This window comes from Acomys minous, assembly GCF_964271855.1.
Source record: "Acomys minous genome assembly, chromosome: 7".
NCBI classification, from domain to species: Eukaryota; Metazoa; Chordata; class Mammalia; order Rodentia; family Muridae; genus Acomys; species Acomys minous.
The window spans coordinates 72,660,301-72,788,024 of NC_140488.1; the positions used below are offsets into that span (position 1 = coordinate 72,660,301).

Consider the following 127,724-nt stretch of genomic DNA (forward strand, 5'->3'; position numbering starts at 1 on the left):
TTGGCTTCCTATATATAGCCTTTATTATGTTGAGGAAAGTGCCTTGTATTCCCAATCTCTCTAAAACTTTAAACATGAATGGGTGTTGGATTTTATCAAATGCTTTCTCTGCATCCAAAGAGATGATCATGTGGTTTTTTATTTTCAGTTTGTTTATGTGGTGGATTACATTGATGGATTTCCGTATATTAAACCATGTCTCCATGCCTGGAATGAAGCCTACTTGGTCATGATGAATGATACCTTTGATGTGCTCTTGTATTTGTTTTGCAAGTATTTTATTTAGTATTTTTGCATCGATGTTCATAAGAGAAATTGGTCTGAAATTCTCTTTCTTTGTTGAGTTTTGTTAGGTTTAGGTATCAATGAGACTATGGCCTCATAGAATGAATTTGGTAATGTTCCATCCCTTTCTATCTTTTGGAGTAGCTTGAAGAGTATCGGTATTAGCTCGCCCTTGAAGGTCTGGTAGAATTCTGCACTGAAACCATCTGGCCCTGGGCTTTTTTTGGTTGGGAGACTATCAATGATTACTTCAATTTCTGTAGGGGAAATGGGACTATTTAGCTTGTTTATCTGTTCTTCACTCAACGTGGCAAGTGAAATTGATCAAGAAAATCATCCATTTCCCTTAGATTTTCAAATTTTGTGGCATATATGCCTTCAAAGTAGGATCTTATGATTCTTTGTATTTCTTCAGTGTCTGTTGTTATGTCTCCCTTTTCATTTCTGATTTTGTTGATTTCGATACTGTCTCTCTGCCTTTTAGTTAGTTTGGCTAATGGTCTGTCTATCTTGTTGACTTTCTCAAAGAACCAGCTCTTGGTTTTGTTGATTCTTTGGACTGTTTTCTTAGTTTCTAATTTGTTAATTTCACCCCTGAGTTTGATTATTTCCAGACGTCTACTCCTTTTGGGTGTTTCTGCTTCTTTTTTTTCTAGGGCTTCCAGTTATGTCGTTAAGGTGTTTATGTGTGATGCTTCCAATTTCTTTTTAAAGGCACTTAGTGCTATGAATTTTCCTCTTAGCACTGCTTTCAATGTATCCCACAAATTTGGGTATGTTGTTCCTTCATTTTCATTGAATTTCAGAAACTCCTTGATTTCTTTCTTTATTTCTTCCCTGACCCAGGTGTCATTTAGCAGAGAGTTGTTTAGTTTCCACATACGTGTAGGCTTTTTGTTATTTCTGTTGTTGTTGAATTGCAGCCTAAGCCCATGATGATCTGATAGGATACAAGGTATTATTTCAATCCTCTTGTATCTGTTGAGGCTTTCTTTGTGAACTACAATGTGATCAATTTTGGAGAAGGTTCCATGGGGTGCAGAGAAGAAGGTGTATTCTTTCTTGTTTGGGTGAAAGGTTCTATAGATATCTGTTAGATCCATTTGACCCATGGCATTGGTTAATGATGTTATTTCTTGGCTTAGTTTCTGTTTCCATGACTTGTCCTTCCGTGAGAGTGGGGTGTTGAAGTCTCCCACTATTATTGTGTGGGGATCGATGTGTGGTTTAAGCCTTTTTAGCAGATCTTTTACCAATGTGGGTGCCCTTGTATTGGGAGCATAGATGTTCAGAATTGTGATGTCACCTTGGTTGACTTTACCTTTGATGAGTATGAAGTGTCCATCCTCATCCCTTTTGATTAATCTTGGTTGAAAGTCTATTTTGTTCGATATTAAAATGGCTATGCCTGCTTGCTTCTTGTGACCATTTGCTTGGAATATTTTTTTCCAATCTTTTATCCTGAGGTAATGCCTATCATTATGGGTGAGATGTGTTTCTTGAATGCAGAAGAATGTTGGATCCTGTTTATGCACCCATTCAGTTAGTCTGTGTCTTTTTATTGGAGAATTGAGACCATTGATGTTGAAAGATATTAACGACCAGTTACTATTAAGAGTCTTAATTTTGATGTTGGTTCCAGTCGAGCATTTGTGTAGTTGTGTTTTTGCCATGGTATAGTTATCTATTTCCTGAGTAGTTTTGGTTGTAGCTAGACCCTTTGGGATGGAGTTTTCCGTCTAGTACCTTCTGTAAAGCTGGATTTGTGGATAGGTACTGTTTGAATTTGGTTTTGTCATGGAATATTTTGTTTTATCCATCAATGGTTATTGATAGTTTTGCTGGGTAAAGTAATCTGGCCTGGCATCTGTGGTCTCTTAGGGTTTGAAGGATCTCTGTCCAGGCCCTTCTGGCTTTGATGGTCTCTGCTGAGTAGTCGGGTGTAATTCTGATAGGTTTGCCATTAAATGTTATTTGGCCCTTTTCCCTTGCAGCTTTTAATATTTTTTCTTAGTTCTGTATGTTTTGACGGGCAGTTTTTCTTTTCTGGTCAATTCTATTTGGTGTTCTGTATGCCTCTTGTATGTTTATAGGCATCTCTTTCTTTAGATTGGGGAAATTTTCTTCTATGATTTTGTTGAGAATAGTTTCTGGGCCTTGGAGTCTGATATCTTCTCTTTCTTCAATGCCTATTATCCTCAGATTTCTTCTTTTCATGGTGTCCTTAATTTCTTGGATGTTTTGTGTCAGGAGTTTTCCAGATTTGGCATTTTCTTTAATGGTTGCTTCAAGATCTGTGATTGTATCTTCTAGACTTGAGATTCGTTCTTCCATCTCTTGGATCCTGTTAGAAAAGCTCAGCACTGTGTCATTCGCCTTCTTCTCTGAGGCCTCACGTTCTCGTTTTTCTTCTGCCTGTGTGTTTATCATTGAATCCATTTTCATCTTCATATCTTGAACAGATTTTTTTATTTCTTTCATCTGGTTGTTTACATTTTCCTGAAAATTTTCCAGTTCCACTCTATGTGCTTCTTTTATGTCTCGCACCTGCTTGGCTGCGTCTTCCTGCATCTGATTTCGAATTTTATTTGTTTCCTCCGTTATCATCCTCATTACCAAGGATTTGAGGTCATTTTCTTGTGTTTCCATTGTATTTGAGTTCTCCGGGTTGTTTTCTTTGGGATAGCTGGGAACTGGAGACGCCATGTTGTTTTGGGGTGTTTTGCATATGCTTTTACGCTGTCCTTTAGACATCTTGCCATCTCTTGTTTTTGTTGGGTAACTTCCAGAGTTGGGTGGAGGGAGTCTGATGATAGATTCACTTGTTTTCTCACGATTTCTGTAGGCTGGAAGCCCTGATACTTCACTGGTGTGGATGTCAGGAGGTTAGCCCTGTCGTTTTGGGCTCTCACAGCCAGTGATCCTCAGCTCCCCTTTGCTGTGGGTCCTGCAATTGTTCTGGGTCTCTGAATGAGCGTTGGATCAGGCCAAAGTATCCACAGCCTTTTGGGTTCCCTGCCAAGTCCAGCCAGGGATACTGGGCCCGAACCACACGTCAAGCTCAGCTAGTTTCTCAGGGCCTGAACCATCTGCCACAGCAGGAGAACTGCGAATGCACTGAGCAAGCGCCTAGAGTGGAACTGAGCGCTCCACCCAGCTTGGGTCACAGCAGGGAAACTGCGTCTGTGCTGAGCAAGCACCTAGGGTGGAACTGAGCACTCCACCCAGCTTGGGTCACAGCAGGGAAACTGCGACTGCACTGAGCAAGCACCTAGGGTGGAACTGAGCGCTCCACCCAGCTTGCGTCACAGCAGGGAAACTGCGACTGCACTGAGCAAGCGCCTAGGGTGGAAGTGAGCGCTCCGCCCAGCTTGCGTCACAGCAGGGAAACTGCGACTGCGCTGAGCAAGCGCCTAGGGTGGAACTGCGTCTGCGTTGAGCAAGCACCTAGGGTGGAACTGAGCGCTCCACTCAGCTGTGTCACAGCAGGAAAACTGCGGCTGTGCTGAGCTGGAGCCTAGGGTGGAAGTGAGCACTCGGCCCAGCCTGTGTCACAGCAGGGGAGCTGTGCCTCAGGCAGAATTGCTTGCTGAGCTGAGCCAGCTTCTCCACGGCACAGCTCACTGAGCAAACCCAGGACTCTGGGGCTGAACTGTCTGCTGAGTCCAGTTTGGGTCTCAAGGAACCACGCGACCCAAATCCTGTCCAGAGTCCCCTCTCCCGCAGCAACTCCCACTGTCCACCACACCAATCGCCTCCACTGGAAGGCTCTGAGCTGCAAACCTCAGCCACCACTGCTGGTGCCGCTGGAGCCGCTGGTGCCATTGGTGCCACTGGTGGCACTGCTGTCTCTGCCACTGCTGCTCTGATCCGAGAAAGTCCGTGCTCCTCCCATGTGCAGGGGCAAGCAGGTCCCCGCACCCTGGTCCCTCTGAACCGTGGAGCACTTCTGCTGCCGGGGTGTGGGGACCTTGGTGTTCCTGGCTCAGAAATCTGTGCAATTCCCTGAATTGTTCACTGGAGCTTCTAAACACGGTCCACACTGCTCGCTGCCATCTTGGATCCTCTAGTATTAGCTCTTCTTTGAAGGTATGGTAGAATTTTGCACTGAATCCATCTGGTCCTGGGCTTTTCTTTGATTGAGAGACTTTTGGTGACTGCCTCAATTTCCTTAGGAGATATAGGACTATTTAATTTGTTTACCTGATCTTGATTCAATTTTGGTAGTTGGCATCTATCAAGAAAAATTTCCATTCCATTTAGGTTTTCAAATTTTGTGGCATATAGGCTTTTGAAGTAAGACTTAATGAATCTTTGGATTTTTTCACTGTCTGTTGTTGTTATGTCTCACTTTCCATTTCTAATTTTGTGGATTTGGTTACTCCCCCTATGCCTTTTAGTTAGTTTGGCTAGGGGTTTGTCTATCTTGTTGATTTTCTCAAAAAACCACCTCTTGGTTTTGTTGATTCTTTGAATTGTTCTCTTAGTTTCTATTTTATTGATTTCAGCCCTGAGTATGTTGCTTTCCAGCTGTCTACTCCTCTTTGGTGAGTCTGCTTCTTTTTGTTCTAGAGCTTTCAGGTATGTTGTTAAGTTAGTAGTATGGGATTTCTCTTATTTCTTTTCTTTTCTTTTTTTTCATATCAGATGGGTAATGTGTCCATGTCATAACAAAGTTTAATGGGCGGCACATATCACACAAAGGAATGAATACTAGATCATGCTTATGAACCAAAAAATATCTCTAATTTATTTATAAAGGCATTTATTGCTATGAACTTTCCTCTTAGCACTGCTTCCATTGTGTCCCATAAATTTGGGTATACTTGGATTAAATGAAGCCTTGGGATTCATTGAATTCTAGGAAGTTTTAAATTTATTTTTTTATTTTGTTCCTTGCCCAGATATCATTGAGTTGTTCAGTTTCCATGAGTTTGTAGGCTTTCTGTTGTTTTTCTTGTTATTGAGTTCCGGCTTTAATCCATGGTGGTGTGGAAAGATGCAAGGGATTATTTCGATCTTCTTGTATCTGTTGAGGGTTTGCTTTGTGACCAAGTATATAGTCGATTTTGGAGAAAGTTCTATGAGGTGCTGAGAAGAAGGTGAATTCTTTCATGTTTGGGTGAAAAGTTCTGTATATATCAGTTAGGTCTATTTGGTTCATGACGTCTATTAGTTTCATTGTTTCTCCATTTAATTTCCAGTGCAAAGATCTATCTATTGGTGAGAATGGGGTGTTGAAGTCTCGCACTATTAAAGTGTGGAGTTCAATGTGCTATTTAAGCATTAGTAATGTTTCTTTTATGAATGTGGGTGCTCCTGTATTTGGGGGGCATACATGTTCAAAACTGAGACATTATCTTAGTGTAATTTTCCTTTGATGAATATGAAGTGTCCGTCTCCATCTCTTTTGATTAGTTTTGGGTGAAAGTATCTAGTATTAGATACTAGAATGGCTAATCCAGCTTGTTTCCTTGGTCTGTTTGCTTGGAATACCTTTTCCAGCCCTTTACTCTAAGGTAATGTTCATCTTCATTGCTGAGGTCTGTTTCCTGTATGCAGCAGATTGATGGGTCCTGTTTTTGCATTTATTCTGTTAGCCTGTGTCTCTTCATTGGGGAGTTGAGGCCACTCATGTTGAGAGATATTAATGACCAGTGGTTAATGTTTCCTATTTTGATGTTGGTAGTGGTAGAGTGTTTGTGTGTGTGTGTGTGTGTGTGTGTGTGTGTGTGTGTGTGCGTGTGTGTGTGTGTGTGTGTGTGTGTCTGTGAGCTTCCTTTCTCTTGTTTTTTTGTGCATGGGGGTTATTCATCTCCTTTGTTTTCCTGTGTAAAATTGCTCACCTTGGGTTGGAGTTTTCCTTCTAGTACCTTCTGTAGGGCTGGATTTATGGTTAGGTACTGTTTGAACTTGATTTTGTCATGTGAGTATTTTGTTTTCTCTATCTATAGTGATTGAAAGCTTTTCTGGGCATTTCAGGCTCAATTCTCTTAACAATTATTTTTCATTACGAACTTATTAACTGAGAGTACCTCACTTATAACATGACTAGCCTAAACAATAAGAAAAGGAGATTAAAGAATACAATAATGAAACCATAAGCATATCAGTTCCGAGGAACAATTCTCCTGGCGTAATCAGCAGGATTTCTTCTGCTGGAACCTGGAGCAACCAGAACCCGGAGCCTCAGCAGGAGCCCATGCCCTGAAGCCTTTGCTCGAGTGGTTCTCTCTAAGGAGCATCTCAAAGTGGAGCGATGAACAGCCAAAACTATCCCAAGTCTCCAAAGACCCTGCCTCCTGCTTTTGGCTCACATTTGTATCTCCTCTCAGAATTTGTTCAAGGATGTTTTTCAGCTGGTTAACAACCAGTCTCTCCCACACGGTAGTTCGACTTCTAAGGGGATAAACATCACCTGCTCTCTTACAAGTCTTTTTTTTCATGCCACACACTTGTGATCTAAACAAAATACATGCTTATCTTTCCTTCAGGGTATAGTAAATGGGTTGGCATCTATGGTCTCTTAGAGTCTGCATGACTTTCCTCCCAGCCCTTCTGGCTTTCATGGTCTCTGCTGAGAAGTTAGGAGTAATCTGATAGGTTTGCCTTTATATGAGACTTAGCCTTTTTCTCTTGCGGCTTTAAACATTCTTTCTCTGTTCTGTACATTTAGTGTTTTGCTTATTATGTGGTGGGAGGATTTTCTTTTCTGGTCCAATCTATTTGGAGTTCTGTAGGCTTCTTGTATATTTATGGACATTTCTTTCTTTTGGTTAGGGAAGTTTTCTTCCATGATTTTGTTGAAAATATTTTCTGGGCCTTGAAGTTGGGAGTCTTCTTTTTCTTCTATCCCTATGATTCTTAGATTTGGTCTTTTCATAGTGTCCCAGATTTCTTATATATTCTGTGTCAGGAACTTTTTAGTTTTAACATTTTCTTTGACTGCTTTATCCATTTCTTCAGTCATAGCTTCTATCTGATATTCTTTGTTCCATCGCTTGAATTCTATTGGTCATGCTTGTGCCTTTAGATCTTGTCCTCTTCCCTAGAATTTCAATTTTCTGCATTATCTCAGATTGTGTTTTCTTCATATATTCTATGTCCATTTTTAGGTCTTGAAACCTTTTATTCATTTCCTTCTCCTGTTTGATTGTAGTTCATTCAAGTGATTTTCTCAATTGTTTTGTCTCTTTCTTTGTGTATTCCAGTTCTAGTTTGAGGGATTTATTTTCCTCCTTGAAGGCCTCTATCATTTTCATAACAGATTTAAAATTCTTCTCTTGTGCTCTGGCTAAAATAGAATCTCCAGGGCTTGTTGTTGTGGTGGGACTTTCGGTTTCCTGTGATATCAAATGGTCCTGGGGATTATTGCTTGTGTTCTTAACATGATCTCTTCCCATTGTAATGACTCTGGGTTGAGTGTATTCCCAGTGTGTGGTGGTTGCGTGGGCATGCAGCGGCTGCTTAGAAACCTAGGAGCTCTCTCGGTTGCTTTTCTGGGTGACCTGAGATAAGATCTACTTGTGATCCCAACTATGGAGTCTTCTCAGTGCTAGAACCCATAGACACTGGTGGTTTTGCAGTTCACAGCTAGTTCTGTGCCCCAGGGAGATCAGGAGCTACCCACCAGCAGGCGTATGGTGCTTGCCTTTGGAGGCTATGTGCCCATTTCTGTGGGAACCGGGGACTTTGTTGTTTTGCTGGGTGGCCAGAGGCTGGCCCCAACCATGCTCCACAAAATTTGGGCCCCTCTGACTGTGGGTCACCAGTGTTGGTGTTTTGTGCTTCTCAGATAGGTCCTTAGGTTGCTGAATAGTCACCGCTGACCAAAGTGTGTATTAGGCTCCACGATCTTGGATCCCCCCTCCCAGAATAAGTATTCTTTTAGTGAATGAAATATGGCTGTGCCTTGGTCCTAGGACAGAATGGGAGCTCAGGTGTATAGCAAGTATGCACATATGCCAAGAAATGGTACATAAAAAGGATTACTGCCATGACACTTGCTGAGCACTCTCATGTCAGTCCTTATGTGGGTGCATTTAGAAGAAGATATAGATAATATGTAATTATCTAGTTATATTTCACTAGCACAGTAAAGTGAAGTTATGGATCTATTAATGTAAACTTTGTACCAAATGTTCTACATCTCTTTTTTATTACAATTTATTCACACAATGTCATAATTGTTATTGCCTCACTTGTATCTTCCTATTTCTACCCTTGCTACCTTTTATGCCCTATTCCCCCCCCCCCCCCCCAGACCTCTGACAGGGCCCCTCTTCCCACACTGTCTGACTATGGCCTATCAAGTACATTGTCGGGAGCCATAATTCAGGACTGTGGCTCAGTGAGTGCAAAGGCAGCCTTCCGCTAGCCAGAACCTGCTGGGAGGATCCTTTGTGTTGCTTCAGAAGGTGCTATACCTGATTGTGTGAACTACCTACTGCTGAGATAAGACAAAGGAACTTGGGCAGAGAGTATCTCCGGGCTCTGCTCTCTTTCCAGCCCCCACCTGAGGACTTGTAACAAGTTTCTCTAACAGGAGAATTTAGCAGGAAAATACTTCCTTTACAGCCTTCCCTGAGGGCAAAGTGGGATGGAGTATGCAGGCAGGTGTCTGATGTCTATATAAACCTTGCATTGTGTTTTAATAAATGGAAGCCTGTTAAGGCATTACTGCTGAAATAATTTCATGAAGCAACTTCATGAAAATGATAGCATTCATGCTCTCTTTTGATTCTGTTGCTGTTAAACCACTCTTACCAAAAGCAAATTAGAGAGGGAAGGAGTTTATTTGGTTTACATTTCCAAGTCACAGTCTGTCACTGCTCTAGAGGTGGTGGGACCTGGGAGAAAGGAGCCAAGAAATGATGCAGACTAAAGTCTCATGCACTAGCTAACTTTATTCAGAGCATCAGACAATTTATACTCTGAGGCCTAAGAAGAGTAATGTGAGTAAAGTGTACAATTACAAGGGCAAGTTGCACATGGCAGGCATGCCACACACTACAAAAACTTGTTTTTCCATTGAGCCATAGAAACCAAAACAATAGCCAATTGCAATGAACAATCTGAAGTAAACTCACTCCTATCCCCTACACCTGAGGGGCACAAAAACACAGTCCAAGAAACACTGTGTGTTTTTGAAGAAACTGAGGTCACTTGCCTTGATTTCTTGGAGTTTTCCCACAAGCACTCAGAATACTCCTTGCACGACTTCATTCTTGTACTGGGTTCTGACAACAGTCCATCATTGAGAGACTTCAGGGCAGGAACTCAGTCAAGAACTGAAGAACTGGATCACCCTCTGGATTGAGAGATACCAGAAAAACTAAAATTAGATTTCAGGGTAACTGGGACAAATGTTAAGAAATAGGCCTATAGGAGATAATCTGGCCAGCTGCAAAGAGCAGCCCCCACTAGAGATAACATTGTTTATTGACTGACCCGAAGGGTCCTACCGGAAATAGAGTTGATAAGAGACCCAGTTTTATGGCCACATTCCTTCCTGCTTACCAGAGACAGCGTTACCTAACAACTGACCCATCCAGTCTGGGAGAACAAAAGAAGTTGAGCCACGGTCTTGACGCCCTTTTCTGCTTAAAGGGCATTGAGAGGATAAAAGGACCAGAGATCAAGGCTGTGGGACACTCCTGAGACCTAGCATTTAGAGGATAGGGTGCGACCCAGCTCGGAGCTGAATTAAAGATTCCTCTTGTATTTTACAGAGGTTTCATATATTTTCTGGTTCTTTTTGGGGGATCAATCTGGGTGCAACAATTGCACTCTGGATCACTATCCGACTTATGATCAGCAATCCAGGTCCACTTCCTTAGGATGGTGCCGCCAACAGTGGGCTGGACCCTCTCACTTCAACCAGTTACTGCTCAAGATAAGTCTTCACAGAAACGGCCACAGCTGAACCTCATCCAAGCAATCCCACAGCTGAGGCTTCCTTAGAAGACTCTAGGCTATTACAGGCTGTTAGCTGAAGCTACCTAGGACTCCCTACCACTTGTCAACTTGACACACAAATACATCACTTAAAGCTACCACCTTTCAATTCTTGACTGTAAGATTTCATGTTAATAGCACAATATAAAACAGTTTAACTTTTAGATTTTAATTTTTTAAAGATTTATTTATTAACTATTATGCATACAGTTCTCTACCTGCAGGTACAACTGCAGGCCAGAAGAGGGCATCATATCACATTATAGGTGGCTGTGGGCCACCATGTGGCTGCTGGAGAATGAATTCAGGACCTCTGGAAGAGCAGTCAGTGCTCTTAACATCTAAGCCATCTTTCCATCCCTTTGATTTTAATTCTATGTTTTGAGTTTTTACTTGTATGTATGTCTGTGTACCACATGCATGCCTGAGTGTGATGGTTGTGAGCCAATACGTTGCTGCTGGGGACTAATGTCAAACCATCTGCGAGAACAACTCGTGCTCTTAACCCGTGAGCCAATCTCCAGGTCCCCAAGAGTCTAAAATTTGTAAGTCCCACAGCTTAAACATTTCAACACTTTAAAAGTCCAAGGTCTATTTAAATACCCAAAGTCTCCTAAGTGTGGAATACTGTAAAATAAAAAAGTTACAGACTGTTATTCCAAAGGGAACAGTGTGTAGTTACAAACAGATCAAAGCAACCCCCAAAATTCAGTAGTGCAAATCAGATCCATCAGTTCAATATCTTATGTTTGGAAATCACTAGTGGTCATCTGGGCTCTAAATCATTGCTCACGCTCTGCCATCTCCAGCACACATAGCTTGTTTCAAACACAAGCTCAGGCTGGCTCTATTCCACACCTGCCACTGTCCTTGGAGAAAAAGCCATGGGCCTGGCATCTCCAGTATACTGGGGTCTCTCCACTGCCACTGAGGTTCCATCTTCACCAGAGATCATTCAGGGTGTCTTTGCAGAGATCCCAACTCTGCCACAAGGCCACAAAGTGCCAAGCCTTGGCTGCTTTCCATGACTCTTTCATGCCTTCAAAAGCAGTCCCATGTGGGAGACTCTTAAACGTTAATCTCGTTCTGTGGGCTTGTTGGATAGGCTTGCTTCCTTTAGGCCACAGCTTCTGTATGCTGACCCTGCAAAATACTGCCCAGATTTCACCTTAATGATGCTCACCTCTTATTAACCTCAGCTGATTCTGACTCAAGTGGTCCCGAGAGAGTCTTTGCATCCTTCTGAAGTTTTACGAGCCAGGCCTCAGTTATCTACATTTCTCTCAACACTCTCATCTAGCAAGTTCACACACCACTCCATGAAGCTCCAAGTACTTACCGACTTTTCTAGTTCAACGTTCTGAAACTTTCCACAACCTTTCCCCTTAAACAACGTGGTCATGCCCATTACAGCAACACTACACTCCCAGGAACAATTTCTATTCTGCTTTCATTCTGTTGCTGGGAAAAACCACTCATACAAAAAAAAAAAGCAGCTTACAGAAAGAAAGGGTTTACAGGACAGCAACACAAGCAAAAATTGAGGCAGAAACTATGAAGCAGCACTGTCCACTGACTCATTTTCTGAACTGCTTTCTGCTTTATTCTTTGATTCATGTTCAGGTAGACATGGTTTTTTTTCTTCTTTAAAAATGTTAAATTTATTATAATTTATTCAGATTACATCTAAATTGTTATCCCCTCACTTGTATCTTCCCATTCCCTCCTTCCTCCCTCGTCTACCCTATTCTCCTCCCCTAGGTCTGTGACAGAAGGGGACCTCCTCCCCCACCATATGATTACAGCCTATCAGGTCTCATCCTGGTAACCTTCTTCCTCTTCACCAGGCCTCCCCACCAAGGGGAAGTGGTCAAATTGAGGACACCAGAGTTCATGTCAGAGTTAATCCCCGCTCCCCCCACAAGTGATTTCTTACATAGCCCAGGACCACTTGACTGGGTATGGTACCATCCAGCCATAGTGAGCCAGTTCTTCCCAAATGGATCATGAATCAAGACAATCTCTCCCAGACATGGCCACAAGCCAATCTGCTCTGATCAGTCCCTCACCTGAGACTTCCTTCAGTGACTCAGGTTGTGTCAAGCTGATAGCGGAAGTTAATCAGGACAAGAAACTGTATTTTCATTGAATTTCCTATTTCAAACTTAAATTGCTTTTATATGATCACATTCTTTTTCTACCACCCAACCCCACACATTTGGACTGGATGATCCAGAATGAGAAGCTTATAGCTTCTCAGAAGCAGCCAGTGTCAATGAGTGCATTGGCATTTAATAATTTTTCCTCAGCTGTCAAGGTATGCAGAAGGGAAAAAATGTGATGTTTTGTATAAGTGTACATGTTTGCATCTGTGTAAATGTACTTATGTCATTGAAGAGTACATCAGTAATAAGGGAAAATAATCAGATACTTTTTTCTATTCCAAATATTGCCTAGACTTTGCCATGATCCTATGGATAAGGGAAGAATGAGTAGTAATCTGTGACGCTTTTTTCTCCCTTTTTTTTCTCTCCCTGGGATAGGGTTTCTCTGTGTAACAGCCCTGGCTGTCCTAACCAGGCTGGCCTTGAACTCACAGAGATCTGTCTGCCTCTGCTTCCCAAATGCTGGGATTAAAGGCTTACTGAATTTCCCTCAGTACTGTTTTGGAATCCATAGTGTACAAGTTTCTTGCTTTGTTAATTACATTAATTATCAAATATTTTATTCCTAGCCAGGGGCCATGGCATACACTTTTAAGCCTAGCACTCAGGAGGCAGAGGCAGGAGGATCTCTGTGATTTTGAGGCCAGCCTGGTCTACAAAGTGAGTCCAGGACAGCAAAAGTTACACAGAGAAACCCTGTCAAAAACAAAACAAAACAACACAACAACAACAACAACAACAACAAAAACCCCAAACCAAACCAAAGTTAAAAAAAATTCTTTCAAGGGGTATGTCCCATGAAAGCCTTCACTTACCAGGAAACTGGGACAGAGGGGAGGACATCCCATTGAGACTCTGGATGAGAGAAGCATGGGAGAATAGCAAAGTAGAAGGATCCAGAGGGTCCTAGAAACCTACAAGTAGAACATTATGATAGGCAGATTTGGGCCCAGGGGTCCCACTCAAACTAAGGCACCAGCCAAGGATAATGCAGGCCGTAAACTTTAAACCCCTACCCAGATCTAGCCAATGGTCAGAACAGTCTCCACAGTTGAGTGGAGAGTGGGGTATGACTTTCACACGAACTCTGGTGCCTCACATTTGACCATGTCCCCTGGAGGGGGAGGCCTGGTGGCACTCAGAGGAAGGACAGCAGGTTACCAAGAAGAGACTTGATACCCTATGATCATATACAGGGGGAGGTAATCCCCCTCAGGAACTGTCATAGGGGAGGGGAGTAAGGGGAAAATGGGAGGGAGGGAAGAATGGGAGGATACAAGGGATGGGATAACCATTGAGATGTAACAAGAATAAATTAATAAAAAATAAAAATTAAAAAATTCTTTCTAATGCTATTATAAATTGAACTGTGGATTTTTTTTGTTGATTTACTGTTCAAATTTTTCATTGTCAGTGCATGGAAATGGAAGTGTTTGGCTGTATATCGGAGCTTTACTGAATTCTGTATTATTTTGTGTAATATTTAGGAGTTTCCGTATGTGTTCTATCATTTATAATTTACCTTTTCCTTTGTAATATGAATGCCTTCAATTTCAGTTTTTGCCTAATTATTTTCTCATCTATTTTACTTTATTTCCCTCTTTTATTAAAAATAGATTCCTTTCTCAAACAATATATCCTGATTATAGTTTTTCTTCCCTCCTCTCCCATCTGGATCCATTCCCTTTCTGTCTCTCATTAGAAAAGCATGGGTTTCTAAGAGATAGCAACAAAGCATAGCAAAATGAAGCATAATAAGATTAACACAAAACCTATCACATTGAAGTTGGACATGGCAAATCAACAGAAGGAAAAGAGATCAGGAGAAGGCACGAGAATCAGAGACCCACTCAGTCACATACTCAGGAGTTCCATAAAAACACTGAATTGGAAACCATAATGCACACAAAGAGGACTGACCTGATGCTGATCCATGCAGGCCCTGTGCTTGCTCCTTCAGTCTCTGTTCAGTCTCTGAACTTTGCTCAATTGATTTAGAGGGCCCTGTTTACTTGGCGTCCTCTATCCCCTCTGGCTCTTACACTCTTTACATATCCTCTTCCTCAGGGTTTGCTGAGCTCTGAGGGGAAAGGATTTGAGGGAGACATCCCATTTAGGGCTGAGGGTTGCAAGCTCTCTCTCTCTCTCTCTCTCTCTCTCTCTCTCTCTCTCTCTCTCTCTCTCTCTCTCTCTCTCTCCATAATGTTTGGCTGTGGGTCTCTGTATTTGTTCCCATCTGTTGTTGAAGGAGGCTTCTTTGACAATTTCCTTAACTATTTTAACTGAAATTCTAATATCGCCTTGACTTAAAATGGTGAAGTGAACATAGCCTTTCTGCTGTTAGAGGAAAAGCTTGTAGTCTCTGTCACACCTGATGTTAGCTGTATGCTTTTTATAACATCTTTAATATAGTCATAGTAGTTTCTCCCTAGTTTATTGGTGTTTTTATTATGAAAACATATTAAGTGTTGTTAAAGACTATTTTTACTGAGATGATATAATTTTTGTTTTTCACTGTTCATCTGATATCTCATATTGACTACATATCACTGCATATCAAATCATATGTATATTACAAGAATAAATTCCATTGGTTTATAATGTATAATGAATAATTTTCCTTCATTTGTGTGTGTGTGTGTGTGTGTGTGTGTGTGTGTGTGTGTGTGTGTGTGTGTGATTACATGGAGTCCAGAAGAGTGTCCTCTTTTACCACTCCCCAAGCAATCTTTTGAGGCTGGTCCCTCCCAAACCCGTGGCTCACATTTTGTTGCTACTCTAGAAGCCTGTGAGTGCCTGAAGTGCTTTGTCTGTCTGCTTCAATGCAGGTTACAGGCATGCACAGTATGCATGTCTTGTGACGTGAGTGCTGAGATCTGAGCTCCAGTCTTTAGGACTGCTCAGTAAGGGCTCCTAACCTGAGTCACCTATCTAATCTGTGCATAATCTTTTAGTGGACACTGAATTTAATTTGCTGCTACTTGATGAAGATTTTAATGCCAACAGTGTTTAAGTCCGTGTTCTATTAATGTGAAGAGGCACCATGACCATATAAAAGCTTGCTTACAGTTTCAGAGATTTGGTCCATGATCATCATGGCAGTGTGCAAGCAAACTTGGTCCTGGAGAAGCAGCTGAGAGTTCCACATCTGGATCAAATTATGTGCACTACGCCATAGGTTCATATTCAGAATTCCAATGGGCTTCTGTCTTAAATTCTGGAGAGCATTATTCTAACATTACATGTTTGTTAGGGATGGTGACTGTCTTGGAGATGCCTTTGCTAATTGGATCTGATGGTGCGTCAGCATGCGTATCCATTGGAATACAACAATCTTTTAGACATTATGACATGAAACCATGGATCCCACACCTAACACCCCAGTATGGTCTCCCCTACTTGCATTACCTGAAACCTACACGTTTTTGTCTACTACTCATGCTGCCTTCCCACAACCTAAAGGCCCCTTGCATGCCCATCCAACCACTTTGTCCTGCAGACCTTGTGCAAGGGTCTAGGCAGATGACTCCATCTAATTCTCCCTTTCAGGCACCATCTTAAAACTCCAGATCTATGTCCAAACTCCATGCTTGAATCAGGATGCACTCCAATCCAGCCCCCTTTTTGCCTGACTTCATTTTCTCTTAGCCATATACAGCCTTCAGGCCTAACCTGGCCCACAGACCCTAGCATCTGGTTTAGCCTAGTGTGTCTATATACAACAAAAACTAATAAAAAGAAAGTGCTCTAGACCAATTTGCATTTCAAAAATACAATGTGAAAGATCAAGTCAATATTTACCCACCCTAAACCCAGAATTCCTATCAAAATGTTCTCTAATGGGAATTACTTAGATGGAAGCCAGGATACAGAATTTCTGTTTTTCCAACATAATATTTTTACTGATTATTTGGAAATTTCATACTGTATGCCCCAATCACACTTACATTTCATTCTTCTCAACCCACCATCCCACTTCTGTACCCTCCTTCCACACAAAAAGAAAAATAATTTCACCAAGTCCAATATTTATTGCCCATTTACTCTGTGGAGCATGGTCAAACTCCCAGTGGCCAGCCCCTTAAAGATAACTGTCCTTCCCTACCCACTCCCCTGCGAGAAGCTATCAACTGTGAAGAGCTACACTTCAGCATCTTTACCATAATTTTTAGGTCTTTTTTAAAAAATAGGCCCTTGTCTAGACTGTTTCTCTGGGGTGGGGGTTGTTACAGAAGCCTTCTATGTCTCACATTCTCAGTTATGTCTGCAGTCATCGATACAACTGTAAAAGAAGCAGAACCATCGATAGTGAACTTCCACATGGTTTTCGGCGGCAGCACGGACCACAGGCTTCAACATGGCTTCCAGTCGCAACATGGATAACAGACATTCACATGGCCTCCAGTGGCAGTACAGATCATGGGCCTCAACATGGTCTCCTGAGGCAGCCACGATCGCGGACATAAACATGGCCTCTGGTGGGAGCATGGGTCCTGTACACCAACATGGCCTCTGGTGGCCACACATACCATACCCATCAACATAGCCTACAGCAGGGACTATGGACCTCAACATGGTCTCTAGAGGGAGCATAAACCACAGACATCAATGTAGCCTCTGGCAGTAACGTGACCTCAGGAGGCAGCCCAGGTCACAGATGTGGACATGTCCTCTGGTGGTAACAAGTACCATTAGGAGCAACATTGTCTCAGGTGGCAGTACAGACTATGGACATGCACATGGCCTCTGGCAGCAAATTGGACTATGGGCATCAACAGACTTTGGTGGCAGCACAGACATCAGAATGCCTTCCCTGCCACAGCATGGACTTAATAGCAAACAAAATACAGGAAGCAGTACTTCAGGATGAAGAGAGGAATGAGCATAGCCAAGGGACTCTAGAGATAATACACAAATTGAATTGTTGAAAGACAAAAGGCCACCAAGGACAAGGAAACAACAGCAGAATGATTACAATCAAAACATATCTTTTAAAGATTAGTGGCCTCACAAACCTGGACCCAGGGGGCCTGCACAAACTGATGCACCAATCAAGGACAACACATGCAGAGAAACTAGGCCCCCTGTTCAGATGTAGTCAGTGGACAGCTCATTCTCCATGTAGATCCCCTAGTGAGGAGAAGCAGGGACTGCCTCTGACATGGACTCTGATGCCCGAGATTTGATCGCTTCCCTTTGGTGGGATGGCCTTGTGGACACACAGAGGAAGAGGATGCAGGCTATCCTAATGAGACCTGATAGGCTGGAGTCAGGTGGTCAGGGAGGATGCCCCCATGTGCCCCCCAATCACAGGACTACGGGAAGGGAATGGGGGGAAGTAGGAGGGTGGGAACAGGAGAATACAAACAAGAGGGTAAAAATCCGGATGTAATGAGAATAATTTATCAAAAGTTAAAAATTAGTGGCCTCCATGATAGATTAATGGCTCAAGAAACAAAAGTCTATCGATTGTCTACAAGAAACTTATCTTACCTTTAAAGATACCACAGAATGTACCCTAGAGTGAAAAGGTGGAAAAAGTACCTCAATCAAAAGGGACCAGGAAGCAAGCAGCCATTGCTATTCTAATATCTGATAAAATAGACTTCAAAGTAGAAGTAATCAGAAGAAATAAAGAATAACACTTCATTTTAATCAAGGGAACAATTAGCCACAAAGACATTACTACCCTAAATATTTATGCACCAAACTATAGTGCATACTACATCTTGAAAAGCATACTACTGGAACTAAAGACAGAGATAACATCAAATTACTATAGGTAATTACAATACCCTTGCTTTGTCCAATATTCAGGTCACTGAAGGCCCAAGCATGGCAAACATGGTGCCGACAGGTTTTGCACTTTACCCTTCTCCCCACTGCTAAACCGTTAGATTACATTCCTAAAGCTAGCTCCTACAGTCTATTCCCTTATTTGGCCACTGAGTCATTCCTGAGATGAAACACCAAGGCCCAACAATCAAAATTCATTATTTGGCTAACATGTCCAGTCAGGGCTTACCAACTTACCCCAGCACAGATTCTCTCCCTTTCTCCTTAAAAAAACCCACTCCTGCAAAACAAAACAAAACAAAACAAAACAAAACAAAACAAAACACCACCGCCTGCTGCTGCTGCTGTCTGCCTTTGCTTGATCTAGAGGCAGCCTCTCTCTCTTCCTTTTCCCTCCAGGATAATAAATCTCCTTTGTGCTGAGAACCTGGTGTCTAAGTGTGTCTTGTACTGACTGGGTGGGTGGGGAGATGGGCATTCCAACCTCTTACAGTCATCTGTACAAAAGACAAGCAGAGAGATAACAGAATTAAATGCTATCATACATCAACTGGACTTAGCAGATAGATATAGGGTATTTTCCTTAAACACCAATGACTATACATTCTACCTAACAGGTCACCGAAGCTTCTCTAAAACAGACCACATTATAGGACACAAAACAACCTTTAAGCAAACACAGACAAACTGAAATAACTCTGCATATCCTATCTGACCACAATACAATAAAACATAAAATGACAGCAAATAATTCTCTAGTAAATATAAAATGTCATGATTTTGTGGATCATCGAGATTAAACAGCCCATTACTGAAAGATGGATGGGTCAAAGAGGAAATCAAGAAAGCAATAAAAAAAATTCCGGGAATTAAATGAATATGAAAACACAACACACACACACACACACACACACACACACACACACACACACACACACAGAAACAGAAAACACAACACAATAAAATCCACAGAACACATTTAAAGAAGTCCTATAAGGGAAATTTATAGCTCTAAATGAACTACATTTAAAAAATCAGAAAGAGAACAAATAAATGAATTAATAATGCAATTCAAGATTTTGAAAAAGGAAAAAAAACCCCCACCAATTCCAAATCCAGTAGATGAAATGGAAGAATAAAAATTGGAGCCAACATTAATGAACTAGAAACAAAGAAAGCAATACAAAGATTCAGTGAATCTAAGAGTTGGCTCTTTCAGAAGGTAAATAAGATTAATAGATTCTTGTCCCAACTAACCAAAAGAAAGAGATGACTCAAATTAACAGAATTAGAAATGGACAGGGAACTATCACAACAGACACTAAAGAAACATAGAATATTATAAGGGAATACTTAAAAAAAATTGTACTATGCTACATTGTAAAACCTTTTTTAAAAAAGTAGATGAATCTCTAGATTTAGCCAGACCACAAAATTTAATTAATTAATTAACTTTCCATGCTCCTCACCTCCTAGTCCTACCATCCCTCCCTGTCCCCCATCCCTCTCTCTATTCCTCAGAAAAGGGGAACCCCACTTCCAATGCACCTCAGCTCATCAAGTTGCATCAGGGCTAAGAGAGTTCTCTTCCCCTGTGGTCTGGCCAGGCAGCCCCACCAGGGGGAACTGATAAAAAAGCTGGCAACACAGTCCATGTCAGAGACAGGCCCCGCCCCCATTACTAGAGGACCCACATGAAGCCTGAGATGCACATTGGTTACACCTGTGTAGGGGCCTAGTTCTACTCTATGCATGGTCCTTGATTGGTGCTTCAGTCTCTGAAAGACCCTCTGGGCCCCGGTTAGTTGGCTCTGTTGGTCTACTTGTGGAGCTTCTGTCTCCTCCAGGTCCTTTTTTCCCTCCTCCCCACACTTTTTTTCCCCCACAACACTCTCTATGCATCGTCAAACGTTTGCCTGTGAGTCTCAGCATCTGTTTTGAAGCACTGCTGGGTGGAGCCCCTCAGAGGACAACTTTGCTAGGCTCCTGTCTTCAAGCATAGCAGCATATCGTTAATAGTGTCAAGGGTTGGCTCTCTCCCATGGGGTGGGTCTCAGGTTGGGCCAGGCATTGGTTGGATATTCCCTCAATCTCTGCTATATTTTTATCCTTGCACATTTGTAGGCAGGGTAAATTTTGGGTCGAAGGTTTTGTGGGTGGGTTGGTGTTCCCTTCCCTCTGCTAGGAGTTCCATGAAATTATGAGGGTACCCTATTCAGTCTCCATGACTCCTGCTACTAGGAGTCTCAGAGTCATTCCCATGCCCCCCAGAAGCCTACCCTATCCTAGTTCTCTTGTCACAGAGATGCTCCCCCACCCACAGTTTGTCTTCTCTCTTTAGGCCCTCTGCTCTCCTGCCGCTGCTCTGCCCAGGTTTGATCTCCTCCCGCATTTCTCTTCACACTCCCTTTCCTGCCTTGTTCCCTCTCTTCAACCACTTCCTCTATCTATTCTATTTCCTCTTCTGAGTGAGATTTAAGCATCCTCCCTTGGGTCCTCCTTGCTACTTATCTTCTTTGAGTCTGTGAATTGTAGTATGTTTATCCTATATTATATGGCTAATATCCACTTATAAGTGAGTACATCTCAAGTGAGAGAATCCAGACTCAGAAAAACACGCATGGTATTTACTCTGTATTAGTCCAACATAGATGTCCTCTGAGAGACTCTGCCCAGCGAGAGATCAGGACAGAAGCTGGGACTAGCTGCTGGACTCCGGGTGAGAGTGATATGGAAGAATTGGGGGATGGAAGGATCTACAGGGTTCAGGAACCCCACAAGGAGACCATCAAAGCTGGCAGATCTGGACTCAGGGGGTCTGCACAAACTGTTGCACCAACGATGCAGTAAACTTAGACCCCCCTGTTCAGATATATAGCCAATGGACAGCTCACATGTCCACAGTTGTAGGGAGAGTGGGCAGTAACTCTGACATGAACTTTGGTGCCCACAATTTGATCACTTCCCCTTGGTGGGGAGGCCCGGAGGGCAGCACACAGAGGAAGGAGATGCAGGTTATCTGGATGAGACCTGACAGGCTGTGGTCATATGGTGGAGGGAGGAGGTCCCTTTCTGTCAGAGGTCTAGGGGAGGGGAATAAGGTGAAAGAATGAGGGAGGGGAAACGGGAAGATACAAGTGAGGGGATAACAATCGGGATGTAATCAGAATAAATTATAATAAATTAATATTACAAACTATAGCTTCATTTGTTTTCTTTCTACAGTCTTCTTGGCTATCCCTAGTTTTCTCTTAGATTCAAAGTATTTCTTCCAGCACCCTCTGTCAGGTTGTTTTGGTGGGCAGTATTCTTTTAGCCCTTGTGTTATAAAACAGAGGTGTCAGCAGTTGTCTAGGGAATTGCTGAGTTTGTTTCCTGGCACTAACAAAGAACTGATTGATCAGGAAAGACAAATGGCCAAGGTATGGAGAAAGCAAAGACAACAGCTTTATACACTCAGGATGGGAGAAGCTTCAGTCTGGAAATCCATTAAACAGACACCGACTCTAGTATTTTATAGAGCCTCTGTATCCATTCCTTTCCTTATTAGTGCTCTTTAGATATCCAAGCCCATGTCTTCCCATAGTTTCTCCTCACAATATATTTTGGGAACAAGAAGAATCCATGTCAGGAAGCTCTTGTTTTCCTAATCTACCTATACCCCCTAGCTGCTTCTTGGTGATAGAGAACCAAGAGAGAGGGGGCGCTTATGAGGCAGGCTCCTGGGGCTGGTCCTGGAATTGTCTCAAAAAAAAATGTTATAGGACCAGCCCTTGTAATTAGTATGAAGGATGGACCAATAGCCACACTGATTTATTTCTTTAACTTTTTAAAAATAAAAATTATTTATTATAATTCATTCACATTACATCTTGATTGTTATCCCCTTGCTCTTATCTTCCTGTTCTTACTTCCCTCCTTCTTCTGCCTTGTTCCCCTCCCCTAGACCTCTGATGGGGGAGGGCTCTTCTCCCACCATCTGGCCACAGCCTATCAGGGTATCCTGCATCCCCCTCCTCTGTGTGCCTGCAAAACTGCCCTGCCAAGGGGGCAGTGATCAAATCTCAGGCACCAGAGTTTGCACCACACTGATTTAAACAGAGACTTTTCAGGGTACTGAACTTTGACTTTTTGCATATCTTATATAAGTTGCTCAGATCTTTGCGAGTTCCTTAAGTTTTCTAGCTTTCTTTTCAATTCTGGAAAAACATCTAGCCATCTTATGAAATATCAAAACATTACCACTACCTTAATAAGAGAAAGTTGAACCTAAACTGCATACATAATGAGTTAATATTACCTGTGTACATACTATTAAGCTATCAGTCTTGCCAAGTTCCCAGGTAAACCTTATAGAAAACACAAGATTGTCTTTATATAGCACATAGTAACTGTGCTTTTGGTTTTTGCCGCGTCATGTCCACTTCTCTTCCTTAGGATAGCCAATCACATACATGGTCTTTGGTGTCAGCACATACCACAGGCCATGGACATCAACATGGCTTTCTGCTGCAGCACAGGCCAAGAATATTAACTGTTCAGAGCCTCCATGGGTCTCCCAGGCTCCCCAGAGATTCATGGTGGGTGCCAGAAGCTGCCACCATGTTTTCTCCTACTTGCTCATTTTCAACAGCATACCTACCTTCCTTCATTAATAACCATGAGGCTAGTGGTTCAAGGTTGCAACAAGTAACACTTGTAACATCCAAGGCAGTCAGAGTGGGTGGCTTCTCAATGGGAAAAGGTTTAAAGTCATTCCTGGTAGGGCACAAAAAATATCTAATTGGAACAAAAGTAGTAATAGTCCCAAGGATCATCAGGACAGAAAGGTTCATGGCACAATTGGTGGCTACCTGCAAGGACAACTTTGAGCACTGTCATAAAAGTATCATTTTCCCTCCTGGAAATCCTTAGACATAAAGACCAGGCAAAGGGATGATGTCTGGTGTGGAAAAGCAGCACGAGGAGCATTGAAACGAGATGGCACAAAACCCTCTTCACCATCGAACGTGAGGCCCTAGAAGGAGAATCATCCAGTGTTCAGAACATGGCAGTCTGACCTCAGATTTCCGGAGCTTAATCCATTCTTGTTCTCCTGATCATCCAGCAATGAAGGCTCTCCGATGCACCAAATACACTCCTCTGTTGCCTCTGGGGGCTTTTTTTTTCATGAAGGTGATTCCTTTTTTAACAACAATAACCAGACATTATGAAGTATGTAGGAAACATGAAAGCTTTTAACAACTGATCAGACATTACCCAGTAAGAAACCAGTCCATTTAACTCTCAACTCATGCCCGGAGCTGCCCACAGCTGTGGAGACATCCTACCTCTGATGTACTCATTAAGTATTCCCCAGTAGATGCCACTTCTTGCTCTTCAGTTTATTTTTAGAACAGGACAGTATAAAGAAAAACCAGGTATTTCTTCCTTAAGGCCAATGGGTCAAAGTGATACCATTGGGTAAGATTATGGTCTAGTGCAGCCACTGCTGGTTCTCAGTGAGCTGGCTGGTCTTACGTCAACTTTACACACAAACTAGAGTTATCTAAAAGGAAGGAACCTCAACCGAGAACATAACTTCACAAGATCTAGCTGAAAGTCGTTTTCTTAAGTATTGATTGATGGGGGAGGGCCCAGCTTATTTTGGGCAGTTTTATCCCTGGGCTGTTTCTATAATGAAGAAGGCTGAGAAAGCCAGGTGAAGCAACCTAGTAATCAGCACTCCTCCATGGTCTTTTCATCAGCTTCTGCCTCAAGGTTCCTCATCTGTTTGAGTTTCTGTCCTTTGCTAATGAACAGCAATTTGTAAGTATAAGACAGGTAAATCCTTTCCTCCCCAGCTTGCTTTTTCGTTTTGGTGTTTTGTTGCTGCAATAGAAACCCTAACTAAAACATGTTGGTACCAGGATAATGGGTTATTAGTGTGACAGACCTAACCATGTTTTGGGTGAATTGTGGAAGGACTTTTGAACTTTGGGCTAGAGAAGTAACTGACTGTTGAGAGCTCAGTGGGATGTTCTGTGGGAGCTTGGAAGGTAAGAATGTTGTGAGCAGTGCAGATGATGAAGGGATTGTGAAGTTCCAGGGGGGAAGTTTAATGATTCAAACAGGGGCTTTTGCTATTTTCAATTGAGATTGTTATTCTGGTTAGCTGTGGCTGAAGAGTCACCCATCTTTAATATGAGACCAGCAACACTGAAGGGAAACCTTTGCGTTGCTGGCACAATTGATGCCGATTAACTGGAACTAAGAAGTTAGCAGTGATTGAGAAGAGACCAGCATCATTGAGGGGAGATCTTCAGGGAAAGTGTTCACTCAAACTGTGTTCCAGAAGTGGCAGAGGTTGTATCTCATGCTGGCAGCCAAACTTGGCAGTGTAAGAGTCACCCAGGCAGTACTGAATTTGAAGACATAAAGGGGTCAAGAACTGAGGCTTGGCACTGTGAGAGGCTGATACGGGCTACTGGTGAAGGTGCAGCCTCAGTTATACTTAAAAGTCCAGGACTGAAGGGGTCATGCAAACAAGTCGAGGCTTGACAGAAGGAAGAGAACCTAGAATGTTCAGCTACTGGTGAATGTGCAGCTCGGTTGCAGCAAAGGACTGAAGCAGTTTTGGAGATGCCAGTACCATGGCATGACAACCAAAAACAGCAGCAGCAGTGGAGTGGAGCCGGCCAGAGCCTAGAAAACAAGCTGTGTGTACTACAGTGGGCAAAGCTGGCGAAGTGACTCAGGCTCCTTAGAGGAGCCCAGAAGATCATGTGTGGATCCCAGATATTGGTCACTGAGTTAGTTATACTGTTGGGGTTTAGTTTTGCTTGATTCAGATTGCGATTGTTCCCTGTTTCTTCACTCTTGAAAAAGGTATTTGGAGCCAGTATTTGCTACTTTGTGGGTTCCTCACTCTCTTCTGTTATTCCACCCTTTTCTCCCCATCTTGCTTTTTGATCAATGTGTTTTGTTACAGCAATAAAAACCCTAACTAAGACAGTCAGAGGGTGTGTGTGTGTGTGTGTGTGTGTGTGTGTGTGTGTCTATATATATGTATGTATGTATGTATGTATGTATGTATGTATGTATCCATATCCTCCTAACCCTGTGGTCTGGCTCACAGGTTGTGGTCCAGCTAGTCCAACAATGACTGTCTACTAACAGAAGGTCTATGAATCTAATAGTTGTTCAGTTCACAAGGTTGGATGTCTCAGCTGTGTGTATGCCCGAATCCAGAAGAAGTAGGCTCTAGTGTCAGTGAAGGAATGGACTTCCCAACCAGAGCAAGAGCAGGTAGGCAGAGAAACTTCCTTCATGCATGCCCTTTATATAGGCTGCCACCAGAAGGTGTGGCTCAGAGAAAAGTTAGATCTTCCCATCTCAAAAGATTCAGATTGAAAGTGGGACTTTCCACTTGCAGTGATTTAGTTAAGAAAAAACAAATCCCACAAGGTGTGCCCAGCCACTTGGGTTTTAGTTTATTTCAGATGTAGCCAAGGAGATAACCAGAGTAGCCATCACACTATCTACAAAAAAAAAAAAAAGATATATTGGACTGTGTTCCAAATCTTTGTCTTCCTCTACAGAGAGTCCTCTGGAGATTTTACAGATAGGGCATGGGTTCCTGTATACTCTCTTTCCTCATTAGTGCCCATGAAAGGAAGGGGACACTGTTCAAAATATTTCTTCTTATCAATGTAAGATGTGATCCTTTAATACCCTGTGACTTTAACGAATTCCTAGTCTGATCTTCCTTATGTATGTTAGAACCACCATTCAAAAAAAACCTGCTGGAGTAAATGTTTCCTCTGACATCTGCCCCCTCCTCCATTTATAAGCAAGCATAATAAGTACTTAGAGTGAATAATTTACCACTTGCACCCATAATCTAGAGAATATGGGATGCTATTTTTCCTTAATCCATTTATGTCAAAGCAACTGGAAAGTGAAAACAAAAGTAGGAGTTCCAGGGTAAAATGGGACAGAAACAAAAGCCAAGGCAAGGGGGAGAGAATAGAGAGGAGCAAACATGAAGATGCTGGGAAGAAATATCAGGTATTAAGACACAGCAGAACCATCATCTCCAGCCTCCCACCCAAGCAAGATAGCCCTTTGCCTGTACCTGTTAGGAGCATCTGTGCAAACTATGATGCTGACACAAAGAATCCTCTCTATTTTCACCACTGACCAGTGTTACAGTGCTGGGAATGGATCACTGAGTCTAGTGCATGGTTCATTTTACAGCTGAGCTCTACTCAAAGCCCTATAGCCAGTGCTTCCACAATGCTCTTTCCAGCTTTCCTATTAGCCCGAGGGACCTTCATGACACGGTGTCTCTTTCAAGGCCCCCAGAGAGCACACACAGCAGGAACATGGGAGAGCCTATGGTGGAGACAAAGTATGTGTAGAGGGTGCATTTCTCATTTACCCCACAGTCCAGCTAGAGAGACCCCGTTCTTGCCACCCTAAATCCCTGCCTGAGTTCACATGTATAGTGACAATTCTTTGACGTAGTACATTCAGACCTCTCTTGAGAGCCCCAAGGAAAAGTAAGGACAAATGACCAGTAGCCATGTAGGTTCCAGACAAACAGACAAAACCCCTTTGGGATGCTAGCACCCAAGGAAGCTTTCCTACACAGAGACAGAACTTTTTTTTCTAGGTCAGTCATAGCTGCCTCAATTTGAATTTAAGCAAGCTGGAAAGCTTCAAGATTATATCAGGTTTTAAAAACAGCCTGGTACTGGCACAGCAACAGGCTGGTTGATCAGTGGAATCGAATCGAAGACCCAGATATGAATCCACACACATATGGTCACTTGATTTTTGACAAAGAAGCCAAATCCATTCAATGGAAAAAGGATAGCATCTTCAACAAATGGTGCTGGTCTAACTGGAGGTCTATGTGTAAAAAAATGCAACTGGACCCATATTTGTCACCTTGCACAAAACTCAAATCCAAGTGGATTAAAGACCTCAACATAAAGCCAGAGATACTAAGTCAGTTAGAAGAAAAAGTGGGGAAGAGCCTGGAACACATTGGCACAGGAGACAACTTCCTGAACAGAACACCAACAGCCCAGGCCTTAATGTCAACAATTAATAAATGGGACCTCATGAGGCTGAGAAGCTTCTGTAAGGCAGGAGACACTGTCAAGAGAACAAAGCGACAGCCTACAGACTGGGAAAAGATCTTCACCAACCCTACATCTGACAAAGGTCTAATATCCAAAATATATAAAGAATTCAAGAAACTAAACACCACCAAACCAAATAACCCAATTGAGAAATGGGGCTTAGAACTAAACAGAATTCTTAACAGAGGAATATCAAATGGCTGAGAAACACTTAAAGAAATGCTCAACCTCCTTAATCATCAGGGAAATGCAAATCAAAACAACTCTGAGATTCCATCTTTCACCCATCAGAATGGCTAAGATCAAAAATTCAAGCGACACCACATGCTGGCGAGGATGTGGAGAGAGAGGAACACTCCTTCATTGCTGGTGGGAATGCAAACTAGTACAACCACTTTGGAAATCTATCTGGTGCTATCTCAGAAAACTGGGAATAGGGCTTTCTCAAGACCCAGCTATTCCATTCCTTGGAATATACCCAGAAGATGCTCCAGCACACAACAAGAAAATTTGCTCAAGCATGTTCATAGCAGCCTTATTCATAATAGCCAGAACATGGAAACAGCCCAAGTGTCCCTCAGTAGAAGAATGGATAAAGAAACTGTGGTACATATACACTATGGAATACTATTCAGCTATTAAAAACAAGGAATTCCCGAAATTTGTGGCCAAATGGATTGAGCTAGAAAGGATCATAATGAGCGAGTTAACCCAGAAGCAGAAAGACTCAAATGGTATATACTCACTTATATCTGCATGCTAGCCCAATGGGCATATCCCACGAAAGCCTTCACTTACCAGGAAACTGGGACAGAGGGGAGGACATCCTATTGGGACTCTAGATGAGAGAAGCATGGGAGAATGGCAAAGTAGAAGGATCCAGAGGGTCCTAGAAACCTACAAGTAGAATATTATGATAGGCTAGTAAATCTTTTATGTCAACTAATCTCTTATTGATCTCAATTTCCTAGAGATACCTGACCAATATAGAAACATATTACTAAGCAGATAAGAGGTCTACATTTTTTAGAATGTTTGGCGTTTAGAAATTAGATAATGACAGATAAGAGTTTGTAAATGCCTGGGCATTCAAGCACATGTTTATAATAAATACGACCAAGCATATTGAAATTCTCTGGAAAATTAAGCTCCTTCTGCAGGGTGGATTTGTTTGTTCCTTGCAGTACTGGGAATTGATCTAATGGCCTCAAGCATGTAAGACATGTGCTCTAGGTTCAAGTTATATCTTCAGCCCTGGAGAGTTGTTTACTTTTGGAAACACTAGCTCTTCTCTCTTTTTGTCCAATTCACTCAGTCATGCATTCATTCATGTGCTAAATCTGAAACTTATGAATATGGCTGGTAAAAATAATATATAGAAAATACCCACAAATATTAAAAAAAGAAAAGAAAAGAAAAGCACTGAAATTGTCCCAAGTTCCACATTCCCGGCTGTAATAACTATAGACTTTGTGGAGCTCACACTTTGCAATAATGCTGAATAAAGTCTCCCTGCTTTATCAAGTATTATACTGATTTCTTTCTTAATAATCACCATCAAGAGTATTACAACCAATCAAAACCCCAAATATATATTAGGATTAGTTCTCACACCAATCTATTGTTTGTTCAGAAATTTAAATCAGTTAAATATCAATAAGTAATTTTCTAAAATTATATTTTTAAAGATTTATTTATTTATGTATTTTATATACATGAGTGATTGTGAGCCACCAATGTGGGTGCTAGGAATTGAACTCAGGACTTTGGAAGAGAAGCCAGTGCTCTTAACCACTGAGACATTTCTCCATCCCCATTAAAAAAACCTGAAATCCTCCCAGATCTGTTGGTGTACCTTTTATTCTTCCTATATTAGTCAACTCAGTAAATTGTTAAGTTAGTTGTTTTCTTTAAGCAGCTAGTTCGCAAAGGACAGGCACAGAGACTATGGATTATTTTAAAGCTACAAGCACTGTGCTGGGCAGAATCTGAGCTACTCTAATCCTAATATTCTTAAAACCCACATATAAACCAATACTTTGCTAGTCTGATGACTCATGGGGTGGATTTTCTTCCCTCAGTCTCTTTTTTTCTGCCACCTGCTCCACCATCCTCCTCGAGCTTCTCCCTGGAAACTCCTCCCTTCCACTTCCTGTCCTTCTGCCCAGCTGATTGGCCAAACAGCTCTTTATTCACAACTGCTACACCCACTCAAGGCATTCCTCCACACAGATCCTCCCCACCCACCCAAATCTACACCCTTTCTTGTTTTCTTTCATTAGAAAGCAAACAGGCGTTTTAAAAGATAACTAATAATAAAAACAAGTTAAAATATAACAAATCAGAATAGCAAAAACAGAGAAAAATATTCAAAGGAAAGGCACACGAAACACATATAGGCACAGAGTAACACATTTACACACAGAAAATTCCCATGAAAACACAAAACTGGAAATTATAATATATAAGCAAAAGATCTGCAAGTTTAAAAAAATTTCTCAGCAGCTTTGAAGAAAACTCACTAGCCCCTTTCTGAAACCAATGGATGAGCCCCACTGTAGCCACTCAGGTGAGTCCAGTGCAGCTGCAGTACAGATGTTAGTGTGCAGCTGGAACTTCAACTCCAAAGCCACACTCTGCAGCCACTTACTAAGACAGTTCATAAGATCACTCAGCCGCTCATCTTACAGTCCCTAGCACATCAAAAGGTTGGCTTTGTCTATCTGTTTTTTTTAAATGTATGAATATATGGTGTGTTCTGACTGGTCTTCCTTGAATGTGTGAACTTACTTTGTAATTTTGATGTCTTTTTTGTGTGATTGGTCTTCCTTGAATGTATAAGCTTACTCTTTTACTGCCTTAGCAACTAGATGTAATGTAAAAGGCATTCAAACATCATTTGGGTATGGTTAAAAATCTGGATATTTGTAGCAAAAGAAGTTAACTTAAAACTGGAAACATGGGTTTATAATTAAAAGTCTTAGGTATTCTTAAAGGAACCATATGGTATTTATAAGATGTGGCCTGCAGCTATTCTTACACAGCCATGTGACTGGCAGAAATCTTTGATAAGGTTAGAAAGGATGTCCTATGCTTTCATCCCCATCTTGATTAAGGGCAACCACAGGGTGTGGGTCAGCCAAGGATACAACAAGAAGTCCTCAAGATATTTTGGATAGGGATGGATTTTTGTATGATGATTCCTGTCCTGTCCTGAAAACAAGGTTTATAAAAGAATGCAAAAACACTGCTTGTTTAGTAATATATTAAAACTGTATTTTCATGTGTTCATATACAAGAGTGTACCTTTCTGGCAGCCAAACTGTATAACATAAGAATCACCCAGGTGATATTGGTTTTAGAGATATTGAATTGTTTGCATTTTTGGAGCTTTGTTTTATCTTGTACAGATTATGGTTGTGCCCTGTGTCTTCACTCCTGAAATAAAGAAAAAATGTACTTTATTTTGAGATTACAAGAACGCACAGTTGAGAGATTTTAAACTTCTTTAAAAAGAAATTTTGGAGTTTCACAGAAAATTTAAGTGGAAAAAACTGAATATTTTAAAGGAATAGCTTTAGCAATACTTAAATTTATAAATCTATGGGAGATTTAAATTTTATGATATATTATATTATATTAATATGTGATAATGACAAACAAACAAACCAACAAATAAATAAATACAAGTCCAAAAATTAGGGTCACAGCTATGAGTACCAAATATTAAACACTAGAGACTGAGTTATTCCTATTTTATGATGCATCAATACAATGACCTAAGCAGTTTGGCACAGGATTTGGTGCAGGGTTCTCAACCCTATGGGGTGGTGTCAAAAGACCATTTCATAGGAGTAGTCTAGATCCATCTGCATGTTGGATGTTTGCATTGCAATTTAAAACAGTGGCAAAAGTGCAGTTACGAGCAATGAGAATGATTTTATAGTTAGGGGTCACCACAACATGGGGAACTGTGTCAAAGGTTTGCAGCTATCGAAGTCCAGCTTCGACGACATCCTGGGGAAAACTGAGGTGGGACGTGAATCCTGTGGATGGATGGATGGTGACTCTGTAGACTTTCTGTCAGAGGGCAACCTTCCAAGCCAGACTGATAGTTACTGGCAATAGCTTCCACTGATGGTGGCAAGATGGGGCTAGGGCTGATGGCTCCTATCAGGGGCTAGAGCTGATGATGGCAAGTGTCTACACAGGAAAGGGAAAGAAGGAGAGAAAAAGAACCATGCACGTGCGCGCGTGCATGCACATGCACACACACACACACACACACACACACACACACACACACACACACACTAACACTAGATGATGAAGTAAGACAAACTCCAGCAGATAGGTTTCAACAAGCTGTTTCTTCTTTTTATTATTCTCTTCTTGTTTTCATCCTTATCCTTATTCTTATCTGCTTTCTTCTCCTTCGTCTTCTTATCCTTTTCCGTTCTTCTTAGCCTTCTTCTTTTCCTTCTTCCTCTTCTTCTCCTTCTTCTCACAGTTTATAAACCCCAACAAAATCTTTCAAGCAGTACAAAAATCACGATGTGTTTACATTCTGTCTCTCTATAAATAATGTTTACAATGGACATACGGAAGAAATTCATGTTCCCCAATACCTTCACATGGTCAACTGTTTTACATATTATAGGTAAGGAAAAATATGAATAACAAGTTATTTCTAAGAACCCACATACATTTGTACATAAGCAGCTTGTTACATATTAACAGAGAGAGTATAGGCAAGCAAGGGAATTTCTTAGCCAGCTTTTCTTTACCGCAGGCTGCAATTTGCGGTTACAAAGAAGGAATCAATTATCTTTTTTCCAAGATATATATTATTTTATTAATTTGTTCGTGTTACATCTCAATGGTTATCCCATCCCTTGTATCCTCCCATTCTTCCCTCCCTCCCATTTTCCCCTTATTCCCCTCCCCTATGACTGTTCCTGAGGGGGATTACCTCCCCCTGTATATGTTCATAGGGTATCAAGTCTCTTCTTGGTAACCTGCTGTCCTTCCTCTGAGTGCCACCAGGTCTCCCCCTCCAGGGGACATGGTCAAAGGTGAGGCACCAGAGTATGTGAGAAAGTAATATCCCACTCTCCACTCAAGTGTGGAGAGTGTTCTGTCCATTGGCTAGATCTGGGTAGGGGTTTAAAGTTTACCACCTGTATTGTCCTTGGCTGGTGCCTTAGTTTGAGTGGGACCCCTGGGCCCAAATCTGCCTATCATAATGTTCTACTTGTAGGTTTCTAGGACCCTCTGGATCCTTCTACTTTGCCATTCTCCCATCTAGAGTCTCAATAGGATGTCCTCCCCACTGTCCCAGTTTCCTGGTAATTGAAGGCTTTCATGTAACATGCCCCATGGGCTAATATGCAGATATAAGTGAGTATATACCATTTGAGTCTTTCTGCTTCTGGCTTAACTCACTCATTATGATCATTTCTAGCTCAATCCATTTATCCACAAATTTCGGGAATTCCTTGTTTTTAATAGCGGAATAGTATTCCATAGTGTATATGTACCACAGTTTCTTTATCCATTCTTCTCTTGATGGACATTTAGGCTGTTTCCATGTTCTGGCTATTATGAATAAGGCTGCTATGAACATGGTTGAGCAAATTTTCTTGTTGTGTGCTGGAGCATCTTCTGGGTATATTCCAAGGAGTGGAATAGCTGGGTCTTGAGGAAGCCCTCAATTATCTTAAGAAGTAATCTTATGAAGGTCTTAAAGGAATCACAAATCTAAACTCCTGTATAAAAATAATCAGCCATTTCTACTTTAAGTCCTAAAGGTGCTCGTCTACTCATCAATATGTTTTATTAAATCATATCAAGAAGCAGAGGGCAGAAAAATAGAATAAGGAAATCAATCATCATCTCAGTCACCCACACATCTTGAAAAAGTCACCTCAGCTCGTGCTGCTATGGGCCATTGTTCTTGCTTTGCCAACCTCAAAAAGTCTCTAGCTTTACTAACAGAAGTGTACTTGCTCTTAACTTCAATTGTCCCCTAAGATTTCCTGCATCAGGGCCACTAGCAAAAACATCTTTACCTTACTTTGCTAAACAATCTATTTTTTCCCCAAGACTTTCTACGTCAGAGCAAAACGTCTATGCTTAACCTTGTTGAACAATCTATTTTTCCAAATTATTTCTAAGAGTAGTGATCATTGTTAGCAATCTTGTTTTCAGAGATAATGGTTGAATCATTAATTTGCTCCTGCCGCAATGCCTGAAAGAGATCAAGCATTGTTACTGAGTATGCCAATGATACTGCCCAGTGAGGGGCTGGGAGCTCCCTTTATAGTACACACACAATTCACATATTAAGGGATTATAAGGACCACAAGGGTAACAAGCAGAGCTATGCTCCATAACAGGATAAAGTCCTCAGGACACGCAGTTCTTGGGGTTATGCTTTGCCGAGACACACCCATCGTGGGTTTGCTAACCGGTGAGCTGTATTCCATGAATTCTAGAGCTGTTTTGCTGTTCCTCTTGCACAGACCCAAACACGCAGCATTGGGAAAATTGAGAACCACTAGCTTAGAGAATGTCTCTCTGTCCCTAAGGTCTGTTCAGGCTTAAAATATATCTAGCCTTCTTGTCTTGGAGAGATTTGTTAAGCTTTAGCTATTTTGATAAACTATATAAAACTGTTATACTCTGTAATGGTGCACTATAAAAGAAACAGAAAAGTTCCCAGTCTCTTTGGGACTCTGTTTATGAGTTAAAAGTCTTATCTTTATGCTAAAAGAAGTTCAATTCAGAAATTATTATTTTTTAAGGCTAAACTTAACAGAAATAAAGTTATACAATCCTAATAGTGTAAAAGCTATTAACTTATTGTAAACTGTCAAAGATAATAGGGACACACAAGTTAATAGTCAGTCACCTCATAAAGGCTCACAATTTTAATGTCCAGGACTATACTTGTAGTCATGGTAAGTTCTAATGTAATTAATTACAGAAAAAAAAACCTTTATTCAGCTTACTGTGTATGTTTTCAAGATATAGCCTAAAACAAATAAAAACCAAGCATGTGTTGTTTAGCTCACATATACTTAATAGATAATGGTCCTCAAACTTGTTAGAGATCTGGTGAGTATGGCATTTAAGAAGTTTAAATTCACTATGATATAGATAGAGATTCCAGCTCCTAGCAGTACCCCTCCCCCAAGATCTCCTAGAAGATGATGGGGATATGGCAACAATTATTCCACACAGATTGTGGTAATGCTAGCCACTGGGTGAGCTGCCCCAATGTCTCACCTGCCACCATGATCCAGCCCAAACTGTGGACAAGCAGGACACTGAAAAGTTGATTGCCCCACTTTGCCTAGGCAGTGTAAGGTCAGTCCCTTCATATTCTTCCTCTACAGGAAAGCCTCTCATCTTCTGGACCTGGTGGCTGAAGACTGATTTTGCCCTAGTACCTCTATTCCTAATGCCATGGAGATCGCAGGAGCCTGGGATGACCATCTAGTTAATGGCCTAGGCTCTGTTATTTGCATTGATATACATAAGCCATTTGGGGTGTACTTTCTGCTATAATGTATCCTCATATTTCCGATGACATTGATGGCTAGGCTACTGTAGCTTTGTCAGCTTGGCAGCAGCAGGCAGCCAGCTCCTTCCCCCAACCCTGCAGCCACCTTGTTAGTTCATTAGTCAGTTCATTAGGTAGTTAAAGTGTCTAGGTCTCTTGTTAGGAAAAGGAAGACAGTTCTGCTCTGCTTCACATTAAAGAACAAATAGGTATCAGGGTAACTTTTCACTAAAGGAATATACCTTGCAATGACTGTTCTTAATAGTAACTACTAATGTCTCTGATAAATGACTAGATGGAAAGAAAATGTAAGATATATAAAGGTCTGAAGATATGAAAACTTAGGTTCTGATGGTGTAAGAAAATGATTTAATAATATAAAATGGCTTCTTGCTGTAGGTAGTTTATTGTGTAATAATATATATGTGTGTAATAATATAAATATATGTAAAATATCTAGTAATTTTTTAAATTAGAAAAAAATATAAAAATGGGAAATGCTTTAAATTTCTCTTCCCCTTCCATGCTATTGTTATGCTAAGATTTCAAATGCTCAGAGTTTTAACATTCATCAATGGAGTTCTGATAAACTGGTAGAGCACTGACTACTTACTATTTGGTCACAAGCTCAAGATTTTAAATTTCCTTTGGTTGTTTTCTAAATAAAGACTTAAAGATATTTCTCACTGGGCTAAAAACATATAAGTGGTTTTTTGGACAAAGGAAAAATGTTCATGCTTTTTTTTTTGCCCGAAACTTAAGTTTTTGCAAGAACTCAACGGTATACATCTATTCCAGCTATTTTACAATGTGGCTTTCAATACAGATTAATGCTAATCTATCTAGAAACTTTACCTCTTTTTGTAACTAAAAATTCATGTAAGTTTCAAGGAGTCAAAGAACTAATAAGTCTTGGTTGGATCCACCTGTCACAGGTCAAATGGACTCTTGGTAAGTACAGCCTACTTTTCCCCACCTGTCTATTCCTGAGAATAAGAGTGTTCTTCTGATCTTGAAACTCCTCCCTTCTCCAATTGCTAGAACTGTGGGCCCGAAAGTTCCAAATCTAAGATATGTCCCTAAATTTTAACTTCTGTCCCTAGCCTATATTGTCTCAGCAGATTTCTACCTGGCTGACAGACACCATTCATGGAGCACCTGCGCACTGCAAACTGCTGAGCTCTGGACTTGCTGAAAGCTGATGTAAACCAATCCAGTTGATGCTGTTGCTCTCTGTCTCTTCAGCTGTGTCAGCTAATCAGATGCTTCTGATGAATGCCCCATTACCCAGCCTGTGCCTAGTCTTTCAGCCTTACTGGGCCCTGACAGCAACACTCTAGTTTCAGCTGTAAGTAGTTACAAAAGAGAACACATCATATCTTCCCCCTAACATGCTGAAATGCTAAGTCAAAAGGAAACTCCCTGGCATAGGGGACAACATAGCTGCATATAATGCCAATTGACATACCAGGTAGATACATTAACTTAAATAGTTCTACAATATGATAGGGTACTTGGCCTTCTTTATGCAGAACAAAGAGGTATAATATTGTTTTAAGAGACAATTGTTGTTTTTATACAAAGCATTTGGGATTATAATATGGCTGTACTTAAAGAACAGTACAAAAGGGGACTTGAGATGAAATAACTATGACTGGTGTTCTGTCCATTTTCAGAATCCTTCCAGCTAGTAACTCTGATGTCAGTCATCACAAGGCCTTTGACCATTCTGCTTCTGCTAATTACTGTTGGCTCTTGTGTCATTGGTGCCTTAACTAGATGATAATTCCTGTCTGGGAATCCATGGACCTAGTCTAGTTGACTCTGTTAGTCTTTTTGTGAAGTTCTTGTCCCCTCTGGGTCCTTCTATTCTTCCTCCCACTCTTCCACAAGACTCTCCAAGCTCCACCTAATGTTTGGCTGTGGGTTCCTGCATCTGTTTCAGTCTACTGCTGGGTGGAGCCTCTCAGAGGACAGTTATGCTAGGCTCTTGTCTGTAAGCATAGCAGAATACTGTTAATAGTGTCAGGTGTTGTCCTCTCTCATGGGGTGAGTCTCAAGTTGGGCCAGGCATTGGTTGGCCATTCCCTCAAGTTCTGCTCCATTTTATCTCTGCATACCTTGTTGGCAAGGTAAAGTTTGGGCTGAATGTTTTGTGTGTGTGTGTGGGTTGGTGTTCCATTCCCTCCACTGAAAGTCTTGCCCTTGGTATAGGAGGTAGCAATTTCAGTCTACATATCCCGCCTGCTAGAAGTTTCAGCTAGAGTCACCCCCATATCCTCCCAAAAGCCTACCCCATCTCCTGTCTCAGAGATATCCCAGGCTTTGATTTCCCTTCTCTTTCCCAGCCTTCTCACCTCTAACTCTTGCTCTCACCTCACTTGATCCCCACCTTTGTTGCCGTTCCACACCTTCTCCCGCCCAGTTCTCTCTCTTCATCCTACTTCTGATATCTATTTTATTTCCCCTTTTAAGGGAGATTCAAGCATCCTCCCTTGGGCCCTCCTTTTTAATTAGCTTCTTTGGGTCTGTGGAAAGTAGTATGTTTATCCTGTACCATAATGGCTAATATCCATTTATAAGTGAGTATATACTATGTGTCTTTCTGGGTCTGGGTTACTTCACTCAGAATATTTTCTTTTTTGGTATTTAACAGACTTAGAACATTTTTCACAGAAATTAATAATTTATTTTTAAATACATAAGCATTTAGAAACCTTTAAGTCAAAGTTTGATATCCACATGTAGAAAGGAAAAGCTTATAACTTTTTTCTCTTTAAAAAAATTTAAGTCCATTAGACTGTTACTTTTATTAGTTTTTATTTATTTATTTTAAATTTATATATTCACTTTACATTTCTCTTCTCCATCCAGTCCCACCCTCCCACCCTCTTTCTCTGCCCCCTTTCCTTCTCTTCAAAAAAGGGGAGCCCCCCAACCCACCCCAGCACATCAAGTCACATCAGGACAGAGCTCATCCTCATCCTTGAGGCCAGGCAAGACAGCTCAGTTAAGGAGAAGTGATGGAAAAGTAGGCAACAGAGTCCATGTCATAACATCTGCTCACCTTACTAGTGGACCTACATGAAGATCAAACTGCCCACTGTTACATATGTGTAGGGACCCTAGGTCCAGTCCATGCATGCCCTGTGGTTGATGCTTCTGTCTCTGTCAGCTCCCATGGGTCTATGTTAGTTGACTCTGTTGGTCTTCTTACAGTGTTGTTATCCCCTCCGGGTCCTTCTATCCTTCCCTCCCACTCCTCCACAGTACTCCCGAGCTCTGCCTAATGCTTGGCTGTGAGTCTCAGCATCTGATTGCTGTTGCTGGGTGGGGGCCTCTCAGAGGACGGTTATGCTAGGCTCCTGTCTATAAACATAGCAGAGATCATTAATGGTGTCAGGGGTGGGCTCTCTCCCATGGGGTGGGGTCTGAGGTTAGGCCAGACATTGGTTGGAGATATCCTCAGTTGCTATCTTTATCTTTGCACATCTTGTAGGCAGGGGTATATTTTGGGTCAAAGGGTTTGTTGGTGGATTGGTGTTCCCCTCTCACCATTATAGGTCTGCCTGCCTAGGTCTCCATGTCCTCCACTGCTAGGAGGCTCAGCTAGAGAAATCTCCATATAATCCCTGGAGCCTAGCCTGTCACAAGTCTCCAGCTTATCTCAAAGATGCCCCTATCCTCGGTTTCCCTTTTCTCTCCAAGCCCTCTCACCTCTCTTCCCCCTTGTTTGCTTCCCCTTGCCCTCTTTTACCCAATTCCTTGTTCATCCACTTCTGTTGTATATTCTATTTCCCCACCTCAGTGAGATTCGAGGAGACCTCCCTTGTTCCCCTCTTCATCCCCTTTCCTACATAGTTCTTTCTCTTTATCACATTTCCAATGTCCATTTGATTTCCCCTTCTGAGAGATATTCAAGCATCCTCCCTTGGCCCTCCCTTGTTATTTAGTTTCTTTGGTCTGTGAATTGTCTTATGGTTATTCTGTAGTATATGGCTAATATCTGCTTATAACTGAGTGCATACCATGTGTGTCTTTCTGGGTCTGGGTTACCTCACTCAGGATGATCCTTTCTAGTCCCATCCATTTGCCTGCAAATTTCATGATTTCCTTATTTTTAATAGCTGAGTAGTATTTCATTATGTAAATGTGCCACAGTTTCATTATCCATTCTTTGCTTGAGGGACATCTAATTTGTTTCCAGATTCTGGCTATTACAAATAAAGCTGCCCTGAACATAGTTGAGCAAGTGTCCTTGTGGTATGGTGAAGCATCTTTTGGGTATATGCCCAGGAGTGGTATAGCTGGGTCTTGAGGTAGCACTATTACCAATTTTCGGAGAAAGCACCAAATTGATTCCCAAAGTGGTTGTACAAGTTTCCACTACCACCAGCAATGGAGGAGTGTTCCCCTTCCTCCACATCCTTGCCAGCATGTGATGTCACTTGAGTTTTTGATCTTAGCTATTCTGATCGGTGTAAGATGGAATCTCAGGGTCATTTTGACTTGCATTTCACTGATGGCTAAGGAAGTTAACCATTTCTTTAAGTGCTTCTCGGCCATTAGAGATTCCTTTGTAGAGAATACTTGGTTTAGCTTTGTACCCCATTTTTAAATTGGAGTATTTGATTTCTTGGTGTTTAATTTCTTGAGTTCTTTATATAGTTTGGATATCAGCCCTTAATTAGTCAGATGTAAGATTGGTGAAGGTCTTTTCCCAATCTGTGGGCTGCTGTTTTGTTCTGTTGACAGTACCTTTTGCATTACAGAAACTTTGCAGTTTCATGAGGTCTTATTTATTTATTTATTTATTTATTTATTTATTTATTTATTTATTTTTGAAACAGGGTTTCACTGTGTAGCCTTGGTTGTCCTGGACTTGCTTTGTAGACCAGGGTGCCCTCAAACTTACAACAATCTGCCTTCCCCTGCCTCTGGAGTGCTGGGATTAAAGATGTGAGTCCTCAAACCTGGCTGAGGTCACATTTAGTAATTGTGGATCTTAGAGCCTGTGCTGCTGGCATTCTGTTCAGGAAGTTGTCTCCTGTGCCAATGAGTTCAAAGATATCCCCCATTTTTCTTCTATTGGGTTTAGTGTATCAAGTTTTTTTTTAGTGTATCAAGTTTTATGCTGAAGTTTTGCTTCACTGGGACTTAAGTTTTGTGCAGGATTAAATATGAATCTATCTACATTTTTCTACACGTAGACATCCAGTTAGACCAGCACCATCTATTGAAGATTCTTTCTTTTTTCCATTGTACAGTTTTGGCTTCTTTGTCAAAAATCAACTGTCCATAGGTGTGTGGGTTTATTTTGAGGTTCTTGATTTGATTATATTGATTAACCCATCTGTTTTTATGCCAATACCATGTGGTTTTTATTACTATTGCTTTGTAGTACAAATTGAAACCAGGGATGGTGATACCTCCAGAAGTTCTTTTATTGTACAGAATTGTTTTAGCTATTCTGTTTATATATATATATATATATATATATATATATATATATAAAGTTGAGTTTTGTTCTTTCAAGGTCTGTAAAGAATTGTGTTGGTATTTTAATGAGATTTGCATTAAATCTGTAGATCGCTTTTGTTGAGAGGTATAAACGAGGGCTACTAATTTATTTGGAGTTAATTTTGTATCCACCACTTTGCTGACGGTGTTTATCAGTTGTGGGAGTTCTGTGGTAGAATTTTGTGGTTCACTTATGTATACTATCATACCATTCTCAAATAGTGATACTTTGACTTCTTCGTTTCCAATTTGTATCCCCTTGATCTCCTTTAGTTGTCTTATTGCACTAGCTAGAACTTCTAGTACTAAATTGAGATATGGAGAGAGTGGGCAGCCATGCCTTGTCTCTGATTTTAGTGGAATTGCTTTCAGTTTCTCTCCATTTAGTGTAATGTTGGCTACAAGCTTGATGTATATTGCCTTGTTTTGTTTAGGTATGGGCCTTATATCCCTTTCTTGGTTGCATCTTTGTGTGGTTTAAGTATCAGGGTGACTGTAATTTCATTGAATGAGTTTTGCAGTGTTCCTCTGTTTCTATTTTGTGAAATAGTTTGAGGAATATTGGTATTAGCTCTTTTTTGAAAGTTTGATAGAATTGTGTGCTAAAATCATCTTGTCCTGGGATTTTTTTTTGGTTTGGAGACTTTTAATAACTGCTGCTATTTCCTTAGGGGATATAGAAGTATTTAGATTGTTAGCCTAATCTTGATTTAACTTTGGTAAGTCGAATCTATCAAGAAAACCATCCAATTTGTTTAATTTTTCTAGTTTTGTGGAGTACAGGCTTTTGAAGTAAAACCCAATGATTCTTTGGGTTTCCTCAGTGTCTGTTGTTATGCCCCTGTTTTCACTTTTGATTTTGTTAATTTGGATACCATTTCTTTGCCTTTTAATTAGTTTGGCTAAGGGTTTGTCTATCTTGTTGATTTTCTCAAAGAAGCAACTTTTTGTTTTATTGATTCTTTGTATTGTTCTCTTTGGTTCTGTTATTGATTTCTGCCCTGAGTTTGATTATTTTCTGCCATATATCCTTCTTTGGTATGTTTGCTTCTTTTTGTTCTAGAGCTTTCTGATGTGCTCTTACATTGCTGGTATGATACTTCTCTAATTACTTTTTTTCATTTTTAAATTAATTTATTCATATTACATCTCAATTGTTAGCCCTTCCCTTGTATCCTCCTATTCCTCCCTCCCTCCCACTTCCCCCCTTCTCCCCTCCCCTATGTCTGTGATTGAGGGAGACCTCCTCCCCCTATATATGCTCTTAGAGTATCGAGCCTCTTCTTGGTAACTTGCTATCCTTCCTCTGAGTGCTGCCAGGCCTCCCCATCCAGGGGACGTGGTCAGAAAAGGGGCACCAGAGTTTGTGTGAGAGTCAGATCTTACTCTCCACTCAACGGTGGAGAATATCCTGTTCATCGGCTAGGTCTACGTAGGGGTTCAAAGTTTACTGGCTATATTCTCCTTGGCTGGTACCTTAGTTTGAGGAGGACGCCAAGACCCAGATCCACCTGTCATAAAGTTCTTCTTGTAGGTTTCCAGGACCCTGTGGATCCTTCTATTTCCCCATTCTTCCATGCTACTCTTACCTAAAGTCTCAATAGGATGTCCTATCCTCTGGCCCACTTTCCTAGTAAGTAAAGTTTTTCATGGGACGTATCCCTTGGACTAGTGTCTCAATATAAGTGAGTATATACAGTTTGTCTCTTTTTGCTTCTGGGTGAACTCACTCATTATGATAATTTCTAGTTCAATCCATTTGTCCACAAATTTCGGGAATTCCTTGTTTTTAATAGCTGAGTAGTATTCCATAGTGTAAATGTACTACAGTTTCTTAGTCCATTCTTCTACTGAGGGACACTTAGGCTGTTTCCGTGTTCTGGCTATTATGAATAAGGCAGCTATGAACATGGTTGAGCATATGTCCCAGTTGTGTGGTAGGTACCCCAAGGAGTGGGATAGCTGGGTCTTGAGGAAGCCCTATTCCCAGTTTTCTGAGAAAGCGCCAGATAGCTTTCCAAAGTGGTTGTACTAGTTTGCATTCCCACCAGCAATGAAGGAGTGTTCCTCTCTCTCCACATCCTCGCCAACATGTGGTGTCACTTGAGGTTTTGATCTTAGCCATTCTGATGGGTGTAAGATGGAATTTCAGTGTTGTTTTGATGTGCATTTCTCTGATGACTAATGAGGACAAGCATTTCTTTAAGTGTTTCTCAGCCATTTAATATTCCTCTGTTGAGAATTCTCTGTTTAGTTCTGAGCCCCATTTCACAATTAGGCTGTTTGGTTTTGTGGTGTTTAAATTCTTGAGTTCTTTATATATTTTGGATATTAGACCTTTGTCATATGAAGGGTTGGTGAAGGTCTTTTCCCAGTCTGTAGGCTGTCGCTTTGTTCTGCTGACAGTGTCTAATTACTTTATGAAGGCACTTAGTGCTAGGAACTTTGCATTTAGAACTGCTTTCATTGTGTCCTGTGAGTTTGGATATGTTGTACCTTCATTTTCATTGAATTCTAGAAAGTATTTAATTAATTAACTTATTTCTTCTGGCCCAGTGGTCATAGAGAGTTGTTCAGTTTCCATGAGTTTGTAGGATTTCTGTTGTTTCTGTTGTTGAGGTCTAGCTTTAGTCTATGGTGGTCTGATAAGATACGAGGGATTATTTCAATATTCTTGTATCTGTTGAGGCTTGTTTTGTGACTGAGTATATGGTCAATTTTGGAGAAGGTTCTGTGAGGTACTGAGAAGAAGATATATTCTTTTGTGTTTGGGTGAAATGTTCTATAGATATCTGTTAGATCCATTTGATTCATGATGCCTATTAGTGTCATCATTTCTGTTTAGTTTCTATCTCGATGATCTGTCCATTGGTGAGAGTGAGGTGTTGAAATCTACCAATGTGTGATTTAAGTTTTATTATGTTTCTTTTACAGATGTGGGTGCTATTGCATTTGAGGCATAGATGTTCAAAATTGAGATGTCTTCTTGGTGGATTTTTCCTTTGATGAACTTGAAGTGTTCTTCTTCATCTCTTTTGATTAATTTTGGTTGAATGTCTATTTTACTAGATATTAGAACACGCTCCTGCTTGTTTCTTGGATTTGTTTGCTTTGTAAAACTTTTTCCAGCCCTTTGCTCGGTGGTAATGTCTATCTTTGTTGCTAAGGTGTGTTTTGAAGGCAGCAGAAGTCAGGAAGTCTTCTCCTGTATCAATGTGATCAAGGCCATCCCTCTCTTTCTCTATTATCAGGTTCAGTGTACCTGGTTTTATGTTGAGGTATTGCATCCACTTGGAGTTGTGTTTTATGCAGGGTGATAGATATGGATCTATTTGTATTCTTTTGCATGCAGACATCCAGTTAAACAAGCACCATTTGTTGAAGATGTTTTCTTTTTTCCATTGTGTATTTCAGGCTACTTTATCAACAATCAGGTGTCCATAGGTGTGTGAATTTATATCTGGGTCTTCAATTCTATTGATCACTGTGTCTGTTTTTATGCCAATACCATGTAATTTTTATTACTACAAATCTGCAGCACAGCTTGAAAGCAGGGATGGTGATACCTCCAGAAGCTCTTTTATTGTACAGGGTTTGGGGTTATTATAGGTCCCAGTGCTAGTTTCTGGGTTTGTCTTTGTTGGATGGGTGTTTCATTCCTTGGTTTATGTCTCCTCTTTGGTATTCTGTTCTGTGTGGCCTGAGTTTCTGGTGGCCAATGTGACCTCTGATCCAGTAGGGAGTCTCTGACCAGATTGGGGGCTGGTCTTCTAGTGAGTAACTTAGCCTTTGGTGCAGCAGAGGGCTCTGTTCTTTTGACCTGTTGTGGACTGCACCTGAGCAGCATGCTTTGCTGGAACTGGGGGCAGGATTCAGACTGAAGGGCAGGTGGTGAGGTGGAGAGGGGGGCAGTAGAATGAGTCTCTGGAGTCTGAAGCTAGGAGTGGGGCAATTCAGCTGGCAGGCACATCACTCACTTGTTCTTCTGAAAGTTGTGGCTTGCACCTGAGCAGCAGGAGTCTATGGTAATTGGGGGCAGGGGCCTGGCCACTGGGTAGGTGGGAAGATGGGAGTAGGAATGGTGGAATGTATCTTTGGGAACCAAGTCTAAGAAGTGGGGTTTAGGGGTAGGACTCTGTGAGATTTCCTCCTTCCACATTTATATATATTACCAAAAATGAAAAACAGATTTTATGATTATAGACATTGCTTTAAAAAGAAGCAAATTGGGGCTAGGGTGTTTGTTCAGTCAGTATAGTCCTTGCTGCACAAGCATGAGAACTGGGGTTCAAATTGAGCATCCATTTTTTTAAAGGCATGGTGAGACAGGAAGGTCCTTGGGACTTTCTGGCTATCCAGTCTAGCCAAACTGGCAAGCTCTAGTTTCAGTGAGAGTACTTGATTCCACATACAATTTGGAAAGTGATAGAGAAAGCTATCTACCATGAATGCCTGACCTACACTCACATGTGCACTTCATGTACCCATACACACACGGTGAAGCATTGTAGGGCTCAGCGGAGGAAATATAAGACCAATTCTTGAACTTTGATGGTTGACTGTTCACTTTGATTTGAGCCTTTTGCTCCCAATCGATTTTTAAATGAGATGTATTTTAATCAGATACGCACAAGCACAATAGGAATAATTAACCATGGGGATGATATTCACTAAGGAAAAACACCAGATCTATTTCATCTTTTTTTCTATAACCCCTTCACAAGATGGTCTGAGGAACTTACCTACTTTGTGATTACCTAACATGAGCCTCTTTTTAAAATTTACTCACTTTACATCTCAATCATAGCCCCATCCCTCCTTACCTCCCAGTCCTCCCTCCCTTCACCCCCCTCCCTGCTCCTCAGAAAAGGGGAGCCTCCTTTCTACCCACTCCAGCTCATCAATTTGTATCAGGACTGAGCATGTCCTCTTCCCCTGTGGCCTGGAAAGGCACCTCCACCAGGGAGAAGTGATCAAAAAGCAGGCAACAGAGTCCATATCAGAGACAGCCTCCACTCCCCTTACAGGGGACCCATGTGAGGCCTGTTCTGGCCATTGCCCACATCTGTGTAGGGGGCCTAGATCCAGTCCCTGCATAGTTTTCTTTCTTTTCTTTTGTTTTTATTTTTGTTTTTCGAGACAGGGTTTTTTTTTTCTGTGTAGCCTTGGCTGTTCTGGACTAACTTTGTAGATCAGGCTGGCCTTGAACTCATAGAGATCCACCTGCCTCTGCCTCCTGAGTGCTGGGATTACAGGCATATGCCACCACAGCTGGTTAACACGAGCCTCTTAATCTAGGAAGAAGACTTTGGCTTCTCTTTCCTCTGCTCTCATTTCCTATCCTCTGCCCCTCCTCCTTTCTCATCGCCTGAGATGAGATTTAGTGGAAATCTGCATTAGCAGATCACATTTAAAAGTATCACACTTAGAAGAAGCCGGCACTGGCACCATATCAAAGATAATGCCACCAGTCTCTAGAAGCCTGTCATCTAAAAGGGAAGCTATGAGGTAAAATGAGGAGAATCCCTGAACTAAAGCTATATTCATCATTTTCTAATGCTAAAAATATACTTCTACATATCTGAAAAGCTGGAAAGCATGCATTAGAATCTTAACTAAGAATTTCTGTGGGTTTAAAAGTGAACCATAAACTGTTAGATATGAAATACCATAAACCTTCTCTTCAAATGAACAGCTTTTATTTTTTAAAAAGTCTATACTGAACTATGCTGTTTTTCTTATCTTATGAAGCTTGCAATGCAACACAGAATGCCACCTTCGGAATACATTGTCTGTCTTAACCTGTTCCCTAGTGCTGGGCCATTAAACATTTACAACGTGTTCAGGATTTTAAAGTAAATGTTTTTCTTTCCAGCAATGTCACACCTGAGCATCTCCATATTTGGACTTCAAAAGAGCAAGAATAGACAAGGAGTAATTGGCAACTTAGCAACAGTACTGTGATTGATCATCTGATGTAACTGATTACCTAGTCAGACACATGAGTAGGGGCGCCAATTACCATAGGTTTTCTCCCCCGCTCCATTTTACCTCATCCCACTCCTCCTCAAAAGAATGCATACTTGTCATAGAAATTCTGAAAAGCCAGTAGTAGAAAATAAAAACTGCCTGGGAATTTTTATCTCTTAAAGATGCTTATTGTCATTATTTGGGGTTCTCCCCTTTCTGCCCATGTGAACATAAAGCTTTTGAGCTATACTCCTGGCCTCTCAAAACTCCTCTCGCCTTCTTCCTTCGGTTGTCTGCTTAAGGGTTTCTCAGGATTATTTACGACCTACATTAGAGCAGTTTGAAGTGGTTTCTCCTGATCAGGTTTTTCTCAACAAACTCCATGGGTCTAGAAATTTGTGGAACTAGTACCATGGAAGTTAAACTACATGAATGAAGCTTTCAAGTTAGATTCAGCTCAAAAAATCTGAGCTCTGTGTCCCAAATGCTCAGTGTCCTCAATAATAGAAACTTACCTTTCATTTCTGAGAGGCAACCAAGGGTGATGGCCATGGTCAATATTGTTTGGGGAGTCACTTGGTTTATGGTTCTTGTGTGGAACATTGTCAGGCCTATGCTGTAAGTTCCTTACATGCATTGTGTATTAGTTTTTAGGTAAATATTAAAGATTCCTTGAGGCTTTATCAAACAACCTTGACATTATTTGTCCCTCCTTCACCAGCATAGAAGAACCTACTTCTTAAAGATTCTAGTATATACTGAAGACCATCTCAGACATCTAGCCTCATAGACCAAACAACTATTAGATTCTTGACTTTCTGTCCAGAGACAGCCATTGTTGGGCTAGCTAGACCACAGCCTGCAAGGTAGTCTAATAAATCTTGGATATATATATATATATATATTCTCTCCAATCTAAGAACCCTGACTAATACATGAATACAATGCAGAGATCAATAGGAAGTCATAGGAAGTCCAGCCCCAATGGATATAACATCTATAACCCTGTTCCTGAATCTATGACTTGGGAAACACTGAGAAAGAGTAGTCAGGAAGATTGTAAAAGCCAGAATAACCAGGAAGTATGTTGTGAAACAGTTCTCATACAAATGACTATGTAAACAAGAGCAGAAGAGTGACAATATCAATGGAAATACTAATTAAGGAAGGTGAAAAATCTCACAGGGTCATAGCCCTGGACAAGGTAATACAGGCAACTGATAACTGCTGAGAGTGAGAGTGAGAGTTAGCCTCTCCCAGGAATAAGTCCCCTAATTGATTCTCCAGTAGAGGTGGCCAGCTCCCACACCATACATACACAAAGAAAATAGACTCAGCAGGTTACATTTATGTCTTCGTGCATATATGTCTATATGTACTGATAATAATCTAAGAAGGATCAGCTAAAACTGGGAGTGGGGAATATGGACAGAGTTGGAGGGAGGGGACTTAGGAGGAGCTGGAGGGAGTAAAGTAAAAAAAAAAAGCAGGTGATGTAATTATATTTTAAGAAAAATATGTCAAACAACCATAAATTGAACAACACAGGCATAAAGATGAAAAGAATTTGGGGAGCTGCAACTGCCAAGAGGGTGAGTGGCCCTAGAGATGTCATGTATTTGCTTACTTGCTCAATGAACTTTTGCTGATTATAGCTGTTGTGGAGATCTTTTCCAAATAAGCACCCTGACACCAGTGAAAGTGGGAGAGAGGTGATGTCACCGCTGGACCAAAGCCCAGACAGCTCTTGAAAGGTTTCAATCCCAGGTCCAATTTGCATTTATACTCTAAGACCACAAGGTGGGGCAAGCCAGCCAGCAAAAATTTGTAGATACTTACTTGGTAGCCAGCAGGTTGTTAAGGGCAGCAGTCAGCAGGTTGTTAAGGGCAACAGTCTGCAAGTTGTTAAGCGCAATAACATATTGTTTCAGCTGTTTCTCCAGGTTCTTCTCCAGCTATTTCTCCAGGTCATCCTGTTTTGGGTGGCAAGTGAAGTCACGCTTGGTAAATAGGTAGTGCAAGCAATGTAAATCACAAAGTAAATCAATAAACCAGAATCTAATAATTGGTCTTTTCTACCTTACTCTATTTCAAAGCTACTTAGCAAACAGAGTGATGTGTGAAGAAATGAAAAGTCCCCTGTTTGCTGCCTGTAGATCAAGATATAGAACTCCCCCATCTCCTTTTCTGCCTGAACATTGCCATGCTCCCCACCATGATGATAAATAATAGACTAAACCTCTGAAACTGTCCTTTAAATGTCCTTTATAAGAGTCGCCTCAGTCATGGTGTTTCTTCACAGCAATGGAAACCCTAACTAAGACCATGGCCAAGACAACTTATATATATATCACAATAGGAGGCTTGCTTACAGAAGTAGCCGAGCTATTGCATGTTGAGATAGCAACCATGAAACAGATAGAATGGTATTGTGAAGTCTTTCTTCTTCCTGTCAACATGTCTTTGTTTCACCACTATGGACTGTAAAACCTCGAAGACACAAGTGCAAGGCAACTTACAAAAGCAAGTATTTAATTGGGCTTATATTTTCACATTTTGATCCACAAGTATGAGGGAGAGATAAGGAGACACACTGGGAATGGACTGAGTCTTTTGAAACCTCAAAGCCCATCCCCAGTGACACATCTTCTCCATGAAAGTACACATCTTTATCCTTCCGAATCAGTTCCACCAACTGCAGACCAAGTATTCAAACATATGAGCCTATGAGGATCACTCTTACTAAAAAGGCTACAGACATAATTATGTAAATAAAAAAGTAATAACTTTATTAAAATACGGTTTAAATTGTGCTCCCATATGGTGGCCTTCTATATGATTGCTAATTATACTTTTTAAATGTAATGATACTGAATTCAGTTAGTCCCATTTGCTGTTGCCAACAGAGTCTGGCTAGTTCTGCCTGTGCTCTTCCCAGTCTGGAAGCTTGGTCCAAGCTGTACACCCTGCGTTCCAGCCCAGTCTAGTCAACTTGCCTGACTAGTTGTGCTGGCTAATTTTTATGTCAACTTCACATGGATTGGGGAGCCTCATTTGAGAACCAGATTGCCTAGAGGCAAGCCTATGGGGCATTTTATTAATTAGTAACTGTGAGCAGACCCATCCCATTGTGCACAGTGACACCCCTGGGCAGATGGTCCTTGGGTACATTGGAAAGTGCTGCCCCGTTTGTGTTTCTTCCCTTGAAGTGTCTAGGTTCATTGTGCACAGATCTGGACTGGAAGGAGGAAAGCTTAGCCAGGGTGGGTGGATGCAATGCATACTCTCAGTCAGTGGTAAGTACATAAGGTTACATGTGCCAGGACATGCAGGTCCAGGGCAGGAAGGAATTGCTCCTACTCCTGCTGGTCTCAAGACAAGCTTTTCCGGGTTTGGACATGCCTTAGCATCACTCTTGCTCCAGGCTGGCTTCCCAAGTTGCATGGCTCCCTGGCCCCATACATATGGCTCCCTTTTTGTTTTTATAAAAGGAAAGTATCTCATAGTCACCAGCCTCTAGGGTGGGAATGGTTTGATATTGAACCAGAAGCTGGTTGGTAGTGACTCTGGCAATGTTGCTTACTTGCTGTTTTAGAAATTGGATGAAACAGGGGGCAGGAGGAGGAAAGTCCTAATGGCCAGTACGGGGCCAAGGAGGGGAAGAAGTCATGGTATCAGAGGGTTTGAGAACCATGGGGTAGGGGTGTTGGGCACATAGCGTGCCGGAGATCGCACAGGAAATCTCTGAGCATTTGTATGCTCGGTTCCATCAGTCTAGATTCACTGACACAGCAGCAGCAGCAGCAGCAGCAGCAGCAGCAGCAGCAGCAGCAGCAGCAGCAGCAGCAGCAGCGTGCCTCCCAGGACAGATCATTGGCTACTACAGGGACATCAAGGTCTCAGGCAGGCTCCTGAGCCGCTTCCGTGTGAGACAATCACCATTTATATCTCCTGTTCTGTGCCTCTTCTGGGGCCCTTTTTTCCATGTCTGCAGTCAAGATTTTCAGGGGGTCTTTCCTGGCCAAATCTAGTTTTTATTAACTATGAAGGAATCCACAGCCTTTTGCTTCCTATTGAAACAAGAGCAAAACCTCTTAGCAAACACAACACATTTCCTGACTTATTCTGTGGTTAACACATCCTTAAGGTATATAAGCTGATTTAATTCAGCAGCCCTTTCTAAAATCCAGTGCTTTGGTGTCTTGTTTTTGTTTTTGTTTTTGCAGCTGTGCTACCTGGCTCATTGACATTTAAAATTTTTTGAAGTCAATAAAATATCATTTAACCTATGTCTGGGAGACCTTATCCCCCTTTTGTCTTGTGAACATTTATTTTTTTATTTTAATTGTATTAATTTATTCAGATTGCAATTAAATTGTTATCCCATCACTTGTATCCTCCCGTTCCTCCCTCCCTCCCTCTTTCACCCTATTCCCCTCCCCTAGGTCTATGACTGAGGGGGACCTCCTCCCCCACTATATGGTCATAGGCTATCAAGTCTCATCTTGGTAGCCTGCTTATCCTTTCTCTGAGTGCCATCAGGCCTCCCAACCAAGGGGAGGTGATCAAATATGGGGCACCAGAGTTCATGTCAGAGTCAGTCCCTGTTCTCCACATAACTGTGGAGAATGTCCTGTCCATTAGGTAGATATGAGTAGGGGTTTGATGTTTACTGCTTGTATTGTCCTTGGTTAGTGCAATAGTTTGAGCAGACCCCCCAGGGCCCTGATCCACCAGTCAAGATGCTCTTCTTGTAGGTTTCTAGGGTGAGCATTTACTTTAAGGTGCTGTTAGATCCTTTTATAATTGCTTGACCTGTAGGATTTAAGTATACCAGTAACATGTTTTATGTTATCATTGGGCACATATGATGGAATATTATCAGTTTTAATCTGTAAAGGTATTCCCGTGACAGGCATTACTTATAATAAATGTGTAATAACAGAATCAGTCTTTTTAGAACTCAAGGCAGAAGCCCATTAAATTTTTGACTGGGCAAAAATTATCAAGGGCAGACTGCTTAGGGGCATTGGGGTCGCACATGAGAAAGGCCTTCTTTATTTTCCATTTCTCCTGACACCTCCACCCAAGCATCATCTCCTCCTTGCATCCCACCATTGCTGCTCCAGTCACTGCTGCTCCAGCAGCTGGCCCAGGTAGGGTCAGGGGTGGTAGCGTGCTGCCTCCCACCTCCTGAGGCTGGCGACCAACCGCCACCAGGCACATTTCCAACATGGCAGTACACTGCACTGCAATAGGCTCTGGCACCGCTGGGGTGGCTGGGGTGGGAGTTTGGCTTCACCCGTGGGGCCAAACCACCCCACCCCAAGTGTTACAGCTCCCCCGTCTACCACAGCAGCGCCTGCCCAATCCTGGGATGGAATGGGTGGGGCTAGAGGGTTTATGGGGGAGGAGAGGCTTTTATTTTCTTTTATGAGGTCAAAGAGAAGCTGGAGAGGGCTTGTGGGAAGGGAAAGCCAGGGTCGTAGCAAGCTAAGGCTATCCAAAAAGCTCCAGAGGGAGGCGAGAGTTTCATCTCTGTATAGCTCCTCCCATTGTTTAAAAAAAAAAAAATCCGAGCTGGCCAGGGAAGAGCGACAGCTGTCTTGCCAATCCTGGGGCCTGTTGAAAGTGGCAACCTGACCCTGGAGGAAGAATTTAGTTCAAGGGGTGTGAATATCATCTTCGTTGACTGTTTTATCTTAAATCTGTAGCCCGACTGGGATATCAATTAAGCGGTTCAGCTTGAGTCGGGTGAACATTGACTGGGAGTGCGGGGAAATGTCATGAGGTTTATTGCCAGCAGAGGGAGAAGCCAGAAGCTTAAGCGGTTTTCTCTGCCTATGTGATGGAATTATGGAGATTACAAAGTAATTGTGTGACAGAGGGGTGGGGGAGGGGGGCTGAGGGTTTATGTGGTCCTCCCTCCATCTTCTTGGCAGGGTCCTGGAGTGTGTAGGGGAAGCCACGGCTGGCTGGCGTAGGGGTTCATTCACCCTCATGATGGAGTCCTGGAGAGTGTGGGGTTGGTGGGCACGGGAGGGGGAGGGGTAAGGGGAGGGGGAAGCTGTGGAGTTTTTGTTTGTTTATTTTGGTGAGTTTTATTATACAGTTGTTTTTAAAAGATGTATTTATTTATTATTTTGTATACAGTGCTCTGTCTGCATGTATACCTGCATCAGATTATATTATAGATGGTCTGAGCCATCCTGTGGTTGCTGGGAATCAAACTCAGGACTTGTGGAAGAGCAGACAGTACTCTTGAAAGGATCAGACAAACGCCATTTTGAAAAAGAAACTCCATTTTGTGTTAAACCTAGCCAAGGGCTGAACCCAGAGTCCTGAAAAACCACAAACTAGTCTAAACAGAAAAATAAATATTCCCTAGCAACACAATCAGCTCACCTTGGGAAAGTCCAAATATACTCTCTGCTGGTCAAGCTGACCAGCAGATGGTCTCCCACTTAGCCACAACCAATTAGGGGAAGCCAGGCCAAAATTTCTAACGCCCCCATGACTGCTTCAACCAATGTTTTCTATGATAGGCCAGCTTGCCCCTACACCTATTACCCAACCATGAAACGGCAAGGCTTGTAACTCCCTGCTTGCAGCTTTTCTGCCCAAATAGCATCCAATTATATATGGTAAAACCCATTTCTTTATCTAAAAACTATAAAAACCCCTCTCAATTGAGACTCGAGACCACTTCCCCGCATCTGCTGTGCCAGTGCATGGGAGGGGTGGCCCGGGTTTGAACCTGTAATAAAGACTTCCTTGCCATTGCATTTGGACTCGGCTCTTGGGTGGTCTATTTGGGGAGTCTCTCAAAATTTCGGCATAACATTATTAACCTGTGAGCCATCCCTTAATCTGAGGTTTCTTTTGATGTGAGGAGCTGCTTCCCATGATAGAAAAGGAAAGGAAATGCTCAGGCTAGAGAAGAACTTTCCTACAGCCTTACAGCTGCCAGGCTATTCCTCAGAAGTCTCAGACACAAGCCTGGTCATAGTTTGAAGAATTCCAGTGATATTCTCCCTCTGCCCCCGCCCCCCCCCCCCCCCCCGCCTCAGGATCCAGACAGTGTTTTGGGATCCTCTACCAATGCCAAGGAGTTGCCTAGTCAGAAGGTGTCAGTGGGCATCTCAACATGCCTGACTCCAATGTGATAGCGCTAACTGAAAACAAAGAAGATAGACTTCCAGCCCACACTTCCCCTGCTCATACTGGAGGTCCTGTTACATCCATGTTGGGCACCAGTCACCATCCCATTTCTGCTTCTCCTCTGAGGTATCAAGGCTTATTGTGGACCAAGCTGGACTGGAGCGAGGGAAGCTTAGCCAGGGCTGGTGGGTGCAATGCAGAATCTCTGTCAGTGGTGCCTGTGTTCCCTCTCCCCCCAACTAAAAGAGCTGTCTCACTGAAGCTGTCTCCTGAGAAGGCTGAGGTGAGGATTCACTTGTGGCAGGGCTAAAGTCCCCAAAGAAAGCCCACAAAAGGCTATTGGTAATGGTGAAGCTCAGTTGCAGTGGAGACCGAGCATTTTGAAGATGCCAGTATCATGGGATGAGAGCCAAAGACAGTTACGGAGTGGAGCCATCATGAGCCTAAAAGACAAGTTGTGTGTGCTGCAGAGGGAAAAGCCAGAGAAGTGGCACAAGTTTTTTGGAGCCTACAGTATCATGAGTGGGTCCAAGACATCTAGCATTGAACTTTCTATATTGTTGGAGCTTGGTTTTGCTTTGATTTTATTGTAACTGTACTCTGACTTTTCCCTCTTGAAGTGAAAAAAAAAGTATGTATTTTAATTTTGATTTTACAAATGCCAACGGTTAAGGGACTTTGGATTTTAGAGAGGCTTTGGATATTTCAGAGAAAGTTTGGATATTTTAGAGAATGTTGAACTTTGAAAGACACTTTGAATATTTTGGTGTGTGTGTGTGTGTGTGTGTGTGTGTGTGTGTGTGTGTGTGTGTGTGTGTGTTTGAGACAGGTTTCTCTGTTTAGCGCTAGCTGTCCTAGACTCACTTTGTAGACCAGGTGTGCACCACCACTGCCCAGCTGAGACTTTGAATGTTTTAAAGAGACTATTTTAAAGGTGTTTGTAGTTTTAAAGAATGTGAGACGTTGGAAACTTTTATATTTTGATATTAATATTAATATGAGATCATGGGGATGGACAAGAAAAGAAGGATATGGATTAATAAATGCTGTGTTTGTGTGTCAAGTTGACAAGAGGTCAGTTATTTTGGTTGGCTTTTGTCAACTTGACATAAACCTAGACATATCTGGAAAGAGGAAATCCTACTTGAAAAAAATGCCTCCAGAAACTGACCTGTAGGCAAGACTGTGGAGCATTTTCTTAATTAGTGATTCATGTGGAGAGAGGCTGCCCACTGTGGGTGGTGCCACTCCTGGACTGGTGGTCTTGAGTACTATAAGAAGGCAGGTTGGCCTCTCCATGAGAAGCAAGCTAGTAAGCAGTCCCAGTTCTCCTTCATGGCTTCTGCTATAATTCTGACTTCTGGATTCTTACCTGGGGTTCCTGCTCTGATTTCCCTCAGTGATTGACTGTGACCTTAGTTGAAACAAACACTTTCCTCCCCAAATTACATTTTCTTTTTTATTATTTTATTATTATTTTTTTAAATTTAATTTATTCTTGTTACATCTCAATGGTTATCCCATCCCTTGTATCCTCCCCTTCTTCCCTCCCTCCCATTTTCCACTTACTCCCTTCCCCTATGACTGTTCCTGAGGGGGACTTCCTCCCCCTGTATATGCTCATAGGGTATCAAGTCTCTTCTTGGTAACCTGCTATCCTTCCTCTGAGTGCCACCAGGTCTCCCCCTCCAGGGGACATGGTCAAAGGTGAGGCACCAGAGTATGTGAGAAAGTCATATCCCATTCTCCACTCTACTGTGGAGACTGTTCTGACCATTGGCTAGATCTGGGTAGGGGTTTAAAGTTTACCACCTGTATTGTCCTTGGCTGGTGCCTTAGTTTGAGCGGGACCCCTGGGCCCAAATCTGCCTATCATAATGTTCTACTTGTAGGTTTCTAGGACCCTCTGGATCCTTCTACTTTGCTATTCTCCCATGCTTCTCTCATCTAGAGTCTCAATGGGATGTCCTCCCCTCTGTCCCAGTTTCCTGGTAAGTGAAGGCTTTAATGGGATATGTCCGTTGGGCTAGTATGCAGTTATAAGTGAGTATATACCATTTGAGTCTTTCTGCTTCTGGGTGAACTCACTCATTATGATCATTTCTAGTCACTTAGAAGAAAAAGTGGGGAAGAGCCTGGAACACATTGGCACAGGAGACAACTTCCTGAACAGAACACCAACAGCCCAGGCCTTAATGTCAACAATTAATAAATGGGACCTCATGAGGCTGAGAAGCTTCTGTAAGGCAGGAGACACTGTCAACAGAACAAAGCGACGGCCTACAGACTGGGAAAAGATCTTCACCAACCCTACATCTGACAAAGGTCTAATATCCAAAATATATAAAGAACTCAATAAATTAAACACCACCAAACCAAATAACCCAATTGAGAAATGGGGCTTGGAACTAAACAGAGAATTCTCAACAGAGGAATATCAAATAGCTGAGAAACACTTAAAGAAATGCTCAACCTCCTTAGTCATCAGGAAAATGCAAATCAAAACAACTCTGAGATTCCATCTTACACCCATCAGAATGGCTAAGATCAAAAATTCAAGCGACACCACATGCTGGCGAGGATGTGGAGAGAGAGGAACACTCCTTCATTGCTGGTGGGAATGCAAACTAGTACAGCCACTTTGGAAATCTATCTGGTGCTATCTCAGATAAATGGGAATAGGGCTTCCTCAAGACCCAGCTATTCCACTCCTTGGAATATACCCAGAAGATGCTCCAGCACACAACAAGAAACTTTGCTCAAGCATGTTCATAGCAGCCTTATTCATAATAGCCAGATCATGGAAACAACCCAAATTACATTTTCTTGTGCTGTTTTTATCACCATTTGATAATATGATTTCATTTTATATTTCATAAAATTTAATCACCAATAATAACCATAAGTAAACATGCAAGATGGTTCAACAATATAACAAGTCCTTAAATGTAATAAATCATATAAATGTACTTACAAAAAAAATACATGATCACCGCTAGACACAGGGGAAGGAAAATAAAGGAGCACAAACAGGTCAAGAACAAATCAAATCACATTTATTTACAGATAATATATGGCAAAAACTCTACCTCTAGAAATGACCAACCCTTTCAGCAAAGGCTTAGGATACAAAACCAACTGGCAAAGTCAATAGCTGTTCTCTATTCTAAGAACAAACACCTTGGGAAATATGATGGAAACACTCCAATTGACAACAGCCGTTAAAAAGATCAATATCTAAGAACAAACCTAATCAAAGAGGCAAACGACTTCAGTGAAAACTTTAAATCTCTGAAGAAATTGAGAAAGACACTGAAACATGGAAAGACTTGCAGTGGGCAGAAATTGGTAGAATAACGTGTATGTGGTTATCCCAACAAAAGCAGTTACAGATTGAATGCAATTCCAACCCCCCCAACACAACAACAACAACAACAACAACAACAACAACAACAACAACAACAAACTCCACGACATTCTTCACAGAAATAATAACAACAACAAAAATCCTAAAACCTGTATGGAACCACAAAACACCCTGGGAAACCAAATCAATCCTGAACAAAAAGAACAATACTGGAAGAATTACCATTCCAGATTTCAAGCTGTATTAGAGTGATAGTAAAAATTAAGAAAACTAATAAAAATCAAGCAGCAGCAAAAAAAAAAAAACAAAAACAAAAACCAAAAACCAACAAACCCCCCAAATAAAAAAAAGCAACCAGTGTGGCAGTGACACAGACACACAAATCAATGGAAAAATGAAAAAAAAAAAAGACCCAAACATAAGTGCACAAAACTACAGCTATCTGGTATTTAATGGGATGCCAAAACAATCAACAGAGGAAAGAGCACCTTCAGCAAATGGTGCTGGGAAAATTGAGTGTCCATATGTAAAACACTGAAGTTAAACCTGTATCCATCACTCTGTACAAAAATCAACTTCAAATCAAAGACCTCAGTGTGAAACTTGAATGCTAAAACAGCTAGAAGAAATCATAAAGTGGTACCCTACAAGATACAGGATAGGAAAGGACTTTCTGAATAGGACTCCATTTGCCTAGCAATTAAGACCAGCAGTTGATAAATGGTACATCATAAATCTAAAAAGTTTATGTACAGCAAAGGAAACGGTCAATCACATAAATAAAAAGCCCACAGAATAGGAGAGAGTCTTTGAAACTTATATAGCTTATAAGGCATGAATATTTAGAATATACAAGAAAACCCTGAAAGCACAAGGAATCTAGAAAACATATGACCCAATTAACAGTTGTCTGCATTATCTGAACAAAGAGTTTTCAAAGGAGAAATAAAAATGGCTGAGAAGCTGGGTGTGGTAGTACACCCCTGAAATCCCAGCGCTCAGGGAGGCAAAGTCAGGAGGATTGCTATGAGTTTGAGGCCAGCTTAGTCTACAAAGTAGGTGCTCTTACTACCATGGCTCTCACTAAGCAGACTGCATGCAAATCCACCAGTGGTAAAGCACTCAGGAAACAACGGGCTACAAAGTGGTTCACGGGAGTTCATTCTCTACTGAGGGGTGAAGAAACCTCATTGTTATCGACCTAACACTGTGGCACTCCGTGAAATCAGACGCTATCAGAAGTCCACTGAACTCATTTGTAACCTCCACTTCAATCGTCTGTGTCTAGTGTGAGAAATTGGTCAGGACTTCAAACCAGATCTGCAGTTTTCCAGAGTGCAGCTATTGGTGCTCTGCAGGAGGCAAGTGAGGCCTATCTGGTTAGCCCTTCTGAAGCTACCAACCTGTGTGCTATTCATACTAAACGGGTAACAATTATGCCAAAAGATATCCAGAATGCCACACACCCGGGGACTGTGCTTAAGAGTCCACTATGCGGGGAAACATTTCATTCTCAAAAAATTTTTCCTCTCCTTCCTGTCATCAGTAGTTCTGAATGCTATATATTTTTTCCTATGGGGTCAAAGGGTACCTAAGTATATGATTTCGAGTGGAAAAATAGAGGACAGAAATCAGGTATTGACAGTTTTCCCATTTTCATTTGTGTGTAAATTTTCAATATAAATGCAAAATGTAAAGCATTAATGCAAGCAAAATGTTTCCATGAACACATCTCAACAGCTCAACTTTATAACAATTATAAATAAACATGTTAAAAGTTTCTGGACAATCGCAGCATTTGGATTTTTTAAAAAATAAACAAATTTCTTTCTTTCCTTTTTTTTTTAATTGACGGCAAAAAAAATGCTGTTGAGGATGTGGAGAAAGGGGAACTCTCATTTATTGTTGGTGGGATTACAAACTAGTACATCCATTATAGAAATCAGTGTAAAGGACATCCAAAGAGCTAAAACAAAACAAAACAAAAACAAGTCTACTATATGACCCAGCTCTATCACTCATTGGCATATGCTCAAAAGGCTCTACATCCGACTCCACAAATACTTGCTCAGCCACGTTTATTGCTTCTCTACTCACAACAGCTAGGAAATGGGAACAACCTAAATATCCTTCAAGTAAGAACAGGGTAATGAAAATGTGGTGCATACACACTATGGAATACTATTCAGCTGTGAAGAGCAAAGAAATCATGAAGTTTAAGTGAGGCAACTCAGACCCAGAAAGACAAATGCTGCATGTGAACATTCAGAAGTGAGTATATTAGCTGGAGTAACTGCAGAAACCAGAAGGGCAAAAGGGCATGGGGAAGCTCTACAAAGGGATTTAGTAGGACACAAGTGCTGTGAAAGTGGAAACGGGACAAACAGGTGGGAGAATTTAATAGGGATGCAGAGAAAGGAGAACACTCCGTCATTGCTGGTGGGAGTGCAAACTTGCACAACCATTTTGCAAATCAATCTGGCACTTTCTTGAAAAACTGAGAATAGTGCTACCTCAAGACCCAGCTATAGGACCCCTGGGAATATACCTAAAAGATACTCCACCATACAGCAAGGACATTTGCTCAACTATGTTCATAGCGGCTTTATTCACAATAGCCAGAAACTGGAAAGAACCTATATGCCCTTCAACTGAAGAATGGATAAAGAAAATGTGATATATTTACACAATGAAGTATTATACAGCTGTTAAAAATGACACAATGAAATCTGCAGGCAAATGGATGGAACAAAAAAAATTATCCTGACTGTGGCAACCCACCCCCAGAAAGACAAACATGGTATGTACTCACTTATAAGTGCACACATATTATCTGTAAAGTGAAGGATAATCATGCTACAATCCACAGACCCAGAGGCTAAATACCAAGGAGGGCTCATGGATCTCCTTGGGAAGGGGAAATGTTTTGTGGTTGGACTGGGGTAGGTGGGAATGGAAACAGGAGGGATCAGGTGGGAAGGAATGGAATCGAGGCACGAGTACTGACAGAAATGACTGGAATTGGGGAGCATTTTAGGGGCAATGTGGAAACCTAGTGCAGTGGAAACTTCCTGGAACCTAAGAGGTTGACCCTATTGAGGACTCCTAGTAATGGGTGATATTGAGCCTGAACTAGCCATCTTATGTAACCAGGCTAGGCTCCCAGCAATGGGACTGGGACACCAACTGAGCTACAAAATTTATGACTCATAACTTGCCCTGCCTGCAAGATATGCTTGGGTAAAAGTGGTCCAGTATTTGTGAGAATGACCAAGCGATTTGAGACCCAAACCACAAGAGGGAGCCAATGCCCCACACTGCCTGGATGAACAGGATGGTCCAGACTGGATGGTCCAGAGACCCTTGATAGGAAAAAAATCAATAAAAATGATTCCTAATGATATTCTTACTATACTCATAGATTAGTGCCTAGCCAAATCTTCATCAGAAAGGCTTTACCCAGAAACTAATGGAAACAGATATAGAGACTCACAGCCAAACATCTCTTTGTTCATGAGAAATGCACTGGTCACGTCCCATCAAAGTTCCCGAGGGGTAGGTCATTCCCCAAAGAAACCTCTGCACAGTAGAAAGCACAGCCCCAGAGTACTAGCTGCTTATACACCTAATTGAGACTATTCTTCTTCAGTTCTGGTATCCAGTCATAGTGGCCACACAGTCTAGACAGCAGAAGAAAATACTGGCAAAATATTTGCTAGAAACTTCTGGTAATTTAAATTGTTCGGAATACAAGTTACATGGATTTGGCTACAGAGGAATCTCTCTACAAAAGACTGATAGGGAAAGGGCACCTGCTCATTTGGTTAACTTCAAGGAACAGCTACAGTATTAGGAATTGCTCCAATCCTATGAAACATAAGATCTGTTCCAGACTATTTTGTTCCGACTTGAGAGAGTGATTTTGGAAAAGGTGTTGTTGAACACATAACAAGTAACACAGCCTATGTCTGTGGTCAGCAGAGTTATAGCACTTATAAAGATGCAAGAAAATATTGAGTAAAGACCTGACACAATTAAAAGTATCAAAACTACAGAGGAACCACTAATAATTAGACCTGATTCTGGATTCTTTTCACACTGTATTTAAAGGTTTCTGATTTTAGGTAAGAAGTTTCTTGTTACTGAGGATTCAAAAGGCTACAAGTTGTTGCCTCTTTATCTCAGATGTATTCGAGGAGATGCAGTGGATATTAATATTTTATAGGAGATTGTAGAGGGAGTGAAATAAAAAAAATGGAGTACGGAGAATGCTTCCTTCTATTCAGGTGGAGCTTTGTTGCAAAAGTTAATAAGAAAATAGTTACAGCTATACTGTAACCACTGGCTTTTGGTTAATGTCTTTAGGAACCCAGTTGCCTATTCAAACAAAAGGTCAAAAGGGGGCCAGTTATCTTTGCAAAGGTCACCAGCAGGGGATTTTGTAACACTTGAGGAGGAAAAGGAGACCTTAAAGAATATAGTCACAACAGTCATAGGGGAGGGGAATAGGGGGAAAATGGGAGGGAGGGAGGAATGAGAGGATACAAGGGATGGGATAACCATTGAGATGTGACAGGAATAAATTAGTAATAAAAAATTAAAAATAAATAAATAAATTAATTAATTAAAAAAAAAAGAATATAGTCACAATCTTCTCCATACTGTTTTCTAGACTAGAAAGATGGCAAAAAGCTACTCATTTGATGAAATCAGAAAAACTACACAGCTTGGTTGGTCCTACAATTTGTGCAGCGCCCCCACCCCCCACCCCACTCCGGTCCAGACCTGCCAGCCTTGATGGTCTCCTTGTGGGGCTCCTGAAGTATCTGGGTCCTCCCATCCCCCAATTCTTTCATACCACTCTTAGTACTCCACTCAGAGTCCAGCAGCAAGTCTCAGCATCTGTCCTGTTACCCCATTGGATGGAGTCTCTCAGAGAACATCTATGTTGGGCTAATATTCACTTATAAGTGAGTATATACTATGCATGCCTTTCTGGGTCTGGATTACCTCACTCAGAATGATCATTTCTAGTTCTATCCATTTGCCTGCAGATTTCCTTGTTTTTAATAGCTGAGTAGTATTCCACTGTATAAATGTACCAGTTTCTTTATCTATTCTTCTGTTGAGGGACATCTAGGTTGTTTCCAGATTCTGGCTATTATGAATAAGGCTGTTATGAACATATTTGAGCAAATGACCCCCTGTTCAGATACAGCTAATGGACAGCTCATTCTCCAAGGTTGTGGGAAAGCAGGGACTGCCTCTGATACCCCTGATTCGATCACTTCACCTTGGTGGGGAAGCCTGGAGACATAAAGAAGAAGAAGAAGCAGGCTATCTGGATGAACCTGACAGGCTGTGTTTATATGGTGGGGGAGGAGGTCCCCTTCTGTCAGAGGTCTAGGGGAGGGAGGGTGGGAATGTGAAGATACAAGCAAGGAGATAACATTCACGATGAAATATGAATAAATTACAACAAATTAAAATTTTTTAAAGAAATATTTTCTAACTAGTGCTTACAAAGAAAGGTTGCAAACTATTATTCTATTACACAGAATATATTTTGAATAAATAAAATTAACAAGATGCCATCCTTGTCTTTGAAAGATTTACAGACACACATTTATTCAAATTTGTCTGAATTAAGTCCTTAAGCCCCAAAGAAAACTACAAGATTTCAGTGTCACCTATGAAAGAAAGAAAGAAAGAAAGAAAGAAAGAAAGAAAGAAAGAAAGCCACACAGTCGAATATTGAACTGTATGAAGCATCTCATTAGGCTTTATTCAGCCTGGTTACTGTGCATGGAATGTGTGCATACATGCATGCGTGGAATGTGTGCACTTGTGTGTATGTGATACATGTTCTTGTGCAGATTTGTGGATTTCTTTGTGTTTTATGATATGCTCTAGACAGATTGTTGGTTTATAGAATACTGTCCTTTTAATTTCCTCTTCCTCAATGTTTAGATGATCTCAGATTAGGAAACACTTATAATCACATGCATGCTTAGAGCTAAAGAAAGCTTTTTAGGACCCTCTGCTAATAGATAGTAACTTCATCTGGTGTTGATCTTTTCACAACAGAACCAAGATGTTTTAATATGTAACTATAGAGCACATAAAACAGACTTGCACAAAATTACCATGACTCCTTTATATTTATATTTAACTCATTTTTTGTACAAATGAGATTTTGTATGATATATTTAAATTTTCAGTGATTTAATAGTCTCTTTTCAAGGTTTCATAATTCTTATAAGCACAGACTTTCACAAAAATACTTGCAATTAAATTATATTGCCATTTGTACATTAACCAGCAAATAAAACATGGCCTTAACAAAGTTGTGTTATTGAACACTGGGAAATTATGTCAGGACACATTCCCTATAGAATACTAACCTCACTGCCATTGGAGAATATGCATTAGCTAGTCTACATTGAAGAGAATGATAGTTCTTACTCAAATGTCAAGGCATTGTACAGTTCTATATCTTGATCAACTGTATTGTACTAGTGAAATGCCTAATTTAAAAGGCTGGTGGCTCTACTATGAACCTCAAGATTTTAAGAAGATAATGTTTTGATTCTGTTTTATCTTCATTACATTTCTTTTTAAAAATCAAATTGGATATTAATTTGCATGGATGTTACATATTAATTTAAGAATAAACCCTTAGTAAATAATACTTAAGCAAGTTCTTGATGTTACCCCATGACTCTTAAAAGATGAATCTTAATACACAGAGTTGGCTAAATCTAAAGTATTAAAAATATTTATAGCGATTTTCTGCTATATCCTCAGTGGGCCATTGCATTTGACTAGACACTAGTTTCTTCAAGGTGACCCATAGTATTAGGTTAGTTCTAATTGACCAGCTGCCCTGCAGGCTGACTTTGGACTGTTCTTTTAATTTTAATTACATACTACTTTCCACCTCAGTAGCAGAAATTGAGAAGCTGTAATAAAGACTAAATACTCTGAAAGGCCTGGAATGTTCATTCTATGTCTTGAGCACAAACACATAAAAGCTGGCTAGTTCTGTTTTAAGAAAAACAGCATGCCTTTCCATTTTAAGAGAGATGTTGGTTTTGCTGAGAGTGGAGGAAGTTAAATTTTATGGAGTTTATCTCTTGTTCCTTTTCATTTAAGAATTTGGTACTAGAAAGCTGATTTAGAGAAATTTTAATAACTTGCCATTAAAAGTAAAAAATTAAAAGCCATAAATCATCTAAAGAAGTTACATGAGAAATCATTTTACCACTAGACTAATCTAATGAGATGAATTATTCAATATTTTACAAGTGGAATTGGACAGAATAGTCATTTTAACAGGTGATGCTAATCACCAAGGAAAACAGTATGCATTATTCACTTTTAGTAATCCTCAGCCTGTGGAGAATGTCCTGTCCCTTGGCTAGATCTGGGCCGGGGTTTGATGTTTACTGCACATATAGTCCTTGGCTGGTGCCATAATTTGAGCAGGACCCCTTGGCCCAGATCCACCCATCATAATGTTCTTGTAGGTTTCTAGGACCCTCTGGATCCTTCTATTTACCCATTCGCCTATGCTTCTCTCACCTAGAGTCCCAGTAGGATGTCCTCTCCTCTGACCCACTTTCCTGGTAAGTGAAGACTTTCATGGGACATGCCCCTTGGGCTAATATGCAGATATAAGTGAGTGTATACCATTTGACTCTTTCTGCTTCTGGGTTAACTCACTCATTATGATCATTTCTAGTTCAATCCATTTATCCACAAATTTCTGAAATTTCTTGTTTTTAATAGCTGAGTAGTATTCCACAGTGTAAATGCACCACAGTTTCTTTATCCAATCTACAGTTGAGTGGAGAGTGGGGACTGACTTTCACATGAACTCTGGTGCCCCATATTTGATCACGTCCCCTGGATGAGGAGGCCTGGTGGCACTCAGAGGAAGGATAGCAGGCTACCAAGAAGAGACTTGATACCCTATGAGCATATACAGGGGGAGGAGGTCCTCCTCAGTCACAGTCATAGGGGAGGGGAGTAAAGGAAAAATGGGAGGGAGGGAAGAATGGGAGGATACAAGGGATGGGGTAACTATTGAGATGTAATATGAATTAATTAATTAAAAAATTAAAAAACTCACAGCTTAAAAAAGTAAGCCTCAGCCTGTAATCCATGCTAAAATTATTATAAATTGACATTTTCAAAAATGTAACTTAATTGTGAAAGAAACAAACTTATATCTGATTTAACTTAAGGCCCATTCCATGAGATGGAATCCCTACCCTATACTGCTTAGATGGCCAAGAACCTATGACTAGATAGCCCGGGGACCTAGGGTTAAGCCAAATAATAATGGTATAAAACAGAAAAAATATGTGATTAGTGGCTCATAATGATATTCAGCTATACTCATAGATCAGCTCAGCCATCATCAGAGAAGCTTCCTCCTGCAGCAGATGGAAACAAGTACAGAGATCCACAGCCAGAAAGTGAGAGACCTTGGAACACCCAGCCCTAAATAGAATGTTTCCATCAAATGCCTCTCCTCAGAGCTCAGGGAACTTCCAGGAAGAGGAAGTGGAAAGAATCTAAGAGCCAATGCCATTGCGGTGGTTTGAATAAGAATGATGCTCATAGGCCCATATATTTGAATGCTTAGTTACCAGGGGGCATGGCACTGTTTTAACAGATTAGAAATATTAGGAGGTGTGGCCTTGTTGGAGAAGTGTATCACTAAAGGTGGGAATTGAGGTTTCAGAAACTCATACCAAGCTCAGTCTCTCTCTCTCTCTCTCTCTCTCTCTCTCTCTCTCTCTCTCTCTCTCTCTCTCTCTCTCTCCTCCCTCCCTGACGATCAAGATGTAGCTCTTAGTTACTGTTCTAGAACCATAAGTGCTGCCAGAGTCCTTCTATGCCCATTCCAGGATAGACTAAACCACCAAAACTGTAAGCAAGCCCAGAATTAAATTTTTTCTTTTATAAGTATTGTGATGGTCTTGGTATCTTCACAGCAATAAAACAGTGACTAAGACAGAAGTTGGTACCAGGAGTAGGTTATTGCTGTGACTGGCTTGGCTTGGCTGTTTACTGGTGAGATGTGGACTTTGTGACTTTGGATCAGGAGAAATTTAAAGACTACCTAGTAGTGACCACGCCATGTGTTTATTAGTAATCACTTGTATGAAGATTTATAATAAAAATGAGTAGGCTAGACAAAGAGAAATGTAAAAATGTACAGTTTGAGGAGAAAAGGGGGCATCAGGAAGTATAATGGAATCAAGTCCAGTGCTCAAGGAGATAAAAAAGTTTAACAAAAAGCCTGATGCTAAGTGGAATAAAGGGAGTGGTGACTTCAGGGAAATGCCCCGCACACCTAAGCTTCTAACCTGTGAAAAAAGAAGGAAAAAAGCTTAAAGAGTGAAGAGAACTGTCCACAACAGAAAAGTGACACAAATGTAATTGAACAAGGGTACCAAGTTCCAGTCCCAGCAAGCAGAAGAACTTGGCAGTTTTGCCTATGTGGTCCGGGCTTTAGAATCAAGGGTACAAGGAAGGGGTTATGGAATCTCCCTCCATAGCTAAAGAAAGCCACACTGAGGCTAGGCATGCGTCAGTGGTATACCTACATGGAAGCCCAGAGAGTCCATCGTGCGATTCTGTGAAGTTTGTGAAGCTTAGATTGTATTGGAGACCCCAAGATGTTGGAGATGCCAGAGACATGGTATACCTTGCCAAAGAGAGTTGCTAACTGGGTGTGAGAATAGCTCAATAGACAGAATTGTATTACAGTCAACAAAGACATTCTGCACCAGGGACATCCAGGTTAGTCCTGCCTTCCCGATACCTGCTACACTAGGAATACAGGGACAACCAGATGGCTAAAGACTGGCATAAGAACACATCAACAAGAGTCAGGGCAATACAGTACCTTCAGAGCACAGCTACCCTACTACAACAAGCACTAAATATTTTCACACAAATGAACCACAAGGAAATTACGTTAAATCCAATCTTATAAAGATGATAGAGGCCTTTAAAGAGGAAATGAATGAATCCCTTAAAGAAATAACAGAAAAATATAATAAAACAGGTGAAGGAAACGAACAAAACTGTTCAAGACCTGAAAATTGAAATAGAAACAATAAAGAAAGCACAAAAAGAGAGATTCCTAGAGATGGAAAACCTAGGGAAGAGAACAGGAACTACAGATGCATGTATCACCAAGGAATACAAGAGCTACAGTAGAATATCTCAGACATAGAAGATACAGTTGAAGAAATTAAAATATCAGTCAAAGAAAATGTTAAATCTAAAAAGTTTCTGACAAGAAACATCCAGGAAATCTGGGACAGTATGAAAAGACCAAACCTAAGAATAATAGGAATAGAAAAAGGAGAAGAGTCCTAGATCAAAGGTCTAGAAAAATATTTTCAACAAAATTATAGAAGAAAAATTTCCCAACCCTTAAGGAAATAGAGGCAGTTATCAAAAGTTGTCCAACTCCCCCCCCCAAAAAAGTCCAGTGCCAGATGGTTTTAGTGCAGAATTCTACCAGATAGTCAAAGAAATGCTAATACTAGTACTCTTCAAACTATTCCACAAAATAGAAACAGAAGGAACATTACCAAACACAATCTATTAGGCCATGGTCACCTTGATACCTAAACCACACAAAAACTCAACAAAGAAAGACAATTACAGGCCAATCTTCCTTATGAACACTGATGCAAAAATACTCAACAAAATACTTGCAAATCAAATCCAAGAATTCATCAAAAACATTGTGCACCATGATCAAATAAGCCTCATCTCAGAAATGCAGGGGTGGTTCAATATATGAAAATCCATCAATGTGGCAGCCATGAGTATGCTCAGGGTACAGAAGAAGCTTGCCTCTAGTGTCCTCCACTGGTTGGACCCCAATGAGTCCAACGAAATCACCAATGCCAACTCCTGTCAGCAAATCAGGAAGCTGATAAAAGATGGACTAATCATCTGGAAACCCGTGACTGTTCATTCCCAGGCTCAATGCTAGAAAAATACCTTGGCTCTACAGAAGGGCAGGCATATAGGCATAGGGAAGCAGAAGTATACTGCAAACACCCACAGGTCTGAGAAGGCGACCTGGATGAGAAGGATGAGGATCCTGTGCCTCCTCAGGAGATACCTTGAATCTAAGAAGATTGACCGCCATATGTTCCACACCCTGTACCTGAAGGTCAAAGGGAATGTGTTAAAAAACAAGTGGATCCTCATGGAGCACATACACAAGCTGAAGGTGGACAAGGCCCCCAAGAAGCTCCTGGCTGACCAGGCTGAGGCTCGCAGGTCTAAGACCAAGGAAGCACACAAGTGCCAGGAGGAGCAGCGCCTCCAGGCCAAGAAGGAGGAGATCATCAAGACACTGTCCAAAGAGGAAGAGATCAAGAAATGAAGATTCCCTTTTGTCTGTACATAGTGGCCTGGCTATGGCCTCACGTGGATCAGTCATTAAAATAAAACAAACCTTGGTCTGTTGCCCTTTTTAAGAAGAAAAAGAAAAAGAAAAAGAAAAAGGAAATCCATCAATGTAATCTACCATATAAACAAATTGAAAGAAAAAAAAACCACATGAACACTTCATTAGATGGTGAAAAAGCCTTTGACAAAATCCTATGCTCCTTCATGATAAAAGTCCTGGAGAGATCAGGGATACAAGGCACACAATAAAGGTAATATACAGCAAGCCAATAGCTAACACCAAATTAAATGGAGAGAAACTTTAAGCAATTCCACTAAAATCAGGGACAAGAAAATGTTGTCTACTCTCTCTATATCTACTCAATATAGTAGTTGAGGTTTTAGTCAGAGCAATAAGACAACTAAAGAAGATCAAGGGAATACAAATTGGAAAGGAAGAAGCAAAAAAAAAGTTTTGATTTGCAGATGATATGATATTCTACATCAGTGAATCTAAAAATTCAACCAGGGAACTTCTAAAGCTGATTAACATCTTCAGCAAAATGGCTAGATACAATATTAACTAAAAAAAAAACAAAACAAAGCAGTAGTTGTCCTATCTACAAATAACAAATTATCTGAGTAAGAAATCAGAGAAACAACACCCTTCACAATAGCCACAGATAATATAAAATATTTTGATGTTACTCTAACCAAGCAAGTGGAAGACACTTGTATGACAAGAACTTTGAGTCTCTGAAGAAAGAAATTGAGGAAGGTATCAGAAGATGAAAATATCTCCCGTGCTCACAGATCAGTAGAAGTAACATAATAAAAATTTCCATCTTACCAAAAGCAATCCACAGATTCAACAAATCCCCATTAAAATTCCAACACAATTCTTTATAGACCCTGAAGGAGTAATAGTCAATTTCATATGGAAAAACAAGACACCCTAGATAGCTATAACAATCTTGTATAATAAAAGAATTTCAGAAGATATCACCTCACTGATTTCAAGCTGTACTACAGAAAATAGTAATGAAAACTGCATGGTACTGGCATACAGACTGGTTGTTCAATGTAATCAAATCAAAGACTTAGAAGTAAACCCACACACACTTAATTTTTGATACAGAAGATAAAACTAAACAATAGAAAACAGAAAGCATCTTCAACACATGGTGCTGGTCTAACTGGATATTTGCATGTAGACGAGTGCAAGTAAATCCATATTTATCACCATGCACAAAATTAAAGTTCAAGTGGATTAAACACCTCAACATAAATCCAGATACACTAAATCTGTTAGAAGAAAAAGTGGGGAAGAGCCTTGAACTCTGGCAGAGGAGACAACTTCTTGAACAGAACGCCAACAGCTCAGGCTATAAGGTCAACAATTAATAAATGGGACCTCCTGAAACTGAAAAACTTTTGTAAGGCAAAGAACACTGTCAACAGAACAAAGGACAACCTACAGCCTGGGAAAAAATCTTCACCAACCCTACATATGACTGAGGGCTAATATCCAAAATATATAAGGAACTCAAGTAACTAGAAATCTACATACCAAATAACCCCAATTAAAATGGGGTACAGAACTAAACAGAGAATTCTAAACTGAGGAATCGCTAATGGATGAGAAACACTTAAAGAAATGTTCAACATCCTTAGTCATCAGTGAAATCCAAATCAAACTACTTCAAGATTCCACCTTTACACCTGTCATAATGACTAGGATAAAAAACCGAAGTGATGACACATGTTGGCAAGGATGTAGATCAAGGAAAACACTCCTCCATTGCTGGTCAATGTGCAAACTTGTACAGCCACTATGGCAAACAATATTTCAGGTTCTCAAAAAATTGGGAATTTGTCTACCTCAAGACCCAACTATACCACTCCTGGGCATAGACCCAAAGCACACAACATTGTACCATCAGGACTCTTACTCAACTATGTTCATAGAAGCTTTAATATTCATAATACCCAGAAACTGGAAACAACTGAGATGTCTCTCAACTGAAGAATAGAAAAAGAAAATGTAGCTGTTAAAAATGACATCATGAAATCTTCAAGCAAATGGATGGAACTGAAAAAAAACATTCTGAGTGAGGTAGCCCAGACCTAGAAAGACAAACATGGTATGCAATCACTTATAAATGGTTATTCTCTGTAAAGTAAAAGACAATCATGCTACAGTTCACAGACCCAGAAAGGCTAGGTAACAAGGAGGGCTCAAGTGGGGATGCGTGGATCTCTCTGGGAGGGGAAAATAGAATAGATTTTGTGGGTTGACTGAGGTTAGATGGGAATGGGAATAGGAGGGATCAGGTTGTAAGATGGTGGGGAAGAGTACTGGAAGAGACACCTGGAGTTGGGGGCTATTTTTGGGCAATGTAGTAACCTAGCACAGTGGAAACTCCCTGGAATCTATAAGAGTGATCCTATCAAAGATTCCTAGTAATGGGGGATACCAAGCCTGAACTGGTCATCTCCTATAACCAGGCAAGGCTTCTAGTGGTGGAACATCAATCCACCACAAGTAAGGAAAGGGAATAAAGATACCTGAAGAACACAGTTCACAGAATCAATTAATATGGCCCACTAGGGCCCTCACAGAGACTGAACTGCTAATCAGGAAGCCTCTTAGGGTCTGAGCTAGGTCCTCTGCATATATTTTACAATTGTGTAGCTGGATGTTCTTTGGGGACTCTAAGCAGTGGCAATGAGGGTATTTCTGACTCTTTTGCCTGCTTTTGGGACCCGTTTCCTCCTACTGGGTTGCCTTGTCCAGCCTTAATATGAGGAGAGGTGCCTAGACATATTGGTAGGCCATGTTTATTTGATATTACTGGGAGACTTGCTCTCTTCTGAAGGGAAACAGAAGTGGATTGGGGGAGAAGGAAAGTAGGAGGGGATGCTGGAAGGAGTGGAGGGAGGGGAAACTGTAGTTGAGATGTAATGAATGAGAGAAGATTTTTTAAAAGACAGATCCCCATGATCTGTCTTAGTGTAATGCCTCAAGTATAAAGAAAAACAGAGTGTTGAAAGCAGAAAGAGAAAAAACACGAGTTACAAATAAAGGAAAATCCATCAAAGAACAGCTAAATTCTCAGTGGAAACTTTGAAAGCCAGAAAAGCCTGGAGCAATGCATTCTCCCAAGTTCTAACAGAGATTGCTATACCCAGCACAGATATCTGCTGTTGTTTCAAGAGAAAGAAAAACTGACCATGGTATAAACAACCTATAAAAATTCATGACTACCAAACCAAGCCTAAAGAGAGTACTAGAAGCCCAACACAGCTCCTCCAACAAAGCCAAATCTCTTTGATTAGGGTTATTCCAAAATATTTTATTTTCTGAGAGTATTGTGGATAGGAGTATGTCCACAATCTCTTTCTCTACATTTTTGTTGGTGTATAGAATGACTACTGATTTTTTAAGATTATATTTGTAAACTGCCACTTTGCTAAACTGTTGATCATTGAAGCTGCCTTTGTGCAAGAAATGAATGACCTCTACAATGAAAACTTCCGATCTCTGAAGAATGGCATTGAGGAAGACACTAGCAAATGGAAAAACTCCCCATCCTCATGGATTAGTAGAGTCAATATTGTGAAAATGATCATTCTTGCAAAAAAGAAACACATTCTAGGAAAGAAAAACAACATACTCTTTAAGAAAGAACATAAATAGAATTAGCCTGATAGCATCCTCATTATTAAAATCCATAACTTTGTGAGGACCATGCCCAGCTCAGGAGGGCAGATGCACCATAGCTACAGGTCTAGGGAACAGTCTTCAGCCCTTGCCACTGCATTCCCTTTTCTATGCTTCTGGAATAGGCTGAAATCAGATCTCCCTTTCATACTACAGAAGAATAGGATAAAAATGTGCTGACATTTTCCTTAAAATAAAAAGTTGAACATACGCATACAGAGAAGAGGGCAAATGGCTTCAATATTTTGGCTCATCATTTTCTGCCTGTAGAATAAGAGGTCATTCCTTGATCATGGACATGATGCCAACTCTTCAGGTGATACAGGCTTTCCACAACAGGATAATATAGGAAGCAAACTCAGAAAAAAGTAAGAGGTAGAAAAAATAGTTATTTAGTATCAAGTCAGTTTCCTTCCTAGCTATACACCTACTAACTGCACACTTACCTATGTCTTGATCTGAGGATAGACATCGCTGTAGTTTTTCAACCCCTCTTTCCCAAAGTTATTTTCAGTTCTCTTAGTCTCTTTCCATGATCAAATCCATATCTTCAAAGTTAAAATAGTCTCACAGTTCTCTTGACATGATAAGCAAAATGATGAGCTGGAGGAAATAAATGATATCTTTACTACAGAGTCAATATATGTATTTATTTCCCAGGATTGCGTTCATGAAGTACCCTAAGCCATAAAGACACTTATTTACAAACAGGTCTGGATACTAGAATTCCAAAATCAAAGCATCAACAAAGTCATGCTTTGGCAGAATTTGTCCTTGCTTCACCCAGCTCCTGACTTTTCTTTAGTTTCAATTTTATTTATTTATTTTAAAGTTTTGTTGTTATTTTATTATTTTATGTGTATGGGCATTTTCCTATATTATGTTTTGCACAACTTGCATACCTGGTGCCTAAAGAGACCAAAGAGGATATCAAATCACCTGGAACTAGGGTTATAGGTGGTTATGAGCTACCATGTGGTTTCTGGAAATAGAACCAACATCTTCTGGGAGAGCAGCCAGTGCTCTTAAATACTGAACCACCTCTCTAGCCGTAAATGCTACTTGGTTTTGTTTTTAACAGTCTTTAGTGCTCCTTGGAGTAGTTTTATAGAAATAGTTATTCAACTCTGTTTATTAAGTCTCAGCCAGATTGCTTTGCAAGAGATTTTTAAAGTTGGGAAGTGACATTTGAAAGGAACATTGGGGGAGATCCAAGATGGTGGCACCGAACACACATGGTATCTGATCTGCAGGACAGAGACTAGAGACTGGGCTGGGAGCTATAGATCACAAGACCTGGAGAGCCCTAGGTGAGAGGGGTCCACACAGTGCAGAGCACTGGTAGGTCCAGCCTTGGGCCATCCAACTGGCCCACGGAGGACCAGTTCCCATTCCCCAGAGTCTGGATCTGTACCTGTTTGTGAGTTCCAGCTGTGCTCTGTAACACAGACTCGGTATCTAGGACTGAACATGGGCAGTGAAGCACCAGAGTTTGGAGCTGCTGGCCTGGGGAAAACTCAGGAACACAGGTGGATCTGACCTCAGACACCCCGCCCCACCCTGCCAGTGCACAGAAAGCCCCAGAGGCCAGGGACGATGCGGGTACAATATCTAAAGCCCAGGGCACCCTACCATGCCATGCCTTACCTGTGCTCTTTCTCTCTCCCTCTCTGACTGATCTGTGAGCCACACAGAAACAGCATCAGTGTCTGCTGGCCCAGGTGGAGCCGAGAATGTGGATCTGAGATAGATCTTACCTCAGATCATGCCACCAGTTCACGGAGGGACCCAGGGCCCACACAGGGGCCCAGGTGCTGTGGACACATTTTCCAGCTACAGCTCCATAGCCGCACTCTAGAGTTGACTGATGTAAGGTGGCATGGTCTAAACGGGGTGAAAACCTAGCCAGTTGCCACAGCCCAGCAGGGGCTCCCATGCTCTAGGGAGGGACTGAACTGGCTCGAGGGCATATAGTGGCAGAAACCTAGCCAGCTTCCCCAACTCAGGGAGCCATTCCTGTAAGCTCAGGTGGAGACTAACCAGCCGCTACATCCCAATGGGAGTTCCCACATGCTCAGACAAGACTGAACCAGTCTGAAGCTTAGCTAACCACCACAAGACAGAGGGCAGTATCTGCTCTCAGGCAGAATCGAACCTAGGCCCCACAGCCTGGATGGATCAGGCAGAAGCCTTAGCCAACTTCCACAAGCCAGCAGGGGTTCCAGCACACTAGGGTGGACTAAGCCTGGGCCCCCAAATTCCCAGTTCCTGAGGGCAGGGTTTTCAAAGCCCAGCCAAAGGCAGGATAACCAGCTTTATCTACACTACCTCAAACTGATCCTTGGGCTGCAGAGCACCAGCACCTGCCTCTGCTTATCCAGTGGGGTGCCCAGGGTGTTGAGCAAAGTCCCTCGGGCTGAAACCAGGTCACCTGCCTGATCCAGGGAAGGATTCCCTAATACCCACAGGTGAAGGCCCTGGACCTATAGACATTCACCAATGAACTGCTCTCAATGACCAGTGAAGGACACCAGAAACTACCTCCCAACATTTGAAACAGCAAGATGACTAAAGGCCAGCATAAAAAACACAAACAACAAAAACAAAACAATATGGCAACTCCAGATCCCAGCTATTCCAAAGAATTCAACTATGAGAACTCAAACACAAATGAAGCACAAGAAAATGACCTCAAATCCTTAGTAATGAAGATGATAATGGAGGAAATTAATAAAATACATAAACAAATGCAGGAAGATGCACCCAAATAGATTGAAGACATTAAAGAGGCCTATAGAGAGGCACTGGAAGAAATTATGAAAAATACAATCAGATGAAGAAAATCAATAAAACAGTTCAAGATCTGAAGATGAAAATGGAAACAATGATAAAAAGCATAGACAGAAGAAAGCTGGGAACGAGGGAACTTAGAGAAGAAAGCACGAATTGCAGAGGTAAACTTCTCTAAATGAATTCAAGAGATGGAGGAAAGAATCTCGAGAGTAGAAGATACAATTGTAGAACTTGATGCAACCATCAAAGAAAATGTTAAATCTGAAAAATTCCTGACTCAAAACACCCAAGAAATCCAGGACAATAGGCATTGACAAAAGAGAAGAAGCCCAGCTCCAAGGCCCAGAAAATATTTTCAACAAAATCATAGAAGAAAAATTCTACAATTTAAGGAAGGAGATGCATATAAACATACAAGAGGCTTACACAACACCAAATAGAATATACCAGAAAAGAAAATTCTCCTGCCACATAATAAAACACAAAATGTACAGAACAAAGAAAAATATTAAAAGTGGCAAGGGAAAAAGGCCAAGTAACATATAATGGCAGACCTATCAGAATTACACACAACTTCTCAGCAGAGACTGTAAAATCCAGAAGGGCCTGAGCAGAGGTCCTGCAAACACTAAGAGATGCCAGGCCAGACTACTATACCCAGCAAAACTTTCAATAACCATTGATGGAGAAAGCAAGATATTCCATGACAAAAAATTCAAACAGTACCTGTCCAAAAATCCAGCCCTACAAAGTTACTAGAAGGAAAACTCCAACTCAAAGTGACAAACTACAACCACTGTTGTAAAATATAATCATACAAACACTCTACTCTCAACATCAATGGTCTCAATTGTCTAATAAAAAGACACAGTCTAACTGAATGGATGCAAAACAAGACCCAACATTCTTCTGCATTAAGAAACACATCTCAGCCACAGGATAGACATTACCTCAGGGTAAAAGGCTGGAAAAGGTATTCCAGGCAAACAGACACAGGAAACAAGCTGGTGTAGCCATTTTAATATCTAATAAAATAGACTTTCAACAAAAATTAATCAAAAGAGATGAGGAAGGACACTTCATCCTCATCAAAGGTAAAGTCAACCAAGATGACATCACAATTCTGAACACCTATGCTCCCAATATAATAGCACCCACATTTGTAAAAGAAATATTAACAAAGCTTAAACCACACATTGATCCCCACACATTAATAGTGGGAGACTTCAACACCCCACTTTCACCAAAGGATAGGTCAATGAAACAGAAACTAAACCAAGAAATAGTGACACTAACTGACATCATGAATCAAGTGTATCTAACAGATATCTACAGAATTTTTCACCTATACACAAAAGATTATACCTTCTTCTTGGCACCTCGTGGAACCTTCTCCAAAATTGATCATCTAGTAGGTCACAAAGCATGCCTCAACAGATACAAGAAGATTGAAATAATATCTTGTATCATATAAGATCACCATGGTCTTAGGCTGAACTTCAACAACAGAAAAAACAAAAAAACTACACATACATGGAAACTAAACAACTCCCTACTTAATGAGACCTGGGTCAGGGAAGAAATAAAGAAAGAAATTAAGGACTTCCCATACCCCAATTTATGGGACACATTGAAAGCAGTGCTGAGAGGAAAATTCATAGCACTAAGCACCTTCATAAAGAATGCACGCACTGAACCTAGAACCCCTATCCAGATCTAGCCAATGGACAGCACATTCTCTACAGTTGTGTGGAAAGTGGGGATTGATAGTGACATGAACTCTGGTGTCTCCTATTTGACCACTTCCCCTTGGTGGGGAGGCCTGGTGGCACTCAGAGAAAGGGTAAGCAGGCTATTGGGATGAGACCTGATAGGCTGTGATCATATGGTGGGGGAAGAGGTCCTCTTTGGTCTCAGACCTAGGGGAAGGGGAATAGGGTGAAAGAGAGAGGGAGGGAGAATGGGAAGATACAAGTGAGGGGATAACAATTGAGATATAATCTGAATTAATTACTTGAATAAAAAGATAAAAAAGAAAGGAACATTGGACTCAGCCTCAAACACAGCTTGGGTGAAATGGAGTTCATAGCTAAGGCACATGTTGAGGTATGTCAACAGATGGGAAATGACTAAGAAGAAACATGGGTAATACAGGCGATTACTGCTAAACCTCTCTAACATGTTTCTCATTTAAAAAGAACAGGGCAGGATTCTCAGATGTCACCTAAGTTATGGTAGAGGAAGAAGAACCTAATCTGATGTTGAGGATGACTAGACACTGCAAAGTGGAGAGGAGTTGATAACCTGACTTAGCAAGGGTTCTTTGTTAACCTTACATTTCTAGATGAACGTAAGAAAGGTACAGGAGCCTAGATAAAGTTTGATTAAACAGAGAACCTTTGTTTCTGATTTTGTTCAAGAAATGAAGAGATCATATTGGTATAGGTCTGAAATCCCAGTTATTTCAGAGGATGAGGATCACAAGTTCAAAGACTGTCTTTGCTATGAACTGAGTCCAAGGCCAGCCTGAGGAACTTAGTGAGACTCTGCCACACCAAAAGAATTAAAAGGTTGGGTATATGGATTAGTTATAGAGTGGTTTACTTGGCTTGTGGATGGTCCCTGGGTTTGACTCCCAGCACTGAAAAAAATTAAAAATTAAGAAGAGACATTCTTTTCTCCTTTGAACAATGTAAGTCAGCTTTCTCATTTGATCAGCTTTTATTAGAAACTGGATGAACCATGCATTAAGGCTTAGTAGTAGAGGATCTCTGCTGGGTGATGCCCATGGTCAGACATTTTATAAAAGAAATTTCTATGAAAATGAAGAAAACAAAGATTATTGCTGTGCTGGGAAAGTCAGGTAACATTTCTCAGTATTAGGCTTAAGTATGGCAGTTCTAACCTCACAGATTTCCTGCCTAGCAGTTTGAATATCTCTAATGATTGTATTGAGTGTTCTGATAATGTAACTCATAACCTGGCCATCAATATCACCACTCCATGGAGGACAGGGTGGTATTGATGAGGAACACCTTACTGTGTCTTTCTCATAGGTACCACAACCCAAGTGATGTGGGAGCATGTCTACTGTAAACCTTCCTCCTTCACACAGACAAAACTATGAGCCCAGACACGGCATTTTCATACGCAGTGTGGACCCCTGTTTCCTCCTTTGCTGCATTTTAGAGACTCAGATCCATGACTCGGAGTGTTTCTCTATGCTTTTCCTCACCAGGAGCCTTCATAACACATTTCATAAAGCCATTTTCCTGGTCTTAAGTTTGCTTAAGTGTTGTTCTGCAGTGTCTGAGTCATCCTCATTCCCATCTGCCACACTGCCCAAAGGCTGGACATGGTTGCCATGGTGATCTCTCCAGTACAGGGCTCTGAGGCTAGGTCTTTGGCCCCACATGCTGCATTATTCTGCTAAGGCTTCATCAGCACACATCAAGGGGTTTTTAGAGACCAGGTGCAATGAAAACATTGGGAGAAGCTTAAAAATAAATCAGCTATTGCAGAGTTATTTGATTAAAAAATATGACTCACTTTCTCGTTGAAAACAGAAGCTGTTTGTTCAAAAGTAATGGAGGGATACCAGCCCTGCTTCCACTGCAAGATAAGCTCTAGAAGCCCAGGATATATACTCTGGTCTGTGTGGGCAAAAGAAAGGGTCATGACAGGAAGGGCTCAGACTAGGTAAGTTGCCTTGGTAAATCTCACAGGAACACAGAGAACAGACAGACTGATTGGGAGCCTTCCACAGTGTTCCAGAATCCTAGGGCTGTGCAAATATATATGTGGCATTGCCAACATGGAAGTTCATAGTATATCATCATATGATAAGGGGCTCTGCAGCTCCAGAAAAAGCCTTGGGGGATCTGTAGGGTTGCAGAGGAGAAAGAACAGGACTAAGAACTGGGAAGGAGTCTGGCTCCAGGCACAAATACTGTATGTAGTGTTTCAGATTGAAACACTCCACAGGGGTTCCAAGGGTTGCTCTGCTACGCACTGCAGTTAGCAGTCCTTTTGCTCATGTCTGTATCCTCAGCCCAGGTGCCTACCTCGTCTTGAGGCCTCTATTTAGTGGACAACTGGACAACTGCAGGGTTCATATTTTCATGGTATTATCTTTGTGGACCTCCTGGTAATGATATCATTTCCATGTGTTGAGTCATCTGATACTAGTCCCAAACACTTTGCCAGGGAGAAAAGGTGGTTAGAATGGACCTCAATGTAGAACTGTTCATGTGAAGAACTGCCCTCAACTACAGAGTAGAAGCTCTGAAACTCTCTGCCAGCAAACACCCTACTAAACAAAAATTCACCTAAACATCATACTTTGCAGAAGCATCATCCATGTGATTTCTCAGGAATTTTCCTACTCTTAGAAAAGAAGGTGATAGTCAAGGAACTATGAGGACAGGGGAATCTCTGAATGTTTAAGACTGACAAGGCATCCCTAGATTCCTCTGAAGAAGGAAGGGTGGGTGCCACTTAGCCCTGCGATTACCTAGAAACCTGGGGCCTGTCTATAAGCTTCACATTCTGACTAGAGGCAAGGGGTTATATATGTGGCCTATATTTTGGTTGGCTCACAAATTGTATGTCTAGTAATTCCTGGCTAGAAGAGAAGGCAGGATCTCTAAACAGGCAGCTCTAGACCTTGCCATCATCATTATCAACAAGCTGTAAATGTTGCATTTACACCTCCACAAGATTTTGGGAAGTATTTCAGGATTTGAAGAAGTCTGAGACATACAGGACATATGAGCAAATGAGACAAAGGGGGTACTAGGTAGGAGGACACAAAGGGAAAGGAGGCTATCTAAATTACTCTTCTAGTGTTATGACAAAAACAAACAAACAAAACATGACCAGAGCAACCTATAAAATAAGCATCTAATTACACTTACACTTTCAGAGGGTTATAGTCCACAGTGATAGAGCAAAGGCATGGCATCAGCAACTCACATTTTAAAGCACAAGTAGGAGGAAAAGAGACAAACTAGAAATCACATGGGTTTTTGAAACCTAGAAACTTGCCTACAGTGACAGACACAGCTCCTCCAAAAAGGCCACACCTCCTAATCCTTTCCAAATAGTTCCACCGGCTGGAAAAAAAAACAATGATTCCTACACATGAGGATATGAGGATCATTCTCACTCAAACCACTACAGATGCCTTGGGTGAACACTGAAGAAACTGAAATTTAGGAGTAAAGGAATGGGTTCTTAGAAAAAGAGGAAAATAGATAGGATTACGATCTTGGAGAATCATTAGGATCTTGGGATTAAGGTGAGCAAAGATCCTGCAGAGCTTTCTGGACAGGGTAGTAATGGATTCAGGGACTCACACTGGGGCTACACACTGGTGGTCCTTTCAGGAGACCAACAGAGGTGTCACTCCAGTGATATTGCTGTTTGATATACAGGTAAAGCATATGGATGAATTATGGACTTAAGCAATCATATTCTAGTTTGTTTCCTGTTGCTGTGACAAACACTATGACTAAAAGCAATTTGGGAGGAGGTTTATTTGGTTTACAGGTTACACGTCCATCATCAAGGCAAACAACCAAGGCAGGAACTCAAGGAAGAAACCAGGAGGCAAGAATGGAAGCAGAAACCAGGGAGGAATGTTGGGAACGGCTTGCTTCTTCAGCTTGTTCAGCTACCATTCTTCCCTAACCCAGGACCACTTAACCAATGCTGGCAGCATTCAAAGTGGGTGAAGGCCTCCCACATCAACCAGCAATATAGAAAATAGCCCACAGACATGCCCATTAACAAGTCTAATGGAGGCAATTTCTCAGTTGAGGTTTTCCCTTTTAAGGTGACCCTAATTTGTGTCAAATTGACAAGACCTGATTAGCACACTTGCCATCATGTCAATTTGACACAAAACACATCACCATTACACCGTAGCCTTTCGTTGCTTGCTTGTCCTGAAAATCTCATGCTAATATCACAATGTAAGAAGGATAGCAGGCTACCAAGAAGAGACTTACTACCCTATGAGCATATACAGGGGGAGGTAATCCCTCTCAGGAACAGTCATAGGAGAGGGGAGTAAGGGGAAAATGGGAGGGAGGGAGGAATGGGAGGATACAAGGGATGGGATAACAATTGAGTTGTTATCTGAATAAATTAATAAAACATTTAAAAAAGAAAAACATCACAATGTAAAACACAGTATCACTTTAAAAGCTCCACAGTCTTTTAAAACACAACACTTTAAAAGTACAAGTTCTCTTAAAAAAATCTAAAGTCTTATAACTGTGGGCCTCCGTAAAACAAAAAATAAGTTATGTATTTCTCTACCACCAAAGGGAAGAACCAGGGACTAAGAACAATCATACATAAGCAAAATCAAACTCCAGTAATATAGCTATGAAATCCAGTAACTCTATTTCTGACATCTGGAACTCACTCACAATATTCTGGACTCTAAAAGTAGGAGTTGGGCAGTCCTATCTCTCCAGCTCTACCATGTGCAGAGATAGCTCACCTGTGACTTTCTTTGGTAGTTGTCCTAGGGTCCCGGAATCTCCAGTATTCCAAGGTATTCACTGCAACCAAAGCGGACCTTTCACCAGTGGCCTTCTCCAGTGCCAAGTCTCAGCTGCTGTTCATCGTGGCTCATTTGTGCTTCAAAACTAGTACCACATAGGAGACTCTTGACACATTCTCAGACATGACTTCCAGGCTGAGATGCAGCTTTAGCCCCCTCTGGACCACATCTCTGTGTGCTGACCCTGGGGGAACATTTCTCAGGTGACTGCACTCCAGTGATGCTGGTCTCTTATTAATTGCAACAGCTTTTTCAGCCCCACCTAACAAGTATCCAGTGTCACAGTAAAGCAAACATTTCGCTTCAATAGGGCTGGGCTCTTGCTAATCACAGCTGATTCTTTAGCTACAGCTGAGTTCCAGAAACCACAGGTTTTTAATTCAAATGTATCACACAAATGTTCCATGAAAAGACTTTGAGGGACTCACAAACTTCCATCTGACATTTCTAATCACTTCTCCCCATCTCTCTGTATGTATGGATATGGATATATATATATATATATATATATATTCATATTCCTATGCCTTTTGTAATCTCCATTCCACTAGAGAACCCTGACTAATACAGAAGGATTAGGAGGTAAGGTCTTGTTAGAAGGGTGTCACTGGGGGGGGGGGTAGGGCTTTGAGTTTCAAAAGCCAAGCTAGTCCCAGTCTTCTCTCTGCCATGTGCTTGTGGATCAGATGAAAGCTCCTAGCTACTTCTCTAATGCCATGCCTGCTTGTCCCCTGCCGTGCTCCATGCCATGATGGTCATGGACTCATCCTCTGAAGCTGTATGGAGGCTTCCAGTTAAATACTTTCTTTTATAAGTTACCTCATCACAGCAATAGAACAGTAACTAAGACAGGTGCTAACCTAACCTAGTATATGTGAGGCTCTGGGTTAAAAAATCCCCAGTAACACACACACACAGACACAGACACACAGACACAGACACACACACACAGACACACACAGACACATACACACACACACACACACACACACACACACACACACACACACACACAGAGAGAGAGAGAGAGAGAGAGAGAGAGAGAGAGAGAGAGAGAACAAAATCTGAATTAGTTGACCATAAAGTTAACAGAACATCGCTTCATAATTAAGAAAAAAAGCTTCCAGTGCTCCCGCTTCCCTTCTGGTGGTGCTTTTCCTATGAAATGACTGAAATTCACTTCTGTGTTCAGATTATCCAGTGCCACTACTGGACATGTAAACTGAATCCGAGCCTGCTACCATGCACACCTCAATTGGAAAAGTCAAGCCCACCGTTAGAAATTTTGTTGCCTAAAATTAAAACTTAAGATTATATACTAATGATATTTGAAGTTGGGCATAATTCCTTCCCCTCTTTGGCACCCACCTTTTTATGTACTTCCCATTGTGGCTACCTTTGACAGCTGGCCTTGGGAGATGCTAAGGGTTTACTAAAAAGATGGCTGATTTTGGATAGCTAACCTCAGGAAGAAACTTAGGTTCCTCCTGGTTCTTCAATTTGGAATCACATGCTCCATCACATTTGCCACTGCATGACAGAAACAAATTGGTTCAGAGGCAAGCTGGTGAAAAAGGAAAGACATTGTTAGTCTGAGCTAGCTCTGCTGAAGAAAGCAACCATAGACACCTTTTAGGTTTATTCAGGACAGTTTGCAACATGAACAGACATAGAAAAGTGAGGGATTTATGAAAAAGTGACATGACCTCTTGAGCACAAGACATTTTTGAGTTCAGCAAATTTTAAGAACAAAGATCATTACTTCCTGGGTTTATTCTTGCAACTGACTAGTTTACATACTGACCATTTCTGTCATATTAGAAAAGAAATAGGCTAAAGCAGTAGTTCTTAACCTTCCTAATGCTACAACCATTTAATACACTTCCTTGTGTTGTGGTGACCCAACCATAAAATTGTTTTCATTGCTATTTCATAACTGTAACTTTGCTACTGTTATGAGTCATTATGTAGATTTCTATGTTTTCCAAAGGTCTTAGGCAACACCTGTAAAGGGTCTTGGACCCGAAAGGTTGAGTGAGAACCACTGAGCTAAGGGGACAGTTATTCTTAGATCTGCTTGCTAGTCATCAAATCTATAGAAACAAAAGCATACATATTCATCTGATTAATATAGATAACTAGGGTCCGGTGAGGCTAAATGAAGAGTTGGGTAGAAGATCAGTCATCAATGCTGAGCTTCCACACCACATTGGAAAATAGCTTGGCATAATATTAAGGGCTTCAATATATACACAGGATAGAAATCAACAACTCTATGTATAAGTGCCCTCCAAAGCCAGTTAAACTACACATCTGGAACCTGTGTATGTACATGTCTAATGTACATCAAAGCCAGATTTATAATAACCATAGCTTAGAAACTTCCAAATCCCCATGAGAAGCTGAGCACAGACAGAAGCTACTGGGTAACTATGCAGGAAAACACTGGACAGCAACGAGTGCAGGCAGAACCTTGACCATGGCAACAAAAGAAGAGAATCTGAAAATAATTACTCTTAGGATTGAAAGAAGCCAGACGTGGTCCATACTGTGGTATGTGTGTGTCTGCGAGGAATTGACAATCACCATTTGTGCGCAACTCCAGAAGATACAAAGAAGCCCTCATTTCCAGAAAGCATATCTGTGTTTGCCTAGGGACAGAGAGGAGAGGGTCAGGGTGAGGGAGAGGGAAGCGTTGCTAAGGGCTCCAGAACATGTTTTCAGCTGTGGTGAATAGTCTCTGAGTCACGTGTCAAACCTACCCATCGCATACTTGAAGTAGGAGCACTTTGTTTTGTGTCAGAAACATCTCAATACGGCCTCAAAAAGTCAAGGGAAGAAAACCCATGAAGAACCTCATTAAGCTGTGGGGAAACGAGAACTCACTGGATCTGCTTGCTTGTTGTCTCTGAATTGGGGGGAAAAAAGGAGGCGGCGCGGGGGGACTGAGGGATGCAACACCAGCAGAAGAAACAGTGTTAGAAATGGCACAATCCTGAGGCTAAATGAGAAGTGCACAGCTCTGGGAAGCAAACAAAGCTGCAAGCAAACCTATACAAAGGGCTGGCAAAGAGAAAAATGGCTTCCAAATGGGAAGTACACAGAGACTACTAAAGGCGGCAGGCGGGGGGGGGGGGGGGGATTCTCGGTTGCTTTTCTATTGCTGTGATGAAACATCATGACCAAGGCAGATTAGAGAAGAGTTTACTAGAGCTTGCCTGCACTTCCAGGGGATTAGGCCATGGCAATCACAGCGGGGAGCATGGCAGCAGGAGGGCAGGCAGGCAGGCAGGCAGGCAGGCAGGCAGGCAGGCATGGTGCTGGATGCACACAACAGTTGAGCTCCCATAGCTCAGAAGTTGATCCATAAGCATGAGGCACAGAGAGGGCCAAGTGGGAATTTGTATGAGCTCGGAAAAACCAGACAAAGCCACAGATTCCTGCGTTCTGTGTAACCTCAAGTAGCTGGGCTCTGTGGGGACTGCTAATCATTAACTAGCTGTGTAGCTATGGCCTTTGTGGTGACAGCAGGGGTTTAGCTCAGAGCAGGAGAACATGGCGCCTTCCATGGGCAGCAGTGGAACGAGAGCGCCTCGTGATGAATATTCTCTACATACCAACTTCTGCACTCAGGCCAGGGGTTGAAGTGCACAGCACCAGAGTCTTGTCAAAAGTAGAGTGGAGATGTTGTGAACGCCAATGCCCGAGGCTGTTACAAGCCAAGGCTGTTTAGTGATCTTTGGCCTGCCTGCCTGCCTGCCTGCATTTGAGGACCTCTATAGGTAGGAGACAGACCCAGGAGGTGTATTTGGTGACTCAGACATTGATTGCAAATTAAACTCGCAGATTTCAAACCGGAAGACCATCACGGGACAAGGAAAAGATACAAACTACGAAGGGAGTTCACCTCCTGTGTGCCTTTTGGACACGACAAATGTAGGGAGACCTGACTGCATGAGACCTTCTCTCACTGGGGGGGGGGGGGGGAGTCAAGGGTCTGTCTGTTAGGCAACCTGGAACCTGAACTGTAGGACAGCCTGCTGTAGCCACACTTTAGGAAGCCATGAACTGCCCCTTCACAGCCTTAAGCATGGGCAATACTGTCCCCAAGATGCCATGGCCGCATCAAAAAGGCACCCAGTACAGTGCGCTGCAGCAGCACAGCAGCAGCTTTTGTGAAGTGTGCCCAGATGTGTGCCAGAAAGATTCTGAAAGTGAGTACAGAAAACACTCCTAGCCCAGAGAGGGTTTTGTTGAGCAAGGAGGTAGCTTCACACCTCCTGGGAGGATAGAAGTGCCAGGCATTCCCATGCTAATGTGCAAAGCCCTTAGACCCCACCCTCCCCCACCCCACCCCCCAGAAAAAAAGCCAATGGATCCTAAAGGTGCTCTGCTTGGAAGAAGACCTACAGAGGGTGTAAGCTAGGGAGTTCAGGCCAGAGACTCAATCAGGCAGTAGCATGGAGTGAAACGTGGCCTTTAACCAAGTACTGAAGGCAGGAGGTCAGATGCCCCCTGTCCTGACCCTTTGATCCTGGCTGGAGGGAATATTCCAGGCTTCCAAGGGCAGCAGAAGGAAAAGTCACTGGCTTCCACAACCAGACAAACAAGCAATCCTCTGGACAGAGGGAGATGAGACTAATAAGGAGCCTATTGTACTGGGCGCTGAATGCATGCCAGGCATTGGCAAAGAAAACATTGGCCATACGTGACCACTTTTCATGCTCATAGATATCTTTTTGTCCAGCACCAGGACTCCAAAGGTAAGGAAAAGATGAGAGCTTACAGTGCAGTGTCCAAGGTAAGCCCCGCTCCTCAGCCCTGGCTTTTGCAGCACCTTAGGTACACTGTTGTCTCACCACTCCTGGGAACTGCCTGAGACTGTGGCAGGCAGGGCCAGGGAGCCCTTGAAGCACATGCTAGAAAGCTGGACTGGTAAGCAAAGGAACAGAGAACCCTGGGAAGCTGTGACACAAGCTCCAGTCCTGGTCGCTCTTTCCTGTTGGATTCAAAGCAAGCTTAGGGCACAGTGAACACCCTGAAGGAAACTGCCAGGATCCTTCAGGAGAGTCTCAAACCTACCAACTGCCAGTGGCTGCTAAAGCACAGAGTGGTTGCATGAGAGTCTCTAGGATTCTGCATCCCAGCCAGTTTTGTTCCAAGGCCCATCTTCTACATGCTCCAAGGGAGCAGGTGGCCGGCCATGCGTGAGAGCTGCCAAAACGACATGCTTCTGTACAGCTTCTGCCCATCCTGAGGTCAACTGGCATCCCCCTTTCCTGAGCTGTGGCTGCTCAGGCAGGACCAAGAGCAAAGAGTCAAAGGGATTCCCAACTTCGGCGGGGGGGTGGGAGGGGTGGGGGTGGGGGGTCACAGAGCAGGGGGACACAGAGAAGAAGTGAGTGAGGAGGGCCAGGAGGAGGGAGAGAATTCAGATGGTTAGACAGACCAAGATCTTTCTTCTTCTGTCTTTAGATGCACCCTGAAGACACCTAGTGTCCTCTCTATGAACAGAGAGGCACAGGCAAATGAATTGCAAAGAGTCAGAAGGCAGCAAGGCAGGTAGTATTCTCATCACTTATATCTTATTTTTGTCATCGAAAAGGATCACAATACCTGCGACATTAAAAACACAGACTATGCAGTTGTTGTTGTAGTGTCCTGAATGGCAGGTGTCTGAGCATGGGTTCTGAGCACAGCTGTAGCCATCTAATTTAAACACGTGCCCACTATTTAGGAAGGATCCAGAAATTGCAAGAAGGTGGGGGCCCTCAGGAAGAGTAGAGGTCACAGGTGAGAGGAGTATCAGGGATTCTCAGAGGACTCCAGTTGGCCAGGGCACAGAGAGGACAGAAGAGGGTCTCTTGGCCAGAGCTCATCATATGTCATCCGTGCCAAGAAGTCTTGCCTTGCACCAAAGCGAAACAGGCAGCCAATCTGACCATTTAGGTCCGGCCCCGGATGTCATCATTCACCTTCATAGATGAGTCTGGCCACTGAGTAGAGCTGGGGGGTTGGTGGATAGGAGTGAGCAGTGAGGAAAGTATGCTGGGAATGCAGGGAACCCGATGGCAGTAGAGTTTAAGAGCTTCCACTCACATTTGGTAGCCTGTGTCCACAGAGTCAGCCTATAGAGAGATCGGTGTTTCCAGGTTCATATGGAGTGGGAGGGCCACAGGGTGTCTCCCTGACACTGTTTCATCATCATCATCATCCCTGGGTGGATACTACTTATCCATTATCCTTCCCAGAAGACTGCTGGGGGAGGGGCAGCGTTGTGAGTTGACTGTCTCTCATTCATATACTCCCTGGCCTTTCCGAGGCTTGGGCAGTAAATGCTGTCTCCTACTTTGTAAAATTCCTTGGGAATCTGTGCATTAGCCCGCAGACTCCTGCTTAAGTCTGAAGGAAGACATTGCAGTCTCCTGGGTGAATGTCGGTCGGGTGGTAGGGGCTTAGCATGTTGTGTCCCTGCTTATCTCTGTGCCCTTCTCTCATCAGCAATGCTTGCCACACTGCAAGCAATCAGAGAGAGAAGTGAGTCAATGTAGATGCTGCCACTTGCCAGGCTCAGGGCTCTCCCTGATAGCCCACAGCAAACTGACCAAGGCCAGACCTTGATCTGGGCAGCTGCCCACTCCTCCACCCTCCTCCCTAGTCCCTTTCTTCTTCCCCCCGTCACACCAATTTCTGATCTCCATGGATGGCAGGCACCCCAGAGGTTCCCCCCTCCCCGAGCACCTGGGACTTCTGCCCTAGAGACTGGGGACATTGCAGCTCTGTCTGCGAGGTGTTTTCCATGCAAGACTGGCAGTTCATCATGGTCTACAGAGAGGCCTTCAACTGGGCAGGTTCCTTTTTCCAGCCTCCTGGACTGTAGGGCAATGTGCAACCAGTCATCACCTTCACGCCCCGAAGAGTTTTGCCTCTGCTTTCATGTTTCCCGACAAGTGTGTTGCCTCGTTCCCGGGGGAAGACAAGCTCCCCGAGTACAGCCTGGCTAGGAGAAGACAGGGTATCCAGCACGCCCCTCCAGGAACACGGGTGCATCATGAAATGAGGGACAGCAGCAGCAGTAGCAGCACGTCCTGCCATTTGGAAGTCCCCCCCTCCATCCAGGGATACTGGACAGTCTTTACCTCTGTCACAGGCCTTAGAACTCGCAACAATTTTGATGAGAGGTGGGATAAACTCACCCCAAACTAACTGTAAAAGTGGACACAGGACCTTCATGGAGGCTGCGGAGCTAGGATGCCTGCTGCCTCAGTCACTTTACTTGTCTCATCCCTGAGACTGGAGATCTTGAGGGCTGTCGCCAGGACAGATTTTCAGACTTTGGCCCTACCCCCCTGCCCCCATTTCTCCAGCCGTGCCCCTGACGTCCGTGGACTCAGTGGGCATATCGAAGACAGGGGCAGTGGAATCTGTCTGGCTGAGCCCTAGCCCTGGAGTTGTCCTCTCAGTCTTTCCCCCTGTCTTTGTCTCCTTCTCCAGCCAAGAGAAGCTCCTCTGCTGGGTCCCACGGGTCATCATATCACCCAGCCCCACACAGTGGTCCTGGCTTCTCTCTTGCCCTCCATCTTGGGTAGGCACCTGAATGGTGAGGCACAGCTCATTTGTCCCCTCTGTCTGCAAGCATTCCATCCCAGACCACTAGGGGATGACATCATGCACCTGAGCCCTAGGTCCCTGCTCCATGCCTCTGAGGACCATATGGGCCCTGTCTAGGCACAGAGAGCTGAGCTTTTCCAGAGGGCAAGGTCCAGTACCCTTCCACAAGCTTCTCTGGCAGAGACGCAGAGTCCTGCCTCCCGCCCCGCGGGGTCATGTTGTTCTGTCCTAGGCGGCTACTGCCATTAGAGAGAGCAGTGATACTTATGTATGCAAGGTGGGCTGGGGTGCTATGACAGGAACATGCATGTGCCGCCATGTGAAAATCCGGGGCCTCTGTAATGTGGATCCCCAGACCTGATGGGGTACTATGTTTGAAGGGCCAATACATACCCAGAAAGGGCTTCAACCTCTCCAGCCATAGGTAAACCACACAGGGAACCTGCTGCATTCCCTCTGACACAAGTAGAACAGCCCCGGAAGGACGCTGAGGACAACAAGCGGTCATGAGGATGGGAAAAGGGGGAAAACATGCTCACTGCTGGCTAGAGTGTGAACTTGGGCAACCATGGTGGGAATGAGTATGCCAACTCCTCACAGATCTGAAATAGGTCTGTCCTATGAGCCAGCTTTGCCGCTGTCGGTCCTAAGGGCGCTAAGCACTCATAGCACAAGGACATTTGTGCATTCCACAGGGATAGCTGTTCCACGCGCAATAGCCACAAATTAGAAGGAGCCCAGGCTCCTAGGCTGGAGCTGAGCGCATGAGAAAACAGTGCGTGCACACACCTGATGGAATTTTAACAAAAGGAGGGTCCTTGAGAACACACACACACACACACACACACACACACACACACACACACGATGAAATTTAAAGGTGCCGAAAGAGGAATGAAATAATGGCATTTGCAGGAAAAGGGATGTTACTGGGGATCCAGTTTCAGAAAAGTGAGTGCACTTCAGTTGTGTGCATGTGTGTGTATGTATGCGTAATTCTGTGCGTTTGTGCATGCATGGGTGCTTCTGTCTGCCTGTGTGTGTGTGTGTGTGTGTGTGTGTGTGTGTGTGAGAGAGAGAGAGAGAGAGAGAGAGAGAGAGAGAGAGAGAGAGAGAGAGAGAGACTGACTTAAGAGGAGAGTCATGAGTGGGGAGGAAGAGATCTTCAAAAAGGTGGCACCCAGAGTCGAGGAAGACAAAGGAAAGGCAGGGGTTATCAGGAGAATGAAGGGGATAACCTGGGCATGGCAGGAGGCAGGGTCACGGTGAAGGACATCAAAGTGTAATGACACCTGTTCGATGGAACCCATTACTTAATGTTTTCCAATACATTTCACTTCCTTAAAAAAAAAAAGGGTTTATAAAGACAGATTTCAGTCTTCTTGGTGGGGGGCAATTCTGTTGTGGGAAGGGGCAGCCTGAGCTACTGTAGTGCAGTCAAGAAGTCTTGAGGAAAGGCACCCTGGCTCGGTTATTTTTACTGTCTTTCCCTTAGCCATATCCTGTGCCACTGGCTCGTGGTAAAAGCGAGACCCCCTATTTCAGAAGTGGCAGTGCAGACAGAGGGAAAGTTTGCTCTGACTCTTTTGGAGCCAGTTCCGTCTGACAGTTTTCTTTATGTTCTGCCACAGATTTGTGTGTGGGCACCCACACTTGTACGCACACACTGATGTTCAAATAACTCTCTGCTATTTTGATCGCACCACCCCTCTCCTTGCTCATGCTGACTTGTGAGCAAGCTCATTGATACAGAGAGCCACCTTCCGCTCTGCAGCCCTGGAGACTTTATCCACACTGGGCCAGGTGGTGTGAGCCCCAGTGACCAAGGGGCTGAGGGGTGCCATTGCTGTCATATCCTGGGGCACAGAGTGCTCCCTTTGCCTGCATGCCTCCCCTCCTTGCTCAGGATGGAGCACCACTACTTCCCCTTCACAACCTACTTGGGCATTTTCTCTTCAGCACAGCTGCCCTTGACTCCTGCCAGAACTCTGAACATCTGGTCCTCCTTTCTGGAGGACTTGGGACGCGAGTCCCTGGCTTGATCTCTACTCTGAAGGTTGTCAGCTGGCCTGTCCCCTCAGCATGTGGCTCCCTGTGCTCCCATTGCTCTCTCCACACCAGCATCCACCTGTTCCCTTTCCACACTCCTGGTCCCCAGGGCCAGGAGGAGCACTAGCTGCTGACCAGGGAACACTGCCTGTCATCCTAAAGAGAGATTCCAGGTCCTGTTCCCATCTGCCTCCTGGGCAGAGAGATGTGTGGCTTCTTTTCTAGGTCGGGGACCTCAGAGCCTCAAGGGCACAGCCCAAAGTAAAGGAGCAGCTGGCTCTGGACCAGGCCCTTCTCAGCCCCTGCCCAACCTGCCCAGCCCCTGCTTGGCTTTCTGTAACTTACCATTGGGGGCTGCCCTAGAGACTAGGTGCTCTTGATTTTCACTTCCCACGTGGCAGTGGGAGTTGAGGCTGTGTAGAACCCCAGGTTCACAGTAGTCCAGGAGCTGGGGCAGAATCCTGGAGAGGCTGAGGGTGGAGTGGGGTGCAGTTTCCAGTCCAGGTTGTCTGCTCCTCGGGAGAAGCTCGAAGGCAGCCCATGCTCCTCTGTCTTCCAGACCTCTGCATCCCCAGGGACTGGCACAGTCTCTATGTAGAGTATTTGCGGCAGGGCATTATGAATGAGGAAGCATTCTTTCTTCTCTCTTTTGGAAATGTTGCTGAGTGTGTGCGTGGGGTGGGTGGGAAGGGGGAGCAGGCTGAGAAAATGGCTCAGCAGGCTGCGTGGGGGAGCTGGGAAGACTCATGCTTTCCTGGGTGTCAGTGGTGGTGGTGATGTGTGTGTGTGTGTGTGTGTGTGTGTGTGTGTGTGTGTGTGTGTGTGTGTCAGAGACAGAGAGAATTAGAGAGAGTGCATGCTCTTGAGGCTCTGTATCAGTTTGAGAGACACACAAATGGAGAGAGAGAGACAGAGAGAGAGAGAGAGAGAGAGAGAGAGAGAGAGAGAGAGAGGGAGAGAGAGAGAATGCACATGCTGCGTGTGTGTGTGTGTGTGTGTGTGTGTGTGTGTGTGTGTGTGTGTGTGTGTGTGCAGATGAGCATGCGCCTCTTTAGAGGGGGAAGACATCACCCGCACCCCCGCCTACCCCCATCTTGGAACACTGCTTCTAGGCTTCTTTGGGCAGGGCTAGCCTAGCTTCAAGGCCACCCCACCCACTCTTGCAAGGTTGTCACTGGCATCATGGCAACCTTCCCTTATGGGGGAAGGGGCCGAAAAGTGCCCCCTGCAGCAGCAGCAGCAGCAGCAGCACCCACCCAGCCAGCCACCCCCCGCCACAGACATGGCACCAGAACTCCTTTGGTCCAGCGCGCAGTCCTGTCCCTGGCATCCTCTTCCCCAGCGCGTGGGCGCCCAGCGCACTGTTCCCCCCACCCCACCTTCACCCCGCCCTCGCTCCCGCGCCCGTGCCCGCGCCCGCCCTAGAGCCCGCGCCAGCCCCGCAGCCCCGCAGCCCCGCAGCAGCCACAGGGGGAACCAAAGAGACAGAAGCCTTCCCAGCTGCCCGGACCACAGACGCCAACACCCCCCGCCCCCCACCACACGCCGCCCTCCCGCCCGCGCCCCGCACGCCAGCCCACGACCAAGCGGCAGCAGGCTGCGGGCTGCGGAGACTGCGGGGCTCTGCGAGCTAGCGGCCCGCGCTCGGCTCGCCACCCCAGGGGACTCGGTCCCGCCTGCTCCGCCAGACCACCGGGTGCCTGTCCGCCCGCAGCTGCCGCCGCGCGAGCCCCCGGCCCGGCATCCGGCGCCCACCGGCTCTCGCCGCCTCTCCACCCCCTCAGTTCGCGGGAAGGGAGGTCGCGGCAGCGGCCTGGCGGCAGCGGTGACCGTGGCGACCGCGGCGACAGTGGCGGCGGAGGTCGCCGCAGCGGCGGCGGCGGCGGCGGCGGCGGCGGCAGAGGCTGCGGCGGCGACCGTGGCGGAGGCGGTGGCGGAGGCCTCCGTGGCGGAGGCGGAAGCAGAGGTGGAGGCTGAGGTGGAGGCCGAGGCCGCGGCGGCCGAGGCCAGCCTCGGGGAGGCGGCGGCGGCGGCGGCGGCCCTGGCCGGGGAGAAGGCAGAGGCGGCGGCGGCGGCGGCAGCGGCGGCGGTGGCAGCCACGGAGGCCAGCCTGGCGGAGGCCAGCCTGGAGGAGGCCAGCCTGGCGGAGGCTACGGGGGCCGCTGCGGAGGCTGCTGCGTCGCCTTCCTACGGGAGGGTGGATATGGATGAAGAGCTGGCGGCGGCCCTGGCTGCAGAGGAGGAAGAGGCGGCGGCCGGGGGCTCGGATGATGGGAACCCAGACTTTCCCACGGCCTCGCTGTACGTGGGCGACCTGCACCCCGAGGTGACCGAGTCCATGCTGTATGAGAAGTTCAGCCCGGCCGGGCCCATCCTGTCCATCCGCATTTGCAGGGACAAGGTCACCCGGCGCTCCCTGGGCTACGCATATGTCAACTACCAGCAACCGGTGGACGCCAAGCGGGCCCTAGAGACCATGAACTTTGACGTTATCAATGGCAGGCCGGTGCGCATCATGTGGTCCCAGAGGGACCCGTCGCTCCGCAAGAGCGGCGTGGGCAACGTCTTCATCAAGAACCTGGGCAAGACCATCGACAACAAGGCGCTGTACAACATCTTCTCTGCCTTTGGCAACATCCTGTCCTGCAAGGTGGCCTGTGACGAAAAGGGGCCCAAAGGCTATGGGTTCGTGCACTTCCAGAAGCAGGAGTCGGCAGAGCGGGCCATAGATGCGCTGAATGGCATGTTCCTGAACTACCGCAAGATTTTCGTGGGGAGGTTCAAGTCCCACAAGGAGAGAGAGGCCGAAAGGGGCGCCTGGGCCCGCCAGTCCACCAGCGCAGACTTCAAGGATTTCGACGATGACTCCGATGACGAGGCCACCTTTCGATGAAGACACCCCAGGACCCAGCCAGTAGAGCCAAAGCTTGGCTCCCACCCCGTTTACAGCCCTCACCCCACCCCCAACCCACCAGCAGTGTATTGTATTGGGAGTGCAGGTTTCTCTCTCTCTCTCTCTCCTCCCTCCCCCTCTCACCCTCCCTCCTTCACCTCCTCTTCCCCCTCCCTCCCTTGCCCCCTCTCCCTCTCTCTTCCCTCCCCTCTCCTCTCTTCCCCTCCGCCCTCCCCGCCTCCTCCCCCCACCCCCCCCAGCAAGCGCCAGCTAGCTTCCCCATCCCATCTCTGCCCCTGCCTTCTCCTGTCCTCAACTCTCCCCCCCCCCTTTCTCCTCAACCACAGGAAGGGATCCCCCCCCCCGCCCCCGCCCCGGGAATAATCCCACTGATCTGTGCCATTTGAGAGGTTAAAGGCAGCCTCTTCTCCAGGTGGTTGGTCTGATTCTTAAAAGCGTTTTTTCTGTCTCTTTGTTTACTGCACAGGTGATGCAATTCATGGTAGAACTGTCTGGAAGGAGAAGGAAGTCTGATGTGGGAGAAAGAACCAAGAGTGTAATTGCTTCCCACCATCCTAATACCCAGAGAGAACCTCTTTTATCTTCTTTGGTGTGCTGTTTTTCCAGGCTCTCTGCTCCCTCTTTCTCCCCTCTCACCCCAGACCCACCTCCCCTTTTAACATTCTTGTAGAGTGGTTCATGTGTGTGGTGTTTCTTAACCTGCTTTTTTCAGCGACTAAAACCAAACAGAAATCAGCGCATTGAACTTCTTTCCATGCTATTCAACAGGCTTATGGAACGTCATCTTCAGTGCCTGCAGAGTGCTCCTGCGTATCCATGGACCTTAACATTTCTGTAATCATTCCCGCATTGTTGGACATTCAGGTGGTGCCTAGTTCTTTCCCTGTGTTTAAAACCAACACTGCGTGCCCTGATGAGTGAGTCCCTCCTTGTCAAGACAAATCTAGGCTAGCATCCTGGATGGTCTCCCCTTAGCTGTGGACTTGCAGGATCCACATATAGACGTTTCAAAGACTTTCCCTGTGTGATGCCAAAAGGCTCCCTTTCATAAGCATTGTACCAGTTTGTATTTGTGCCAGCCAGCCAGTGCAGCTAGTAAAAAGAAAAAGAAAAAAAAAAAAACCATGAGTATCCACATGTCCCCTGCACAGTCTCCTGGCTCGCTCTCTCTCTCTCTCTCTCTCTCTCTCTCTCTCTCTCTCTCTCTCTCTCTCTCTCTCTCTCTCTCTCTCTCTGTGCGTGTGTTTGTGTGTGTGTCTGTGCCTGTGTGTGGGTGGGTGCGCGCTAGCGCATGCAGTGTCATGAGCTGCAAATGGCATTTTCACTGTTGTGGTTATTTCACTGGAATCGAATGCTGTTAATTACCCTTTTCTGCATTCCTGCTTTCCTTCCTTTTCCCCTTTGCCAGAAAAAATAAACCAGCTAGGCTGCAGGAAAAAGCAAAAAGCACTAAGCAGATGATTTAACAGGAGAAATTGAATGCTATCAGCTATCAATCCTAATGACTCCCTTGCCTTCTGGAATTGTACTCATCTGTATGTGCCAGTGTTTTTCAAGAACCTCTGAGACATTTTTCTTGTTGCTCTAGTGTTGTTCTTATGCATTGTCATATATGTATATTATAATGTACATACTGTTTTTATATCTGCTTTTCACATGTGTGTATATGCACACAGACTGCTGAGCTTCATTTCCTGTCATTAAAGATACTTTTAAAATATTTTCTTTGGCTGCTGGTACTTAATTTGTATCTTGGGTAATGTGATAAACATTTAGATAGAGGTAGATAGATTGGTTAATAAATGTGCATATGTATTTATGTCTGTAGCCATCTGTTTTGTGTTTGTGTACATTTTCACTCTTCATTTTTTACCTCATTCTTAGTGATGTTTAAGATTATTTTCCCAGAAAGTGCATAGAAGAAATTTCAAATTTTACAAATATATATAATTGCTTTGTTGGGCAAAAATGTGCATTATTTAACAACTATACTTATTGATACTATAATTTACCTCCTTAAGATAATCAAATCTGTGAGTGCCCCAGAACTATTAGAATCATCTCTGTGTTTCTGTATATGGTTTATCTTTAATAGATAGAAACGCTGTGTATTTTCATATACTTTTACATTTGTTTTACATAAATTATACATAATTATAATTGGAAATACATATTCAAGTTTTTTCCAATATAAAATGGGGCAGTAAAGCAAACTCTACAACATTTCTGAATACCACTACTTGCAAACAAAAACATTTACTGTATCTCTGTCAATTTATATGTAATATATATTGTTTTAATGAAGGATATATTCAGCATAACACTTAAGAACCATCATCCTGTAAATAACTCATTATACCCATATATTTCAGTTAAACATTCTCCTCAAAGTGATAACCAGCCATATATATAACAAAACCATCTGAGTGCATGTTTAAAATATTTCCCCATACAAGAGCAAATCTTTTTTCTTCCTTTCAACTGCTTTTCAGACTAAGTGATGTAGATGTGTCAAATATTTTGGCTTTCGTAAGTTTTTCACATAGAAATTTCCACCTGTAGTGGTGCAGGAGAGTGTATATATCTACTCAGTTCAGTTCTTTCAGTTGCTCAAGGTGCTTTTCCACCTTTTGCAGAACAAACTCGTGCACTTTTCTTCATAAAATTTCATTTAAAAAGTGAAAATTTTGCATAGTGGTTCTTAACCTGTGGGACGAGACCCACACATATCAGGGGGTCACATATCAGATACCATGCATATCAGATATTTATATTACAATTCATAACTAGCAGAATTACAATAATTAAGTAGCAACAAAAATAATGTTATGGTTGGGGTGACCACAACATGAGGGACTGTATTAAAGGGCTGCAGCATTAGGAAGGTTGAAAACTACTGCACTGGCACATTAAAAGGCAGAAAAGTAACTTCACGTTCTTTTCTCAATAGCCTTTTCTACATGTGTATAAGAATTTCCAAACAAACATAATAAAAATGTATGAAAGTCAGGACTTTAAGAATTTTCTTATTTTGGGTATTAAAGCTCTTTGTGTTTATTTCTCTCTTAGTACCACAATCATAGTTAATTGTTTTGTAGTTGTATTGCTCCTTCTTTTTTGTCCCAGGAGAAATTATTTAACAGTCTTTTTCTTCATCCTGGCTGTTAAAAGTCAATATACTTGTCAGAAATGTTGATTAGAAAGAAGAAAAAGACTGTGTTTAATAAACCAGTTGAAAGGTTTCGACAAACTATATAATGCAAATAAAACAAAGTCGGCCTCAGTAGTACTGACTAATTTATGGCATCTAAAACTTATTTGTTAGACCCTTCTTGTAGGTCAAGACAACTTTGACAATTTTGCATAAAAATACCAGAATTTTTTGTTTTAAGATTTATTTTTGTAGACTATAGATTGCTGTTATCTTTATAGAAATTATGCTCTAAAATATATCTGTTGTATTATTTGTTTAGCTCATCCTACAAGAGGTTCAGAAATAACCTCTCATTAAGTGCATACGGGTAACCATATGGCATGAAAGATCCATGCTAAGCCAGGTGTCATGGTGCACAACTGTAATCTAGGAACCCAATTGTCTAAGGCAGGACAATCCTGAGTTTAAGGCCAGCCTGTATACATGACTAGACAGTGTATGAAGAAGAAGTATTTAATTATCCATGTTCACTGTCAGGATGGATACTGCCTTAATCTTTACTTACTCCAGATAAAATCCATTTCATATCTACCAGCAAAATAATCTGAATGCACTAAAATGAAATAAAATTGTCAGTTTCTACAAAGAAGCCAGTTAGGTTGCTGATCAGGTTGTATAAAACATATAGATTGATTATCATATCTTACAATGTTAATATTTCTAATCCATTAACTTTCCTTTTACATATGTCTTTGAATAAAGTTTTGTTGCTTTCAGAGTAGCAGTTTACACTTATTATATTAAATTTCTTAACTATAACTTTTTTTTGGTTTTTCAAGACAGGGTTTCACTGTCTTGGCTGTCCTGGACTCTTTGTAGACCAGGTTGGCCTTGAACTCACAGCAACCCACTTGCCTCTGCCTCTCAAGTGCTGGGATTATAGGCATGCACCACTGCTCCCAGCTAACTATGACTCTTTATGATAATATTGTAAATAGAATTTATCTCCAAATTTCCTCACGATTAGCTTATTGATACTGACTAGAATAGATTTTTGTTTATTGGTTTAGTAGTCTATAATTTTTTCTTTTGTTCTGATTCTTCTATTTTGTAAATAAGAGAGTCTGTCACTGAAAACTAAAAGCATCATTAAAAATAGGCACTTTGGCCCCTGAAAAGTGAGCTAACAAGGATGCCAGTAATGAACATCCCAAAGGGCACAGGGAAAAGCCCACAAGGACTCAATCCTACACAAAGAATGAACTATAGACAAACTAAGAAATGGTAGGCACAGGAAAAGGGTCTCCCTCAGGGAAGAGCACACCAATTGGTTGTCCAGTGACAAATGATCAACTCTGGAAGTATACATGTAAGAAACATTATAAGTATTCAATAGGTTATATTTAGGAATATATATGTATACACAAATACATATATGCATGCAGTAACAATTAATGAGAAAAAAGAGGCCATAAGTTTATAGGAGAGAAGGGAGTAAATGGGAAGGTTTGGAGGGAGGAAAAAGGAGAGGAAATATAACTAAATTATAATCTCAAGAAAAAACTGCAGGCACTTACTGTGGGGAGATAAGTTTGAGTAAAGTATGTATAAATAAATAAATATACTTGCATAATGAAACCAATTATTTTGTATAGTAAAAATCATTTAAAGCATACATCAGTAGGACAGATATAAATACTAGAAATGAACTCAATATGCAGTCAAATTATCTACAACAAAAATATAGAGAATATACAATAGAGAAAGGATTCTTTTTTCCAAAAATGATGTTGAGAATACCAGATATCCTAATACTGCCTCATGTAGTTTATATTTATATCACATTACACACGAAACTGACTAAACTTGAATAAAATGGATGAGTGATCTAAAAATGTGACCTGAATCCATAAAACTATAAGAAAACTTTATTCCATTGATATTAGAAATATTTTAATAGATATGATTCCAAAGCAGGGACAACAACAACAATAATACATAGCTAAGATTACAAAAAAGAAAATATTTCTTCATAGCAAACAAAAAAATAAAAATCAATAATCAGAAAGGAAGAAAATATTTTCAAGTTATATATTAAATAATGGATTAATATTCAGAATATATGAAGAAACACTACAACTAAAAACCAAAAAGAAAACTGGCTTAAAATAAGCACAAAATGTAAACAAACATTTTCCAAGGAAGCCATATAAAATGCTAAACATGTACATGAAAAGGTGTTCAACATAACTGAAATTTAAGTTGAGGCCACAATGAAGTGTTAATTCTTACATGCTAAAATGCTATATTAAAAGTAAAATGAAAAAATATAGTGAGAGTGTGAATAAAAGAGAACATCAGATATTATTGTTGGAAATGAATGCTAGTATAGATATTTTGACAAACAGTGTGGAGGGGCCTCAACAACTAAAATGTAGGCCTGTATCCACCCTCAGAACCCTTTGTGCAGCTTCTACCACCCTATTCTACACCCAGACATTCCACCTTCTCCTCCCTCAGGGTCTATCCTGGTGAAAAACTCTCACCATCCAATATTTGGTTTTTTTTTTCTGAAACCCACAAGATCTAGCCTTGGTTCCACAGCCAGTACCATGGTCTAGCTGGCCACCTGCACTGTGTATCAACCAACTTCTAGGCTTCCACTAGGTACCACATCCCATGCCCCGGCCTAGTCATATCACTTCTTCCTGGGCCTCAACTATTATCCACATTTCTTCCAGGACCTACCCTACCTGAATCCACCCACAAGACCTTTTGTGCCACTTCCACCACTGCACTCCACATTCAGCCTTCCTATGTCCTCCTCCAAGGTCTATCCTGGTGGGTACCCTTGATCTCCTCATGCACACCTTCTCCACAATCTACCAGATAGATTTAGCCTGACTCACACAACCACTGTACCATTACAGTCTGGCCTTCCTCAAGGGGGTGCTGCAGAGGAGCTCTAGGCTTCTGTTGGTATACTCACTATCTATCCACCAAATCATAGGATGCGTTCAGATCATTTCCAACTCAGACTGACTTACCCCCACATTCCCAGCTTAGAATAGGTAGCACATCCTGTATACCAGCCCAGGCCCTTCTGACAACTTGACTTCATTCCACCTAAAACATTTCCTACCTCTTGACCCAACCTACCCCTACAACTCTTTTTCCCAGACTTGCTCCTCTATTCACAACAAACTTAGACATTACAAATGAAGTCCATATGCCAAGATTTCATTGTGAAATTCCAACAATATGAAAGATCAAGCCAGTATCTTCACTCCAAAACCTACCAGTCCTGTACAAATGCTTTCCAATGGGAATTACCTAGATAAATGAACAGCCCACATTATATTAAATAGGGAGATGTTTGAAGCAATCCAACTGAAGCCAATAATAAAACAGGGATGTCCACTATCCCGACTCCTTTTGAACATTGTGTTTAAAGTACTTGTTGGAGCAATAAGGCAAGAGAAGGAATTTGAAGAGATCAAAATAGGGAAGGAACTCAAACTATCTCTACTTGCAAATGACATGATAGTATACATTAAAACCAAAAAAAATTACCAGAAAATTCCTATATACAAATTCAGCAATGTGGCAGGATACAGAATCAACTTGCAAAACTCAATAGTTTTTCTATATAGTACCAGCAAACATACAGAGAAGGGAAGGAGATCATGGGAACACTCCCATTCACAATAGCTATAAAGAAGATAAAATACCTAGGAATGATCTTGAACAAGGAAGTTAATGACCTCTACAATGAAAGCTTTAAATCTCTAAAAAGAAGAGAGAAATATACTAGAAAATGGAAAGACATTCCATGCTCATAATTCAGTAGAATTAACATTCTGAAAATGATAATTCAATCAAAAGCTATTTACTGCTTCAATGTAATCCCAGTCAAAAGTCCATCTTATTCTTCACCAAATTAGATTTAAAAAACTGTTCTAAATTTCATATGGAAATATAAAAGACCCCAAACAGCCAAGACAATCCTGAAGGAAAATAAACATGATGCTAGGTGGATTACAATTCCAGATCTTAAGATATATTACAGACCTATGGTAATAAACACAGTATGTCATTGGCACAAAAATAGACACAGGGATCAATGGAACAAAATCAAAGACCCAAATATGAGCACACATAACTCCAGTCACTTAATATTTCTCAAAGATGCAAAAAACATATGCCTCAGAAAAGAATCTCCCGCAAATACTTTTTGGGGAAACTGGATACCTACATGCAAGAGAATGAAATGAGACCTTGCACAAAAACTAACTCAAAATGGATCAAGGACCTAAACCTGAAACCTAAAAAAACTAAAACTACTAAAAACAACAGCATGGACAGAGGATTAATATCCATAATCTACAAAGAACTCAAAAAACAGAGTTAAAAAATAAATGACCCATTTGAAAAATGAGCCTGGGGCCTGAGTTAAGAATGAGTTCTCAAAAGAAGAAAAAAATGGCTAAGAAATATTTCAAAGATGTTCATATCCCTAGCAGTTAGGGAAATACAAATCAAAACATCTTTGAGAGCTCATCTTTCCCAAGTCAAAGTATTAATTGAACAAATGACAACAAATGTTGGAAGGGATGAGGGGAAAAGAGAAGCCTCATTCACTGTTGGTGGGATTCCAAACTGATACAGCCACTGTGGAAATCAGTGTGGAGGACTCTCAAAAAGCTAAAAATAATTCTACCATATGACTCAGCTCTACCACCCTTTGGCATATGCTCAATGGACTTGACATCATACTCTACAGATATTTTCTTACTGCTCTATTTACAATGGCTATGAAATGGAAACAATCTAAATGCATGTGTTGGTGAGTTTATGTCAACTTGACACAAGCTAGAGTCTTGAAGAGAAAGGAGCCACAATTGAGAAAATGCCTCTATGAGATTGGGCTGTAGGCATGCATGTAAAGCATTTTCCTAATTAGTGATTGATGGAGGGCACAAGCCATTATGGATGGTTCCATTTCTGTGCTGATCCTCCCTGCCGGATCCACCTAGGGCACATCTAGCATACCTTCCTCTGACCCCCATTGCCCACATTCCCAAGGAGACCTGCAGGGCCCCAGGAATATCCAGGTTAGACACGCCCACTCCACCCCTCCAGCCCTTTCTCTGTGGGGTCCACTTGGGGCACATCCAGCAAAGGTAAGCTGCTCCCTGTTTTCCAAGCTCCATTGAGGAGACTTGCAGGGCCCCAGGAATATCCAGCTCCATTGTCAGCAAGCACCAGGTTTGCTGCACCAGGAACACTCAAACCAAGGTTATCCAGTGATGGCCTGTTATACCAGGGACATCCAGGTTAGGCCAGCCTTCCTGATACTTGCTACATCAGGAACATCTAAGGACAACCAGGTGGCTAAAGGTCAGCTTAAGAACACAATAAAAAAAGAGCCAGGGCAATATGACACCTTCAGAGCACAGCTATCCTACCACAGCAAGCCTGCATATCCCAACAACCAAACCACAAGAAAATGACCTTAAATCCAAGCTTAGGAATATGATAGAGGCCTTTAAAGAGGAAATGAATAAATCCCTTAAAGGAATACAGAAAACATAATTAAACAGAGAAGGAAGTGAATAAAACTGTTTAAGACCTGAAAATGGAAGTAGAAGCAATAAAGAAAACACAAGCTGAGGGAATCCTGGAGATGGAAAACCTAGAAAAGAGAACAGGAACTACAGACACCAGCATCATCAATAGAATACAAAAGATGTAAAAGAGAATCTCAGTCTTTGAAGATACTATTGAAGAAATTGACACATCAGTCAAAAAATGTTGATTTAAAAAATTCCTGACACAAAACATCTAGGAAATTTGAGATATGAGGAAAATACCTAACCTAAGAATAATGGGAATAGAAGAAGATGAAGACTCCCAGCTCCAAGGACCAGAAAATATTTTCAACAAAATCATAGAAGAAAATGTAGATTTTGATCTTTTTAAAACAATTTATTTGGGGTTTCTTAATGCCTCTACTTCCCTTCTAAGTCGCTAACCCTAGGTAGGGGAGAAAGGAGGTTAGTAGTGACAGGGGATGTAAACCATTTTAGACTCAATTCCTTGGGGCAATTCCACTTTTCGTTGTCAGGATTACAGAAGCCCAGTCAATCAGCAAACAGTGACAGCAAATGGCAAACAGCAAACAGAAACAGCAACAGTAACAGCAAAACAAATCAGCGGCAGCCTCTGCAAAATTTTCTCTGGAGCATTTCTCTCTAGTAGCATCTCGAAGTGAAGCTAAACCAGGCAAAGTGATATGAAGCCAAGTGATATAAAGTGATCTCTCTCTGTTTTGGGGATTCTATTTTATACCCTTCCAGAGTCTACATAGGATGTTTTGCAGGTGGCAAAAACTATGCCCCTTGCATGAGGAAGTCTCACATCCTATACTTGGGATCAAAACAACAACATGTTTACATAACCAAAACTTTCACTATGAGAAATATTCCCCAACCTAAAGAAAGAGACACCTATAAACATATAAGAAGCCTACAGAAGATTAATTAGTTTGGACCAGAAAGGAAAATCCTCCTGCAACATACGAATCAAGACACTAAATCTACAAAACAAAAAAAGAATATAAAATTGTTTTAATATTAGAAAGAATGTTAGAATATTAAATTATTAAATATAAAACTTACAAAGGCAGGACTATCAGAATTACACTTGACTTCTCAACAAAGACTCAAAGCTAGAAGAACCTGGACAGATGCCTTGTAGCCTCTAAGAGACCACAGATACCAACATAGACTACTATGCCTTGCAAAATTCTCAATCATCATATATGGAGGAAACAAGAAATTCTGAATCAAAACCAAATTTAAATAATATTTGCCCACAATTGCAGGACTACAAAAAGTACTAGAGGGAAAATGCAAACACGAGGAGGTTAACAACATCCAAGAGAACATAAGAAATAAATAATTCCACAGTAGCAAAAACAAAAGAATTGAAGCACACACAAACACATATAAACACACTAATACCACCAACATCAAAATAACAGGAATTAAAAATCATTGGTCATTAATACTTCTCAAGATCAATGGGCTCAATTCCATAACAACAACAACAAACAACAAACAACAACAACCCAAAAAAACAGGCTACCAGAATGGATGTGAAAACAGGATCAATCATTTTGCCGCATACAAGAAATAAACCTCAGCAACAAAGATAGACATTACATCAGAATAAAGGACTAGAAAAAGGTTTTCCAGGAAAAGTGACCCAAGAAGCAATCTGAAGTAGCCATTATAATATCTAATAAAATAGACTTTCAACTAAAATTAACCAAAAGAGATGGGGAAGGATACATCATGCTTATCAAAGGAAAAATCTATCAAGATGACATCTCAATTCTGAACATATGTCCCTGAATGCAAGAGCACCCACATTTGTAAAAGAAGCATTACTTAAGCTTAAATCACACTTCAATCCCCACACATTAATAGTGGGAGACTTCAACACCCTACTCTTACCAATGGACAAGGCATCAAAACAGAAACTAAATAGAGAAATAATGAAAGTAACTAATGTTACTAATCAAATGGACTTAGCAGATATTTATAGAACATATCATCCAACATAAATGAATATATCTTCCTCTCAGAACCTCATGAAACCTTCTCAAAATGGACCATGGAGTTGGTCAGAAAGGAAGCCTCAACAGATACAAAAAAGTAGAAAGAACTCCTGGTATTTTATCAGACCACCATGGATTAAAGTTGGACTTTAACCCAACAGAAAGACCAGAAAGACCACAAACTCATAGAAACTGAACAACTCTTTACTCAAGTACCGTTGCATCAAGGAAGAAATAAAGAAACTAAAGACATTACAGAATTCAATGAAAATAAAGGCACAACGTACTCAAAGTTATGGAATGTAATGAAAGCAGAATGAAGAGAAAAATTCATAGCACCAAGTGCCTTCCTAAACAACTGGGAGAGATCCCATACTAGCAACCTGAAAATTCTAAAACAAAAGTAAGCAAATGCACCCAAAAGAGTAGGTGGCAGGAAATAATCAATCTCAATGCTAAGACCAAGAAATTAGAAACAAAAAAACAATACAAAGAGTCAATGGAACCAAGAGCTGGTTCTTTGTGAAAATCAACAAGATAGACAAACCCTTAGCCAAACTAATTAAAAGGCAGACAAACAGTATTAACAACATCAGAAATGAAAAGGGGGATATTAACAACAGACACTGAAGAAATCCAAAGAATCATTAGGTCTTACTTCAAAAGCCTATACTCCAGAAAATTGAAAAATCTAAATGAAATGGACAATTTTCTTGATAGATTCCATTTACCAAAGGTTAATCAAGATCAGGTAAACAAGTTAAATAGCCCTATAATTAATCCCTAAGGAAATAGAAGCAGCCATTAAAAGTCTCAATTCCTCCCCCCAAAAAAAGATGGTTTCAGCACATAATTCTACCAGACTTTCAATGAAAAGCTAATTCCAATATTCCTCAAACTACCTTACAAAATAGAAACAGAAGGGACATTGCCAAACTAATTCTATGAAGCCACAGCCATTCTGATACCTAAACCATACAAAGATTCAACCAAGAAAGGGAATTTCAGACCAATTTCCCTTATGAACATGAATGCAAAAATATTCAATAAAATACTTGCAAATCTAATCCAAGAACACATCAAAAGCTTCATCCACCATGATCAAGTAGGCTTCACCCCAGGCATACAGGGGTGGTTCAATATATAAAAATCCATCAATGTAATCCACTATATAAATAAACTGAAAGAAAAATCCCATATGATCACCTCATTAAATGCTGAAATCATTAGATTTTCAACAAAATCTAACATCTCTTCATGTTAAAAGTCTTGGAGAGGTCAGGGATACAAGACACATACCTAAGCATAATAAAGGCTATCTATATACTGCAAGCCAGTAGCCAATATTAAATTAAATAGAGATAAACTTAAAGCAATTCCACTAAAATCAGGGACAAGACAAGGCTGCCCACTCTCTCCATATCTGTTCTCGCTAGAGCAATAAGACAACTAAGGGAGATCAAGGGAAAACAAATTGGTAAGGAAGAACTCAAAGTATCACTATTCACAGATGATATGAAAGTATACGTAAGTGACCCCCAAACTCTACCAGGGAACTCCTACAGTTGATTAACACCTTCATCAAAATGACTGGGTACAAAATTAACTCAGAAAATTAGTAGCTCTCCTTTTTACATGTGATAAAAGGACTGAGAAAGAAATTAGGGAAACAACACCCTTTACAATAGCCACAAATAATATAAATTATCTTGGGGGTAACTATAACCCAGCAAGTGAAAGATCTGTATGGCACAAACTTCAAGTTTTTGAAGAAAGTGTGAAGAAGAGATCTGAAAATGGAAAGATCTCCCATGCTCATAGGTCGGTAGGATTAACATAGTAAAAATGAATGTTTTACCAAACACAATCTACACATTAAATGTAATTCCCATCAAAATCCTAACACAATTCTTTATAGACCTTAAAAGAGCAATCCTCAACTTCATATGGAAAAATAAAAAACCTAGAATAGCTAAAACAATTCTGTACAATAAAAGAACTTCTGGAGCTATCTCCCACCCTTATCTCAAGCAGTACTACAGAGCAATAGTGATTTTAAAAATCTCATGGTATTGGCATAAAAATAGAGAAGTTTATCAATAAAATTGAATCAAAGACTCAGAAATAAACCCATATACCTATGGACACTTGATTTTTGACAAAGAAGCCAAATCCATACAATGCAAAAAGGAAAAAACAAGATAACATCTTCAACAAATGGTGCTGGTGAACTGGATGGCTACATGTAGAAAATGCAAATAGATCCATATCTATCACCCTGCACAAACTTGAAATCCAAACCAATTAAAGACGTCAACATAAAACCAGACGTACTAAATCTGTTAGAAGAAAAAGTGGGGAAGAGCCTTGAGCTCATTAGCAAGAGTGGACAACTTGCTGGACAGAACACCAACAGCTTAGGCTCTATGATCAAGCATTAATAAATGGGACCTTTTGAAAATGAAATCTTCTGTAAGATGAAGGACACTGTCAACAGAACAAAACGACAGCCTACAGACTGGGAAAAGATCTCCACCAACCCTACATCCCACAAAGGGTTAATAAAGAACTCAAGAAATTAACCGCCACCAAAGAAAATAATCCAATTAAAAAATGGGGTACAGAACTAAACAGAGAGTTCTCAACAGAGGAATATAGAATGGCCGAGAAACACTTAAGGAAATGCTCAACATCCCTAGTCATCAAGGAAATGCAAATCAAAATGACTCTGAGATCCATCTTACACCTATGCAAATGGCTAAGATAAAAAAACTCAGGTGACAGCACATGCTGGCAAGGATGAAGAGAAAGGGGAACACTACTTCATTGCTGGTGGGAGTGTAAATTTGTACAATCACTTTGGAAATCAATCTGGTGCTTTCTCAGGAAATTGGGAATACGGCCCAACTATACCACTCCTGGGCATATACCTGAAAGATGCCCCACCATACAAGGATGTTTGCTCAACTATGTTCCTAGCAGCCTTGTTCATAATAGCCAGAACATGGAAACAACCTAGATGTCCTTCAGTTGAAGAATGGATAAAGAAACTGTGGTACATTTGCACAATGGAATACTACTCAGCTATTAAAAACACGGAAATTTTGAAATCTGCAGGAAAATGGAAGGATCTAGAAAGGATCATCTTGAGTGAGGTAACCCAGACCCAGAAAGACACGCATGATATATACTCACTCATAAGTAGATATTAGCCACATACTACAGGATAACTATACTACAATATGGAGACTGAAACATCAATCAACTAGTGTAGACCTAGACCCTCTCAGATGTAGTAGTACAGTCTCCTTGTGGGTTCCAAAATGTGGAGAGTAGGAACTACTTCAAGCATGCAATCTGTCCACCAAACTTCCCCCTGGCATGGCGGCCTTGCCAGGCTACAAAAGAAGAGGTCACAGGTAGTACAGGTAGTACAGATGATACATGATAGGCTGAGGTCAGATGTTTCGGGGGGAGGGATTGGGAGGAAATGAGGGAGGGGGGATACAATCAGGATGTGAAGAATTTAAACTGCAGAACAAGCAGGTAATTTATATTCCTAATCCCATTATATGGGAATAGCTCTGAGACTGGCTGAGACAGGAATGTCTAGGCATAGACAATGCTTCTTGTTGGCTACAGAATCCCTATGAATTACTATTAGATGCCATTCTTCATATGGCATGAATGAAGATTTACAGATGTCTTTTGTTCTGCTCATAATTGTTCTGTGCATCACACATACCTTATACATTTATAATTTTAGGACTGTATAATGCTTGTGAGAAACTCTATGTTTTCAGAACAAAAGGACCAGACACTGACATTGGATCAGACCTGACAGAATGCATTCTGCTCAGTGTGCTGGACACTGGCATCCTGCATCCTTCATGTTCCAGCACCAAGTGCTTCAGTTGCTGTTCCTCATCAGAACAAGACAGTTCCCAGGACCCCTTCGAAGAAAGCCTCCAATTGGTCCAGCATTTCAGACTGTCCCACACAGGACTATAATTCAGCCTGGAATTTCTTAACAGTTAGAAACTGGACCAAAAACGCAATTCCTAGCTTGTTTAACCATTTCCCCAGTTTTATTTGTGCCCCTTCAAAGGTATTATTTGTCCCAAATCAGCTGGAAGAAACCTTAAGAAAATGATACCTCATTTCCTTTAAGGGAGTTTGGGTAGGTTTTCGAGTGCTTTCTTGGGCTATAGATGGTTATTTTTAATGAGAGTTGGTTACAAGTTATTATTGGTCTTATTTAGAGAGAAAACAAGTTTGTACTCAAGGATGTCTCTCTTTTCCTTTATCTTACATTCTTAGGTTTGGAGATAGATATTGAAAAGAAAGAAGGGGGAATATAGAAATATATAGGGAAGATAGAACAAAAAGTAGATTAGTGAATCTACTCCTCAACTTAATACCTCAATTGTCACTCACAAGGTTATTTTTAACTCACTGGTATAGAATTTTGTATACAGATACAAAATAAGTTTAATTTTAGATACAGTGGTATAGAATTCAAATGTAAGATTATTCTTCACACACACACACACACACACACACACAGAGATACAAGGTATTGTGTCGATATAACTCAATTATAATAAAATGTTTACTTCCAATACTTTGAAAGTGCTATTGCAGGCTGTTTAGGATAAATAAGTTATACAAGTTAATTGTTAGTTGATCAAATAATGATATCAATTATTAGTCTATTTTTATTACAAGAATATATATCTTAGTCACAACAGATGAGTTTATATAGAAAGATAAGGTAAAAGAGTTAGACAAGGTCTTAAAAAACCTGAGAGACATACAGAATATGACATTTAAAAATATTTTTATTATTTTAAAGTTTCACAGACAGGTTAACTCCTGGCAACACTCAGCCTACCTCAAAGAGGATGATGAACATCAAAGAACCTCCTTATGGAGATGACTTCAACTGTGACAAACAAACCACTGGGGAAAATGTCCTCATTTCTAACACAGACAGAATTCTGCCTTAAAAATGGCAAGCTTGGATGCAGGCAGAGTCGATGGCCAAACTCTGCCAAGACAGGGTAAGCAAGTCCTCAATAGTTCCTGCCTCACAAATATGTCTGTCAGATATATTGGGCTAGAAGGCTGAGGATGATGCTCCAATATTATAGAGTTTTGTGTGACTGCTCAGGTAGCAAACTGTCTCTGTCATCTTCTCATTTGGAAAGCTACTAACCTGTACTCCTGGTATACTCAGGTAATTAGTTTTATTCCTTCTTAAGTCTCTAATGGGGTTGAAGACCAGATAGTTTAGTTTTACAATTAAGCTTAGTTGTTTAGGTGTTAAGATGTTTTTAGGTCTAGATAGATATTTTAAGTTGATAATGACAAAATGTGATAGATATTAATTTAAATTCAGAATTTTAAACTCACCAAGATAGGAAAGATGTTTTCTTCTAGGCTGTCACATACAAATAACCGAAACACTAAGAATGTAGCATTTATATAATTCCTGATTGTGTCGTGGTTCTTCTTGTTGTAGGCAGTTTATTGTGTACACACACACACACATATATATATATGTAATAATATAAATGTATATGTAAAACATAAAAATAGTAAACAAAATAAAAATAAGACAAAATAATTTTTAAATGAGAAAGAAAAAATAAAATAAACCAAGGAGGTTCAAAAAAGAAAGAAAGAAATGTTGTGGCTTAACAAAGATGTTTTGTGTGTTAAGCTGACAACAACTCAGGTGTGCTGCCTAGTTTATGTCGAATTGACATTGGCTAGAGTCATTTGAGAACAGATACCCTCAATTAAGATAATGTCTCCACTTGATACCCTATGAGCATATACAGGGGGAGGTAATCCCCCTCAGGAACAGTCATAGGGGAGGGGAATAAGGGGAAAATGGGAGGGAGGGAAGAATGGGAGGATACAAGGGATGGGATAACCATTGAGATGTAACAAGAATAAATTAATAAAGGAGAAAAAAGATAATGTCTCCATAATAGTAGGTTGTAGGCAAGTCTGTAAAGCATTTTCTTTAAAAAATTTTAATGATTTTTCATGAATTTCACATCATGTACCCCAATCCCACTCATCTCCCCATCCCTTAGTATCTGCCCTTTGCACTCACAACTTTCCCCACAAAACAAAATAATAATAAAATTGTCTTGTCCTGGAAGCTGTGGTGTGTCACACGGTATACCTTTTTCTCCGCACATGTTTACTTGCAAATGTTCCGTTGTCTGGTTCAAGGCCTCTGGCTTCTGCTTCACTATCTACACAGGATCCTCATTAGGACTCCTCTCAGATATTGTTGTTTCCTGGATCTTCAGGACCAACCCCTTCACGCACTTCAGCAGCTCATAGATGAGGTAGATGATGGCTGGGGTGAGCCAACTTAAAGCTGTGGATCTGGGTTTGAATGGTATCTAAATTGGTCAGCCTGTGAGCTCTTCCTGTACACACCACCAGGTTGAAATCTCCAGCACTGCCCCAGCGAGCTTACCCAATGCTGAAGCTGGTAAGGGATAGTGCCATTCTCATGCCCTTAGGGCCAGCTTATCTGCCCCCACTCCACAAGGGACAGCTGTACTGTGCTGCCCAGGTGAGGTGCAGACCTGATTTCCCACGCATGTAGCTGATGAGAGGCAGGGACAGTTCCCTTGCTCTCCTACTCTTGGGGTCAGATCTTCCATCTGCCACAAGCAGTGAGAATTGAGGAGGAGGGGATGCCATCTCTCCCTTGCCTACACCACCACAAGCAGAGGAGGAGCAGGGGCAGCTCTCTGGAGCACTACAGTTTATGAGGGATGAGAACAGCTTTCCCCAATGCCACAAGAGCCAGCTCCCCCATGTTGTCCAGGTGAGGGGCAGGGCCAGATCTCCCAAGAGTGGTGACCAGCAAGGGGTGGGGCTACCTAAGCACAGTGCTTAGACATCAACATAACCTCAGGGAGCAACCAAGACCAGGAACATCTGCCCGGCCTTTGGTGGTAACACGAGCCTTGGACATCAACACCTGGGCTGTGACAGGACCACGGACTTAGACATGACTCCCAGCAACAGCATGAGCCCAGATGTCACCATGGCCTCTGGTGGCAGCATAGGCCACTCAGATAAGTGCCAATCTGTAAAGCGTTTTCTTAATTAGTGATTGATGGGAAGAGGACTAGGCCACCATTGGACTGGTGGTCCTGGTTCTATAAGAAAGCAGACTGAGCAAGCCAGGGGGAGGAAGCCAGTAAGCAGCACCCCCATTGCCTCTGTATCAGCTTCTTCCTTCAGGTCCCTGCCCTGTAGAGTTCTTGCCTTGACTTCCTTTCATGAGGAACAATGCTGTGAAAATGTAAGACAAGTAAACTCCTTCCTTTCCAAGTCAGTTTTGATCATCATATTTCTTCACAGCAATAATAATTCTAAGACAATCACCCTGTCTCCACCTTAGGAAACACACTTCTCTTTCTTTCATTGGTTCCACTCCCTGTATCCAACTCTCCCTGGCAGATAAACCATGGATCTTGCATTTTCAACACAACGAAGTCTCCAATGTTATCTAGGCTTCTCTTTTACAGCTTCATACAACTGTCGCTAAGGGCTTCTGTTTTAGTTAGGGTTCTACAGCTGTGAAAAGACACCATGACCATGGCAACTCTTATAAAAGAAACCATTTAACTGAGGCTGGCTTACAGTTCAGAGGTTTAGTCCATTGTCATCATGGTGAGAAGTGTGGCAGCATGCAGGCAGACATGGTGCTGGAGAAGGAGGCAAAAGTTCTATATTTAGAACTGTGGTCAGAAAGAGACTGTCCACTGGGCATAGTTTGAGTATATATGACACCTCAAAGCCAGCCTCCACAGTGATACACTTCTTCCAAAAGGTCACACCTACTCCAACAAGGCCACACCTTCTAATAGTGCCATTCCCTATGAGCCAACTACATTCAAACTATCATAGCCTCTATTCAGGACTTGCCTGCCAAATGTATGGTCTCAGCAACTCTCCTTAACTGTGGAGGAATTCTTTACAACCTTCTTTCTCCTGTATCTTTCATGACTAAATCCAGAACCCTGTGGCTGATGCTACTGAATTCTGTTGCCTGCTTGGAATGGAGCTTGGTCCTCTCTTTGAATTACATTTTCATAAGCCTTACTTTGTAGTAGATTTTTAGGGGCATAAAATTTCTTAGACATTTCCTTTGAATAGTGTTGAAGCTTAGCTAGGAGGGTTTGCCCATTGGCACCACTCCCTTTATTCCATTTCAGATCTAGCATCTCCTTATTGCTTTAAACACAAGCCTTGGTTCTAATATCAAATTTTCTAATGCTCTTATCCTTTCAAACTGTGATTTTTGTATTTTGCTTTGTTCCACTTGCTCGTTTTTTCAATGTAGACCTGCATAAGAGTATTTACTAACAACCACATAATAAAATCACTATTAGATTGTCTTGAAATTTCCTCTGACAACAAAATCAGTCCAAAATATTTCTATTTAGGCTCAGGTATAGTCTTAGGAAAGAGGTAAAGAATATCCACATTCTTTGTCAAAATATCACAAAAGTGGTCTTTAGCATAGTTGCTAATATTGTTCCTCTCGAACTCTCTTGAGCTGGGCCTCAAAAGCCCACATGGCTCTGAGCATTATTGTTTTCCAAGCTCCTACTAGGATGGTTTGATGTTTAGTCCTGTTTACAGTATTCAATTGCTTTCCTAGTCCAAAGTCCAGAGGTCCTCCACATTCTAAAAACAAAACAAAACAAAACAAAATAAAACAAAAACCCATGACCACTATAACTTATAAATGAAAGTATTAATTGGAGTCTTATAGTTTCAGAGGGTTGGAGTATGACAGTATGTATGTGGCGGAGGCGGGAGGACTCTAACTAGGACTGACATGAGCCTTATAAAACCTCAAGCCCACCTACAACAACACATATACCCAAACAAAGCCATACCTCCTAACTCTTCTGTGGTGATTTGAATAGGAATGGCCCCCATAGACTCATGTGTTTGAATGCTTGGCCTATAGGGAGTGGCACTATTAGGAGGTGTGGCCTTGTTGGAGGAGGTGTGGCCTTGTTGGAGGAGGTGTGGTCTTGTTGGAGGAGGTGTGGCCTTGTTGGAGGAAGCTTGTCACTGTGGGGGTGGGTTTTGAGGTCCTCTATGCTCAACCTATGTTCAGAGCGGCACAATCTACTTCTGCTGCCTGAGGATCAAGACGTAGAACTCTTAGCTCCTTCTCCAGCACCATGTCTGCCTGCCTGCTTCCTGCCATGAGGACAGTGGACTAAACCTCTGAAATTGTACACCAGCTCCAGTTAATGTTTGCCTGTATAAGAGTAGCTGCGGTCATGGTGTCTTTTCACTGCAATTGAAACCCTAACTAAGACACCTTCCCAAACAGTTCTACAAACTAGGGACCAAGTGTTCAAATGTATTGGAGGTCATTATCATTCAAACACACACACACACACACACACACACACACACACACACAAAATCTCAATTTATCTCTTTTACTTTATTCATGAGTGATTTTAAGTTATTCTTTTACATCCCAATTACTTTTCATAAATCCACTCCAATAATAATATTTTAAAATCCTAACAGCTTTTTAAAGAATATTTCATTCAGATTTTAAATAAAACAATATTAACACTACAACTTATGCATAAATTGTTTAATTGAAAATTTAAAATACACTATTTTTGGCTTGATTCTGTTTTTTGCTCATTACACTTTAGCTGTGCCACTGTAAATTTTGCTGTTGGAAGCCTAAAATATTTTCTAAATTTTAGAAGGATGTGTGTAGCATTTAAAGACTGATTTCTTAAAAATTGGAAGACATGAGAGTACCATATGGAAACAGATTCTGTTTTTTTTTTTTAGAACACACTTTTTTATTTGGCTACCAAATTTGAAATTTCTAATTTGAAGAAGACACTGACATCATTATCACCTTCCCCCTTTTGGCTACTTGCTGGTCTTTGTTTCAGTGTGCACCAGCAGTCAGAGATGGATATGTCTGTGAAGTTTGACTTGAAAATTCAAAGGTATAAAAGCAGTATTTTAGGATCAAATAGCCATTTTTTCCTTATAAATATAGTACACACTACCATCTAAAGATGGAATAATGTTGATTAAAATTTCAGCACTGAAAAAAAAATTTCAGCACTGTACTATAGGATTCTTAAATAAGTATTTAATTATGCAAATTACTGTATTGTCAATTTGAGTTTATAAAACAATTAACCACTAGGAAACGAAACGTTTCTTCATCTTTGAATTAAGTTGCAGTTAAAATAATTGGTAGGGCTTTAGTGTCTGTGTTGCTTTGAAGTCTTTAGTTTTAGCTCCCCTGAGTTTTCCCAGTTCAGTCCTGAGCATTTTCCTCCCTTTCAGCTCTAATTCTTTTGACAATGTAAGTCCAGATGTGTCTTATAAAGCTAATCTTGCTGTTTTGGCTGCTGTTGAGATAGGAGGGTAAGTGTGAATCTCAAACTAAATATCCCTTTGTTGTGCTTGCTTCTGAGATGTGGCTACCAGACACTGGCTTCTTGTGGGCAGCCAGCCCAACATACTCTGCATTTCCAAGACTCTGTAGAGATGAGGTCCTGAAAGTGCTCCAGAGCCCCAAGTGTCTTTCTGGTGGTCTTTTGAGAAGGCATGGTAACAACAATCTTAAAATGTGCTGAGTGAGCTTTAACAGCAATTGCTGACCTGCTCATCTGATGTGCGCTGATTTGACAACAGCAGATTTTATGCATATGGGCATTCACAAGCTTTTCCTTTAAGGCCTTTTAAATTTAGAACTGATTTTATTGCGCTGAATATAGAATATTTAGGGAAATGAACTGACTGTGTTGCTTGATATTCACAGTAGGTTTCCTTTGGTCATTGTTTGGAGTTTCGAGTCCAGATCACATCTTTCTTCCAATTTCAAACTGGGAGTACAAAGACTGAAGAAGATATTGGGCCTGTTGTTCAGCACATGTATGAGGTTTGCAGCTAGTTACTGGACTCAAGAGAAAGCTAGTGAGGGGATCCAATGGAAAGAGCAGTTAAACTTCTTTTAAAACCAGTCCTATGTAATATTTATGTGGAGTTTGTATAGCTTGAACATGTACCAGAAGTACTATTTATAAGTTCACTTTTATAAACAAATATCTTTGCATTTAAAGAACGCAAAATAACTCTATCTGAATAAAAGGAACATCCCTTGTATATGCTCCAAGACCTTTTGAAGTTCTGACTAAAACTGGAGATTATGTGTAATTAAGCCAAGTTTTTTGTTGTCTATCGGAAAGCTATTAAGTCACCAGTCAGTAATGCCTTAGCTGTCTTCTTTACATGTTCACTCTGGTAGATCTTTGTTTGGCCTGCGTGTTTGATGGTCACGTGCAAAGTCTATCGGTAGAAGCCGCTGCTCTTCAGACCCCATTTCAAATCTGCTTTCTAGTGATAACACCGAGGAAGGGCTAGAGAGCTAGCTAATCATTGTCCAAAGTGCTTACATTTTATTTTCCTTATTAGCTGAGAAACAATGGCCCAAGTTCATTCAGCAAGGCAATTCTCAATTTCCAGTGGCCTTACAAATACAACAACAACACTCTGTTGTACATCCTCCACTATGACATCGATGGGTCAATGGACTGTACTGCAGATACAGAGATCAACCCTTTGAGAATTAAAGTCAGTGTGCTTTAAACAGCTCCTCATTGTCATGATTTTCATTTTCTTCCTAAACATGTAAATGAAATGCATGAAATAAAAAAACAGCTATTTTAATGTATGAACTCTGCAAAAAAGAGGGTTTTTTTGTTTGGTTTGGTTTCTTTTTTTTGTTTTAATTTTTGAAAATTATTTTATTTTTGTACATATACATTTATATTATTACCCATATATACAGTAGATTACCTATGCAAAGAAGAACTGTGACATAATCAGGAATTATGTAAATGTTATATACTTAGTGTTTTGGCTATTTGTTTTTGACAGCCTTGAAGAAAATATCTTTCATATCTTGGTACATCTAAATTTCTGAATGTAAATTTATCCCCATCACATATTGTCATAATCAACTTAGAACACCTATCTAGACCTAAAAACATCTTAACCCCTAAAAAATTAAGTTTCATTGTGAAACTAAGCTACCTGTCTTCAACTCCCTCAGAGACCTGAGAAGGGGGGGGCAGATTCTGTATTGTTAAAGTAGATGGATAAGCATTTTCTACTCCTTATATTTCAAAATTAAACATTTTTCATTCATATAGTTTTAAATATTAACTTTCTGTTTAAATGTAATGTAGTTGTCTTGAAAACAAGTCTGAGTAATGTAAAATAGAAAACTTCTAATTTCAAAAAATTACTTGTGGCTGGGCATGTAGCTAGGTAATGGAGTTATTGCCTATCAGGAAAGGCATACAATGTCCTGGCTCTAAGTGTATCGACTACCCAAGATTATTCTAAGAATAGATGGTTTTGTATGTATATGGGAGAGAGGGAGAGAGAGGAGAGGGAGGGAGAGAGAGACAGACAGAAACTGAGAGACAGAGACGGGGGGGGGGATTGATTGCTTGATTGACAGATAGTAAACAGCATAACATTATATTTTAAGAACAAAATGAACTTCTGATACTGTCTTAGTTCACTCTCTATCACCATGATAAACACCATGACCAAAAGCAATTTGGGGAGAAAGAGCTTATTTCATCTTACAGCTTACAGTCCACCATGAAGCAGAGCCTGGAGATAAAAATTGAAGCTGAGAGATAAAAATTGAAGCTGAGAAGTATTGCTTACTGGCTAGCTCCTCATGGCTTGCTCACACTGTTTTTCCATACACAACTAAGGACCACCCACAGTAGGCCAAGCCCTCTCACATTAGTAATTAATCAAGAAAAATGTCCCCCCACAGACTGACCTATAATCTTAAATGATGGAAGCATTTCTCAATTGAAGTTCTCTCTTCCCAGATGATAAAAATATCTAACCAGGACAGATGCAATTATTAACTTCACAAGAATAAACATGATCTGCTTACTATGGACACACCTGCATTACCATCTTCTTGGCATTCACATTAATTGAAATATAAAATATCTCTGGTGCTCATGAATAACATGAATAAATAAAATGTGGTAGATGTATAAACTGTACTTTTACTTAAAACCAAACAATGAAATATAGTCCTTTGCAAGAAAATGAATATAACTATTATAAATGAAAGAATCAATTTTTATAATACATGAATTAGGTGGGAAAGAGGGTATAAAGCTCAAGAGGTGTTAGTGAAATTAGGATTAGTGCCTGTGCCCTGACATCCTTTACAAGCCTTGCTTCGCTGCTCACCCTCAGCTCAGGCACTAAGATCAACAATTACTAAATCGGACTTCATGAAACTGACAAGCTTCTGAAAGGCAAAGGACATTGTGGTATGTTTACACAATGGAATACTACTCACCTTTTAAAAACAAAGACATCATGCAATTTGCAGGCAAATGTATGGAACTAGGAAAGATCATTCTGATTGAGGTAACACAGACTCAGAAAGACACACATGCCTCATTTATAAGTGGATATTAGCCATAAAGTACAGGATAAACATACTACAATGCACAAACCAAAAGAAGATAACTAACAAGAAGGGCCCACTGGAGAATGAATGTATCTTAGTCAGAAGAGGAAATAAGGCATCTGAAGTAGAGGGAGGAAGGGAGCTGGTGGGAGAGGCATAAGGAAGGGAACAGGGGTAAGTATCAGGAGTGGGATGAGGGGAAGGCTGGGAGGGAGAACTGAAATTAGTGGGGGTCAACTTTGGGATGGGGGAGGCTTCTGAGTGTCTATGGTGGTGACACTAGCTGAGACTTCTACTAGTGGGGGATATGGAGCCTGAAGAGGCCACTTCTATAAGCCACGTGGGACTTTTTAGTGGCGAGATGGGGCACGCCAGCCCACCCACAAAGACTTCGACACAAAATTTATCCTGCCTACAAGACATGCAGGGATAAAGATAGAGGAGATAGAACAGAGATTGAGGGAATGTCCAATCAATGCCTGGCCAAATCCAAGGCCCATTGCATGGGAGAGAGCCAAACTCTGACACTATTAATAATACTCAGCCATGCTCGCAGAAAGAAGCATAGCATAACTGTCCTTTGAGAGGCTTCACCCAGCAGCTGATGGAAACAGATGCAGAGATCCAAAGCCAAAGAATAGGCAGAGCTTGAGAAGTCTAGTGGAAGAGTGGGGAAAAGATTGAGGGAGCTGGAGGGGTCAAGGACACCACAAGAAGACCAACGGTGTTAACTAACCTGGGATCATGAGGGCTCACAGAGACTGAACCACCAACCAAAAATCTCCCATGGGCTGGACCTAGGCCCCCTACACATATGTAGCAGATAAGCAGCTTGTTCTTCAAGTGGGTCCCCTAACATAGAGTGAAGTCTCTGACTGTGATACCTCTGGATCCCATTTCCCTAACTGGTGTGCCTAGTCCTGCTGAGATGTGATGTACAAGGGTGGGTTGGTATCCGTGGCTTGGGGACCTCCCCTTCTATGAAGAAAAGGGGAGGGGGAACTGGAGGGATGGGATGTGAGGCTGGGATTGAGAAGAGAGGATGGAGGGGCTGAGATCAGGTTGTAAAGTGAATTAAAAATGAACATTTTAAAATAAGATACATATGTTCTATGTTCGTAAAATACCTCTATGTAATGAATACTGAAATCTTTGTATTAGATTAGTTGCTATGGGTTTCTTTTTTCAGTAGCCTTTACTATGTTAACATACATTCTATCCTTATCACAAAGGTATGGTAGCTTTTGTCAAAGGCCTTTTTGTGTCTCCTGAGATGATCATATGATTTTTATGCTTGAGGCCATTTATTTGATGAATTACATTTATTTTTTTACATATGTTAAAAGGTTCCCGCATATCTGGAGTAAAGACACCTTGATCATTCTCCAGTATTCTTGAATTCTGTTTTTCCAGTGTTTTGTTTTGAACATTATTTATTGCGTGTCTACACATGGAGGGAGGTACAAGTCTTGTGAAGCTCAAAGGACAACTTGCAGGAGTTGGTTCTCTCCTTCCACCATGTGGGGCAAAGGGATTAAACTCAAGTCTTTGGACTTGGTGACATGTGTTTTTACCTTCTGAGCCATCTTACCTGTACTGGTTTGCAGCCATTTTATCAATAAATTTTGTGTCTGCATTCATCAGGGAGACTGGATCTGTAATTTTTTGGTTTGTCTTTACCTAGTTTTGGTATCAGGGTAATACAGGCTTCATTAAAAGGGTTTGGAAGTGTTCCTTCCTTTTCTATTTTGCAGAAAAGTTGATAAGTTTGGTGTTAGTTCTTATTTGAAGTTCTGGCAGAATTCTATGCTGAAGCTATCTGGATCTGTGCTTTTGTTGTTGTTGTTCAGGGGTTTGTTTTTTAATTTATTCTTTGATAATTTCACTCATGTGTACAGTGTATTTAGATCATACACATCCCACATCTTCCTCCAATTCTTCACAAGTCCTTCTATATGCATCTCCTAACCTAATGCCCTCTTCTTGAAAAAAAAGATACCAAGTTCAGTTAGTGACACCTATAATGTTCGTGGTTGTACAACTATCAACTAGAACATGGTCCATGCCCAAGAAAATACTACTCCTGAGTTTTTAAAAATGATTTGTTTTATCTTGATTTAACTTTGAGAGCTCATACACATCTAGAAGTTCATCCATTTATTTTAAAATTTTCAAGTTTAAATTTTTTGTTAATATATATTTGCATAATTTCCTCCTTCACTTTCTTCCTTCCAATATCTCCTCTATCCTTCTTGTGTTCTTTTACTCTAACCTCTCCCATGCCTTCTTTAATACCTCTTAAATTCATGGCCTTTTTTCAAATATATATATTTGAAATATATATATATACATTACATATACATATATTTGTGAAAAGTTAGAGGAAGATGTGGGATGAGTATGATCTAAGTATATTGTATACACATGTGAAATTATAAAAGAATAAATTAAAAACATATATATGATATATATATCATAACTCTCTTTGTATACCCATACTATATTTATTTAGTGTTGTTAGTATGTATATGATTTCATGGATGACGATTTATTATTGCCTAACTGTTTAGAGGGCTCATCCTTGGGAAAGACTATTTTCCCCTTCTCAGTAATACTTAGTTGCTTGCTGTAGCTTTTCACCTAGGGGTGAGGCCCCATGACATTTCCTCCTGCATGTTAGAATGTCTATTGGTATTATCAATCTTCAGATCTTGTTTAGGCAACAGTATTGTTGCAGCATCATGGTTGTAACTTCCCTGTCATTTCTAGGATACACAATCTCACAGCAGACCTCCTGGTCCTCTGGCTTTTACAATCTTTTTGCCAAATCTTGACAATGTTCCCCAAGCCTGAAATGCAAGAGTTGTGTTATATATGCATCTATTGGGACTGAATACCCTGTGATCAATTGTTCTCTGCATTTTTTACTAGTTGTTGCTTGCTCTAATGGTCTCTGTTTCAGAGAGAAGCTTCATTGATAATCAGTAAGAGATATACTTAACTATGGACAAAAGGTTAAGAATTTTGAATGCAGTTAGGAATTATGCTGCTCTACTACAGTGGCAATAGTATGTTCTATCTTAAGATCCATGATCTCACTAGCCCTAGGTATTTGGCTGGGGTTTTCAGTACTGGCCATGAATTTCCATCTACAGAGGGAGGCAGCCATAGGTCCAATAAAAAAGCTGTTGGTTATCATCAAGAATTGAGTGCCACTATTGCACCTTTAGGGGTATCTTACAGGACTGGTCGTTGCTGTGGATTCCACAGCTGGGTAGAACTGTGGATTGCTTCCACTTTGGTAGCTTGCATAGTATTATAATGCTAATTTTTGAAGAGGCTTTTGGGTCAAATCTAGCTCAAAACCTCTTGAGTCCTGTAGCTGAAATACTAATTTTAAGGACGTTATACATTTCTTTGTTTCTCAACCATTTGAGAATGCCCTTTTTTGAGAATTCTCTGTTTAAATATGTACCTCATTTTTTACTTGGGTTATGTGCTTTCTTGATATCTGGTTCTTTTTCTCTCTCTCTCTTTCTTTTTTTCTTTTTTGAGTTCTTTATATATTTAGGATATTAGAACTCTCTCAGATGTGTACTTGGTAAAAATATTTTCCCCTGCTGCAGACTGGTCCTTTGTCCAAATGATGGTGTCCTTCACCATACAAAATTAAGTCACAAAAACCAGTAGCCCTCCTATACACAAATTTCAAATGGACTGAGAAAGAAGTCAAGGAAACAATATCCTTAATAATAGACTCAAGTAATAGAAAATATTTTTAGGATAACTATACTAAAGAAACTGAAAGTCTTGTATGATGACACCTTTAAGACATTGAAGAGAGAAATTGAAGAAGATATCAAAAGATGGAAAGATCTCTCATGCTCATGGATTGATAGAATTGATACAGTAAAAATGGTCATCCTCCAAAATCAACCTACAGATTAAGTACAATCCTCATCAAAATTCCAACATAAGTGTTCATAGATCTTGAAAGGATGGTTTTCAGCTTTGTATAGAAACACACATACACACACACACACACACACACACACACACACAAAACAATTCTGAATAATAAAGAACTGCTAGACGTATTACTGTCCCTGATTTCAAGTCGTGCCACAGAGTTTTAGTAATAAAAATAGCATGATATTCAGAGAGAGAGACAGACAGAGAGAGAGAGAGAGAGAGAGAGAGAGAGATGTTGATCAGTGGAATCAAATTGAGGACCCACACATAAATTCACACACCTGTAGACACCTGCATTTTGATAAATAAGCCAGAATTACACACTGGAATTCCTCTCCATTGTTTATTCTTATTGTTCGAGAATTTGGTCTTTTCATAGTGTCCCACATTTCCTTTATATTCTTTTCATTGTGTTTTAATTTTTTCACATTCTTTACTTGTTCAGTCTAGTTTCTTTATTTTATCTTTGAATCTTTATCTTATGGTGGTTTGAATAAGAATGGCCCCTACAGGCTTATACATTTGAATCCTTACTCACCAGGGAGCAGAGCCCTTTGAAAGGATTAGGATTAGAAAGTGTGGCCTTGTTGTAGAAAGTCTGTCACTGGGGTGAGCTTTGAGATTTCAAATGCCTATGGTAGGTTCTCTCTCTCTCTCTCTCTCTCTCTCTCTCTCTCTCTCTCTCTCTCTCTCTCTCTGCTTATATCTGCTTATAGCTCTCAGCTACATGCATGTTTCCATGTTCCCTACCATAATGGTAATGGACTAAATCTCTGAAACTGAAGGAAGGCTACAATTAAAGAGTTTGTTTTCATTAGGCCATCATTTGACAAATGCTTCATCCAGCCAAACAAACTTTTAGTACCTCTTTTTTTAATTGTGCAAGATTCCATATTAAACCTGGAATCTGTACTTAGTAGACCTATATCAATAAACTCAGCCTGATCACTTTTATCCACTATTGTCCTATATCCATTTGCACACACATTCTGCTTGAATGAATTAGCAAAATAATTAAGCTCTTTAGTAGTATAGAGCACCTCTTCATGGTACACTTTCTACCTATCCTCTAGGAGCCTGCTTAGCCTTAAGACTGGCTATGAGTATAGAGTTATCAGTTATCTGGTTATCAGTGTCCCTGAGAAACCTCCAGTTAAAAGCTTTCTTTTTTAAATGTTGTTTTGATCATGCTATCTCTTCATAGAACTGGAACACTAAAACAGCCCTGATGCTCTGTCTTCTACTCATAAGGCTTTCCTTCAGTGAGCTACCTTTTCTAATTCCAATCATTTACCAACAAAGTTCATGATTTAATTTTTCCTTACAGTATTCCATAGACTATATATACAAATTTTCATTATCCATTCATTAGCTGAAAGACATTTAGGTTGTCAATTTCCTATCTTTTGTGAATAGCACAGCAACAAAACATGCGTGAGTAGGTATCTGTGGAGTAGGTTGTCAAGTGTTTTGGGCATATGCCAAAGAGCAGATTAGGTTTTTCAACTTAATGGAGTACACATTTTTAAGGTGTTGCCTTAAAATGTTCTGAATATCTTTGGTGTCTGTTGTAACGCTTCTTTGTTCATTTCTGATTCCGCTAATATGGGTCCTTTATTTCTTTTGGTTAGTTGGGTCAAGGATTTGCCAATCTTGTTTATCTTCTCAAAGAACCAGCTCTTAAATTCATTCATTATTTGCATTGGTTTTTGTTTGTTTGTTTCTGTTTCATTAATTTCTGTTCTGATTTTCATTATTTCTTGCCATCAACTGGGTTTGGATTTGGGTTTTTTCAAAATTTTGAGTTGCATCAACAAGTCATTTATCTGTGCTCTTGATTATTTTTAATATATTCTCTTACTAAAATTTTCCCTTCTAACATTGCTTTCAATGTGTCACAGAGGTTTTGTTGTATAGGGTTTTCATTTAGTTTCAGGATTTAGTTTATCTTCTGTTTTGATGTCTTCTTTGACCTACTCATCATTCAGTAATAAGCTGCTTAATTGACATGAGTTTGTGCATTAACTAGATATTTGTTTGCTGTCAAGTTTTAAATTTATTTCATTGTGGTCAGATAGAGTACAGGGAACAATGTAAATCTTTTTGAATTTGTAAAGTTGTCTTGTGTGTGCCCCAGAGTGTGGTTTATTTCAGAAATGTCTCCATGTGCTGCTTAGAGAATATCTGTTCTTTGGCTTTTGAGTGATTCTGTAAATGTCTGTTAAGTCCATTTGCTGTATAGTGTCATTTAATCCTGGTTTTTTGTCTAGTTTTTGACCAGATGATTTGTCTGTTGGAGAAAGTGGGATATTAAAATCATCTGCTATTAATGAGTTGATGATAAGCTGTGTCTTGAGATGCAGTAGTATGCATTTTATGAAATTGGATGCACCAAAGTATATTGCATAGGTAACCAGTGTCTTCTTGGCTAACTGTTCCCTTGATTAGAATGAAGCATCCCTCTTTATCTCATCAGACTGATTTTAGTTTGGAGTCTATTTTGACACATATTTGGATATTGATGTCTGCTTGATTCTAGGTTCTGTTTGATTAGAATATTGTTGGAACACAGTCCAAGAATGGAGTTATACAAGGGGAATTCTGAATGCTTGTGAGAAAACTCCAAGAAAAAGACAAGAGTCTTGTGGCATCAGTTACTTCAAAAACATATACCTGGTCTTGAAATGTGTTTTCAACCCCTCTCAAGTGTAGCAGATAAGAGTGTTTACTTCATATTATTCATTACAGATGACTATTGTTATTTTTTATATGCCTCTATAGAAGACATGGTTTTCCCATGTGTGGCTTCTCTCCCATTTGCAGTTTGTCTGTGTGATTGGACACTTTACTCATGTTACTTCTTAGTCCTCAGTGTATAAATTGTCTGATGCTCTGAAAAAAGTTGACTGTTGCATGAGACTTTTGTCTGTCTCATTTTTAGGATCCATTCTCCCAGGTTCCACCACCTCTAGAGCAGTAGAGTACATTTATCCATCTACTTATTTTAAAGTGGTGCTTATCTCTAAAGCTAAGTTGTACTTCTTGTAGACAACAAATACATGGATTTTGTTTATTTTCTTTAACTTTTTATTGGTTCTTTGTGAATTTCACATCTCCCACTCATCTCCTCCTCACCTCATGCCCACCTTCCACCCTTGCAACCTCCCTCCAAAATAGTTTTTTAGGTATTTTGGCCTAGGTTGGCCTTGGTCATCATTTAGGACTTGGAATTTAATGCACCAGGCTCTGACTTTCTAAGTTTCCATTGAGAAATCAGCTGTTATTTTGTGGGTCTTCCTTTATATGTTCCTTGTATGTTTTCTCTTGCAGCTTTCAATACTCTCTTGGTAGGTATACTTAATGTTTTAACTATAATATGTCATTGGGATTTCCTTTTCTGGTCTTATTTATTTGGTATTCTGAATACTTCTTGTGTGTATATTGGTATATCTTTTCTTTTCTTTTTCTTTTTTCTTTTTTGGTCCCATCTTTTATTTTATTTTATTTTATTTTTAATTTGTTCACTTTACATCCTAATTGTAGCCCCCTCCCTCATTGCCTCCTGATCCCTCCCTCATACCCTTTCCCTCTCTCCCCTAGTCCTCTGAAATGGGAGCCCTCCTCCCCTAGCATCTGACCTCAGCCAATCAAGTCTCATCTGGGTGTTTTGTATCCTCTTTCTCTGTGGTCTGGCAAGGACACCCCAACAGGAGGAAGTGATCAACATGTGGGGTTTAGAGTCCTTGTCAGAAGTAGTCCCTACTCCCCATATTATGGGACCCACAAGGAGACTGTGCTGCCTATCTACTCCATCTGAGCAGAGGGTCTAGGTCCTCACCATGCATAGTCCTTGGTTGGTGCATCAGTCTCTGTAGCACTCCTCCTCCTCCACCCAGATTGTTTGGCTCCATTGGCCTTCTTGTGGAGCTCCTGACACCTCCAAGTCCTTCTATTTCTCAGGTCTTCCATAAGATTCCCTGTGGTCCAGCCCGGAGTTTGGCTGTGTGTCTCAGCATCTGCTTGGATCCTCTGCTTGGTAGAGTCTTTCAGAGGACCTCTATGGTAGGCTCCCTTCTTGTTCCTTCTCTTCAACTGCTTCCAGTGTCTATTCTATTTGTCCTTCCTTGTTATTTAGTTTCTTTAGGTCTGTGTATTGTAGTGTGGTTAGGTATGTTTTTTTCTTAGTTGTCTTTTCTACAGTTGTTTGAAGACCCACTCTGTTATTGACTTGGGATTCTTCTTCCTCACCTATGGCTATAATTAAAAGACTTGATCTTCTAAGACTAGGCATCCCAGGGACTTAAGGGAAACTCAAGTACTATTGTTCTATTAAATGAAGGTAGCAATAAAATGACTCCTAATGCCATTCTGTTATACATATTGATCAGTTGTCTTGTTCAGCCATCATCAGAGAAGCTTCCTCCTGCAGCAGACGGGAACAAATACAGTGGCCCAGAACCATACATTTTGTAAAGAGGGAGGATGGGGAAGAAGGGAGGGATGGAAGAGGAGGAGGAGGAGGAGAAGGGAGAAAGAGAGAAAGACCTTGAAACACTTAGCCCTATACAGGAAGTCTTCATCAAATCCCTCCCCTGGGCCCAAATCTGCTCATCATAATGTTTTTCTTGTAGGTTTCTAGGACCCTCTGGATCCTTCTGTTTCCCTATTACCCCATGCTTCTCTCACCTAGAGTCCCAGTAGGATGTCCTTCCCTTTGACCCACTTTCCTGGTAAGTGAAGATTTTCATACAGGGGGAGGAGGTCCCCTCAGCCACAGTCATAGAGGAGGGGAGTGAGGGGAAAATAGGAGGGAGGGAGGAATGGGAGGATACAAGGGATGGGATAACAATTGAGATGTAATAGGAATAAATTAATAAAATATATTTAAAAATAAAAAATTATGATATGCCTATAGAATTTGTGAATTTGGGGAAGTATTAAATGCCAAAATGTGTATTACGTGTTTATATGGAAGAAATTTCATATAATACATTCAATATAAATATATAGAAAATATATTTAATATAAAATATATGCAATATGATTTGGCATTGGTTTTAAAGTATACTAACAGGCAGTAACATAAATGCTTACTTTAAAGCAGTTGGGTGTATTTACTATTCATGCCATTAAAAAAAAAGCAAAATTCATCTTATGCTTTTGGAGACATCAGCTTGTTTTACACACTCATTCTGTATGTTTCAAATTTTATGTTGTCAAGTGGTTGAGTGATTTTTGATGTTTTATGAGGATACTGTAAGTACTTACATTAATTTAATAAAATATATTATTTAAATATAAATTAAATAAAATAAATCTCAGGCTGCCATGAATAAATGCTATAGGTATGCAGAAGTGAATGTCATATATACGTCAGAAAATAGAAA

At 41.5% G+C, this 127,724-nt stretch overlaps 1 protein-coding gene, 1 long non-coding RNA gene and 2 pseudogenes across 5 annotated transcripts; 3 read left to right on the plus strand and 1 right to left on the minus strand.

Annotated features, from left to right (window-relative positions):
* Positions 1–9,059: 9,059 nt before the first annotated feature.
* On the minus strand, positions 9,060–83,012 carry LOC311602372. Of its 2 annotated transcripts, XR_014780738.1 has the most exons (6): positions 82,907–83,012; positions 81,381–82,325; positions 72,523–72,679; positions 48,231–48,364; positions 23,057–23,220; positions 22,863–22,961 (listed from the first exon to the last, which is right to left on the minus strand). It is a non-coding gene; the product is annotated as an uncharacterized lncRNA (long non-coding RNA). The 2 variants fall into 2 exon arrangements; XR_014780737.1 differs by lacking the exons at positions 22,863–22,961; positions 23,057–23,220 and adding an exon at positions 9,060–9,595.
* Positions 57,993–58,514, plus strand: LOC311601998 (histone H3.3C-like; annotated as a pseudogene). Its single transcript has one exon. The product of its transcript is annotated as a histone H3.3C-like (transcript).
* Positions 67,775–68,414, plus strand: LOC311602581 (large ribosomal subunit protein eL19-like; annotated as a pseudogene). The gene has a single exon. The product of its transcript is annotated as a large ribosomal subunit protein eL19-like (transcript).
* Positions 83,013–92,609: 9,597 nt separating the features above from the next.
* On the plus strand, positions 92,610–95,739 carry LOC311602416 (polyadenylate-binding protein 1-like 2). Its single transcript, XM_084790431.1, has one exon. It carries the CDS (start codon positions 93,307–93,309, stop codon positions 93,994–93,996), a length of 690 nt encoding a protein of 229 aa, XP_084646557.1. The 5' UTR covers positions 92,610–93,306; the 3' UTR covers positions 93,997–95,739.
* The last annotated feature ends 31,985 nt before the right edge of the window (positions 95,740–127,724 follow it).

Coding starts and splice junctions, on each gene's coding strand:
- LOC311602416 (XM_084790431.1), top strand. CDS start 93,307: ATGGATGAAGAGCTGGCGGCGGCCCTGGCTGCAGAGGAGGAAGAGGCG.